General features: G+C 33.5%; 6 protein-coding genes across 7 annotated transcripts; 2 read left to right on the top strand and 4 right to left on the bottom strand.

Moving 5' to 3' along the window:
* Window positions 1–1,474: 1,474 nt before the first annotated feature.
* On the top strand, window positions 1,475–3,036 carry LOC147064869 (malectin). Its single transcript, XM_085958174.1, has one exon. It carries the CDS (start codon window positions 1,671–1,673, stop codon window positions 2,472–2,474), a length of 804 nt encoding a protein of 267 aa, XP_085814300.1. The 5' UTR covers window positions 1,475–1,670; the 3' UTR covers window positions 2,475–3,036.
* An 11,462-nt stretch (window positions 3,037–14,498) lies between these two features.
* LOC147064868 (uncharacterized) lies at window positions 14,499–21,717 on the bottom strand. Its single transcript, XM_085957388.1, has 3 exons — window positions 21,450–21,717; window positions 17,864–18,438; window positions 14,499–14,851 (listed from the first exon to the last, which is right to left on the bottom strand). The coding sequence occupies exons 1-3, from the start codon at window positions 21,636–21,638 to the stop codon at window positions 14,770–14,772; spliced, it is 846 nt and encodes a 281-aa protein (XP_085813514.1). The 5' UTR covers window positions 21,639–21,717; the 3' UTR covers window positions 14,499–14,769.
* Window positions 21,718–31,774: 10,057 nt separating this feature from the next.
* Window positions 31,775–41,225, top strand: pkaap (A-kinase anchoring protein pkaap). Its single transcript, XM_085957760.1, has 3 exons — window positions 31,775–31,991; window positions 32,073–32,204; window positions 33,393–41,225. The coding sequence occupies exons 1-3, from the start codon at window positions 31,967–31,969 to the stop codon at window positions 34,910–34,912; spliced, it is 1,677 nt and encodes a 558-aa protein (XP_085813886.1). The 5' UTR covers window positions 31,775–31,966; the 3' UTR covers window positions 34,913–41,225.
* A 6,155-nt stretch (window positions 41,226–47,380) lies between these two features.
* Window positions 47,381–63,443, bottom strand: LOC147064866 (G protein-coupled receptor 143-like). Of its 2 annotated transcripts, none has more exons than XM_085957386.1 (8): window positions 62,983–63,443; window positions 58,299–58,468; window positions 57,281–57,392; window positions 56,386–56,480; window positions 54,689–54,867; window positions 54,159–54,318; window positions 51,205–51,372; window positions 47,381–49,385 (listed from the first exon to the last, which is right to left on the bottom strand). In XM_085957386.1, exons 2-8 carry the CDS (start codon window positions 58,449–58,451, stop codon window positions 49,161–49,163), a joined length of 1,092 nt encoding a protein of 363 aa, XP_085813512.1. In that variant the 5' UTR covers window positions 58,452–58,468; window positions 62,983–63,443; the 3' UTR covers window positions 47,381–49,160. The 2 variants fall into 2 exon arrangements, with proteins under 2 accessions (XP_085813512.1, XP_085813513.1); XM_085957387.1 differs by having other exon boundaries at window positions 48,273–49,385; window positions 62,979–63,291.
* A 5,660-nt stretch (window positions 63,444–69,103) lies between these two features.
* On the bottom strand, window positions 69,104–75,295 carry LOC147064865 (uncharacterized). Its single transcript, XM_085957576.1, has one exon. The coding sequence runs from the start codon at window positions 74,647–74,649 to the stop codon at window positions 72,556–72,558; it is 2,094 nt and encodes a 697-aa protein (XP_085813702.1). The 5' UTR covers window positions 74,650–75,295; the 3' UTR covers window positions 69,104–72,555.
* A 5,869-nt stretch (window positions 75,296–81,164) lies between these two features.
* Window positions 81,165–106,600, bottom strand: LOC147064864 (uncharacterized). Its single transcript, XM_085957722.1, has 3 exons — window positions 104,609–106,600; window positions 87,942–88,081; window positions 81,165–84,952 (listed from the first exon to the last, which is right to left on the bottom strand). The coding sequence occupies exons 1-3, from the start codon at window positions 106,347–106,349 to the stop codon at window positions 83,126–83,128; spliced, it is 3,708 nt and encodes a 1,235-aa protein (XP_085813848.1). The 5' UTR covers window positions 106,350–106,600; the 3' UTR covers window positions 81,165–83,125.
* Between the last annotated feature and the right edge of the window lie 37,579 nt (window positions 106,601–144,179).

The following is a 144,179-nucleotide window of genomic DNA, read 5'->3' as shown; positions in this document are numbered from 1 at the left end:
TCTGCGCAGTAGAGCGATAGAAGCGACCTCCCGGTAAAAAACTAACTAAACACGCCCTGTCAAAATAGTACCAAAAATGACAGTTTCAACTCGCTAGCTTGTTGGCTTCTGAGCGAGTGGAAATTTTTTTGTGTCATCGTCGCAATCGCACTAGCTGACTCGCCCGCTTTTAAATTCGCCAACAAGCAGCTTGTAAAGTAGCTCAATGTCATTGAGGCTTAATCAATTTTTTTTAAATTGAAATAGAACAATAACTTGTATTCACATAAAATAGAAGAAATCAATCGTTTTCAAAGAATTTTATTTTATGGGCCCTTGTTGGAGTATTTATAATACTATATTATTTCACATTGATTACATTATAAACTTCTTGCACACCAAAAATCAACATAACGCTCCTTTTAATTAATTAATGATCTGTAACCTTCGCAATTACAATGTTTTGAAGAAATTGACAATTTATTATTCCGACTTGGTCCAACAAATTTTTCGAGTCACAAGTTTTTTGTACCTACCTAACTAATAATATGTGTGTACTATCAAACAATGATTAATTAACATTAAATCTAACTAGTTACATAATCAGCTGATTGTTCTCATGGGTGTGGGTTGCTCGTTGCTAGAAGATTATTATAATGTTATGTTATTGTTATTATGCTCTTTCTAGGAAAAACGTAAAAAAAATTGGTAGCACACTACTTGAAAAACACTGCCTTACAATTATAAAGATTTTTTCACAATATCCTAGAAGAATACCAGTTACTGGAATGAATGTATGATACCGCCCTTTTCTCTACAAAACAGTTATGTTTCTCAAATTTTAAAATCAAACTAGATACAGTATTTACCTTCATTTCTCCCAACTTCAAATCATATAAACTTTTCCATTGACCACTTTACTTTTTACTTTACCTTTCTTCAAGATTTTTTTGAAACAGTTTGTTAAGCTGGGCTAGGTGCTTTTCAAAAACATTATTAATCACTAGAGACCCCACTTATTGCTGATCACGAACTGGTGGAATTGTCACTTTATTGAATTATAATTCCGACCATGTCCGATCCTAATATGATCATATGGGCCTCCACAGGGTAGAGGTTTGTATTAACAAATTTTGTTTTTACGAGAAATGGATGTCAGCCACTTGCTCAACCTATTAGGTCCATACCCTGACTCACACACATATTGAAAAACAAATGTGTACTTGCCAGACCCAGGATTTGCCTTGAGACCCACGGTGTGATAGTCCAACGCTTAAGCCGCGCGGCCACCGTGGGTGAATTATAATTATTGACAGAAAAAAAATGTTCACGGCATATAAGTTGAAATTCACTGGAGTACATAATCAATGCAAATTAATAATAAAATTATACTGCAATATAATAGAAAATTAAAAAATAATTCATTATATGGAGGTAATTCTAAATAAATGGGTGTATTTCAATTTTAGTCTATGGGACTATTAATGTCATCCACGTAATGTTTTTGTTGTCTATGGGACTTGTGCCGCATATTTGACACGGTTGTTACTCAAAATTTTATCAAGCCGATCACGAAAAGTATTAAATATTACCAGTGAACGGCTAATTTAACGCTCATGTCGTCGGCCTATTGACTGTAAAATATCCATGACTGATTTTTCCAGAGACGAAGTAGTCGTTTTTAAATTATTATGGAATGGCTTTCGATAACTGTGCTGAGTGCATTTCTCATTTTGATAACAGAAATTTCACGTGTTACGAGCATCGGTGAAGTTATTTACGCTATAAATGCCGGCGGCGAGGCCCACACCGACAGCTATGGGGTCAGGTACGAGAGAGACCCCTTGCAGGGCAAAGTGGGCACAGCTTCCGACTACGGAAAGCAGTTACTCATGATAGGCCGTGTCAACCCGAACGACCAGATTCTTTACCAGACTGAAAGATACCACCACAGCACGTTCGGGTACGATATTCCCGCGAGTGCGGACGGCGATTATGTCCTCGTTCTGAAGTTCAGCGAGGTGTACTTTAATGCGCCCAACATGAAAGTTTTCGACGTTGTCCTCAATGGCGATCACACGATTGTTGCCGATCTAGATATTTATGATAAAGTAGGAAGGGGCGTAGCGCACGAAGAATATATTCCGTACAGCATAAGCAAAGGCCGACTTTATTACAATGAAGAAGAGTCTGATATCCGAGGCGGAAAGATTCGGGTTGAATTTATAAAAGGCTATCGTGATAATCCTAAAATTAACGCTATGTACGTTGTTAGAGGCAAGTTAGAACATATTCCTAAACTGTCACCTTTACTGCCGGAGCCAGACTTGGATGATGTGAAGGAAGAATCTGAAGAGAAGATTTCAAAGACCAGGAGGCCGAGTGGACCCAAACAGCCGGATCCTTATTCCATGGACGACACGTCCATCATGCTGCCTGTGTTTGTTGCCATCGGTGCATTTATTCCTCTGCTGTTTTGCCTGTGCAAACTGTGATGGGTGACATCTTTAAATTTGTGTGACATATAGACATGTTTGGTTTCAATTGTGGATGTGATAGCGATATAGAAGTTTGTTGTACAGATTAGATCGACTATTTTAGCTTTCCATTTCTCAACTGCTTATATGGCAATTTCTAATAAACCTACTTTATCTATAAACAGTTGCGAATAGTATAAAGTAATAAAATATTCAATCTACATACTTTAACAGTTTAAAAAATGTTTATTTGATTTACAATCATAACTTTCTTGTTATCTTTCTTTTAAAATGTTTAATATTATGTGTTGTTTATTCAAAACTATAAACTTCTGTATTGACCTAAATAATATCCTATAACAAAGTTTGGTAAAGATACAGGATCCCGTAATCGTTCTTTAAAGTGTTATTGAGACCAAAAATCAAACTAAAACCTAACACACCTACTTATTTTTGGGTTACAGTAGGTTTTGGTTTAGTTTTTGGGTACAAGTCGGCTTACATGAAGCCAGGCGGGACCCGTGCCAATTTTCATAGCCGATTTTAGCAAAATTCATGAATTCAATTATAAAAACCTAACCTAACAAATAATCCAGGAAATCATCTATTTCCATAATTTGTTTACCCGCTGGCTTCCTGTAAACCGACAAGAACCAGTTTTTGTTCTTCAAAGACCCCGATCAAAACACGATGTAAAGTGCTGTATATTTACCCAAAGTTTTTTTCCAAATATATTCCAAAAATCTCATTCTGAATAGTGCCTTAAATCCATAATATGTTTTATTATTCCTATATTCTAGAATCTAGACTTTGCGATGCTATATTTACTGCCGAAACATTACTAAAATTTCAAAGCCTCTTAGCAACATTATAAACATTTTTTTTTGTTTTATTCATTGTTGAAGTACCTTAAAAAATTTAGGTCAATACGGTACTTTTATAGTCTTACAAAAAACACAACTTTTGCATTTATAGATACTGCTAATAAATGAAACCTTTAAATATTTCCATGTACACATAATAATATACCTACCTACCTAGTAATAAAATATTATTTTAGAGCCATTTAAATTATTCGATTGCTTGTGGTATTTTTTTTTTTTTTATTAAGGTCAATATTATTTAAAAGAAAAAACAATGCAGTTCATCATTATGTTGTATTAATATTTATGTTAATAAATTATATTAATCTCTGGATAAAAACAATTTGCGTACTATTTGTCTAGTCAAATCTGTTATTTGGACAACTTACCTATTAATTCTATTTCTGAATGCTTGTTTTCACCATCTTTTCACCTGTGTTGTCTATTGATTTGTTTACATAGGTATTAACAATAAAATGTTCAAGAGATTATTGAAGTAAGATGATTATTATTTATTGGGGCTACAATAATATTATACCAACTAATACAACTCAGTTTAGTGTTTCAGGTGCTAATTTTCTTCAGTACAAATGTTATAATATTATTTATTTCAATCATTAGATTATTTTATAGCGCGCGTATTTAAAAAGGACTGCATCATTAATTCAGAAACATTGTCATTAGGAGCTTTTTTAAAAAATACAATAAAACAAAATAATATATTTATAGCGTTTAAATTTGTGAATAAATTCTAATTTTATTGTTTGTAAGTTTTGTAGTATTTCTATGGAATAGTACAAAACTGTCAATAAATAGAATTCAAATTCAATTTTCATCAATTACCCTCGGTCTATAGTATTTATTTTATAATGATATCTGTCAACTCAACTGGATATCAGTGTCCATTTATGCATGTGACTGACCCATTGCGAATTACGTGGATTGAGTAGGTACCATAATATATTCTATTTTATATAATGACTTTCCACCGAGAACTATTGACAGTTAATAATATTAAAGATACTTCACATATTTGTTAATTTACTTCTTCGAGACAAACTGATGTGGTTGGCGTAATCCGTAGAATGGGACAGTATCTTTGGGGCCACTGCATTGGAAGAAAAATTAAATGGAGATGTTTCCTTAACTCAGATAAACTTTCCATTTGGAATCCATTGTCCTTGTTTTCTTCTGTAAATCCAGATTAATTAAAACTCGCCTCAATAATTTTATCATAATTTAAAATACTAATGTTTACTGTTGAAGAATACAATCCATACTTCATTTCTTCTTTCCCTATTTCAAAGCATGGTGATTTGATAATATTATACTGAGCTGCCCTTAACTACCCTCATACATACATATTAAATATATTATGTATAACATTATACCATCAATAATATAACCTTGTTAATTTATGTATTTGTACAATACCAGAGATAGATTAATGGTAGACTGCGAAATCTTTAACGTGAGACCTGGCGGCGGCGCTCTTGTTGTATCTTGTCTATTGTTTTCGATTTCGAAGCATTGAAAGTACTGAAACGCGATAGGAGGGGATGTAGTTCTCCAAGCCGCCGCCTATCACTAAAGATTTCGCACTGTAACCTGCAACTTAAATTCAATAAATAAGATATATTTTATTGTCTATGCTTTTGTCATTACATTGTGTAAAAAAATCAGTATGTATATTGACTTTTAATTGTGGGGTAACACTGACTATTTCTAGCAACTCTTTCATTAAGTGGAGTACAGACCTACAAACTTATCTGAACAATAGAAAACTACCCAATCAAGACTCGCAACTGGACAGAATCTGACATTCAAATGTTGTGTTCAATATGGCGTCCATATGGTAGTATGACCGTTCTTTCGATAAGTTTGTAGGACTGTAATGATTAATTTGAGGTTTCCATTTTCAAAAACCTATAAGTGGACATAATATGGTCAAAAACACATAATGTTATGTATAATTTCACACAATATAATAAAATGATACAAATAAATGCTGGTGTATTCAATTTTATTTTGTTTATATCTGTTGCTATTATCGGTTTATTGGCAAATAAAAATGGGATATTGTTCTAGTTAGAAAGTACAATACAATAGTAATAAGAAACAAACGTTAAAACCAACAATTTATGCTTGAAACACAAATCATGAATGACTTGTCGATGTTTGAAAATGTATACCTCATAATAAGTATTAATTACTAAGACCTACCGCTAGCTTATAAAACAATACCAAACGCATGACACATACAATTAATGTTTGTATTTTCAGTTTTTTAATAATTATAAATATATTATATCTGTGTGTGAAAGGAAAAAAAGTGTATTTGTGAAATGATAAATGAGCTGAATCCATCAAATAATTTTAATAGATATAATATACATAAATAAAGGAGAAAAGAGATGAGTCAAATCGTCACCATCGCTAAATTAATAAATTTTACACAAAAAGATATCAATTCATATAGGTACAGAGTCGTCCAAAACGTAATCATTTTTTTTGGCTCCTGAAAAGTAGTTATTTTAGACTTTGTTTTCCTTTTGCACACACGTAGATTAGTTATAGTCAGTGGGATGGAGATATGTTGTTATAAGTAGACACACTTTTTCAGTCATACAATTGTTTTCGTTGAACTAAGAATACATGTTATTACAGATGGTGTTGGGTTAGTTTTTTTTAATTCATTAAGACCTGCCTTAACCAAACTATAATAGATCTTATTTCTATAAAATACCTATCTAAAATTATGTATAATTTTATGGCACAATTTTAAATATTTTTGACTATTATCTATTAAACCGCGTTGACACGGTCTAAGTACACTTGGACCGAGTGCCATCCAAGTGACAGCTTCATACTAATTATTCCTATCCAAGCTAACTTGGATGAGTAGGACGCGGTCCAAGCAGCTTGGATAGGAATTATTAGTATGAAGCTGTCACTTGGATGGCACTCGGTCCAAGTGTACTTGGATCGTACTTGGACCATGTCAACGCGCTTTTATGGCTTAGTTTACGCAGGGTTGAATTGAATTTCAAAAACTAACCGACAGTATCTGTATTTTTGTCTTAATAGTTTAATGAAAACATATTTCTATGACTGACAAAGTTTAGTGTGCACTATTTATGTCAGATTTAACAGCCTACCTCTACCCTTTTACCACTGATATCAGTTTATCTTTATGTATTATGTCAGTGCTCGGAAATTTTTTGTAAGCCTGTTAACAATAATTTAAGGGTGTGTTACTCACAGCTACAATTTTGATTTCACCCTCTTTTTATGAAGGCTGGTTGTTAGTCAATGTTATATAAAATATAACTCGATGTATTTATTGCAAATTTTATTTATGGTGGTCGCCATGTTATGTTTTTATGTTTAATAATTTATATTTTGAATATGAATGAAATACGCACATAAAATAAAAGAGTTTTACTGAGTTTGATTATTTTTTCATTTTGATGGTAACATTGAATTTTCATTTATTTTTAAATTGGTAATCCATAATAACATAACAATTATTTATTTTCTTGTTCGATGATAGCTACAAAAAAAACTAATCAGTAAAATGATTATTGGGTAAAATAAAATAATTTTTATATCGTATAAACGTCGGAGATATATATCGTGGATATATGTCGGTAGATATATAAGCGTCGGACACTTTGTAAGCCAGCTAATTTTGGAATAAAATAAATCCCTTAACAGAATGATAAATATTTGTGAAAACTTGCCAAATCAATATGTTTAGTGTGAATATTTTCCCACTAAAATGATAAATATTGTTTAAAAAATATACACAAACAGTTTATTCAGAAGTTATGGCGCTTACAAGAAGTTAACTCATCCATGACCTGAAACGACATACATACATGCTTTGACGGGTTAACTCGTGTCTGGCAGTGTTCAGGTTAAACATAGAATACGGGATTCCACAAGGTGATGGTTATGTTTACAACTTTTTTTTACAAGAAGTGGTTAGTCATTCGTCTAACCCATTTGGTCCTTGTTCTGTGTCATACAAGCATTGATAAAACCACCCAAGGATTCAGATTCAGGCCTTTTGCCATTACTCCACTATAGTGTAACTTAATATCAAATTATTTCAACATAATAATTAATCCATTCCAAAGCTTACATAGCATTCTACAATAAAAAAAATCTTAAATTCTTTAAACAATCTGTATAATATTTACTAACTTCTATTCTTGAATTAACATTTCTAAAAATAAATACAATATGTAAATAACAAAAAAATTAACACTAAAGCCGGGATTTTGCATTGCCTTTTAACTCTTTCACTTTGTGCTAGATAGATAATCCTATTGTCCATCAATATTCATATTTTTGTTTCGAGAAAAATCAAGCTTAAATTTCATTTGTTTTGCGAGTATGTGTGTAATAAGAATTCTGTGGCAAATTTGTTTATCAAAATTTGGTCACCTGTGTACACTATCTGGTATTTCACGTGTCATTAATAATTTGTGGTTGGCACTATTTTACCTTTGTGTAATGATGTTTTTGGACAGAAAGATCACCGTTTTCATTTGTATTTTAAAATAGTTTTTTTTTTAATAACTTGTAGGCAATACTCATAGATGGTATTCTCAATTTAATTTTTTTGAAAGTATTTTATCTCTGGCAGTGGGGGGGCAATCTGCTTTACCGAAAACCTTTTCATACTAAATAATTGATATACAGATTTTTATATATTCAATCAGCATATGGTGTTAAACTCAACTTTATTCCCGGCTTAAAATGCATCTTGTAATCTTTAATTCTATAACAGTGATATCAAAATGACTGATTTAAATTTTCCACCTCGTTATGAATATGTTAATATGAAAGAATTGCATCATTGAGCTATAGAAAAGTAGTTAGTACTTAAGTGCAGTATTTGCTTTTATTATGACAGATTTTTGTGTTGTCATTTATAATTATTTGTGAAATATTTTGATTGTTGATTGTATAATTTTTATAAATACATTTTGAAAACAGAAAATGCATTATCTTTTACTAATTTAATAAGATGTAGAAACCTGTAAATATTTGTAATATATTGTGATATTATTGTTGATATTATTAGTTCGAAGTTTAGAAGCGTCTTCATTCGAGGAATCCTTTCTGGAGCTGCTTCAGACCCATGGCGAAGCGTGGAGTTAGGCAGTTAAGATCCAACATAAATACTGCACACTAAACTTTGTCAGTCATACATATTTGTTTTCATTGGACTAACACCACACATTCCAGATTATGTTAGTTTTTAAAATTCAATTAAACCCTGCATAACCAAGCCATAATTGATAACAGTCAAAAATTATTTGTTTATCTATAAAATATTTAAATTTATGCCATTAAATCATATGTGATTTTGGATATTTTATAGATGGAAGAATAGTTTTTATAATTATGGTTTGGGGTAAAACAAATAAGTATGACTGAAAAAGTGTGCATTATTTTTGTCGGATCGCCCATAGCATACTAAAATTACTATGGTTTTGTTTATGCAGCGTTTATTTGATTTTTAAAAACTAACCTACACTATCTGCAGTTTGTAGTCTTAGTTCAATGAGAAAAAATAAGTTTGACTAACAAAGCTACTTCTGCATTATTTATGTCAGATCTTAACAGTCTACCTCCACCCTTCGACGCTGATGCCTGGCTATCATCAGGCGTGATTCTGATTGTTGATCTGCTAGACATGCTTCCACAAAAAATATTCTTAACTGAATCCGGTGTGGGAATTCCAAATGTGTTTATATATTACATAAGTGGGGCTTGAGAGAGTCCCCACTTCGCGTGTGAGTTTGGTGATATTCAGACCACGGAGCGCATCGCGGAGTTAGTAAAATGTATGCTTTCCATGGAGATGTTTCAGCCATACACCAATCCAAACCTGAGGATGTTTGTGTGGATCAATGCTTTGCCGATCCCACTGCAACTGTGACTTGTTATATGACTAGTTATCTTTTTATTTTTTGGCAAATGTAGTTGAGTTTGACCTAGGATGCAATTTGCATTTTTGGGGAATGCCAACCGTAGTGTAGTGCAGTGAAAACAATGTTTGTCAGAAGAGTTTAAAAAATCCCATGATTTAACGGAATTTGTAAAATTCCTGGATGTATTTAACCCGATTGGTAAAATTGTTTGTCGGTAAGAGTTAATATTATTGAGTAGGTATTTAATTCTGAATGGAATTTATCATATTCCTTGACAAAAAGCCTTATATAAAATATCATTTCATTTTTTTTTTTTAATAAAAAGGTTAGCTGCATAAAAAAGAAGATAATATGTATGTGTAACTGAGAAAGTGCAATCTGCGAAAATTTAGAAAATTGTTAAATTGGCTCTGGCAATAAACGAGTTGTGCGTCACTGGTATTATACTTAACGAAATATTCTTTATTATAATAATAATAATATAATATATACATTATCAACTTGCTAGATAAAAAAAATGATTGCCGAGCAGTGTACCACCAGTTCTAGCAGCATAAGTGGGGTAATGATATGCAGATTGTGTTTTATTTATTTAGTAAAAAAAGCTTTCAGTGAATAATGTGATAGCTTTTTTTGTATCTCTAATAATAATCGGTATTTTTTATCAGCATGATAGTAGGTATCAACTTTTATTATTGACATTATCAAATTACTAATACAGCTGGGAAAATAAAATTGATAATCAATGACATAATTATAGGAAGGTAAGTAAATAATGCATTGTCGATCAATACCTATTCGTCGTCAAATAAACGTAACATGTGAATAATTAATAACACAATGATAAAATTTCTTTACATGCCTGACTGAAAGCTGCATATCAATTAATTGTACTCAGTTATACAGAAAGTAGCCAGTCCACAAAAAATAAAAAAATGTGATATGATAGGTATAGATCAGATGCGAGAAGGTTTTCTCTTCGTTCTGCTGAAAATAGCCAAGCTGCAAAAAAATATTCCTGAAATAAAATACTATTTACAATTTTACATACATTTTTAATATCATGTTGTTGCTAAAGCGCCATTATCTCAGCTCGACATTATTGTGGACTGGCTACATTTTGCATAACTACGTTCGATTTACCTAATCAGTTTTTTCGAAGTATTTTGGTGAACATAAAAAATACGCATACAAATAAGGTGAGGAATCCAGGACTATTAGAGCCAAGGTTAGGTAATTAAGGCAGGGGGTGTGATAGCCGAAATTTTTTTTTTAAATCAACAAAAACCAGGAATATGCGAGCTTCTAGATTTTAGCTAAAAAATAGGAACCTAATTCAAAATACCAACATTAATTTATTCCAAACAAACATTCTCAGTAGGTAGATACTAACCATGGAGGTATTAAATAAAAAGAGGTGTAAGAAATTGGCTTTCTCATACAACCGAATGAAACAGGCCAACAATAGCCGACAACTTACGAGAAATAGCGGGGCGATAAAAAAAATTCAGGAGGTTTACTTTGGTCATTATAACGTACCCATATAATATAATGTTAACGTGGAAATTTTGCCGCAATTTGATTACCAGCCCGCCTCACCATACTTTTACACAATACTAGCCTGCTTCACCATACTTTCATATAACCTGCCGCCCCTAGATATTAACCGTCCTATACTTACGAGTACAAGGTAAATAATTGTTAGGCAAAAGATATATTTTGTTCACATTGTCACGAATTAAAAATCATTTGCCAAAACCGAGTAAGTTTGCATACCCTAGTGACCAGTGACGTCCCGTGGGGGCAGGCAGATTGAGCATCGCTTGGGGGCGGCAAATCGAGGAGAATCAGTAGGTGTATATAGAAATAGGTATCTAAACTTAGTAATAATGGAACTAACTTTCCATTAAAAGATTGAGCTGCTCACTGGTTGCAAACAAAATGTATTAATTAACATAAAAGGTTTGATGCAAACAGGCCAGATATTTTTTGTCGGGTTAGCGATGTCTAGTTTACTTCCGTTGTCCTTGAATGTGACATCCTTGACAACTAGTAATGACTCGTGTATATTTGCGAATTATATTTAAATTATAGGTAGGTACATACTGACCTACCTAATTAATTTATCCAAATATTTTTGCCAGTCATTCGGAGTTTTGAAAATTGTCAGGTGTATATTATTTAAATGTATCCATTGATATACTACTGGATGAATCATATGCTTCTTAAAATGACGCCCGATTTTCAGCGACTCGGCCAGTGTTAAAACTTACTGTTTTAATATCAGCGGACTTAACTCGATATAAGCTCACTTAATATTTGTCTCGAAAACGACCTGGCAATAATTATGAGTAAGCCCGATCTAGCTTGCATCTTACTCTGACTAATAGTCAGCGCATGACGACTTGCTCTGTCCGCTCAGACATGAATTTTTGGTAGCTTGCAACTTTGGGTTGCACACCCTTAGGGTCACTATTCCAAGAACGCAAATTTAGTTTTACAGCCAGGGCAATACGGGTGAAATTCGGGAATCTATATTAACGGTCTTAACGCATTATACCTACAAGGAAATATTATAAGACGATATTCGTAATATCTTCTTTTTTCTTTTGTGGTACATTTTTAAAATGACACTTGTATTGGAACTCCTCATCTAGTAGTATATCAATGAATGTATCTGAAACCGTAGACACGCAATATTGTCTGTTCAAGTGGGTATGGCATTTAAATTAGATTTAGTGGTATATATTTTGTCATTCTTGTGTTGTATACAACGCATTTCTTAGATATTGAAATCATGAAAGGATGAAAATACTGTATAACAATGGGGCGGCATTTTATCTAGGGCCGCCTCATTTTTTATACAATATTTTTATCATCCTTTCATGAGTCCAATATCTAAGAAATGTGTTGTATGGATACATTACTGACAAAATATCAGAATAATTATTCGCAAATCTGCACGTGGCATTTCTGATCACCAAGGACGTTGAAGGGCAACGGAAGTAAGCCAGATATCGCGAACCCGATAAAACCATAGATTTAATTTTTTTTTAATGGAAAGATATTTTCGATATTACTAAGTTTGGGTAGCTACTTCTATATATTCCAAATGATTCTCCTCGATTTGCCGCCCTTCGAGTAACTGCCGCCCCCAAGCGACGCTCAATCTGCCTACCCCCACGGGTCGTCACTGCTAGTGACCATCAAGTCTGAAATGTTAAAAATAATAAAATTTGATATAGTATTAAATGATTTTGCAACCAAAACGCATGACATTTAAAAATAAACGTTTTAAATGAGTTGTTTTCTATCGACGTTTTGAAACATGGTACCGGCGACGGCTCCTTATGTTTCCGCGGATAGGACTATGTAAATAATATTGTCCAGGGCTCGAAATGGACCGGAGCGCACTGGAGCACCGTTCCGGTTCGTGGAATCTGTAAAGTTATCGCTCCGTCTCGTGGTTAAAATATTTTGACCGTCTGAGCTAGATATACCATTTAACAAAAAATCTAGCACATTTATGTTTATAAAATACCCATAAAATTTAATAACCATGTTAATATCCTCAGAAAATTTTCGAGCGCTCCGGTTCGTAAAATTTTCCATTTCGAGCGCTGATATTGTCTCGATAATGCATGAACTGAATATCAATTCCTTTGACTTTGACATATATCTACTGTTCGTCGAATAACAGAAAAGTTCGTTACCTTGGACAGTGACGTCCCGTGGAGGTAGGCAGATTGATCGTCGCTTGGGGACGGCAGTTACTCGAAGGGCGGCAAACCAAGGAGAATCACTAGGTATATATAGAAATAGCTACCTAAACTGAGTAATAACGGAAATATCTTTCCATTAATAAATTCAGCTCACTGCAAAAATATAATAATTAGTTACTATACAAGTTTTAACAGGATTTTTTGTCGGGTTCGCAATCTCTAGTTTACTTTCGTTGTCCTTGGATGTCACGTTCTTGGCACCAGCAATGACACGTGCATACATAATTTAAAATTTATCCAAATATGTTTGCCAGTAACTAGTGAGTTTTGAAAGTTGTCAAGTGTATTTTTAAATGTAACTACCTATCTGAAACTGTAGACTCGCAATATTGTTTACTGAAGCAGAGATGGCATTTAAATTAGGTTTAGTGGTATATATCTTGTTAGTAATGTATCCATACAACACATTTCTTAGATATTGGAGTCATGAAAAGATGATATTATAAAGTACTGTATAAAAAAAATGTGGCGGCATTTTGTCTAAGGACGATACTGATTTTGGATAGTAAGTACGTATGCAGAGTAAAATAAACAGACGACGAACGCAGATAAAATGGTGCAAAATTTACTGGAAACCTCACAGCATCCGCGACAAGGCTAGGTGATAATATTTAAAGCTTAATGAAAGACAAAATCTGATTCAGTACCTATCCTGCACTCGGCAGTATTGACAGGGCTTTAGCCTGGGGGCCCGGCTTGGCGGATCGACCACCCAAGTAAGTTAAACACACATCAGAAAATTGCAATAATAGTTTTAAAAAATGTCGCCAGCAGCGCTATTTCACTTCAAGCGTGTTAACATTTAAAAAATATGTGGTTGTGCAATGCAATTTTTGATTATTATTTTGTCGATATTCGACAACTCCATAATTCAAGTAAGTGAATTAAAAAATACAACAAAATACAATAAATACCCTTAATTTTACGTCGAACACAATTTGGATTACGCTCCTATAGATCCAGCGCTCAAAATGGAAAATTTTACGAACCGGAGCGCTCGATAATTTTACGTAAATATTTATATTATGTGCTTATTTATACACGTGTAAATACACAGTTATCTAATTTTATGTGTATTTTATAAAAATAAATGTGTTAGATTTTTGTTTCATGGCCTGTTTAGCTCAGACGGTCAAATTAATTTTACCAGGAGACGGAGAGATAATTTTATGGATTTTATGAACCGGAACGGCGCTCCGGTGCGTTCCGATCCATTTCGAGCTCTGTATAGATCGTCACACTGTCTTTAATTAACCTTTACGATAGGTAGGGGCCCCGCTTCAGGATGTGAGGGTCATGTTACAGAGCGATTACTCTGACTCTGTAAAGTGTTTTACCTATACTCAGCCATTAGGATCACGACGAGGAAAACATTGTTGAAGTTATTATGTAAATTGTAAGTAGAACACAGTGGAGGTTGATATTTTAATAGATAACAATTAAAAATACTTTTATCATGTTGGTAAGCCGTAATAGTAACTCCCACACAAAACTGGTTTATTGTACAAAAATATAAAAGAATATATTTATGGTAATAAAAATGATGACGAATAAATTATTTCTAACTGTAGAATGACATATATTTATAATTGAAACAATTTCACTTTGATCTCAGATAATTATTATCAGACCTGTTTTGAATTTTATAAATAGTACCTAGGTACACAGTTCATAATTTCAGTTATATTTTTAAATAAAATATTATTGATTTGTTGTTTATCTAGTTATTAACATTGTCAGTGTTCCCAGTTTTCTGTCTTGATGGCTGGAGTCTCTGAGAAAGCTGGATTAACTTTCGTAACCTGAAACAATAGTTAAAGACTAATTTAATTTTATTATCATTCTAGTTTATTTAAAAAAATGCATAGGTTAATGTTTCCCGTGTGTCTTGTCCTTACGAAAACCATTCTATAGGATTGGTTTGTCGAATATCCGTTTTTGTTGAAATCGACCTTTTAATGCAGAATGATTTTTTGTATCTAAATGGACCAGAACCATCCGTTTCTTTAAATTGCTTTATAATGAAAACTGTATTCATATGCTGTAAAAACAACAATTTAAATACCTTCATGTATTTAAATATAGGATAATCAAGTTTGTTTTTCGTCTCCTGAACATTTGTCATTTAGTCTATTCGACAAACCAATCCTACAGCGACGATAGGTCAATTTTTTTCGACACTATTGAATTTACATGCGCCTGTCAATTACCTACGTGCTCGCAGCCATCCTTTATTCTGGATCGGAACCGTTTCCTCGTGTCAAGCCTATCAGGCACCATTAGCGAACGGTGAAGATTAGTAAATGCGCTCCCTAAAGACATAGAAATTTTCAATGATGTACTTTGCATTATGTTTTTGAAACTTTATTTTTCTGTAACTATAAAATTGTAAGTATGTTTCTTGTTTTCAAAATTTTGAAGATTTTGATTTAATTTTTTTTGTGTTATTATTTTCTATATCCTCTTCTCTCTTGTGAGGGTAATATTTGTTATAATGTAAATCTCATGTTGCGTACGTCTTAAATTTAGATTTGTTATGTCCACAATGTTTTGTATTCTTAAATAAATAAATAAAATACATGAATGTTTGTATAGTGAACTTTTTTATTTTTAATGAAAATTCTAGCCAAGATTATACGCCATATTGTGTAAAAGTTACATAATACAAATATCCCGAATTATGCTAGTCAACCCCGGTAAATCTATGGCTCCAAACGGGTACGAACAGGGAACACATAATTAATGGGTTTATGGGAAATGCGTTACCTTCTTGGTGTGGTAGTAACAAGGTATATTTCTCGAATGCGGAGAAATATGGGATAAACGTGTTAAAGAATAATATATTGTTTTCAATCGTGTCCGGAAACTTGTACGTATGCAGTTCGCCGTTTCACACTTCATCGTGAAATATTGTATCGGAAATATATGGCCGTATTTTAAAGACCATCCTACTTCTTTGGGTCGTATTCACTGACATAGAGTTCATGTCTAAATATAACACGGTTCTTGTCGGTTTACACTTTACAGGAAGCCTGCAGCAATCAAATTTTGAAAATAGCCGATATACTTACTGGATTATTTGTTAGGTTAGGTAATAGGTTAGGTTTTCATTCTTGAATTCATGAATTTTGCCAAAATTAGCTATGAAAATTGAATTAATGTTCATATTGAATCTAATAAAATTGGAGACCGTATAGTATACGGTCATCTCTTTCCGATAAGAAAGCTCACGGTGAACTGTGCCACGGTGAAATGTTTTACGTACAATTTACATGTACCTAACCGTTTTCAATAGTATATGCGTTAAAGTTTATAACAATATAACCTAAGCGCGCATTCAAAGTTGGTATTCCTTTCCGAAGGTTTTGTATTTCAATAATTTCATAACATGACCGACATTAAGTCATAAACAAAATTTCGCTTCAAAACCTTCGTCTATGGCGACTGGCTTTGCATTTCTATCTCACTAATCTATATTGTGTTAACTGTCAATTATTCATGGTGGAAATACATTGTATTATTAATTTCAATAAAACGCAAATTTTATCGGTTTCATCCGCCTCAGTTGAAAATGTTCCTCAGAGGCGGACGAAACCGGTCCATTTATTTAATAAAAGTGGAATCAGTACAATAAAATTTGCTTTTATTAAAATTAATAATTATTAATCTGTTTTGTGGGTTCTACGTACGAGAATGCTGTAAGTTTGAGAAACACTGGATTGATCATAAAAAGGTGGGCTTCTCAGAGGCATAGATCCTTATATAATTTTTGTAATTACGCGGTTTTTTAATTGGTAGATAGTATTCTATTTTACAATAATATGTATACCTACACACTTAAAAAATTGAACTTAATTCAATAAGTTATTAAACCACTTCATATAAAATAATTAATATCGAATATCTTGTATAATTTTAATTAAGCAAGTAGGTACCTAGATACTTATTAGGTATTACCTATAGTACCTAGTTAGGTACTTATACTATTAAGTATTAAACTACATAACTATTATATATATTTTGCCAGTCGATTCAAATAGTCATTATTTTTAATAGTGGTATAAATTTCTCGATTATCTAATTTTCTACACGGTTTTTTTTCTATGTGCACTTAGGTATACAATATCACTTCAAGATGTCACAGTTATGTATAGAAAATAACCCATAGCGTATTTTGATTTTGGAAATAGATTCTATAATAGTTTCAAAACGTCTAGTTGACGTATGTGCCAAAAAAGCTCAAAATTCTTGCAAATAATATGAAAATACCTTCAAATAAAACCGTGTTTTAAATTTGTCACGTTTTTATTAGCTCGTATTCTTGTTTTTCCAGTATAAATTTTTTCTTGTTTGTTCTAGATTTGTATAGGACGATTGAAGATTTTTAACCAACTTCCCGACTAGCTAGACATTTGAAACTTTTAGAATATATCAGAACACGACGACAATGCATTCTTTTAATACTTTTAGTGCATTTTAAGCAGAATTGAATCCATTTTCAGTTAATTCTGTTTTGTATGGAAAGTCATTATTGTCGGTTGCTAATGGGGTCTAGCAACTAAATTATTAATATATACGTGCGTTACTATGGAAATCAATATGAAATGTCAAAATGACATTTCAGTATTTCTATCAAGTACAAAAAAAAGTATTTATTAATACATAGATTGTCAAGTTTATATGATTCAACAGAAAATATAAAAAGTTCTTTTTATCGATACGATTGTGTATATTGTTATTTAATGTTTGAATATAATAATATAAATGACATAAGTATAATATATCTGTTTAAAACAATTAATTAATTAACTTACAACGTTTGCTGTTGTGGTTTTTTAGCTCTTGGCCTGCAGTTTCCTTGCCTGTCCTTTCTGAAGCCTTCCGCGCAATCTGCCCGCCGGACTTTAGTGCCATTATTAACATTAATTGCAGAACTGGTTTGGCTGATTTCCAAGTTCGTAGCCGCCCCATCACTTCCTCTTTTAACAGTATTTGAAACAGTTTCCAAGGGGGTTACGATAACTTTGACAGGAATTCCAGTACTGTAATCAGGCCTCACGGTCAAAGGCTGGATCGTAGATGGCGAGAAAATCGGTCTATTCTGAACCGTTGTATTATTTATCAGCAATGTCTGATTTTTAGATGTTGTCGTTGCATTGTTTGAATCAATATGTATTAGAATTGGCCATGGAGCAGGTGATTGTGTGCTGGTCGGTAAAGTCGAAGGTGTTATCTCAACAATCCTTTCTGTGGTTGATGCAACGTCGGCTTCAGGAGTGGTGGAAGATCCTTTCACGGGCGTAGTGGATGCAGGCGTTGTTGATGTCGTTCCATTTACCTTCTGTGGTTTAATAGTCATTTCTGAATAGTCGTAGTTGTAATCATAATCCTGAAATAAAAGCAAAGCGTCATTGAGCTGTTAAAATCACCGATGTGACAAAAAGGAATTTTTTAAAGGTGAGACCTATGAGCAGAATCATGAAAATAGAATCTGAACACCTGGATTTATAATAAACCATTTCTTTTATTCAATGAATAATTAACAAGATATTGAGAATGTAACGTATATTCAATATATTCAAAATCTTATGAATTATTCATTGAATAAAAGAAATGATTATTTAAAAATTGTTAACAAGTTCAAGTAGACGTTATAACTAAAATATGTGACGAGAGCCGGGCGTCGGTGAATAATTATTCAGGTATGTAATTAATATTCCTTTATTTAATACACAAAAACCGATAGTCAATAATAACGCAATTTGATAAGCATTTCATGTATAACCTATTAGTTTAAATTGTCGTAATTAGATAGGAGGCTCGTAGCATAATTGGTTAATGCACATATTGGCGCGACACTAATAGTTATACGGGTTCAAATCCCGTCGAGTTTCGAATTATTTAGAAATAAAAATCACTTAAGTATAAATTTAGTAGATAGGTACCGTTTCAATATTATGTTTTATATGCGTTAAGACCGGTTTCATCTCTATCCGGTTTCGATATCTTTATTTGGGGATTGAAGATAATAATATCGAAACAATGACATAATTATTGGTACATATACCTACTCATAGTATAGGCATAGATAGACGAAACTGGTCTTGGCATAAATAAATAAATATGAAAATATTACTAAAAAAAACTAGCAAAATCAAGTGTGTTATTCTGTAATTATTATCTTTCTGCCAAGAAATAACGATGGGAAAAATGTTGATGCAGAAAGCTAATTACTTTGGACTTATAGGTAATCATGGGAAAAGATTGTACTGTGTTGGAAGTACCTACGAACTATTATTGAAGACACGATCGGATAAGAATAACTTCATGACTGGATAACTTCAGAATGATTCATTCATGGTCCCCACATGCTGAAGCGGGCCCCCAGGCTAGGATGTTTGGAGCCCCCCCCTACCTATCGCTAAGGGTAAAAGCAGTGTGACGCGCTGCAGTAGCGTTTTCCAAAATGGTGTACGCGGTAAAATTAGGTGTATTTTTAGCGATTTTCGTATTTTTAATATGGACATCCATTCGAATCGTGGAGTTATCGAGTATCGGCAAACAGTTAAAAATTGCATCGTACAAATATTATTATAACATTGAAGTAAAATAACTTTTTATTACTATTAGAGTAAAGTTGTGATCTGTGTTTATCTCATTTATCTGGTCGCCTCGCCACACCGGGCCCTTCCTGAGCCCGGGCCCCCAGGCTAGAGCCCTGTCAGTCCCTCCCCTTGTGGGGAACATGGGTTCAGTTATAATTGTCCAAATGAACAACTTCAAATAATGTGAACTTATAGTGGTGAATGATGTGATAAAAATACGATTTATTCTAACAATCCGACGTGACATTTGACTGCGTCTTGAAAACATTTTCTTAACGGGTTTTATGAGAAATGGCTGTTGGCCATTCACTCAAGTTATCAAAGTTCGGGTCCAAACATATCCACATGAAAAAAACGCGCTTCACGAGATTCCAGCCATGACCTATTACATTACTATTAACGACCTGAAATTTGTACCGAAAGGGAAGAAAGACCTGCTCAAATCGTTCTTACCACCTCTTAGGGCTACGCCCATCTGATCGCCATAAAGGCCAATTTTAATGCATCGCAAATGCGAAGATCTCTTCTCTTAGAATTTAGATCATTTGAAAGATTTATATTAGTATTTTAGTTATATTTTATTATTCATTTTTGTGTGCTCCTTTCTCCAATGAGAACTCTGAATATAAAGTCATATAACCCCAATCAAAGCGCACTGCCGACCTCAGTATTAGGTGCTGAGACATTCCCATGCATAAACAACTCGTGATGTTTCACGTCAAACATAGGGCCCCGTGATACGGCTAATATTGATGATGGTCGGTTTTGAGTGATTTATGTTTTCGTTGAATCTATTAATTTATTATTTATTTTAAAAAGATTAAACTATTTATTTTGTACCCAATGAATTACCATGAGAGTGGATTAAACGATAATTAGAATCAAATTTAATATGATCACAAGTTTTAAAATTATTAATAACAATGGTTATTGTTATTAGTAATAACAACAGTGGCAATAATAGTTTTATTATGCAAGTAAACAGATAATACGTGAGTACCTATAATAAAATAATAGGGAACACTAACACACTAGTTTAAACACTTATCAGTACCTACATACCCGAGTTTAATCAAAATAAATTATGTATGGAATCGTACATACCAAGTATTTATTATACACAAAGCAACCTTTAGCCGTAAAATCCTTCTCAGTTATTACAGTACTGAGTACTGACCTCTCCAATAGATTATAACATAGAAAAATAAACATTATTAGTAAACAAGATAAAACGTTAGTTACCTAATATTAAAAAAAAACTAAACAAATATAATATTATGTGATATGAATTAATATTTTGTATAATCGGTAGTTACTAATAGTAAATTATACTGTTTATTTATAAATTAATTAGTGATTAGTGATATAAACATAAATATAAAGTATATATTATAAATACTAACAATTACTATTGCTAATTAAAATAAATAGTTATTTATTGTAATATTATTATGTTGTATAAATTATTAAAACAATGAGTAAAAACAAATGTATCTCTTTATAATTACGAGTAATGTAAATTTATTTATACACCACAAGACAATTAGGTAAACGAAAAACGAAAATACATGTAGGTATCTATCTATCTACACAATAATAATATTATGTTTGATATGTACATGAGTACATACTTAAAATGAATACAATAATAATTAGCTATGTTTCGATAAAAGCACTATAGATAATAGATAATATGTATGTGTATAATAGGTTTCAGGTCTGTCTGCTGTAAATAATATGTACTTAATTAAAAATACGTTACTTATCTAAACAATTTTAATTATTAAATATTTACCTCTGGACCCCCTAGTCCTCCACTCAGTAAAGCGAATATTCTAATATCTTTCAAGCTTATTTGAATATTATATTCTCCCGTTTGCCTTTGATCAAAAATGGTCTTATTTAACGGAGCTCCATTACTAAAATTCACTAAACATAACACACTGACACACGTTGATAATATCCTTTTCAACAAAATAGCCATTATAAGTTTGTCAATTGTATAGTGTTAAAATTTGACAGCAGAAAGGACCACCTCGCTCTCGTGTAATGTGCTTTGAATTGAATGACAATGTGGAGAGACGTCTTCCAGGAGCTGTTGCTGATTTTTATGCATCTGGAACAACTCGTTTGGTCTCTGAAGATGCTTTAATGTCGTTAACAGTTATCCAGAGGCGAATAGGTCGATAGCCTCTTCATTAGGTACATGCTTGATCCGAGCATCGGCCGACGAGTTGATGGCATTTTGCGGCACATTATCAATCGCAGATATATAGTGATACGAAACTACAGGTACGGCCAGTGACGTACCTAGGCAAAGTGCCGCCCTTAAGCGGACTTTGAATGCCGCCCCTTTTATTTAAATTTCAAATTGCCTGTAAATTTGTTAGGTACCTACCTACTTACCTTTCTTGAAGTTATACTTCTTTTGGTGCGTTTGGGAAAACAGATCAGAGTGTATTTTTAGCGTGTGACGAAGTTGCGCGCACCGATGTAACAGATAATTTATTATTACGCATAGTGTCATTTAGTTAGTCGATCAATACAACCAAGTAAAGAGCACATGTTGTAAACATAACCAATATTGTATCATAATAAATATATATGTTTATAAACAAATTTCTGGAGACCAACATTCTACACTATTAATTTATATTCATAAAACTTTATTTATATTGGAGTGTATATATTTTTTTTCATTATAAAGATTGTGCATCAAGCAGTGACGTCCCTAGACAAAATACCGCCCCTAGGCAGTGCCAAAATGCCGCCACATTTTTTTATACTTACAATGCTTTTTATCATCCTTTCATGACTCCAATATCTAAGAAATGTGTTGTATGGATACATTACTAATAATACCACTAATTAATCTAATTTAAATGCAATTTCTGCGTTAATAGAAAATATTGCGAATCTACGATTTCAGATAGGTACATTTAAAAATACGCCTGACAACTTCCAAAATGAGTGACTAGCAAACATATTTGAATAAATTTTAAATTAATGTAAGTATGTAGCTACCTACAATTCAAATATTATTTGTAAATCTACACGTATCATTGCTGTTCACTAAGGACGTAACGTCCAAGGACAACGGAAGTAAACAAGACATCGCGAACCCGACAAAAAAATAAAGTCCTTTTAAAACTTGTATAGTAATAATAATTAATACATTTTGTTTCCAAGCAGTGAGCTGAATTTTTTAATGGAAATATATTTCCGTTATTACTAAGTTTAAGTAGCTATTTCTATGTATATACATATCTAATGATTCTCCTCGATTTGCCGCCCTTCGGGTAAGTACCGCCCCCAAGCGACGCTCAATCTGCCTACCCCCACGGGACGTCACTGGCATTAAGACTTGAGGCTATATTTATGTAAGTAATATTTATGAGTAAAATTATATATCAATAAATAAATAAATTTTATGAATGTTGTGTTGGTAAATAATTTTAATTCATCATGGGCACTTCTGAATCGATTATAACCGCTGTATGGCAAAGATGAGTTTTGGTGAAATACAATATTTAAATTACAATTATCATGTGCTATATGAGACACAGGTGAATCGCGTACGTTTTCTTCAACCTAATCCACTGTAATATTAATAGACTCAGGTAACGGCTTATTTTGTTGTGTTATACCAAAGAAGCAGTGGCGCACCCAGGGGGGGGGGGCAAGGGGCCTTGCCCCCCCCAAAAACATTGAAATTGAAAGCCAATAGATTAGACAAATAAAAACACGGCAAAAAAATGATTTAAAATTCTCCAGCACCCTCTTTAGAAAAATTTCTTAGATTTTAATTTCTACACAAAAATTTCGAAACACTAATGTCGGGTTTTTTTAGAAACTCAATCCCTAATGGAAATGTCAAAAAATTCTTGGTGTCCACCCGAATTCCGGAGTGGTGTAGGTCATGGCTGGGAAGGGCTGACAGGGCTCTAGTCTGGGGGACGGGCTGTGGGGGGCCCGGCGTGTCGGGTTGACCAGATAAGTGAGATAATTACACATCATAAATTAGCATTAATAGTAAAAAAGTCGCCTGCGGCGCTATTACACTTCATGGCCATGAACATTTTCAATTACTTATATAATTGTGCAATATATTTTTTGATTATTATGTGTCGATACTCGACAGCTCCATTATTAAAGTAGATGTATTAAAAATCGCCAATAATTCACTGTACCCTTAATTTGAACTAAAACACAATTTGAAAAACGTTAATGTAGTGTTTCACACTGAATTTAATCTTAGCGGTAGGTAGGGGGCCCACCAAATATCCTAGCCCGAAGGCCCGTTTCAGGATGTGGGGACCATGGTATAGGTACACCGAGTGAAATAGACAAAAGACCGATAAACGAGAAATTAAGCTGTGAAGAAGAAAAAGAGTCTATGGGACTAATTTACATTCTCCTCCTTGGGCCCCCCCAATATTAAATCCTGGGCGCGCCACTGCAAAGAAGTATAATTATTATTAATTTTTGACTAGTTATCTTAAAGAGACAAATAAACTAAAAATCTTTAAATTTACATTATAGGTAGGTATAAGTAAATCATTATACGGTGGCACCATAGGCGATTTGCGCGTGTATTGGAATAATTGTTTCCCGTAATGTCTGTTTCAATGCTAACAAACAATAGATACCACTACACAAGTGCAAGATTTTTTTGCTGTAACCATGGTGCCACTATAAAATGATTTACCTATAACTGATAATTAGAGCATTTCCACGAAACATACTCTCAAAAACAGTGGTGGTTTCAGATACGTGTAAGTCGGTGGCATTTACAGGTTTGGAGGCACCCTTGTGAAATTTTTGCCTGTGCGATAAACCGCATTACAATTATGAGTATTACAATACACCAATAGTTATGTTAGTTTTTAAACTAAGATGTCGTTACTTTCTAACGAAGTGACCGCTTCTTCTGCTTCATTGAAAACCGCCACTGCTTTCAAAAATTGTAATATTTGTATTCGTTCTTTCATTCACCGCCCTTATGCAACGCTTGGCCTGCCTACTCCCGCGGAATGTCACTGTGCATAGCTGTTAAGTATACGAAGCCATAGATCACAAGAACTTTACTTACAAGACCCCCAAAAGTCATTTATATTTTTTCCGGACTTTCTTCTCTCTTCCCAGTGGCGTCCAGTGGGAGCAGGTAGACTATGCGCCGCAGAGAGGCGGAAGTTATTTGAAGGGCGGCAAATTCAAGAAAGAATGAACCGCCGAATGATTTTAAATGATCCTTGGTCAAATAAATATGGACAGACATTCCCAAATCCTTAGATAGCGCATATAATAATATTTACTGATAAATCAATAATAAGTCCATATACAATTTTTGCTTAGTCGCAAATACTACTTCGGTAAATGACGGAACAATAAAACAATACATTAGGTACCTACTGCCATAGAAAAGACTAAAAAATATCTGGATTGTATTGAAAAACTAATCGGTTTAATAAATCTAGAGCTTGGTAGAGATAATATAATAGAGAATGTTTTTGAAGTTATACTTCTTTAGGCGCGTTCGGAAAATCAGATCAGAGTGTATTTTTGGCGTGTGATATGTAACACACAATTTATTTTTTCACACGAAAAAAAACGCACTCGATTGGATTCGAACCACCAATTGTTCGGTTATCAGCCGAACGCACCTTTACACCACAGTATGATACTGCAATCGTGACGATTATGCAGTATAAAATTATAGTTCAGAATTATTGTTCCGTTGCCTAGGCAGCGAATTTATTAGTGTCGGCCATTTGCAATTCCTTACTGGTTGGCTTTATATGTTAATCAAGCAGATTGTAAAAAAATAATTGACATTGACCTAGGTACTCACTATTATGATTTGGCGAATGACCAAATATATCGAAGACCGTCCAACATCTTTGCGTATGACCCAGAGTCAATGACGTCCCTAGACAAAATGCCGCCCCATTTTTTAAGTTATACTTCTTTTGGCGTGTAGCAGTTGGTACTTTAAAAATAAAAACAACGAGAAACCATTATAATTTATTATTATAATTATAATTTAGTAATATAAGTTAAAGTGTATAGAAATAAACCAACGGCGTTCCAATAAGCGGTCCTTTCTCTTGAGTGTGTAATTTAACAAGATAATTAAGAGCTAGTCAAAAATCTAGTTTATCACAAGTTTTGTTTTTGTTTTGTTACGACAAAGAGGTATAACTTCTAACGCGCGTACTCACTGATTTTTTTTATACAATATTTTTTTATAATCCGTGCTCGTGTCGTTTCTGGTCACCAAGGACGTCGAAGGGCAACGGAAGTAAACTAGACATCTCGAACCCGACAAAAAAATACAGTCCTATCAAACCTTTTATGTTAATTAATACATTTTGTTTCTAACCAGTGAGCTGAGTTTTTTTAAAGGAATTCGTTATTGGGTACTTAGTTTAGGTCACTATTTCCATATAATACCAAATGATTCTCCTCGATTTGCAGTCCTTCGAGTAACTGCCGCCCCCAAGCGATGCTCAATCTGCCTACCCCCACGGGACGTTACTGCCGGCAGAGTCATCTCGCCCAATCTCTAAGTCTGGCACTATTGAGACCCAATAAAATGCCGCTATGATAGCTTTTCGTGTTATATATAGTTGATGTTACTGTAAAATCCTAAAGCTTGACTAATTTATTGTAGATTTAAATATATCCGGAATAGAATAGAGTATAAAAGAGTACTTGTTTGAAATGTAAAACTGTCTTTATTTTATTTTCAACAATAATAACTTATTTGTATACCGGATGCCGTTATACAAAAAAGAACCAACGCACACTTTTTATACTTGTTCAATTTGAAAAAAAAAAACGATTTTTCAGAAAAGTCCAGTCTTTCAATTTACTTTCAAAACTTTGAGACAAAATACTCAATTTCCTATATAAATATACCTACCGGACCAAACCCCTTGTTTATTTTGGATATGTAAACAGCACTCCAAATGGAGAATTTTACGAACCGGAGAGCTTGTTAATTTTATGAAAATTTTAACATAGTTATCTAGTTTATGTGTATTATAATACATAAATACATAATTGTGTTTGATTTTCTGTTATATGGCCATTCTAGCTCAAACGGTAAAACTATTTTTTCAACGACACGGAACGACAATGTTGCCGATTTTACGACCCGGAACGGCGCGCCGGTCATTTCGAGCCCTGTAATAAAAATATGAGAGGCTTGCAAACGCCTCTAAAGCAATGAGTCGCGGATACCGATCTGGAAAATTTACATGTTGTTATTTTCAGAGCAATGGGTATAGAGCAGTGCTCCGCAACCGGTGTGCCGCGAGACGATGCTAGGTGTGCCGCGGCGCAATGTGTCAAAAAATGCAAATAATTTTGTATATTATATAATACTTACTTAATGGCCAAATTTTCGTGCATGGCTGGTAATATATTTGATCACCTGAATAAAATTAATAAAAAAATGCAAGGTCAGAATGAAAATATATTGATATGCTTCACCACCATAGGGATATTAAATAAATTCACTACCATTGAAAACAAGCAATGAATTTTGGGTCCGGCCCAAAAACTTATAACTTTGCTGCAAAAGTAATTTCATCATTACTTTCATACAATCAATACGACTGGATTCGAAACCCTTTTGCAACCAATGCCGGAAATTCTATAGAAGTACTATAATTATATTCGTGAGAAATTTTGTTGAATCGAGGAACGACGTGACGCTAAAAATGAATTTCGCCGATGTTCCATTGGGTATTTTCTGGATGTCGGTTAATAAAGAATATCTTCGGATTTCCGACAAAGCTATCGTAGTTCAGCTTCCATTTTATACGACATATACCTATGCGAGCAACTTTTTTCAACTCAAGCTATAATTAAAAATGATAAGTAGTCATACTTGACGGGTGATAAGAAACTCGGGTTTCTCTTTCGTCAGAGCTCTAGTCTGGGGGGCCAGGCTTAAGGGGGGTGTAGCAGATCAACCAGATAAGTGAAATAAACACAAATTACAATTTTGCTCTAATGGTTAAAAAAAGTCGCCTGCGGCGCTATATTACTACACTAACACTAATATTTTTAAATATCCGATTAGGGAGTGTTTGTATTAATAAATACAAAAAATAGCTTAACAATCTTAACATATAATGAATACCATTAATTTTACCTCGAACACCATTTGAAAAACACTACCTACTTTAGAGTATCACACTGTCTTTAACCTTAGCGATAAGTAGGGGGCCCGCTTCAGCATGTGGGGTCCATATTTTGATGTATAAATTGTTTTACCTGTGGTGTGCCGCGGAATTCTGGGAATACCTTTGGTGTGCCAAGGGTGAGAAAAGGTTGCGGAGCACTGGTATAGAGGTACCGCTCCAAAGACCCAAATTAAGCCCGTCTATAAATAGTCATAGCGTGACGCTAAGTGGCTTGTTCCGATGGTAGTGCTAATCATTGCTTAACTTCGAATGAAATCGGTAACCTGTTATCAGTAAATGAATATCTCCGATTGCTTATTTTATTCATATTAAATAACATATTGCCATTTTTCCAATATGAAACAATCATCATTATCTACAAACAGCTTACCATTTATTGCATTCACAGTAGGAACAAGCAATATCTGGTACTACGATTGAAATTCACAGTTTCTTGCTGTGGCCTGAAAATACCAATATACTGACATTTAAACACATAACATATATTAATAAGGTAGAAAATATGAAAGACGGTCTCCTTGGAACGAGGTTTTGAAGCAGGGTTCACTTGATTACTGTAGACTGTAGGTAGAGCCTTTGGTATAAATCTCAGGGGACACACACACAGGGATCAAAATGGACCGGAGCGCACAGGAACGCCGTTCCAGTTCATAAAATCCACAAAATTATCGCTCTGTCTTGTGAAAGACTATATGAGGTTGATAAGCCATATAACAAAGAATATGACACTTATATTTTTATAAAATACACATAAAATTAGATAACTGTGTATTTACATAAATATTTTCTTAAAATTATCGAGTGCTCCGGTTCGTGAAATTTTCTATTTCAAGCGCTGCACACACACACACACACACACTTTACTATATATTATGTAATAGGTATGTTACCTATGTAACTATAAAAAATAACATTTTATTTAACACGTCTTTAAAAATGTATCCCATATTTTTTCTTCTCCACAGCTGATATCCGTACCTACCTTGTTATAGTACCACGTCCGGTAGAGTATGCAAGATCCCATCAATGTTGTGTTCCTTGGCCTTGATAGGAATGGACTCTTATCCACAAAGTATTAATTGTGCACTATCTTTTTTTTTAAATCCATGATCAATTTATTATTAATCAATCGCATCGTATTATTATAATAGTATTTACACACCTACCTACACATTCGTAAAACAACTTTACTATTCACCTTTGAAAACCTAACCATGTAATTAAATGCCCCAAACATCCTAACACGGGCTCCCAGGTCAGGATCTATGCCCCCCCACCAATTTCTAAGAGCAATGTGATGCTCTACAGCACTACTCAACTGGCATTCCCCGGATCCATAATGACTATAATATAAACAAAAATCGTAGAATTACATAGTAGGTAGACGGTCGAAATGGAATTTTTTTACGAACCGGAGCGCTCGATAGTTTTAACATATTAATAATTGTTTAATTTATATATATTTTATATAAAAATGGGTTAGATTTTGTGTTATATGGTCAACCTAGCTCAAACAGTCAACTTAATTTTCTTACAAGACGGAGCGATAATCTCGAGGATTTCATGAGCCGGGACTGCGCTCCGGTGCGTTCCGTGCCATTTCCAGCGCCCGAAATGGAAAAGTTTACGAACCGGAGCGCTCGACAGTTTTCTGAAGATATTAACGTATTTATCAAATTTTATGTGTATTTCATAAAAATAAATATGTTCGATTTTCTATTAAGTATATGGCATATCTAGCTCAGATGGCCAAATTTTTTTTCCACGAGACGGAGCGATAATTTTTTCGATTTAACGAACAGGAACGGCGCTCCGGTGCGCTTCGGTCCATTTCGAGCCCTGGCCATTTCGAGGCCTAGGTATAATACGTCACGTAGCCTACGTGCAAATGTTAATCTTGTGAAATAAAATAGCTCCACGGCGACTTCTTTTACTATTCATGGGTTCAATAATTCTTCGTAGTTTATAAAAATGTTACTTTACAATTTACATTATAATTTAAGAGTAGCTGACAACTCCTAAAAATCACGCGACCCATGGGTTGGGATCCAATGATTTCAATTTATTCGTGATATTGATAATAGTTTTTTTTCGCTTATCAGTGGATACCTACAAATGATTTCTGTCCGGAAAATGATTTCAATTTATTTTATTCGTAATATTGATAATAGTTTTTTTCGCTGAGCAGTGGATACCTACAAAGGATTTCTATCCGGAAAATGATTTCCGAATACATAATGAAAAAAAATAGAATTTGATACTTAGTGTAATATTCAGTTCAATTGGACGAGTTTTTACATCTAAAGATCACTGAAAATAGGAGAAACGTTTTGCGGACCTCTAAAAATATTATTTATAATATAGTATCGTATAATAACGTCTGACCACGGTTGATTTCATCACGTAAAACCATTAATCTATTTTAAGATTTTATTGGAATTTTTAACATAAACATTTGGACGTAAAAATTCGCGGACTACTAGAAAAATTCTGTTGACCACCGATTGAGAAATACTGTTCTATAGGATTTAGGGTGAAATAAATCAGTTTGAGGGGGGACATGCTCAGCGTAGGTCAAAATCGAGCTTTTGTTCTATTTTCAAAGCATGATCCTGGACATAACCTTAAACATTGTAGATAATCTATTTATATAATTTTTAAGCCTTATTACCCTTTATATTTATTTTAAACATTTGATGACTGCATTAAGTATTTTTATTACATAAAATAGTATTCTTTTAAACCTCTCGCTCTAATGTTTTCGAATATAGTCATATTTCAGTACATAAATGTGCAGTGGTGTTCCCAGGCTTGAACCCTGTCTGAGGTACTATGCAAATATGTACAATGTACATTGTATTCTTTAATAATTGTGAAATATATTGCATATTATTATAAACTGAATTTAATACATTTACAGTAACCGATTTTCAGATAAAACGAACAGATACCAGATAGCATGGCATTATAGATATTTTATAAAAACTACGATCACACCATGAACCGTTTCGAAGTCGATATCATCAACCTACTTAATATCACTAATCCAATATACATAATACAATATAATAATTAGTAAACATATCACATAGTTTTTCACAAAACGTTTCTTTTGAATTTATTATTACGGAATATTTAAATATTGTGATTAAAATATAAATTCAAATGGTTTATAGAAGTGACTTGTTTAGTGAAGTCGTTGTAAGGTTTTTGTAGATTGTTGATTATAAATAATAAAATGCACGCTGAATTTAATTATTTATTAATTAGCACAATTACTAATTTTTTCAATGTTTGACGTAGGTTTATAAATCAATACTTACATGCGTCACCTTTTAAAGATTTATGATGTGGACATGTTCCTAATAAGTGAGAGAGATGATAACAATACATTACCTATATTGAAAGTCATTTATTCTCAAATATAAAAGTGGTAACAGAAGCGTCATTTTAAACGTGTTGAAAATATTAAGCTAACATTAAATATTTAATCTATACTCATTTGAAACAAACGAAATGATTGAATTTTCGAGATATTAAACAGATACAATAATATGACTTTAACAAAATTACATACAATAACTTTACTAAGCAAAATAAGCACCATTTGAATTGCCGCCGTTTTATAAACCAATAGTGAACTTTATGGTTAGTCAAGAAATAACTTCATTTATTTTTTCTGTTTTATTAACTGCATAATATTACAAGAACAGGTAATATATAATTATTCGAATAATACGGTATTTTTATTGGTTTATATTTAGATTATTTATAAGCTTTAAAATACTTCATATTATTTAAAAAAAAATAATAGTTTTTATTTAAATATTTTTATTTTTCTGGTAACATTTCAATGTTTTCCGCTGATTCTTCCATTTCTATGTTTATCTGTCAAAAAGGTCAAGAAGAGTTATGACGTGAGACAAAAGTTCGTGATGATTTCGGGCTTCCTGTATTTGTGATTTATATCGACAAAACCGGACATTGAAAAATAACATATTGTCAGATTGATTAGAAAGAAATCGTCGACAAAAAGCTATTTTAACACGCATTCTACGCAATTTTGACACATTAAAAATGTAAACAGAGTTCCAAAATGCTCAAGTTTTGGAAAAATGCAGGTAAACTACGGCGAAAATTGACATTTAATTTTATTAGGATAGTCATTGGCAATAGTCCTGATGTGTTGTGTTTGTTTTTAGCGAGGGGCAAATCGAAATTTCCCACGCGACCGCCTGAGTCCACCGAAGAACCAATGTCGCCGTCGTCATCCGTCAACAACTTTGACGCATCCCTGTCACCTGCTTATGATTTTGAAACGTTTTTGGATGAAGGTATTTATTAATCTAAAATTCCCATTAACAGCCATCGCATTCCCTTTAATAGGCATAGCCTAAACTCAATTACACATACATTGTGATGTCATGTCAATGTTTATGTGCCGAAAATTTAAGTGTGTCAACATTAAAAACAATTTAAAATCAACTGAATAATTTCTTCGACCATAGTCTAGTATATTGATTTCCAACTGGGTCCGCGGTACCCAAGGGCTCCGCAAGTAGTGTTAAGGGTTTTGCAAGAATTCCCATAAAGTTTTTGGCAGTAAAGGTTGTAGATGATTGGGATACTGGTCTAGTAAGTGGGTTTCAATACCTTCAAATGAGTTTTTTTTTAAATTATTATTGACATTAGAACCCAATTTCAAAAATTCTCCACTTCTCTCTGTATACTGTTAAAATGAAACGTTTTTTATAGCTGGTAGGGTGAATTCCGCTGGTATGTAACAAAACGAACAACCCTCAAACCTAAATGGAGAATTATGACAACTCTTGATTATTATCAGAATTTCCCTATGAGATACAAATGTGCAATGCAATAATCAATATCACTATCCCACAGTGGCGAAGGGTGAAGGTAGGCTGTTAAGGTTCGCCATAAATAGTGCACACTAAACTTTGTCAGTCATTTGTTTTCATTGAAATAAGACTACAATTTACTGACAGTGTTGGTTAGTTTTTAAAGTTTAATTTAATCCTGCGAAAACCAAGCCATAATATATTATACTCGGCTATCTATCAAATATCTAAAATTATGCAAATAAATCATACATAACTTTAGATATTTTATAGATAGAATAATATTTTTTATCTAATATAGTTTGGTTTAGACAGGGCTTAATGAATTTAAAAAAATGAACCAACAGTATGTGTAATATGTATTCAATCCAACGAAAACAAATAAGTATGAATGAAAAAGAGTGCACAATTTTGTCGTATCGCCCAAAGTATACCAAAAGTCTTATGGTTTGGAGTAGGCAAGGTTTAATTGATTTTCAAAATTTAACCAACACCGTCTGTAAATCGTAATCTTAGTTCAATAAAAATGAATACATATGACTAACAAAGTTTAATGTGCACCATTTCGCTACTGTAATCTGGAAGAAGAACACCTACCCAACAAATGCACTGCACAATTTCAAATTATTGGTGTAATTACATGTTGTCTTTCTCTTGACTTTTCAGTTGGACAAGAAGATAATTTGAAGAATTCATCTCGTCTGTCGCAAACGTTTCCAGAAGTTCTATCAAATAAGGATTCGGTATCGTATTTCATGCAGTACTTGGACTCTGTGTCTTGTATATCGCTGATCCAATTCTGGATGGAAGTAGAAAAATTTAAAGCCGCTACAGAATCATTCCATATGACAGACAAGTCTCGTGAAAAAGTCAAAACACCCCACCTAAATGTCAACAGAACTGTCAGTTTCGATTCTTCAATAATGGTAAACGGGGATACTAAATCTAAATCTCTATCGAATGGTTTCGTCAACGAGCCCGGTAATAATTATTCTAATCATAGCCAAATTAACAAAATTATCAATCGATCGGCTTTGAGAGTTGCAAGCTGTTCTAATATTTCCACCAACGATGCAAATGTCAATATGAACGATGTAAATTCTAAGAAATCTCTTCTTGATGAAGCGGTCAGGATTTTTAAAAAGTTTATTGCGCTAGAATCGTCACAACGGTTAGATATCCCGGAAGACATACGAAACATGATAGTTTCCTCTATCTGTCATCCGGAGGGCCTGATTGAACCGGATATTTTCAAAGTTGTGCAAAATATAGTATACGAAAGAATGTCTGCTCAATATTTTGAAAATTTTATTCAGAGTGCGTACTATTGCAAATATAAAATAGACATTTTGACCAACGGCACATTGACAATAGAAGATATTATATATAACCAGATGGTGTTGTTTTACTTTATGGAATATATCGAACAGGAACAAAGTAGTTCTTTATTAGAATTTGTTATAGCGGTTATTAACTTTAGCGAGCAATTGCAAAATAATACAAACACCGATTTAGAGCAAGCGCAGAATGATGCTATTATATTGTATGATAAATATTTTTCTCTGCAAGCTACAAGCTCTTTAGGCTTTCCAAGCGAAGTGCGTCTAAACATTGAAGAAAATATTTGCGTAGAAGGTGGACCTTTTCCAAACTGTTTTCATTTACCTTTCAGACTCGCTTTAAAAGTATTGCAACAGTATATTTCAACATTCCTCACGTCCCAGCTTTATTACAAATATCTCTCTGATATGATCGGTTGCCTGGATGACGGGTGGCAATCGACGAGCAGACATAAAAAATCTGCTTCGGATTGCAGTAGTGAAATTAGCATTAGCGCAAAGAATACCCTTTTAGCGATGGAAGACTTCCCGTCGTATAGTAAAAAATACCGTAACGATCAAACAATGAGAATAGACTCCAAGCTTTTGTATAACGGGGATTTATTGTGGCGTAGAAAAAGCAACAAAGGGCTCTCCTTGGGGAGGGTTAACAGTCTCGGCCGATTCGAATCCTGCATGGAGCCGGAACCCGAACGGAAAGATTCTTCTGTTTTAAAACGGGTGGTTAACAAGCTCGTGAGCGGGGAGAAAGACAAGGCTAAGGAGGAACTGGCGTGGCAGGTCGCCCACATGATTGTCAAAGATATAACCGATATCACGATGGGCATCCCCGAAAACACATTTTAAAATTTATTATAAGTACAATTGTGATAAATATATTATTATTTTTTCGTTTTATGTGCAAATTATTTATGATTATATTATTATGTTAACCATAGACAATGAAAAACTGTAAGTATTTTTTTGTTTTAATAATTTAGGTAATGATAGAAGAGTTTTGTACAAAGCATTTATTCAAAATTTTATTGTTATGAATTCGACATTATTTTTTGTTATAATTATGTTATGAAATAAATTACTGTCAAGGTAAAATAATATTGTTGCATATCAACTCCATGACTTCCAATCAATTTTAAATGAAAAGTTTTACACGCTTGTCAGTTCATTCATTTACAGAATGTAATGTAAAATTCTCTGTAACGGAACGAGTATTTCAATTCTACTTCATTCTGGCAACGCCTGATAAATAAACTGAGAGCATTTCCATCTGTGGCATAGATTATTTTCGTTAGGTCACAATGTTTTTTTTTCGACTGCCATTGAGGTTTTTTTTCTATTTTCCTATAATTATGTAGCAAAAAGTACCTATACTTAATGTTGCAATTACTCTAATGCGAGATCTATTAAATAATTACTTCAATCAGTAGACTCAACACCGCCCACACAACAGATTATAAACCTAATTTGTATGTATTATTATGACATTTTAAATTGTATTGCGTAATTGACACTATAATAATGTATCATTTATATTAAATTATTGGAATGTTATTCATGACGAATACATTTATTATTAATCATATTTTCAAAAGTATATTAATCATGTTGTATTTGAGGCGTTTGTTTACGTTTACATAAACTGTCAAGTCCACATATGGTCAAAATTTGACGTAAATGTGAGATTATATAATATAGAAATATTATATCGTCGGTCCCTATTAAAAAAGTCGGATCTGAAATTTTGTCATTTTCGGATTATTACGTAAAAGTTATTTAAACACTTTAAACATTTATACCACAATCACGGTTTTTTTTGTTTGTTTGAAAAATTTCGAGATATTCAAGTTAAAAATGATCGATCTACAGAGAGTGTCCGAATAGCAATGTCGGTTCTTACCAACCGACATTGTTGGCTCGGTGTGGGTGAGCAAGATGCGTCGGATCTGACAGTTGCTGCTATGTTCACCGGACAGACGGATGTTTTTATAAACGTTTAGAAAAGTTTCTATAACCCGTATTTTTATTCATTATGGCAATAGGTCACAAAGGATATTTTATGAAACATCTTTGATTGCTCGTACTGAAAAATAGCATTTTGCAGATCCGACTTTTTTAATAGGGACCGACGATTTGAGGCGTTTGTTTACGTTTACATAAACTGACAAGTCCACATATGGTCAAAATTTGACATAAATGTGAGATTATATAATATAGAAATATTATATTATAATCTCACACAATATGTAATGAACTATAACAGGTTCCCAACCTTTTTCATGATACAACCCCTTTTTGTAAAAGCCAAGTAATCTGCCGCACTAAACTCAAAAGGGAGTTTTATAGTATAAAAATGTCGTCATTTAATTATTAATCATTATAAATTTTCTCTCACTTTGCCTGTGTTTACATGTGACTTTGCGTTAATCACATTTTCTTTCTAGTTATTTACAATTTTTTCATATGGCTTATCTATGGTTTAAGAATGCAGAACTCTATAATATAAGACATTCACATTGATAGCCAGTTTGAGTTGCCGTTGAGTCCATCCCCAGTGCCTACACAAGAAGATAAGGAAAAGACACATGTATGATTTTAACACATACAGTAAGACAGTATAAAATTTTAGTCTATGGTAAAATAATGATACATTATCATCAACGGAGGTCGATAACGACACAATAATTAAAAATGGGTGACTTTTAGTATTTATGAAGCAAATTTGGAGAATATATTATTATGAAAATATTACTTTACAGCAGAATTTAATAGCTAGACTAAATTACCTTGCGAACCATGGGTTGGGAAACTGTAATCTATAACTTCTAAAACAACTCAAAAGTATGCACATTTAAAAAATGTTTAAAAACTTAATGACAGATAGAAACTGAATAAATCCAAATATGTAAAAAAATATTTTGCTTATGATTATTGCAATTTATTAAGAGTGATCAGTTATAAAAAATGTGTATTGTTTTAATTTCAAGATGTAATACAAAGAAGAAAAAAACTGTTCATTTGTGCTTGAAACACAAAAATATTGTTTATCCCATATATTGAAATGTGGACTTATCAGTTTTTGTAAACAGACGCCTCATTTGAACGTTATCCTTATGAAACAATAATGTCATGAGATATTATTTAGATTACAGTATAATCTTCACACCAATATTTGACTGCCGTTAAGTGGAATCAGTTATCGGTGGGGGACACTATTCCATTCGCAAATCACACAATGTTGCCATGCATTGGCCCAATTTTACGGTAATCAACCTTTTTAATACAAAAAAATAATGGATACATTTCAAACATACGTATTTTAAAATATTTGTGGTACAGTGTGACTTCAGATAAACGCTATATGTTGTGTGAAAGAAAAGAAGTGGAGAGAAATATATCCAAAACTGTGGAGGGATTTTTAGTTCCTTTGATGGTCGTGATGGCACGATGGCCACTATATTATAGAAGTCGCACTCTATTGCTGCAATTATTTTAATATACTGTAACCAAATATAGTGGTAGCAAAAAAATATTTATGTTTTAATATTCCAATGGCTGTTTGATTGTAATATTCAATGTGTAGCGGTGGCGGGGCTATTAAGATCTGACAAATAGTACAAAATGAACTTTTCAGTCTTACTTATTTGTATTGATATATGTATTCATTGAACCAAGGATACAAATTTGCAGGTAGTGCTGTTCATTTATAATTATTTGTTTTCGTTGAATACATATTACAAATGATGTTAGTTAATTTTTTTAGCCCTGCATTTTTTTTCCGACCATCTCTGATCCTAATAAGATCATATGGGCCTCCACAGAGTGGAGGTTTGTATTAACAGATTTTGTTTTTTTTCGAGAAATGGAAGTCAGCCACTTGCTCAACCTATTAGGTCCATACTCTGACTCCAAACACAAATTGAAAAAAAATATGTGAATTTGTCAGACCCAGGATTCGAACCTGGGACCCACGACGCTGTAAGCCTTATACCAAACCATAATAGATATTAGATAAAAAAAATATTCTTCTATCTATAAAATATCTAATATTATGTATGATTTAACGACATAATTTCAGATATTTTAAAGATAAACGAATATTTTTTGATTATTATCTTATAAGGCTTGGTTTAATTGGATTTTAAAAACTAATCAACACTATCTGCAATGTGTATCTTAGTTGAATGAAAACAAATACATATGACAGACAAAGTTTATTGAGCACTATTTATGTTGGTTCTTAACAGCCTACTAGCGATGTGTAGCGAATCAAATTACCCTGAATCTAGAAAATTAAGTCATTACGGACAATATATCTAGCATTCGTAATTTGGTTAGACTGATTTTTAGGCCAATACAACATTCATTACTTTTATGAGTGAAATGATATCCTGTTGACATATTGTAAACAAGCAAACTGATTTTAATTATGTTAAATACTCTAGATCAGTGTTCTTCAACCTTTTAACAGCCGCGGCCCGGTGAACTTATGAGAAATATTTCGCGGATCGGTATTAGCCAGAAATAATAACCATTATATTATATAGAATTTTATTTATTAAATCTTATGTTTTAAAATTACAACTTTTGGTTAGTGCCACATCTGTGTTGTTGCTGCTTTTTTGTAAGCAAATTTGATATACGTGGTTACAGCATTGTTTCTGAGAGACAAAGCGCTGCATTAACATCCGTTCAATTTCTCTGTTTGGTTTTTATGACTGAAAAAATTACTAACAATCTGATCTTTATATTTGAGAGATGGATATTCTTTATCAAGGGATATCCAAAATTGAGACAATGATTGCATTTTATGTCTGGACACCAGAGTGACATCAGAAGATGGCTCGATCATCTTTTCTTGTTCACGAGGTTCAAGTGCGCATGATTTAATATCTTCCAAAAAGGGATTATTAATCCAGAGGTTAGACGTCCACCTTTACGTAGATCTTAATTTTCAGAGAGATATTTATTAAAGTTTTCAGCTAACGCTTTATAATGTTGAATATGACTTCCTGGTTAATATCAGCGGCATTCAAAAATTCTCCCGGCATTTTATCTAGTGCGAATTGTGTAGCGATATAGTCGGTTGATAGCATGGTGAAAGTTTTCGCGGACCGCTAATAAATTCTTGCGGACCGACGCTGGTCCGCAGACCACCGGTTGGAGAACACTGCTCTAGGTTACAATCTGCAGTATAAATGGCACTGTCTTTAGATAATTGGGTCAATATCGAACACATTGTATACTCAATGCTTTGACATTCTTTAGAAACTGTATTACTACAATGTTACCATTTTATTATTACTGTCTATTCCTCTTTTACCTATAAGTATAAAAATCAATACGTAAGTATCTACCTATATACCTACCTACTACTTTTAACATTCGCAATCATGTTTTAATTTTAATATTTAAAAAAAAAACTATGAGACTTTCTTTTGGCTAAAGCATTTATTATTCCTATTTTTCTTCCCATTAGAATATAATATTATAGTAGAAACTCAATACAACGGACCTCGATATAACAGACAAAATATCCTCTTAATGTTATACATATTTAAATCCAAGTGTCACCGCTTGTAGATAATGTTCTGCGCATGATAATCATGTCATACCTCCTGCACTCAAATTCAATTCATAATGCTGTCCTGCTCGTAGACTGAACGTAGCACTGACGTTTGCAATGATGGCTGCTAATCCACACAGCTGCACAGCAATTTAATTTGTTTGTGAATGGATGCATTTATTACTCTTTTCAATAAGTTAAAGTTTTAAATTACAATCAAATATATCGTCGTAATCCTACCCATAAAATATGGACTAACAGAAAAGAATTAGTTTAACTTTAAATCAAAAACTTTTATACCTTTTAATCTACTTTTATATAACGGACTTTCGGCTAGGAATAATTGAAGATTAAAGAAACCCAAGTGATTTTCAACCAGTCGAGAAAGCCAGGGGTGCTTTTATACAACCGAGGAAAATATTATGTAGCAACGACCTAAACTTGGTAGTCAGAATGAGGATGGTTATATGCCATGTCTTTTCAGTCCTAGTATATGGAGTGGAGGCGTGAACACTGGTTACATGTAAATTGAACGCAAAACATTTGTTATCGGAAAGAGATGATTGCATACTATACGGTCTCTAATTGTATTAGATGGAATATGAATATTAATTCAATTTACATAACTGATTTTGGCAAAATTCTTGAATTCAAGAATGAAAAGCTAACCTAACCTAACAAAAAATCCAGTATATCGGCTATTTTCAAAATTTGTTTGCTGCTGGCTTCATGTAAAGTGTAAACCGCCAAGAACCGTGTTTTATTTCGACATGAATTTGATGTCATTAGTATACGACCCAAAGAGGTTGGACTATCTTTCACCTATTAAGTGCCGGGAGGTTTTCTATGGTGGCAAGTGAGAGGCCGCGAATGTTTTAGCAAAAATAAACCTTATTATTTATTTATTTTTTGAAATATATTGAAAGTTTATCATAAACACTAACCAATCATTTCCTAAAAATGTCTCATTATTGGACCAGTTTTATTCCGAATTGTAAATTATTCAAAACAAACGCCTGAGACTGGCATTCTGTCTTCAAAGACAGGCGAATAAGTCCGCGTCTTTTGTATGGCCGGCACTGTACGCCCGGCCAAATCCGCGAACATGTTTGCTTTGGGCACAGAACCGGAATATACAACCATATATTTCCAATACAACATTTCACAGTGAATTGTGACTCGGCGAACTGCATACGTACACGTTAAGAGAGACCTCCTAATCCGCATTAGTCCGTTATATCGAGGTTCTACTGTACCTAAATTCTGAAGTGAACCGTAAAAATGTAACGTGTCTAACAAATTATTTGTAATATTGTTAACAAGACTTTGTTTAAATGTTACTTTTTCCAGTAATAAATATAATATTTTATAATAATATATTTGTGTGAATGGGGCTGGGTCAGTTGTACAAGATTTTTATGTTCAAAATTGATAATTTTTACAAAATCACATTAAATTAACGATTTTTGTAACATAGCGGCTGTGTACCAAATATTTCGACACGAAACAATGTTTTGCTTGAAAATCCTTTTACTAATAATTATTAATACAAACACATAATTTTAATTGGACCCTAGTTAAGAATGTATGTATGTTTTCCTGAAATTAAATATATATTTTAGATAAATAAATAATACAAAAATAATTTGCTGCAGTGTTTTTTATTAATCCTCAACTGTCACAAAACATTATAAAAATACAAAAGAAACAATCTTTTTGTAACTTGTTTAACAATATTTGTGACAGACAATATAAAAATGTATGTGTGTGTGCGCCCAGTACTGAAATCTGTCATTTACATTTTTTGAATAAATCATGTTATACACCAGATACATACCATTTTAGGTCAGAAGGATTGATTAAAACTGGCATTTCTTACTGTTAAATGTGTCCAAAATCTTCACTATCACAAACCGTTTTATAGTGTTAAGGATAAAATCATTTTTTTATTTATCATATTTTATAATTTATTACCTACAACCAATGGGATTACCAAAAAGTTATTTATTACATTACATTAATTCCAAAGCAATCTATATTGTTAATGGAGTTAAAAAATCTACCTTTTAATAAACAATTTTTATTATTCAACGAATATTTCATAAGATTTAAGAATGTAACATTCTTTAATTGAACGTAATATAATTTGTAAACATTTCTGAGACATGCATAGCTGCTAGAAATCCTAGTGATCTTGACACCGGTTAGTAATTAAGGTAGGTAATCCAATACTAGATTGCCAATAAGTAACACAATTTAGAAAGCGCTTCAGAGGGTATTGTTAACTTCGTCGCAATTAGATAGGACATGTATAGCTTAGTGATCAGAGCACGTAGGCACGAATCCTGCTGGATGTCATATTTTTTTGAAAAAGATTTTTCTGTTTTCAAATTATGTATGAACTAACTTAAATTTTTTTAAATTTCAGATTTTTCCATAAGTATTTTCAGTTAAAGTGGGTTCTATAATGATTCATAATATGATAAAGTCTAAATCGTTCATCGTTATCTCAAAATGATCAAAAGGGATTACTTATGGCAGATTTCGCCTGGACGCTTAGTATAATATAATAACAATTTTTGAGTATTTTTCAACTTAATAAGTATATTATAAAAAATTAAATACTTGATAATTAATACGCTTCATTACAATGTTTCAATTAGGGAGTAGAATTTTGATAAGAATCTTGCGATACACATACAACAGGTTTTTAAAGATAGTATAAAATATCTTATCATAAAATTGTCATACTTGAAAACGCCTTGAATATTCAACCAATTGATTAGGTATTAGATATTGTTATCTCTAAAATAATAACAATTGTTTTTGTTCTCATTATTAAATCAATATCACAATATATTGTAATAAATATTTCATTTTATAAGAGCTGATAAAAGGCAAGATGCTGATTTTGCTTATAAAATAATATTGAAATCTTTCATTGACAAAGTGACATAATTATTACATATTTAGAGGACATTTTTCACATTTTGTGAAATATTTCAGACTTTTTTTTATTTATACTCAATAATTTAACAATTAATATTACCTATGTAAAATAATCATATTATGTTGATAGCAGTGGCGAAGGGTGGAGTTAGGCTGTTAAGATCCGACATACATAGTGCACATTAAACTTTGTTATACGTATGTTTTTATTGAACTAAGACTACGATTTTCAGATGGTATTGGTTAGTTTTTAAAAATCATTTAAACCCTGCCTAAACCACCAAATGATAATACTTTTGATATATTTTTGGCAATCCGACAAAATTGTGCACATTTTTTTATTCATACTTCTTTGTTTTTGTCGAATTAGAAATACGTATTACAAATGTTGTTGGTTAATTTTTTTAAATTCGTTAAGCTCTGCCTAACCAAACTATTAAATATAAAAATTTTAGTCTATAAAATATCCAAAATTATGTATGATTTAATGGCATAATTTTAGATATTTTATAGATAGATGAGTATTTTTTGACTATTATGGTTTGGTTTCACAGGGTTTAATTGAATTTTAAAACTAACTAATATGTACCATCTGTAACTTGTAGTCATCGTTCAATAAAAACAAATATGTATGACTAACAAATTTTAGCGTGCACTATTTATGGTGGATCTTAACAGCCTACCTCCACCCTTCACCACTGGTAGATAAATCATGTTAATCAAAAATGAATCATATTTTAATATTCCTGCCTTATTGTTAATCTATAAAACATTAATTTATTGTAAACAATTTTTTTTATTAAACAATAAGCACCTTGGCCAGAATACAATTGATACGATTTGCTCATATCGTGGAGTTGCTGCCAAAAGTTGGTAAAACTAAAATTTAGGTATTCAGAATTAACAAAGGATTATGTGTCTTTATATAAATATGTAGGTATGCTAGAAAAAAAATTCAAGGTCATCCGATATATAGAACATGCACATAAAGCACAAAGAAATGAGCATTATGCCTGATTTTAAAGGGCATGTCATACTTCAAATTGCATTCCATAACATGATTTCGACACTTACCATCTTTTGGCAGTAATCCCACGAATTATCTATATTTCTAAGGTTTTTCGAATTACGTTTAATTAATAAATTGTACTTAAAAATAAACTCTAAAGTGTAAGGGGTTTTTTATGCAAATTTTATAATTCTGTTATTTATCTCTTCATAGCCTTAAGGATTTAAGGATCCACGCTTAAGGATTTTATGTCTGATATAGCGGTGCTATAAAAGCAATCAACACACTTTAGGTCTTGCATGGCGGGAAGTGCAAGACATGTCGGTGGACCAATGGAAGTGTTTTGAGTATATTCCGATGCTAGAGCGTAACAGGGTGCAGTGAGTAATCATTTATTTTTACATATGGACATTAAAAATTATTGGTTCAAGACGTTCACAACATATTTGGATTTTTAAAACAAAGAAAGCAGTAAGAACAGGGGTGATTCTTTCTTGTATTTATTTTATACTTAGGTATGGTCGCAGTCACAAACATATACCCATGAATGATTTATTTTTGTTATAGGTGTGTGCCGTAAATTAATTATAACATTTTAAGTTAGCAGCATCAGTTAATGTATTAGGGGTTCATTCATGGATAAGAACAAACAAAAGTTAATAACCGAATTACCAAATTTTGTTATAATGCCAATTTATTAAGTAATAACTCAACAAAGGGCCGTGGCAGCCATTTGAAACTACCTAAATTAAAATGGCTATACAAATCAGATGAGCCGATAATCTTCCACTTATTTACCGACCATGTCCGATCCTAATAGGATCATATGGGCCTCCACAGAGTAGAGGTTTGTATTAACAGATTTTGTTTTTTACGAGAAATGGATGTCAGCCACTTGCTCAACCTATTAGGTCCATACCCTGACTCACACACAAATTGAAAAACAATATGTGTACTTGCCAGACCCAGGATTCGAACCTGAGACCCACGGCGTGATAGTCCAACGCTTAAGTCCACCGCGGCATCCACTTATACACTCCCAAAAATCCATGACATGTGACGTGTTAAATAATGGGGGAAAAAATGTATATATGTATCCGTGCTTTTATAATTCCATAAGAACAAGTTTGTAACATAGGGTGTTGCAATTTTTGTAAGTGTGTTTCAGCCTTTATTTTGTAAAATAATATACAGTCGAACTTGGTTATTACGAGGAAGATGGGACTGACTGAATTTACTCGTTATATCAGAGAATAGGTATTTTTAAATGAGCGGTCACATAATACAAAAAGTCGCAATTCAAACAAAAATACACAATTAGAATGTTTCCCCGAAACAAGCATGGCATTCATAAACTACAAAAGAAGTTGTTTATTGTTATGAACGCTGGTAGGTACCTACTGACTTCACAAACCTTGGATTTTTTACATGAAATTTCAACCATATGCGTGGATACTTTTTCAATCTTGTCGGCTAAACAACAATTAGGTAGGTTATTTAGACACTTAACTAGTGTCAAACATAATCCGATTCCGGCGGCATCCTGTCCGGTCGGAGTTTATTGTAGGGTCGAAATGTTTTTAAATGATCGACAATTAACAGTTTTAAGAAAATTTTTGTACATAAATTTTCTCGGTATATCCGATAAGTAGCATGTTATAAAAGTGAATAAACATATGGAGAAAATCATAAACTAAAATGTGAACGAATGTTTCCTCATTAGATCCGAGATCTCGCTATGTCTGTAATCGTAATAACCGAGTTCGATTGTAATTAAAAATATTAAAACATATCAATAAGATAAAAAAAACGATAGAAATAAAAACTTTTGACTAGCAAGGATTATACATTTTTAATGGGTATCCATATAAGTACAAAAATCAAGGCAATAATTAACTGAACATTTGCAAAACGCCCGCAGTGGAATGGACTGTAAGTCTGTCTCTAGATCGATGGGTCGTCGACTAGATCAGATTCGTATTTTTTTTCTTCAAATATGTGTTTGAATACATAGTATAAGCCCAATAGGTTGAGCAAATAGCTAACAACCCTTCCTCTTAAAGAAAGTCTCCTAATACCAGTGGCGAAGGGTGGAGGTAGATTGTCGAGATCCAACACAAATAATGCACACTAAACTTTGTAAGCCATACATATTTGTTTTCATCAAACTAAAAGTACAAACTAAAGATGGTGTCAGTTAGTTGATAAAATTCAATTAAGCCATTAAAATTTATCTATTATGGTTTGCTTTAGGCGGGGGAGGGTAATATGAATTAAAAAAATATAAACAACACTATCTGCAATTGTACTCTTAATTACTAATGAAAACAAATAAGTAAGACTGACAAAGTGTTCACTATTGTTATCGGATCTCCACAGCCTACCTCAACTATGATTGTTTGATTGAAAAACTCACCAGTACCATCTGCAATTTGTATTTGTAGTTGAATAAAAACAAATAAATATGACTGACAAAGTTTACAGTGTACTAGATTTATGTTGGATCTACGTCCACACTTCGTCACTACTTAATATACCCTCCGCGTGTGAGACTTCTTTATCTAGTTATATGTAATTTAAAAGTACCAGAATATTTTTTTTAAATAACAAGCAGTTTCGTTACATATCTATCCGGATTAGTTATTTATTACTAGGTTGAAGAATTTTTAAAACACAGATTTAAAAATAGTTATTAGAATGTAAACCTTTAAGGAAATTCATATTAATAAAATGTAATATTTTGACTTACGCAGTGTAAAAAAAATGTGAAATTTGTTCAGAACCATAGTTTATTATTAGATAGAAGTTGCTTACATTAAGATATATAAATTAAGAACACATTGACGACAAACATTATTATTAAAAAATACATTAATAAAATTAATATAATATCTCAAATGGCACAAACATTGTGTATCATGACTTAATTTGCCATAAATTTAACACATAAGTACATATTGCCCAGTAACATAAGTACGTATTGCCCAGTAACATAAGTACGTATTGCCCAGTAACATAAGTACGTATTGCCCTTGACAAGCACACAGCATCATTCTGTAGATAAGTAAAGTAGAATCTAATGAAATACTTATTGTATTTTAATAAGTAAACAGCGCCATTAGTAATAATTAAATAATTAAAAAATGTTGAACAATCTATAGAGACTAAACATTGAAAGTAAAACAAAATGGACCCCATGCTCAGATCAATAATACCAAAGAGACATGGTATTGTCTGGCTATATGAAGCCGTTTTCTCTGCGTATGCCATAGAACCTCAATTTTATTATTAATAACTTATCTATAAAACGTTATACCACATCTTGCTAATCAGAACGGCTAACAAATTTAAACAGAACACAGTTAACCATTTTTTCTACTAAATTAACTAAAAATGTTGACCAGTCACTATATATTTCAGTAACATGTACCAACTCCTGATTTTGTACAAACCAATATTATTAGCATCTTCATTCTATCTTTACAAAGTTGGTTATTCATATATCTTCTATCTTACTCTAATGCATATTGAGGAGATTATACGCGTGCCAAATGCTTTCTCACTCGCACTTATGGTCAGCCTTTGTTCAGGCCTTGACCCCAAGTATACTAATAATCTCTGATAAGAGAAGAATAAACTCATTGTTGCATAAAAAATGGCACTTACGGCAAATTGAAACTTGCTTCTGTGATTTTGATACGCAATATCTGATCGGTATGTGAATGATTAGCATAATAATATATGGCTTAATATAAAAATAATATTATACCTAATCTTAAATATCTTCTATTTTGTAAAAATTAAGTAAATCACCCTGTTATTTGATACAATATGACATAGAAACAACACTGGCATTTGTAGGTCAGACTAACTGCTACCGTATAATTATTATTGTAGACTTAATTTTATGCATATTTATAGAAATGTGCTTGTACAGAAACTGTCATCAATAAACAACCAATGAACCACCTACAGAATTATATATAGTGCCAAAGTGAACAGAATTCAAATGAATGTCTGTCTACAAGGCCCTTTATTATTCAGGCCTCAGCACGAAACTATAAAATTTCGATCGTAGAACTAGTTACTGCCTATAATTCGAATGCAATATGGTAAACCGTTTGTAGAAATTGATGATAGTTTCATATTGAAAAAAAAAGGTAAACGTTGAATAACATGAAGGAAATTTGAAAGCAAAAATCTTCATTTACTGCAAACAATTACCGCATTACATTCGAAGTTAAACAATGACTAACACTGCGATTGGAACTCGCAATTTAGTCCCACAACCTGTATACAGATGGCGTTGGGTGTCTATGTTCAAAAGCAGTTAGTCTTCAATTTTATATTTTGTGGTGTAGTTGAATATCTCGTTTCATTTTATCTTTTATACTACATACAACACTTTATACAGGTTTATTTTAGGATAATATCAGAAATAGACATAGCCAGACTTTAATAATATATTAGAGATAAATTTAATGATACAATCGGTGTCCTGGCACTCATCTCTCTCGCACAGCATCTCTTGCTTGCGGAGCTCTCACTCTTAATGATTTTCATTCACACTAAAATTGTGATTATTGAGATGCACGTCGCGTACTGTCACGGCGACAGGTTTAGTCTATGGTATCATTTTGCAGAATATTTTGAACGAACACGATCTCTGTAAATTCAATGATGGGGTAACCTAGTAACGAGTCTCTGTAAATTCAATAATATTTTGAGCAGAACCCAACCCGCAGACCATAGATAATAGATAACATTCTTATAGAAAATACATAGTGCCAATCGCTAAAAGCAAAAAACACGCGATTTTGACAAGAGTCGAAAATGTGTAGGCATGTAAAAAATGATAAAAAATGTTCATTGAGTCATGCAGGTGTCGATGCAGCACGGTACAACGTGAGGTGACCTCATTGTTGTTCTGGTGATTTTGGCAGATTTTGCTAACTGACAATGTTCGTTTAAAGGTTCAAAATGTGCTATGGGATGGGAGCATCAGTCTGATAACATTTTAAACACCAAGAAAAACGACATTACACATTTTTCCCATAGCGGCAGCTTATCACGTGATAGTACACGACGTGCAGCATAATATAATCACAACTTCAGGGACATTACCGATACACGGTGGATGCTGAGATACCAATCTCATAAACACGTGCTTGTTTCCGATTTTGCTTGAGACACTCAGTATCTCAAATATTTTTTTTATTAACAGACTTGCTCCTAAGCTGTCGATACCTACTTGACGAGTATCATCGTCATTGTAGTGTACCTACACTGTCTAGCTTCTTCAATAAACATCTCCGAAAACTATACTGACTCTAATTCACTGGGCCCGCCCTATATCCATACACAATCAGTCAAGAGCCTAGTTCACGGAACTACATGTCAGACATTATATAGAAGTTGTTTTGTTGTTTGACATTTAAAATAGAAAGTATTATTGATTGTAATGCAAATATTCTTACGTTAGCCTTATTCAAGTGTTATGGTTCTTTTGTTCGCAAATTGGCCTATCTATCTTCACAATAATTAATCACATAAAATAAATTATCAAAAATAATCTAGATCGAGGATAAACCATTGATGCTGTTCCTGGGATGATCTGTCAGTCGCAGTCGTGAAGGCGGCTCCGGCCGCAGTAGAGGAGTACGAACTGTCGGTTCGTAACTTTGGTTCCTGAATGTACACCACGAAAAGGAGAAAGGATTCTGAATTTTTTGAGCGCCTGGTGTCCATCTTCTGTACACAAGAGCATTGAATAAAGCTTGCATCGGATTCATAAGAGCCTGCAATATAAAAAAAATGTTTATTCGTTAATATTCGCAATATTCGTAGTATTGTTTTCAATGTACATTTTATAGAGACGTGCACAACCATGCAAAACTCGATAGGCACAGCTGTGTGCAGAGAAAATTGGGGGTAGAGCTTGTGCGCACTACACAATATGCAACGTTGCTTTCAATGGACCTTGCACAATATTGTTAACAGAACCTTGCTGAGGTCTGTTAATAATTATTAATCGTTTGTAATGTACAAAAGCTGATGTTCTGCCAAGGCAAAATGTCTTTATTTTGTAAACTTCCCCTAAGATCACTTTCAACTAGATATTATTATTATAGTACCTATTTCAATTTAGTCAGGGCTCGAAATAGACCGGAGCACACCGGAGCGCCGTTCCAGTTCATGAAATCCCCTAAATTATTGCTCTGTTTGTGGAAAAATTTGACCATCTGAGCTAGATATGCGATATATCTAACACTTATTTTTACAAACTATACATAAAATTAGGTAATTATGTTAATATTTTCGGCAAATTATTGAGCGCTCCGGTTCATAAAATTTTTCATTTCGAACGCAGAATTTAGTGCACATCTTCTTTGAGGTCAAATTTTATTAATCTTCTCTATACTGTAATATAAAAATAAAATAGTGTTACTATTTATGTACTTTTTAACACAACAGGCAATGAGGTCCAATGAAAGTAGTGTAGTGACACAATACTGTAGTAGTAGAAGTGAAACGATCGCATAAACACCGAGAATCGAATCCAGATGAGAAGCCAGTGCATTACATACTGGATTGTACATACTGGACAGTACGTTACATATATAAATTGTCTCGAAGCGGTACAAAAGCGATTTCGTAAGCATGTCAATTTTAAAGCTTACTGTTATGATTTATCTAATTCTATTTCGACCCCTGCAACTTTTATGGTACCATCTTTGGAAAGTCGACGTTCTATATCTGATCAATATTTTCTTTTCAAAATTCAAAATTATCAATGGTTTTGTTGACTCGCCAAACCTACTCGAAAGGGTGGGTTTCCATTGTCCATCAAGATTTACGCGAAACCAAACTTTGTACCATATCAGTCGTAGCGGTTCTAATTATGCACAAAACTCTTTTATTCGGCGCTCTTGTTTAAATTATAATATGTATTTCTCCACCGTTGATCCTTTTAATAATTCACCTGTTTCATTTAAACGCGCTATCTCCAAAATTTTGTATAAATAGATATTATATATTTATATATATATTTTTTTTTTATGTTACTTTTTTTTGTATATAATTTAATTATTTATTATTCTTCCTGATTTTTCTCATGTAATTTCTTTATATTTATGTTATTCTTACTCTCTATCTTGTTAGGCGTAACTATATTATAATGCATACATGGAAACTTTGCTGGTTGCAATAACTTTTCATTATTATATTTTAAATTTTTGTCATCAACATAAATTACAATCTATTGGTGGTATGTAGGTACTTGGCAGGCCATGAATTTTTTCAATATACTAAACGTCTAATTCGCTGAATGCTGATAATTTTTATAATTTGTTATGGCTTAGAATTTCATTATCATTCCAAAAGATATATTGATGTATTCAATATTTTAGATCATCCAAAACACTGGACATTGGCAAGTAAATGCACTATTTTTGTACGAGTGGCCTGCTGACCACGGACATATAGAGCGCTTTAAAACGCTTAATGCATAGAAATGGCATGCTTTGTTAAGCAAATTCACAGAATATACATCAACACTCACCACCCTAGACATTTATTTTGCTATAGCTATGATTATAATAAATATTGGATGTTTACCATAATATACCAAACTGCAACAATAACTTTGACAGGAAGTTGAAACCACAGGGTCCATATGAGAATACCGTTGATCAGATTAGGAAGCCAGCAAAGATAAAAGGCGATATTGATTAAACCAAATTTTAGCTTCAAGGCATCCACAATATTTCTTTCCTTACTGGTAATCTGGAACACAAATTGATCACACGTGATATTATTTGCATAAGAGTAATTGAAGATTAAAGAGACCCAAGTGATTTCCAACCAGTCGAGAAAGCCAGAGATGCTTTTACACAACTGAGGAAAATATTATGTAGTAACGGCCAAAACTTGGGAGTCAGAATGAGGATCAGTGTCGGCCGGTGATTTTTTGGATTGTATTTTTGAGGGTGCGCTGGAAACTTACCTTATTGAAAAATGAAATCAATTCGGCGTTGTTTTTGATTTGACAAAATGTTATTGACATTTGGGAAATTACCTGTATATTTTATATTTTTAAAAAAACATGTGAGTTACTTAAATCTTTATTGGATTAGTTTTAAGAAACGATTGTATCTCTTGTAGTAGATAAATACCTCTTACTTTTAACGGAAGCCATCTTATTCTATATAAGTACATTAGCTTTAGTAATTTGTACACTGTATGAATAATGATTATTATGAAACTGCACTTTGTGAAATAGTATTAAGATTTATTAGCTTATCACTAAAATTCACGACTTAATAATTTTCTATATTATAAATAACCGACATCATTTAGCGTTTAGTCAACACTTTTACCCGGTCGTGATATTTTGGAACTAACGCATGGTGAAAATGATTAACACGTTAAGTTGTTTTATAATGGCTTTAGTTCATACTAAGCTTTGGGTTCATTGCCGGAACGCAAATGATTTGAGTGAAGATGACATATATGGTGCATAGTGCCTGTATTATCGCCTATTGGCAATATGGGCACATCGGTTTATGGTTTGTATTACAATAAGTGAGCGATAATATTAAAAGCCTATGAAGAAAAAATATGATTTACGATGTTTCATAGCGATGTTAGACCAGCCGCCGCTGATGAGGATGGTTATATGCCATGTCTTTTCAGTCCTATTATATGGAGTGGAGGCGTGAACACTGGTTACATGTAAATTGAACGTAATACATTTCACCGTGGCACAGTTCGCCGTAAGCTTTTTTATCGGAAAGAGATGACCGTATACTTTACGGTCTCCAATTTTATTAGATTCAATATGAACATTAATTCAATTACATAGCTGATTTTGGCAAAATTCATGAATTGAAGAATGAAAACCTAACCTAACCTAACAATAATAATCCAGTATATCGGCTATTTTAAAAATTTGTTTACTTCTGTAAACCGACAAGAACCGTGTTTTATTTAGACATGAATTTTATGTCAGTACTATACAACCCAAAGAGTTTGGACGGTCTTTAATATACAGCCATATATTTCCGATACAACATTTCACGGTGAAGTGTGATACGGCGAACTGCATACGTAAAAGTTTCCAGATACGGTGGAAACTCATAGAAACAATGCTCAGCATAGTTTAGTATAGCAGATAAAGTTACGAATATCGACAATGACAAATATTAAAGAAAAATAAAAACAAGAAAGTTGCTATACTCTGGCCACATCATGCGGCATCTCAAGAGATGTCAACTTGTGCACCTTATTATTCAATGGAAGATCTACGGTAAGTGATGTCCTGGTAGAAAAAGAACGTCCTGGCTCAAGTACATTCGACACTAGATGGAGCTCAAGCTCTTGATCCTTATTTAGAGCAGGGACTGACAGGAAGAAAATGACTGAACTCATCGATGACATCTGATAATGGATGTGGTACAAAGAGACAATGATAGGTTTTTATAATCCTCAGCCTCTCAATTATTATGTAATTTTAAACATTCAAATAAATACTAGGTCAAGTGGTCTTATTTTAGTAGGTATATTAGTGTATATACAGTCAAAGCTAAAAGTAGCAGTAGGTATCTACAGAACTACAAACTTATCTGTAGAATGGCCAAAAATGGAACTACGAACTACCGTAGGACGCCATTTTGAAAATTTCATTCGAATGTCAGATTTTGTCCAGTTACGAGTCTTGATTGGGTAGTTTTCGATAGTGGCTCCCAAATCGCATTCTTCAGATAAGTTTGTAGGACTGTTTCTAATACATCGATGACATTGAGCTACTTTACAAGCTGCTTGTAGGCGAATTTAAAAGCGGGCGAGTCAGCTAGTAAGATGGTGATGATGACACACAAAACTTTCCACTCGCTCAGAAGCCACAAGCTAGCGACTATTTTGACAGGACATAGTTGGTTTTTTTACCGGGTGGTCGCCACTATCGCTTTACTGCGCAGACGCAGATCGGCCCACACGCCAGCGAGTAGCGTGTAAAAGTAGCCCGGCTTTCAACTTTTCTCGGTAGATTGTTTACAATCTGCTTGTTAGCTTGTTCGATTATGACACTGGGCGAGTTTACAAGTAGATTGTAAATTCGCCAACAAGCAGCTTGTAAAGTAGCTCAATGTCATCGAACCTTAAATTTTTTTATCGCATTGTTATTTCCTTGGTTACTATAACCTAGTGTAACCAAGGTAATAACAATTCGATAATCCTGGTTCGATACATTCTATCTACGGTGGCATACGGTGGGTACATTGGAATAATGGTACTGGAATATAAAACTAAGATATAAATTTAGGACAGATAATAGATTTATCAAATAGGATATACTTTTAACTACTTTCGCATATATTTAGCGTGTTCAGTGTTTTTAACATATTGTACAACAATCAGGGCTGGTCATTAACTGGCCAATTAACTGGTATTAGACTGTATCAGCTGATTGGTACACAACAGTTTGCAGCTAATGATGTTTTATATCGCAAAGCCGCAGATGAGCCCAGACTTTGTAAAGGTGTATGACAGATCTATGGAATAGTCTATGTTACCTGGGAAAATGGCCGAGAAACTGCAGTCTCCATATCACGTGATGATACAAAATAAATGATGGGATTTGCAATCATCACGACAGTAATAGGAATATAAGTTGCACAATAATTGGGGAGAATCCTTATCAAGGCCACTCGTATAGACGACAGATTGTGACAGCTGAAAAATATAAAAACATAAAATGAAATAATTATTGTTTGATCAGACTCTTTCTACAAGTAGTATTGGTTGATCTGTTGGGTCCACGGGCTGGATCCAAACGCACATGTAGATTAAAAAAAACAACCCGCTTTTCCCTTAAATATTATCCATATTTTCATAACCTTTCGGGTGTAAAATTTGGCATTTCGAATAAGCAATGCTGTTCAAAGTTATTCTCGGTAGCATCCCAGGACGGATTTTCTAGGACTCAGATCATGAATGGTGTGGCGTGCACAAGAGTGCGTAGGGATTCAAGTTTGATTTCTGTAGATCATTTTTGCTGTAGAATTATGGCAAAAGGCTTAAAAAATGATAATTATTCTCTTACTTAGCATTTGGGAGGTAGAGAATAGATAATCCAGTTGCTGTTAAAACTGCCGGTAAGCCCCAAGACACTCCGTGGTAGATATTTATATGTCCGTCTCTGTCTTTGAGCAAGAGATGAGTGTCTATTGCGTAACACAGTGTCCATATCCATGTGGCCGTGTAAAAGTACTGCGTCCAAGCCTGTAATGTCAGAAACGAAAGTTTTATAACGATTGAAATTTTAGTAATAAAAACTGATATACGAATCCAGGTCGTTGGTGTTTGTTTTGATCTTAAGAAAGCTAAAAACTAAACTCTGAAGTCTCAAAATCCTATGAATTTTTTTAGGACGGAAACTCCAACCACGTATCAGAATTTTGATATTAAGGGCTCACAACTTCGATTTTCACTAATCTCACCCCTATTCTTATCACCTGAATGTGAGAGATTATTGCTTACAACTGTACAACTTCTTTATAAAAAAAAACGGTATGTGTACTTTATGTAGGTACGCGTGTTAGAAGTTATACTTCTTTGGCGTAACAAAACAAAAACAAAACCTAGGTGATAACCTAGATTCTTCGATTAGCTCTTAATTATCTTGTTAAATTACACACCCAAGAAAAAGGACCGCTTATTGGAACGCCGTTGGTTTATTTCTATACACTTTAACTTATATTACTAAATTATATAATTATTTATCGTTGTTTTTATTTTTAAAGTAACAACTGCCACTAAGACGTTTAATCGTTTGTTTACATAAGGAATTGCAAATGGCCGACAATAATAAATTCGCTGCCTAGGCAACGGAACAATTCGAAACTATAATATTATACTGTATAATAAATTCGCTGCCTAGACAACGGAATAATTCTAAACTAAAATATAATACTGTATAATCGTCACGATTGGAGTATCATACTGTGGCGTAATGGTAGTGCATTCGGCTGATAACCGAACAATCGGTGGTTCGAATCCAATCGAGTGCGTTTATTTTTGTGTGAAAAAATTAATTATGTGTTACATGTCACACGCCAAAAATACACTCTGATCTGATTTTCCAAACGCGCCTAAAGATGTATAACTTCAAAAATCTGAAAATATGTTAATACCTTTTGTGGCACTATGTTTACTCAGAAAATTGTATTGCTAGGAGACTCGATACGATTTCGATTTGACGGATAGGTACTTCATTTACGGTCGGCTCAGATCAAACTCATTTATTTTGATACTAATTAACGTCAAAGCATATTTATATGGTCATTAATTATACACAGTTAGGGAATTGATTATTAAGTTATTGGCTGGGCTCGAGATTACAACACATTAAAAAAAGTTCACCGACTTTTGCATTTTCACAACTTGTACTATAAATATAGCGGCAAACCTTATGGAAAAATACGAACTACACCACATAGAGCATTTTGACATTACCACACAACGACAACAAACGTGTTCGCTAACACTTGAAGAATGAGATTGGCGAAAGATTCCTAAAACAGGCTAACGATAAATCCAAATGATTTCAAAGAGTTTTTAAATAGATTATTGAAAAGTCATATGTAATCCAGTAATAACTAAACATCTTGTGAAATACGGGTAATAATTGAGTGTTGAATGTGATACTTTCATGAGACATAATACGTTTAAAAAAATCTGTAAATTAAGGATAATTTTATTGTTATGTGATCAGTAATATTTTATTATTTAGGTTCTTACTGAAGTCATGGCGCAGAAGAGCACATTTGAAGTATCATCATCAGTCGGCATAAGAGATTCAAAGTTCATCCATAACGCCGATCGTAGAAAAACACCTACAAATAAAATATTACATTTAGTCTTACAGGTAGAATGGTTATTTCACATTGATCTACCGTCCGCCTGCCAACATCAATTTTATTAGAAGGCTGTATTCATAGGATTGGTGGTGGATTATTGCATTACAAAATACATCAAATTATAATGTGATTTTGAACACTTTGAAGTAACGATTTTAACATTATCTTTTAATTTTGTTGAGTTAGAGCAGTGGTGGCCAAGCTGTGGTGCATTGGATGATTACAAGTGGCACATTGCAATTTGCAAAAAGTTATATAATTCGCTTTGGATCAACATACAGATGTGAATAAGCATTTTCATCCATGAAATTGATTAAAAGCAAAACAAGGTCGCGAATAACTGATTCAAATTCTCTGCTGCTTTCAGTAACAAATTTAACACCAAACATTGAAAGACTAGCGAAATTCAAACGCTCAAAAGCTCTCAGTGCTCCATCCCGCTCAGAGCTCTCTCTCTCTCTCTCTCATCACATCCAACAACTGTGGTCCAGAGTTATCTTTACCAAACGAGACTCTTCGGCAGCTGTAGCACCATCAGCGGGGTCCACGACCCTCTCATCCAAGAGATTGGTGCTCCAATTAACGTTTAGTTTTTTGAACTGGCATAAATTAATTTAATTGCGTGATTGAGTTATTCCTTTTCCTGCCCTACGCGAGGCAGATCCTGACCCTATCTCTATTTTCTAACCCCAACCAGTTGTATGGCGCATCTGAACTCGTCTGTGAAAAAAATTGGTATGCAAAAGGTTGGCCACCACTTAGCTAGAAAAACATACCTAAAGATGCAAGCAGGTCAGCTACAGCTAGCCAAATGATAATCTGCCTCCCTCGAACACTGCTTGCCAGGTATAGACGGTTCCGGGAGATGGCTTCTTCTTTTGAGATTATCTGGACAACGGGAATAGTGAATAATTAGTCAGTCGGTAATAAATATTCTCTGAGAAGATATAATTAAATTCATTTGGTGAATTCCTAGTTGATTTGATAATGTATCTTTATAACGATTATTAAAATTATGTTTTACCAAGAAATTTATTTGAATTATGTTGAAATACAAATTATCAGAGAATTTAAAAAAAACATTTTTTTTTGACTGTGTCCATTCCTAAGAAGATCATAATAATGTGGGCCTCCCCACTGAGCTGAGGTTTTTATTATTTAACAGATTTTTGTTTTTACGAGAAATGGATGTTAATCACTTGTTAAACCTATTTGATTTATTCTCTGACTCAAAACACACATTGAAAACCAATATGTGTATTTGCCAGACCCAGGATTGGAACCTGGGACCCACGACATCATAAGCCTCGGCCGTTGTGGGCGTTAAAATATCAAATATGTGTCGCTAGATTTCAAAATCAGCCAAGTCCATAATAGATGAATAGGAGAAAAACAGCTTTTTGTTCAGTCACAAGGGTGAAAGTTTATATTATTTTGAGTATAGAATATTTAAAATGAATAAATTCAACATTTTGATAATGCATAAATGTTAGAAAGCAGTAGTTCTTCAGCAATTCACAAAAAAGTCAAAAATACCTTAAGGTGGACTTGGCTGATTTTGAAATGTAGCGACACATATAATAGTTCAAAAATACTAATATGAATTTAGTAGGAGGAGGCGTTTGTCCAACTTATACCAAGCTACTCAATTAGTTACCTATCCAATATGGGCAATAAGTATATGTTTTATATTAATACTAACGACCGAAGGTACTAATGGAATTTGAATTTAAATCCATTAGAAGGATATGTACAATGATAAAGTTGATAGTGATGACTTTTGATAGCGTTTACCTGGTATATCGCTCCCATGATCCCAACAATGGATGAGGCGAGACATAATATATTATACGAGTCCGTATTGAATTCATTCATGACCCTTACGGCCATGTCGGTACTGTTCTTGCCATGATGGCAGCAGAATGTCTGTATTGTCGGGTCAGCCATTGTGCCATTTACAGAAACTGAAATGTAATTAACATAAATGTATTTATCCTTTAAATAATTCTTCGTCTTCCCGTGTTATTTCCTTTCGGAGGTCTTGTCTTTTCTTTAGCGTGAATACGACCACACATCGAAAGCCTTAAGGCTATACTTCAGCTGAGGCATGGTCTAAAACGATTTTGATTACGCAATGCACAGATTGAGCAAACGACGCGTGACGGACAAAACATAATTTGTCATAAAAATTCAACATGCATCCATTTAATGTTATGTTTATTGTTATTTAAGTAATAATAATAATATGTTCATTGACATGTTTTGTTTTTTGAGTAAATATGTAACATTTTTTAGTCATCTATCTTTACACGATTTAAGAATTAATTCCACCGACGCCATCACAAAACAAATTGACGTGCGAACAGGTCGACTATCACTCTCCGACTGGCAATGCATGCAAAATTACGTCCCACCTATAGCTGAAAATTATTTGCCGTTTTATTGAAGTATGCTCTTAACTTTCCATAACATCACTTGGTGTAGCGTCCATACCTAACTATAATAGTAGACGAAGGCTGTAGAGATCCAATAAAAATAATGCACGCTTTGTCAGTCATACTCATTTGTTTTCATTGAACTAAGAATACAAATAGCAGATGGTTTTTAAAATTCGATTAAGCCCTGTTAAACCAAACCGTAATATACAATAATATTAATCTATCTATGAAATATCTAAAAGTATGTAAAGATTTTAGATATTTTATAGATAGAAGAATATTTTTTATATAATATCTATTATGGTCTGCTTTAGGCAGGGTTTAATTGAAATTTAAAAACTAACCAATACCATCTGTAACTTGTATTCTTAGTTCAATGAAAATAAATAAGTTTCACTGAAAAGTTTAATGTGCGCTATTTATTTTGATCTCTACAGCCCACCTCTACCCTTCGCCACTGCGGACTGCAAGGATTGGTAGAGAATATAACAGTGAACCATACGCAGTCTCAGGTCTCAGATTGCTAAGGACGTGTTTCATCTTGTGAAAGGCACTCATTGCTATATCAATTTTTGTTTTGATACTGGTTCCACTTCTCATTGCCCTAAATATATTTATATTGGACCACACATTCAATTGGTTCGCTGTTAATAACAAAGCTTGTGTTCGGTATCGCTATTTTTGATACTGTTAATAATATCATTCAAATGGTTAATGTCCTTAATTTCTTCCGAGGAAAGGAGATTTAGTGAATCAATTGTAGTTATTCCGATGTATTTCAATGAGTACGTTTGATGGTAAATGTTAAGATTGTCAACAAATTGTGTTCATTCTTCATTTTCCTTTCATGACAATTTGGGTTCGTTATTAAAGAAGTCATTCTCAAAAGATAAGTGGTAAGCAGTATAACCCTCCATGCTATGCGTTTGAGTGTGTGAAAAAAGCATTTAATGGAGAACACATTGAAAGCTAAATTATTGATTTAAAAAAACTAAATAAATATTTTGATGAGGTTTTTGTAGATTGATTTTTGAAATGATCAGACGTATTATGGGTCCAAAAATCTTACACAGCTGGTGTAGATATTCGATAATACTAGGGAATTCCATAAAAAAAACAATTTTTGTCCAAAATACTATTTAAGGCGGATCAAATCTCGCCTCGTTCAACGCGATCGAGTTCCGAGCCGCGCGAAACACTGTTGAATGTGACGAACGCGCATATCTACAAAACGTCACTATCGACACTCACGTCTCGAAACGTCAAAATAATAAGTACGCTGGCCAGCGCCATTATGCACATGTCATCGGACGCTGAAACAGCGATTAATATGTATTGGTACCGCAGAATTTTAAGCAGAAAGCAAAAATATTCGATTCATCCGTCAATTATTAGGCATAATATCCATGCACAGTGGATCATTTATCACAGCAAAACTCATCAAGCACCCAGTGACCAGCGTGCACGCACTGACGTTTAGATTTAAAAATGGCTGCATTGAGCGTTTTGCGCAGGCTGCCTGGCATGTTCTCGGCTCTCACGATATCCAACATGTTAGAAGAGTCAATAGTGGACCTGTTGCATTTGTTGTTCAGTTGCATTCGACCAATCTGCGAAGCTCCATTTGACAGCATGTGTCATGACGATAACGATGACGTTACATCGACGATTTCGACATGCGGCGAATTCTGATGTGAGAGCCGACTAAGAGTTTGACAAAATATTGGATGATTTCTTTATAAAGTCTCTGCGTCGGAGATGATAATAGCCAACATTGTTCGAGGAAAGAAACTGAAGTGGAAGAACATTTTATTATAATTCACCTCGTCGTATACAAAGAATTGTATTACATAGACGTGTTTCTATATTTACTTTGATTATCTGCCATTATAAAATAGATGCTGCGTAACTCAATTGAAGATTTGACAAGTCATTCTGTCACCTACATACGTGTGACAGTTGACGGATCAAAGTATATCCTAACAAAGAAGACATTACATTTCCCTTCAATGGGCACCTGGGCCTCATAACAAATTAGAGTTGGTTCATAAGTGTTTACTTCCTTCTAAACAGCTTAGACAGAATTGAGACTACGTAAGATTGCAACACTATATGTTATTGCTTGTATTTTAAGCGATCGTTTATTTTATATTTTAAGTTGTTCACCATGGCTAGACTCTGGTAGGTATATAGTTTGCAATCTTAGATGTTAAGAAAGATGTTTATTTTGTACTTTTTGTACAATTTAGAAATAATACACACTCAATAGTAAAAACTAAATGGAGGGCCACAGGGGCACAGCATTCTTATACGATAGCTGCATTTCGCCTCAATTATTTGTGAATGAGAAGTCTTGAAATATTATTTTGTTGTATGACAGTTTTTTTTTCCGACCATGTCCGATCCTAATAGGATCATATGGGCCTCTACAGAGTAGAGGTTTGTATTAACAGATTTTTTTTTAAACGAGAAATGGATGTCAGCCACTTGCTCAACCTATTAGGTCCATACCCTGACTCACACACAAATTGAAAAACAATATGTGTACTTACCAGACCCAGGATTCGAACCTGGGTCCCATGGTGTGATAGTCCAATGCTTAAGCCGCGCGGCCACCGTGGGTGTGACAGTATTTACTCTTTACCTAATGCATTTTATACAGAAATATTATTATTATTTCAACCTATTTTAGTCAGTCTGAATATAAACAAAATTTTAATTATTGAATTGGGCAACGATAATGATTGGTAATTTACGATTGTTATATACCTATGTATAGGGTTGCTAGTAAATGGTTAAGAATTTTTTTTCAATAGTAGACTATCTTATGGGATCATTTTTTTCATACCACAGGAGACGAAAATAAACATATTTGATAAGAATGTTTTATCGATTATTGTAGACTTGGGTAAAAATAGTCGTAACGGCAACCCTCTAAAATTATTTTCTCCTCTGTTAGCGTGATGAGAGGTTAGTTTGGCGTATTCAAAAATACATTATGGGAAGGATTAAAAAAATAATAGAATCCCATGAATATAGTATTTTTTCATTTGAGAGTGTATATTATTTGTTGAGACAATTATTTTACAATGATGTTCACTTGTTTTTATCACTCAAGTGCCTACTAGAATTATTCTACAGTTGCACCATGGGTGATTCACAGACGTAGGTATTTGTATTGTTTGTTACAATGCCTAGGTATATCAATACTAGCAAAAACAACACACTGTAGAATGATTCCAGTCAATAATAATAGATATTTTACGAAATAAATCTGATCTGTATGTCTATGTTGACACATCAACCAGTAGCAGATTATCCCTGCCTCAAGACCTTGGATTCAGAGGGGCCTCAGAGTGACTTCAAATTAACCCAAAATCATATTTTTTTTCATAATTTTCTTCTTTATTGATAAATAATGGCGATTTTTATTACGAAGCATTTTTACCAACGAGTTTCGCCATTATTATCCTAGGGCCTCTAAATGCCTTAATATGTCACCATCTTCAACAGTAACATGAGCTAGAAGGTTGGTTTATTTACATTTTTTTTTTAAATAAGTAATGGATAAACTAAACTATTTTATAATGGTATGCGTACAGTTAGCATTCCAAATCGTTATTGTGGCCATGGTCTTTTGAGACATACAAATAAAATTTATGGAAAAAATAGGTAGGTATCTACTTTATCTTTACTAAACATGATTCTATTATCTATGACCCTGGTAACCCACCAAGATTCAGATAAGTTTTCAGAAGGCGAATTTATTTATTTATAAATGGCACATGCAATAAGTATAAAATTATTTGATTAAAATGTATACTAGATACATACTGGTACTCATATTAATTAATATTATTCAGATGGAGTATTTTATCATTCAATAATTTAAATTCAATAATCGTACGAACCTAGTGGGCAGGGATGAAACATCATGATAGATTAAAACTTAACCTAAAGTGGGTAAGAAGGAATACTTTGTAAATAAATAAACAAATACGTATGTACCTAATTAACAAAATAAATTAGTACCTACCTACATTAATCTTAGGAATCCAAAATGACACAAGTTGTTTTGACGTATAGCCGAGCGGATGTCATTGCAGGTCAAATAAACACTCCGGGATGTTGATAGATTGTCTTTCTAAACACCAAACTTACCTACGTACTTTACCGTTTGTTTTGTTTACAATTGTCACGTTTAACGTAATGTAATAACTACGATACCTTTATTGTATTGAAAGAAAATTGTTTAACCACTTTTTGATTCAGTTTTGGATTTGATTGATTGATTGTCCATCAGAAAAAAAACTTACGGTGAAGCCTATCAAGTGTCCAATCGGAATCTTATCAGAAATTCAAAACTACCAACATAATAGAAAAGAAGATGACTATTTTTTTTAAATGGAAACTAATCGAAATGAAAAACTGTCGACACGTTTAAATGGGAGGCGCTGTTTGAATATATTTCCTGAATATTATCTCAAACACCTTTTCTAGTGACGCGTAGAAATATATTTAATGAACAAGAACAGGCATAGAACAGGTTAGTGCTTACCGATCACACCAACATTATTAAATTGTGTTTACATGTTTTGGGCGGTATTTTTGAATTATTAATACAATTTTATTTATCAACATTACAACAAGTTGGCTGCTTCATACTTGTTAAAATCAATAATTAATTAGTTATAATATTTTATTGGTGTGATTATTATCAAACATTATTGTAGTGGTTATGTCCTAGCATACTTGTTATAGGTACCTACTTAGTGAGTTAATAGTGACTTAAAGGATATGGTACTTATAATAATCGAAAAGAAAATAAACAGAAAAAATAACACAATTAACTTAAATCAGATATTTTTTAATATTACGTTTATTTAAATCACACAAAATATAAGTATGTTATTTTTATAAAATATACATGTAGCTACGTACCAACATAATATATTAGATAGGTACTAGCATGGCCCCCACATCCTGAAGCGGGCTCCCAGGCCAGAATCTTTGGTGGGCCCCCTACCTATCACTAAGGTTAAAGACAGTCTGACGCTCTACAGTGGCGTTTTATAAATGGTGTTCGAGGTCAATAAAAATTCAGTGTATTTTTAGCGATTTTTAACACATCGAATTATGGAGTTGTCGAATATCAACACATTAACCAAAAATTGCATCGCACAACCATTTATTATATTTATGCTGTGATTGATTTTATTTCAAATACTAAATATGGTATGAACAATAAGAAGATAATTCTACGTAAATGGGTACATAATTATAATATACAATAAATTGTTTATTTATCCCTCCGAATATTACAAAATAAATGAAAATTATAACAATAATATGAAAGGACTAGTTTCTTATATATATTATGAAGATGGAAAAGTGAAGGTGGTAGGAAAATAACGACTGTATAACTTCGAGGAAAGTCTTGGAAGTGGCAAATTAAATGGTGATGTAAATTGGATAGGACCTACCTAAATAGTTTTCTTATTAATTTATGATAGGATGAATGATTGCTGTTAAATTGTAGGTTATCATCACAAATAAAGATACATCTAGGCTACACGAAAATATACTGTATACGTGTATACATTAGATATTTTGATTGAATACACGCTTGCTTAAAAATACTGCCATGGTGACACATTAAATTTATTTGACTTCTCCGAGAGTTTCGTGACAAAACAGAACGAGACAAAAATTCGCAGAGTTGACAATAAAGATCAGATCACATTGTAATATTTCAACTTAAATAAAACTTCGTTATATATCAATAATATTATATGGCTTAAGTGTGACTGTGTTATCTCTGCGGACGAATTTTAAAACTACAGTTTGATACGTTTTATTTTTATTGATGATTTTAATTTTAAATAATCAACATTATAAAAATATAGAATGATTTTATTTATTAATTTTCATTAGATAAAAAACTACATAAAATGTGCGTATTTTGGAAGTCAGATTTTTTTGCAACATAAAATTTTATGAATATTTTTTATCATTAAAATGTTGTTTGCCATTCTCGTGATATCATTTTTTTATATATCAATTCGAGTTTTGGTATTCTGACCGCTCGATTTAACACAAATAAAAAAATCTAGATATGCACATTTTTTTTAAATAAAAATCGATATTTTTTAATTTAAAAAAAAAATAAAACTATCATTCGTTTTATTACCTTTTAAAGAACTCATCAAACTGCATTCTAATCAATAAAAAGATTCATAATATTCAATAGTAGGTATGTACTAATAAAAATTGTAAATGCACATTTTAAATAGTGTTATGTTAAAATACTTGATTAGATCCGTGTTGATTATTTCAAATGAAAGCTATCAGTAAAATGTATTAATAATGTACTTGTAAAATAAAAACTTTTCTTGTATGTATCACTTAGTCAGTTTTTCACCAAATTTCACGACATCTCCATCTCAAATCCCGCCTCATTCCTTCTGGGCACCCGTCCGATCCATCGGCCACGTCTTCACTCACATTGTCGTCAGTTTCATCGAAGTCCTCGTGAGGGTGAACTTCCACGGCATCCATATCCTTGTCGCCAGCGTCCAATCCTCCGTGGACCTCCAGATAAGATCGCTCGCCGTCGTCCACCCAATCTGGCAAACTGGCCGATAAAACACACGAACCAAGGCACGCGAAGATCACAAACGCAGCGAGGAAGTTAATTTTTGAAACCGTCGCCATCTTTTGTTAGTTATATTTGAATTTAGAATTGAGCAATAGGTATATTGGCAGTCACGTCGAAACGTTCTTTATTTAAATTAATTGCCGTTGTTACCACAAACAATCGAGAAGTAATGTCAAAAATATTTAGCGTTCGTTATTATATACCTTGTAGTTTAATAATGTAAAGATCTAAGATTATTTAAATAATAGTCCTTATCGCAATGTTTTATTAGTAATAATTATAACCGCAGTATCCTGCGAATTAATGTATGTTGAGTTTTCAAGTGAATGGCGATAACCGCTGGCCCACTGATTTTTTTTTTGTGAATTTTCGATTTTCTCGGAGCGCAATTTAAAGCTGTGTTTACCCATCTCATTGATAGCAATGCACGGTTAGAATATGATAACAGTTTCCAATTATTCGATCAGTGCATAAAATAATTGATTATACCTACCTAATATGTTTTTCAAGATGCTCTATACTTGGTGAAGAATTGATTCACGGAAAATTGATTGACTCTTTTATTTTTTACCACGTTTTTATTAGCTCGTATTCTTTTTTGTCCGGTACAGATTTTTTGTTGTCTGTCCAGTATAAATTTTTTCTTGTTTGTCCAAGATTTGTATTGGACAATTGAAGATTTTTAACAAACTTCCCGACTAGCTAGACATTTGAAACTTTTAGAATATATCATAACACGACGACAATGCATTCTTTTAATATTTTTAGCCATTTTTAAGCAGAATTGAATTAATTTTCAGTTAATTCTGTTTTGTATGGAAAGTTATTATTGTTGGTTGCTAAGGGGGCCCTAGCAACTAAATTATTAATATATACGTGCGTTACTATGGAAATCAATATGACATGTCAAAATGACATTTCAGTATTCTAAATGTATTCAGTATTTCTATCAAGTACAAAAAAAGTATTTATTAATACATATAATTGTCAAGTTTATATGATTCAACAGAAAATTTAAAAACGTGGTAATGTATAAAAAGTTCTTTTTATCTTGTAATTATTTTTGTTTGTTTCATTGATGCTCCGTTACTATCAGAAAATTCTCTGGTATCTATAACTCATTTAATTGGCCCTAGTCGGCCTAGTCTCGAATTATTGAACATTCTGGAACCAATCTTGAAACAAATTACCTAGTCAACATACAATTATTATTGTTTTGTAATTCAAATTTATTTATTTGTTACCGTGAACATTACAAATTATAAATTTAAGACGTTCAAAACATGACATTTAAAAACAAAGAAACAGTGTAAAGAAGAAATAAATATATATGCATTATCACAAAAGCAATATGAAAAGTAAAGTACTTGTAAGGTACAAAAATTATAAATTATTATATAGTATATATATTATAAAGCATTGAAGCACACCGAATGAGCTAAGTGGACCCTATTTTAAGAATTTATAAAGCAACGTCCGCCTATACTCATCCTCACGTAGGTGGAATATATCAACATCCGAAGCGATTTGGTTGAACAGAGTTATTGCTCTCCCAATTGGCATCACCAATGGCAGGTTAGTTGTGCTCCTCGAGAGAGCAAACAACTGATGCTCCCGATTTCTAAGATAGTTATCAGGGATACACAAGTCAATACTACCTAGAATGGCAGAGTTCTCATTTACACCACGTTTAAGTCGAAAAAAATACGTGGCCAAATATTGATAGGTATCTTCTAGCACAGGGTTGGCGAACCTTTTTACGTACGCGTGCCAAAATTTCCCAAATAATATTTTTCGACTGTCTGACGTGCCAAGCAGTTTTTCATTAGGAAAAAATAAAGTTTTCTAAAAAAATAGTTTTTTAAGAATTCCATTATAAAAAATACAATTGAGTTCTTGATATTCTATCTTTCATCGTATTTCTAGCTGAAGGCATATCTTTTATTCTTTGAATAATTTTTCATTGTTTTCTATTTTCCCAATGAGATCGTAGAAGCATTTAAACCACTCTTCTTTCATATTATATTCTCCATCACTGAACGGTTTTCCATTTTTAGATATTATGTTTGAGGCAATATAACAAGCAGTTATTATATTTGAATAACTGCCGATAATTAATTTCTTAACGTTTATTGATTGTATATTTTTATTTTTAATTGCCTGATCATAAGGACCGATCTTTGCAATTGTATATTTAGATTAAAGCTAATGATTATTCTTGAAAAGGATTTTCCTGCTATTTTTTTTACAATGCAATTTGTCATTTATCATTTATGCATGCATTTCGACGTTTCCGTTTACATAAACATAATAAACGTAAACATGATATGAAAAACCAAAGAAAATACGCATGGTTATGTTGTCATTTTTTTAAATATTAGTAGGTACTATAGTACTTACGTACTTATAGGTATATTTATTTATATTTTTTTTTGAAAAAAACACTTTTTAAATATATATAAAATAGTAATTGCTTTTGTCTTCAAAATGAAACATTCGCGTGCCATAGGTTCGCCATACCTGTTCTAGCATTTAAACTACAGAATGTAAGCATACCTAAGATAAATAAATGAATAATATTATAATATAGAGAGTGAGTATCACAGAACAGATAATAAATAGAATACCGATAGGCTGTATTCAATACGCCGCATGGTGAAGCAGGCTTTTGAATGCATGAGTGTCCTACGAAAATGAAGCACGCACTATGCACGTGCAATAGTGTGTGTAATACTTACACCAACATTAAATGAGCGTAAATGCATAAACCGAGAGCAGTTTTCAGTATTCGACATAAACGTATTCTAGACACGTGTGTAAGTTTAACCCGGTTCATCCTTACTCGAGTCTGTTACCTGCTATCGCCTTACCCGTTGTGTATTTCAGTTCCCATTATTTCTGAGTTCCCTGGTGAGTATGCTTGTCTGTCCACGCGAGCAATCATTATTGTTCGACTACTGGCAGATTATACCTATCGTTAGAGGAGGCACAACAAAACAAAAAAAAAATCTTACCTATCTACATTATTTTGCACAAATCTAATGCACGAATTAGACTAACCGAGATTATATTTTGGAATAATTTATAGCTAGCTGTTTTAATGTGTTATAATTTTTTCCGAAAGATAAATAAAAGCTTAAAATTCTTTTTATTTACATCGAATTTATTTTCGGTAGTTATAATGTCGACTTCGAGCTTCGATCGATTTTTTTTGACCATGTCCGATCCATAAGAATATCATATGAGCCTCCATAGGGTGGAGGTTTGATGATACAGATTTATTTTTTTACAAGAAATGGATGTTAGCCACTTGCTCAACCTATCAATGTGTCGATAGTTTGAATCCAAACGCACATTAATAAACAGTATGCATTTGCCTGATCTAGAATTATAAGCCGACGCGTTACCCGCTCAGCCATCGTGGCCATCGTGGGTACCGGACCCTGAATTGTATTAGAATAATTTTATATCCTATATTATACCTAGTAAATGAAAGACTGTACTTAGGTAATGATTTTTACATTTATTTATTACATAATTAATGACAGGATATACAATATATATACATAATTTTCAATATATGTAATTAAAACACATTTAAACAATTAGTATTCAAATTATATTTTTATTTGATAAAAACACATTTTGTTGCTCACATTATAATAATATGGTTATCTCATTTCAAAGCACATTAATTAATATTATAATTGTTATGTAATAACGTAATTTTACAATTATTTACTATTATTATATACCTATTATTATCCCACCTACTTTAGCAGGTATAAGCGACAAAGCACAGTGCGAGTGGCCGTGCGATGCGCTCGTGGCGCGAGAGTCGTAACTACTACTTGCTTTGCTCACAGCATAGTGAGCAAGTTTGTATACTTACATAACATTGCATTGTTTTTTTTAGTACTTGGGAAAAGACGCGTACATCGGTAGCATGCGGTGACTTCTGCTTATAGGGATGCTGTTGAAAAATACACACATATCTACTCTTTGATACACAATATTATCTACGTACGGTATGCGGTGTTGCCGCTTAGTTGGTCCGATATATATATATATATATATATATATATAATATATGTAATTATATTTAAATAACAACACAATGTTAATAAAATAGAACATTTAGAATTTAAATTAATTAAAATTTACCATGCGATTGCAAAATAAATACCTTCATACTGTTAGTACGTTCTTACCTACTGTATCGATCATTTCTGGTCTATATAGAGCATTGATATACTACTGGATGAATCATATGCTTCTTAAAATGACGCCCGATTTTCAGCGACTCGGCCTTTGTTAAAACTTACTGAGTAAGCCCGGTCTAGCTTGCATCTTACTCTAACTAATAGTCAGCGCATGGCGACTTGCTCTGTCTGTTTTGCGTTGCAGCACCCTTAGGTTCACTATTCCAAGAACGCAAATTTAGTTTTACAGCCAGGGCAATACGGGTGAAATTCGGGAATCCAAGTTAACGGTCTTAACGCATTATACCTACAAGGAAATATTATAAGACGATATTCGTAATATCTTTTGTGGTACATTTTTAAAATGACACTTGTATGGGAACTGCTCATCTAGTAGTATATCAATGATATGGAGCATCTATGGACAGCGAAGAAGAAGTTTTTAATACATATTACGATCATATCAGCCACAAAACAAAGAAATTTCCCTATTTCATAGTTCATGATAATTGTTATGAGCTTCATTTAGCAATATCAAAAAAAAAAATACTTAGGTTTAAAGTTTACAATCGCGTTAACTATATTGGATACAATATACAATACTAATGAAAATATTAACCCCTAACCAATGGCATTATTAATGGACAACGTACTAGAAAGTAAATTCGCGCATAGCGATATTCGCACATGTATAGGTAGACGTCACGCAATTTCCATTATGCGATATCACGCATCGGGAATTTATAGCAATATCACCTTTATTGTATTGGCGTAGAACAGTGTTTCTAGTGTCAATGTTCATTTGAGCGAACCCGTTAGAACCGAACTATTCGGCAGACCGACAAAAATCATCGGGAACTTATAGCAATATCACCTTTCAGCGCTCGAAATGGAAAATTTTACGAACCGGAGCGCTTGATAATTTTACGAAAATATTAACACTGTTACTTATCTAATTCTATACATATATGTATTTAAAAAAACGATTGTGTTGGATTTTTTTTATAATATGACAGCTCGCTCAGACGGTCAAATTAATATTTACACGAGACGGAGCGATAATTTTGGGAATTGTATGAACCGGAACGGCGCTCCGGTGAGTTCCGGTCTATTTCGAGCCCTGCCTTTATTGTAATGGCGTTAGAACAGATTATGCCATTCGGCTGACCCGACAAAAAAGTGAGTGTCATTTTTTTTCAGATGCTTCGTCCATATTAATGTCATTGCCCTTAACCATGAAATAGATATAAAAGAAAATTAGATTATTTTTTCTCCAATAAAATTTATGTTGCTGAAATTGTGAGATACCGCAGTTCACGGTCGATAAACAATACGTCACTGATTGACAGTCGGTGACTTTGACATCAAAATATTTTATCGTTCCCATTTAAGACATTCAATATTTTAAAACATCATATAAGTACAGTTATTTTATTATATACATAAGATTTAGGTAAGTATGTATGTAACTAATTTAAATTAATGAAAAAAGTTGTGAAGGTTATTTAACATAGTCCACATAAAACACACATAAGATATCCATATACATTGTATAGTACAACAATATATCCATATAAAAAATATACAATAGTTTGCAAACTCTTGGCATTACACAAAGTCACGTAAGTATACAATATTTTTTCGAAATTCAACGCACGTCCCACCACCAAACATTGCTATCAAATTAAATGCAGTTTGGAAAGTCCACATTGCACAAATTTGCGCGCTTTTATAAATAAACCAAAATTCTACAAAACCACGCGTCGCTACTTCCGATGGAACGATAAAAAGTCTCTCCAAAATAGTGCAGCAATTGTTTGTTTCCACAATACGTTTTCGATCCAGCGCTCGAAATGGAAAGAACCGGAGCGCTTGATATTTTTCTGAATGTATTAACAGAGTTATAAAATTGTATGTGTATTTTATATAAATAATTATGTTCGTTTTTTTGTTATTAGCTCAGACGGCCAAATTATTTTTTCCACGAGATGGAGTGACAAATTTACTGATTTCACGAACCGGAACTGCGCTCCGGTGCGTTCCGGTCCATTTTGAGCCCTGTTTCGATCTGATGTGAAATATGAAAAGAACAAGTTTATTTATTTGAGAACATGTACATAATAATTTAATTACTATTCACCTACAAATTGTATTCTTGAATATTCATACATTATTAACCCAATAAAAGTATTTTTTTAGTATTTGTGTCATTAAGTCCTTTTTAAAAAAATATTATTAACGTAGATAGATAGTATTATAATTGATAATAATATGGGTACGAGTATATTAGTATTAACGTTTTGGAATTATTCGGTTTTATGTAGGTACATAAAAAATGTAGGTGGTGTAGATTTTGTATCTCTTTTTAAATATTTTTTTGGTAATTGTGCCACAGAGCTTTTATAATATTTTTTTTTTACGAAAACAGTTTATTCCATGTAGACAATTATAATAAATACTATTTTCTGTCGGCGCATAAGCTTTTCGATCCAATAATTTTATTGTTAATTGAAAATTTGAAATTTTCATACATTTTGATGAATCATTATCACAAACTAAAATTGTATTAGGTAATATTAGGTTGATGTAGGTTTGGTTTGGTCTAAAAGAAAGTTATTAAATCTCACGCGCGCATCTGCGGCACATTTACCAATTTTTTATTGGTCTGCTTATGCGATCTTTTGGACGAGGACGCGCCTTCGTGAAATAAAAATATCTTATTTATAATATATATTTATCAAATATAACTAATTTTATGCTGCAGCCGCTGCAGATACAGGCTTGTCAGAAACTGTTTGCGGTGGATTTATTGGTGTATCCTCGACATAAATATTAGGTTTGGCTGGAGCAATTGGCAATGCTGCAGGATTATCATAAATCATCGGAGGAACACTCGGTGTTATTTCAGCAGGAGGCATCGGAGCAACTGTGGCATTAGTTGGTCGTTCTGAAGAATTTCCAATTATTGGAGAAGCAATGAGGACTGTCAAAGGCAGTTCGGTGACATTTTGAGATGTTCCATTATTTAAAATTTTAATGTTTACCTTTGGCAAAGGAATCACTTTTAAAGGAAACAGTTTTTCATTTTTATTAACATGCGTGCAAGGCGTATACGTCATAGGTGATGTCACATTGAATGGTTGTTGTATGCAGTTAAGTTTCAATGGTGGTAGCTCTGTTACTGGAGCCAATTCGTGTATACTGTCACACTGAATATTTGTTGATTCAAAAACTTTATTTCTGATCATTCCAATAGTACAATTTGTTTGAGTGTTCACATTTGGAACGATTGTAGTGTTCTTAATAATGAATGTTGAAGCAATTTCACATGGCAATTCTATTACATTAGTACCATTTTTAGTACTCACACTCATGGTGCAATCTGTAAGTACATCGGGTTTCACCTTTGGTTTATTTGGTATTTTTTCATTTCCAGTTTGTGATGTATATGAAGAGTGCGTGTGTGTAACTGTCGTGGGAGTATGGTGGTAGTGATCACGGTGATATCGCTCATAGAGCCTTTCACGTCGTTCTTTAATCGCTCTTGCTATAAGAATTTCAGCCAAGATATCTTCATAAGTCGGGCCTGTGTTGTGATGAACATGTGTTACTGTCGGATAGTAAATTGGCTGCACTCCAATAGTATTTCCATTAAACGGCTGGTGATACACAGGGGGTATGTGGACGTTTACAACCGGTGGTTGGTGATAAGTTTGCTTAGGATAACTATTCGATGGTATTTTTTGGGAAGGGTGGTTATGTGTATTAGTCACTTTTTGGCTGTTTATAAAGTCTGAATGGCTATGGCTTGGTCTTTTCGTAGTGGCATGATTGGTGCCCGATATACCAAAACTCACAGGGTAGCTGTGTGTCGGGTTGTTTGGATAAGAATGTACGCCACCATGTTGCGATCCCGACAAACTGCCCCCATTCGATGGGTATGAATGCGAAGGTTTAACGGTCACACTTACAACGGGAGTATGTTGAAACGAATTGGTTGGATACATGTGATTTCCACTGTTAGAAGGCGTATGAATTGTTGGAGCACTAGGAGCATACGATGGCATACTGTGAGATGGTTTCACAGTGACACTTGTAGCAAAGTTACCACTGGGGTATTTACTATTACCTGACAAACCACCACCCGATGGATATGAATGGCCGATATTTGACGAAGGAGTAAATGATTGGTGGCCATGAGACGGCTTCACTGTAACGCTTGGATAGGTATGTATCCCACTGTTGGAAGGCGTTTCGAGTTTCGGAGCACTTGGCGCATACGATGGCTTACTTTGAGATGGTTTTATGACACTTTCACCGTGGATAAAATGAGAACTGCTTGTTCCTGAGTGTCCATTACTTGTCGGGTAAGTATGTGATGGTGCTGATGGTTTGGGTGTCGGCCTACTGTAAGATGGTCTGGGAGTGGCTCTGCTGAACCACGGTTTTGACGTGGGTTTACTGTATGATGGCTTAGGCGTGGGTCTACTGTATGATGGCTTAGGCGTTGCTCTACTGTAAGATGGCTTAGGCGTTGCTCTACTGTAAGATGGTTTAGGCGTTGCTCTACTGTAAGATGGTCTGGACGTAGCTCGACTGTAAGATGGCTTAACGGTATGACTAGAGCTGCTGGTTCCATGTGTGTGTTTACTGACCGCCGAAGAAGATTTTCCGGAACCTGATAACCCAGAAGAGCTCTTTGGATATCCGTGAGAGGACGATGTACTGTGTGTATTTGAAGAGCTATCCTTACTTGAAGTTTTTTTCGACGAACCCCAGAAGGGATGTGCAGCAGTTATGCCAATGCATATTACACACAAAAGCACAATTGTCGTGTGCAACTTCATTTTGATAAAATCTAATTATAACACTATTTTAGAGAAAAACACTTAGATATTAGTAATACATCCAAATTAACGTATCTATTTTATGTCGCTTTTAGACGTACTGTCCACAAAACTACATTGATATAGCATTTTATTCCAAAGAGGTCAAATTTAATGTCACGTAAGTAATCTTTTTAATGGATACTGTGATTAAAATATAATTAACAGAAAATATTATCACAAGCGATAAACGTATCCTTGTTTAGAAATTATTGGAGAATAAAAATATGATTTTATGGCGCATTTCTGAACTTTACAGCTTCAAATAGTCAGGGGTTTTGTGATAGTAATTTATCGTCAGAATATTCAGTCCATCAAATTGTGCAGCAATGGTAGAATATCGTCTGGAAAATTTACCAAAACCATTCCTCGCAATATTATAACCCGTCAAAATGGTGTCATCCCCTAGGGGCCTAAATCCCATAGAACCCAAAGAAGTACTGAACCAGAAGTTGGCTGAAAAATGAATATAAATAGCATAAGTTTTATAGAATTTTGGATGTTAAAAGTGTAATTTAACGTACCTACCTAAATTTATCCGTTCCGATACTCCAATTATTAAGGGTCTCCATCATGGCCCCACATCCTGAAGCGGGCCTCCAGGCTAGGCTCTTTGGCGCCCCCCCTACCTATCGCTAAGGATAAAGGCAGTGTGACGCTCTACAGTAGCGTTTTCCAAATGGTGTACGCGGTAAAATTAATCTGTATATTCATTGTTTTTTGTATATTTTAATACATCCATTTGAATAACGGAGTTGTCGGGTATCGATAAATAATTAAAAATTGCATCGTCCAACCACATAATTTTAAATAATAACCTTATTGAAGGAATATATATATATATATATAAAAAACAAAGTCGGGTTAGTTACACCATTTATAACTCAAGAACGGCTGGACCGATTTGTATGATCTTTGATTTGTTGGATTTGTCTCCGCCCCGAATAGCAGAATAACTATTAAAGCATCGGATAAATCACGGAAAAAATAAATTATGAAGAAAATTCATTTTCTCATACATTTTGTATCGAACGGCTTTTGACTGATATCGATGAATTTAAACGATGGAGCTTGCGCATACGAAAACAAAAGAAAATCACAAAAAATTTAAATGCGCCGTAGGTGACTTTTTCTTACTATTAAAACAACTTTGTGATGTATGTTTATTTCACTTATCTGGTCGACTCGCTTCGCCAGGCTCCTCCTGAGCTCAGGCTCCTAGGCTAGAGCCCTGCCACCCCCCCCCCTTGTGGGAGCCATGGTCTCCAGACAACGATTTAAAAAAAAAAATCTCTTATAATCCTATCGACTTGAAACCTACCTTGGGGGTCGGTAGGCTAAATGCGACCAGGAGGCGGAGATCATCAGTTTATTTAGAAATACAAGAACCCAATTCAAGTCATTATTATTCTTCTTCTTCCTCAGGACCTCGACATCGCTAGACAATGGAATCGGTTTGGCGTCCTAATCACATAGTGGTGGATTTTAATGCAATAGTAAAATAAATTGAATAATAATGATACGCTTTGACTTGGGTTGATTGATTACTCACTGGGTAATAAGTAATAAGTATTTAAAACTCATTGGACGCTAACGACCCGCCTAGCGCGTAACGATTAGTTAGCCATTAGATATAATTAGCGTGCTATTTAAATGTGGTATTTAATTAGTCTAGTAATTATCTAGTCAGCACTGTTTTTACTTTACGGCGGACTTTCCGTCTAATGTCAGTTTTGCGAGGATAGTTTTATATTTCAGACAATTCATAAAAAATATATACATACATTCATTTTGTTTTTTATGTAACGCTATTTGCAAAATTTGTTTTCTGCTGGCTTCCTGTAAAATGTGAACCAACAAGAACCGTGTTTTATTTAGACATGAATTTTATGTCAGTACTATACGACCCAAAGAGGTTGGACGGTCTTTAATATACGGCCATATATTTCCGATACAACATTTCACGGTGAAGTGTGATACGGCATACGTGCAGGTTTCCGGACACGATATTAAATATATATATAAAACAACGTCCACATAAACTTAGCTCACGTAAGTGAAATATATCAATATCCGATACGATTTGACTGAACATAGTTATTGCCCTACCATTAATTGTATTGCAGAGTTTCCATGTATAGGTATATTTTATTTATACAGTGGCATTGAATAAGATTATACAATCATTTATACTTATTTTTCGTAATAAGGTATTTAAGAATAAAAATAAATTAATAATATTATTTATTATTAGAGTTTTTTTGTTAATAAACTTTATCTTGGAAATGATGAAACGTTCAACTGTAGAATGTCAAAGATGAATCTATTTTTGAAAATAATCAACAAAACAAAAAAAATATTCATATAAATTATTGAAACTGTCTAATCCAGTGGTCTCCAAACGGCAAACATTAAGAGCTATTTTGGAAATCTAGTGAGTTTACACGTGGGTACCTACATCATTTTAGTTGGACCCAGTACAAAATATTTATTTATTCAACAATATCTATTGAAATGTATCAACGTAAAATAGATTAGGACATTGGTCAAGCAAAGAAATGTGTATTTTTTTTTAAATTTAATCAATAATATAGTGGAGTGAAACTTTTTATTTTGCCGTCCATTTTCGGGCACGTAGATTTTAAGCACCAGTCGTAAATTGTATAGATTTATGTTTTAATATACCCACCTAATTTGTATTTTTATTCGAAACAATTTAAAAAAAAAATCATTCCAAATTCGAATTTTAACGACAGATAAAGTTTGAATATTTTGGATTCGATTTTATTAATTTCTTTTGTTTGAATTGGCTGTCAGAATTATTTTTATTTTGACATGTTGTATGTCTAGATCAGGTATCGGAAACTCAGTACACCCTCGGAGAATATTTGATGCGCCCTCAAGATACTATTAAATTATAATACTGTCACTCCACTAACAAGTTGAATGTCTTCATACTGTGCTACGACATATTCTTGTGAATCTCTGTTTTCTAACATGAAATACTTAAAATCAAAATATCGATCAAGACTCACAAACCCTTAAGTTTAGTTAGCTGAAGATTTACAGTGCCAAGTAGGGAATCGAATCCCGAGCCAAAATTCTGATCCCGGGATTTCGGGATTACAATTTGACAATCCCGGGACTGGTCCCGGGATTGGCATTTTTTCCATTGTTAATTAAAAATATTATATTTACAAATAACATTGATAAAATCGGTCAAAAATAAATCTAGTATAATTTATACTATTTAAGACATTTATTGTTAATATTGTATACGTTCAATCTTGGAAATACACAATTTTAATGGAGGAAATAATGTTGTAATAAAAACAATAAGGTGAATTTAATATGAGATTGCTGTTTTCGATAGTAAAGACTTAATGAATATGTTAGCGAGATTTACAATAGTAAAGCAAATAATTATGGTATAACTTCTGGCCTTTCCGCTTCATAAATCTAATTAGTCCTTCAAATATGAAACTGCCGTAAAACGTATGAGATCATGGTGGAATTACTTGTTAATAGTGCGAAGTATTGTTTTTTCCAATCTTTCTCATTTTTATTAATTTATGTGAAAGAATAAAATGAATCGGCAACTTACACGTGGGTATAAATCAAACTTCATTCACTCAGTTTATTTCTAATGTAGTTATTTGTTATTAAAAGTATTTTTTCTGTTATATTTTCGTTTTTATTTTATTTTCCATAAAAATTGATAAAAAAATCAATCCCGAAAGTTTCGGGATTATGTTTATTAATCCCGGGATTCGGGATCCCGGGATTGGAATTTTTAGTGCCAAGACGTGTCGCATTGCTTTTTTTGCATTGGGTGTATTACATGTACATTACATGTACATTACATGTACATTTAAATATAAATATAAGAACACCCATTTTTAAATACATATTGTTAATAATTTAAATTTATAATAATGTTGAAAATTTGAATCTTGGTTTTTTGTTAACTTTTTTAGGATTTGTATTTTTTATTTTAAAGCTTGAAATATTAGTTAAGTATATATTTTTTATGTCGATTTGTATGTATCTTTTCCTAACTAAATATTAATTGATTGATTAATATGGTGTTTAGTTTATAGAACTCCATATTATTATTAATAATGCACATTTCAGTGATTTTCGGGGTTATATCAAGATTTAAAGTTCTGTTGGGATTTTTAATAGTTATCAGCTTTAAAGAAAAGTATATATTATATTATGTATTATACGCCCACGGCTATGTTCAAAATTTGTATTGCGCCCTTCGTGGCAACAAGTTTGCCGACCCCACTTTAGATACAGATCTTCTTCAGTAATAATTATTGTTTTGTAAATGTATATTGATCAAAAAAGTGACCTCGTACGATGCCGGGTACTTCAGCTAGTATGTTATAATATTATTATGATCAATAAATGCTAATAATACTCTAGGGCAGGGGTTCCCAAGCCCGTGCCCGCGGGCACCATGGCGCCCGCGGAACGATTCGTATGTGCCCGCCACTATTCGACAGAGACAGAATTTTCACGCTAGCCTGACACACGCAGAAAACCCGACTTTATAACTTTTAACTTTATGTCCTACCACTGTATTATCCACCAGGAAGCTCTGTGTTGTAAAATATTACCATTTGAACACGTTATGAAAATAGTTACAAAAATAATCAATGCTATTCGAGCAGCTCCTTTGCAACACCGACTTTTCAAGACCCTGTTAGAAGATACTGAAGATAAAAAAATATGATCTTATTCTGCATACTGAAGTACGTTGGCTCAGTAAAGGAAAGGTTCTTACAAGATTTGTGAGTTTAATTGAAGAAATAAAAAATATTTATAAACGATAAAAAGGAAAATTATGATGAACTAGCTGACTCTCGCTGGCTGATTGATTTGGGATTTCTCACAGACATCATGGAAAATTGAATTCTTTCAATTTGGAGATGCAGGGGAAAGACAAAAACATAGCTGAAATGATAAGCTCTGTAAAGTCATTTAAAGCTAACTTGGATATGTTGATATCACATCTGCAGATCAATTCTCTCGTGCATTTCCCACATATGAATAAAATGCTAGGTAACAATGAATTAAACGGGTCATTATTTATTAAGCATCTTCAAGTGTTAAAAAAACAATTTGAAGAGAGATTTTTGCAGTTTACAGATATCGAGCCAATTGTTTCCTTCTGTATCAATCCTTTTACTTGCCAAATAAATGTAATGGAAATGGCCGCATGTATTGCAGATTTTGTTCAAGGTAAGACAGAAGAACTAGAGTTAGAAATTTTGGACCTTAAGAATAATATTTTGCTTAAATCCTTAATATCAGAGGACTTTTGGAATACAGTGGACAGAGAAAAGTTCCCTTTTTTGAAAAAAGCGGCATATAAAATTGAATCATTTTTCGGTTCGACATATTTATGCGAATCATTGTTTTCAAACATGAACTTAATAAAATCAAGATATAGATCTCGACTCATGAGCATCTTTATCATTGTTTGCTAACAGGATTATCGTCATACTCTCCTAATTATGAGGCACTGGCCAATGATATGCAATGCCAAAGATCACATTGACATATTGATATTATATTTTTTTATAAAATGTTTTCTTTGTATTTGTGTTTTTTGTTTACTTTGTTTACGTTTTGTAAATACATTTCTCTGTGTGTATGCAATTTGAATAATAGTTTTATTATTTTGAAACATTTTTGTTTATTATTTATTAATTAATTATGAATGTAAGAAAATAAATTATGGGAAAATGAGAAGTTATGGAAGGTGTTTGTCGATTAAAAATAGGTGGTGCCCGCCACCCTACCGATATTTTAGAATGTGCTCTATAGTACAAAAAGGTTGGGAACCCCTGCTCTAGGGTGAAAAAATAGGACCCAATAATATTTATTTGCAATAAAGTCTACAGCCCTTAGACTATCTACAGCCTGTTTTCTTAATTTTCGACCCACTATATCAGTACTTCTCAAACTGGGGCGCGGCTCCCTAGGGGCCCCTAGAGCTCCTGCCAGGGAGCCGCGAAATATTTCAGTAAGTTCAGTATTTGAATAAAAAATCATAAAAACGTGATCACCTGATACAAATTAGTCAAAATCTCGTGGTTTGTAATAAATTTGAAGTTAAGTATTTTTTTTTAATTTTTGCTTTAGAAGCAAGTAAATGAAATCTATTATTTTTAATAAAAAATGTACCTATAATAATAATTAAGTAATGGTAAATAAAGTACTGTTGGTCACTGAAGACTAAAATTTTTGGGGGGGAGCCTTGGATTTTTTTTCTGATTTCGGGGGCCTTGGTATGAAAAAGTTTGAGAAACACTGCACTAGACGGAAAATTGGCCATTAATAACCATAGTTTTAGTGTACATTTTTAGAGGGGTTATAAAAAATATAGTAATAATATTTAAAAAAACACTTTATTTTGAATACCTATTGGTTTATTAAAAACATAATTAAATAAAAATATTTTCTAACAACTCTTCTAATCAAAATAATTATTATAAAATAAACTTATGAACATTTGGTAGGTATAGAGGCCATTATTATATCTTATATCTATCTAAATAGGTAGTTGCAAATTAATGTTTAATTAAAACTTGTTTGGCAATATTCATAAAGTCAATTATAATTACAAAGATATAAATTATATTGATACAATATAGCGTTGCGTGAATTGAATTATGAGACATTTTTATGTAGAAATGTTTTTTTAAATAAGTATACATATATATTTATATTTTAATTAACTATTTTTTAATTCAACTAATAATTCACAAGATTTAAGAATGTAACATTCTAAACAAGCGCTTCAGTGAGTATTAAAAGCCATTAGTTAAAATTTGTCGCAATTAACTATGACTCCTTTATCGTAGTGGTCTATGTGCATGGGTGCGATACCCGAGAAATGCAGGTTCGATTCCTGCGTCTTACTTTTTTCAAAAAGATTTTTTCTATTGGTTATAATATATTATTTTCTCAACAGTATTTTCAAAATTATGTATGTTCAATATAGTTATTTGTTTATATACGGCGCTTTTGGAAAATAAAAACGCCCTCGTAAACGACTCAGCTCACAGACTTCTGAGCATAGATTATTCTTCTACAATTTTCATTGTTTTTATAACACCGATTATTATAAAGGTGTATTGGATTTGGTTGATAAATTACGTCTACAAAAGTTGCAATAAGGAAGCGTATTTAAAATTCTATATAAAAAAACAACAATGCTTATAACTTATAATACATAATCTAGATAGGTTTAAATTGAATATATATCAGTGGCGAAGGGTGGAGGTAGGCTGTTACGATCCGATATAATTAGTGCATAATAATCAATGTCAGTGAAACGTATTCGTTTTCATTGAACTAAGGCTACAATCTGTAGATACTGTCGGCTAGTTTTTAAAAATCAATTAAACCCTAATTAATCCAAGCCATAGTAGATAATAGAAAAAAATTCGTTTGTCTATTTAGAATTATGCCATTACATCATTTAAAATATTTTATAGATTGAAGAATATTTTTATCGATTATGGTTTGATATAGGCAGGGCTTAATGAATTTAAAAAAAAACCACCTCCGTCTGTAATAATATGTATTCTTAATTCAACGAAAACAAATAAGTATGACCGAAAAAGTATGGACTATTTTGTCGGATCGCCCATAGTATATATAAACTATTATGGTTTGATTTAGGCAGAGCTTAATTGAATTTTAAAAACTATCCAGCACCATCTGCAAATTGTATTCTTGGTTCAATGAAAACAAATAAGTATGACTGATAAAGTTTAGTGTGCACTATTTATATCGAATCTTAACAGCCTACATTCACCCCTCGCCACTGATATAATATATAATATCATAGTAATAAAAACAGTAGGCACAAAAAACATAATTAACATGAAATATTTTATACAGACAGCTACCTACCTACCTACAATATCACATTTTATAATTATTATACTTTTATTTTTCAATATAATATGATTTTAAGAAGTAGGTAAACACTACACGTAAATATATTTTAGAAATCTAATATTAAATTGAAACTGGGCGCCCGTTATTCCTAATAACGGTACTGTATCAGTAATGTCGTATTTTTTTTAAGTATGTTTATTGTCACTTAATTGGTGCATAAAGCATCGTTTTAACAAATTTATTAAAAAAATAATGATTAAAAATTATATATTAATACAATAAAATAAGATAATATTAATTGTAAATATTATTTAAATAGCAGTATATCATTTTTAGAGGTGACTCCTACCAAATATTTTACGAAGGCAAATAACATCACTGTGAATAACAATATTGAGGTACACATTTTAAATAAATACCCAAGTAATTCGCTTCTGATAATAATTGCCAATTAAAACTAATAGTTAATTAATAGGATAATATTTAACTTTCTCTGACAACGCAGTGTTTTTTTCTACGCTGCAGGAGCTGGCGGTGGCTTTTCAGACACTCCCAGAAGAAGCTTTGGCGTCTCCACTGTAATCGGCTTACCTGTCGGCCCAGCTGGTGTTTCAGCCACCGCTGGAGCCGCAGCCGGTTCCGCTGGAGCAACAGGATTGACTTGAAGTGGAATGACTCCCAGAGGAAAAGTATCTTCAGTCGACGGCACAATCGTGCACGGCGTGTACCCATAATGCGAACCACTTCCGGGTTCACCTTGAGTGCAATTCAATCTCAACGGAGCGGGTTCAGGTTTAGGAGCCATGTTTCTTATCATGTCGCAAGGGATCTGCGTGAATTCGGTCAGACCATTGTTCTTCACGACGGCTATCGTGCAGTTAAGTTTGGTGTCACTGGTCGCAGCGGGCAGAGGAGCGGCAGGGGTGTTAGGAGCGGTAGAAGTGTTTTGAGCGACAAACGAAGAAGCGATCTCGCACGGAATTGTGATGGTATCAGTACCGTTAGAATTACTGAGAGCTAAAGTACAATTCGAAATTCCAAGAGCTGCTGCAGTATTCCCTGCATTCGGTCTGCCCTGTGATGAAGGAGGTCCTTGGTTGGGGTTTGGATTCGATTCGCTGTTACCGTAGTAGTAATTGTTAACATTTGAACTGTGAGAGCTACTGTATCCACGGTCGTAGCCTCCATAACCTCCGTAACCTCCGTAGTGGTGGTAGTAATGATCATGAGAATGTCCTGACCTCAGTGCATTGTAAACCGCCAGTCCTGTCAACATGCTGTTTAAATCTGAACCAGAGCTGTAAGTATGGGAAGTCACAAAGGTTGGATGATACCCGATGGGAGACGTGGTGTATATTGGTCCTGCGTGACCATACGTGACTGGTACAACTGGAACGGCGTGGTATACGGGAGTGTGTCCATAAGTAGGTTGATGATACATCGGCTGATTATAACTAGGCTGTTGGTGCGTAGGCTGTATATGCTGAGGATTGTAGTGTCCTGTATTGGGTTGGTGGGCGTTTCCGGAGAGTCCACCGCTCGCTGGATAGCCATGCTGGACGCCTCCAATTGGCGTTCCGTGGTAAGGTTGATTTTGCATAGGCCTCACATTGCTGCTGGTAGCATGTCCAGATAGGCCTCCATTAGACGCGGGATATCCGTGAGCTGTACTGCCGATGTGCGAAGGCTGATTGTAATTTGGTTTCATGTTGGTGCTTGTAATGTGCGACCCAGCGCCTGTTCCAACGTGCGTATTGTGTATCGGTTGAGTATGGGTTGGCTTGATATTTGTACTGGTGATGTGTCCACCGACTGGAGTTCCAGTGAAAGGAGTACTCGGTTTACTTCCTCCTGATAATCCAGTGTTACTTGTTGGGTACGCATGTGATCCGCCTGATAATCCAGTGTTACTTGTCGGGTACGCATGCGATCCGCCACTAATAGATGGGGAGGGTTTCGCATTTCCTGACATTCCAGTGTGAGTTGGATAGCTGTGGGCAGGACTTGGACGAGAATACGACGGAGATGGATGACTATACGAAGGAGATGGACGACTGTAAGAAGGGGACGGATGACTGTATGAAGGAGATGGGTGGCTGTATGATGGAGACGGGTGACTATACGAAGGGGACGGATGACTGTATGAAGGAGACGGGTGACTATAAGACGGAGACGGATGACTGTATGAAGGAGATGGATAAGAGTGAGAGGGTGAACGGGATGGTGATGACCTTGATCCTCCTCCCCACTTTGGGTCACCCGCAACAAGGTCAGTATACACCAAAATGCACAACACTGACGTAGTGAATAACTTCATTTTAATGAATTTTGTTAAAAACACCACGAAATATTATTATATTATTTTGTATCACGTCTTCAAAATTAAATAAACGAGAGATGGGACGTGTATTTATTTGAAATCACGAAATGAACTGACGGTCGAATTGTATTGATGCCGCTATTTTAATGCCGGGTAGGTCGAATGTCAAGATACTGTAGTTTTTTCCTTAAGCGATAATAAATTCATGCGATGACCAATAACATAGAACATAGATAATATCGAATTAAATAATACAGATAATATTTTAATTAATAATTATTTATTATAAATTTACCAAATACGTAGGTAGTACCTTGCAAAATAACGATAATGCATATACTTATATACAGTATAGCCCCTATTTTACGTTTTTTAAGGGACTGAAAAAAAACCTAATTGGAGGGAAAATGTAAAAGAGGGGGTATTGAAAAAAAGAACATTTAAATTATGTTTCTAAAAAAATAACGTTTTATTAAAAAACAACATTCAATTAAAATTTTTATTGAAAAATCGTTCAAATGTCACGACCCAATCATTGTCAAGCGCGCGTAACTCGCATATTTTGAATATTTCCGACGTAAATCGCGGGAAAGAAAAACGTAAATGCGGGTATTAAATGTACTGAAATACATCGGCACTGAAAAAAATACACGCAATTGCCGGGAAAACGTGAATTCCGGGCACGTAAAAACGAGGTTATACTGTATAAGTATTATAAAAAAGTAGTTGAAAAGGGGTTACTAAGGTTTATGATTAAATTAGTATTATAAATTTATTTGTAAAAAAAATACACCATTCCACACTTGTGCTCTGATTTATATTTTTGCATTAGTGTTACAAGCGTAACGAAGTTTTTTTAATATCACCATCATTATTTAAATGAACCTTACCTACAATTATTGTAAATAACAATCGTTAAAGTAAGTAACCAAAACATAATGTGAAAAGTTTAGTGGCTATAATTTTCTTATTTATTTCAAACATTGCTGCCAATGAAGATAATATTAATAAACTATTTCTTTTATCTTTTATTCAACGAATAATTCACAAAATTTGAGATAACATTTTATATATTGAACATACATAATTTGAAAACATTTCATGTTTATTCCATTTGATAAACATTTATAAGAATTACTTGGTAGGTACTTAAATTCGTCGTAATTAAGTAGGATGCCCGTAGTTAGTTGGTAAAACACATTGGCGCGAATCCAGGTTAAAGGTAGGCAGGTAAAAGTCCTGTCGGGCGTCGTTCAAAACTGTCATTTCACACAAACTGAAATTCCAAATATTACTCATTATATACCTAAACCGATTGCAGGAGACAATTACATGGAATTTAAGGGCGCATTTAAATATAGTTAAAATTTATTGAAAACTGAAGAAACATTTATTTAGTATGCGCTGTGATCATCATCAACTCTCGTGGGTCAGTGCTTAAGGCGCTGGTCTTTCATTCCGGGTCTCCGGTGTCATAATAATATAATTATGTGATTTTCTCAATGTTTGAGTGTTTATGATTGTTTCGTTTCTATTACTAACTACACAACTGTCATTGGGCCCCATGGTCTGTTTTCAGTGAAGTCCCTAAGCAAAGTGCCGCTCTTAATCGGACTTAGAATGTCGTTCCCTGGTCGTCCCCTTTTATGTTTAGTTTTAAATTATCTGCAAATTTATTATTTACATAATTTTATTATTTATTTTCGACTATCTGAAATAGGCAAATAAACCAAACATCTTAAATTGAAAAACACACGGTCAAACGGGCAAAAAGTGGTGGTTTTAGGTATTGCTGTTGAAGGTATGTGGCTGTGACAGGTTTGGAGAAATTCTTGTGAAATGTGCAATAAACCGCAATTACAATATATATTACAATACAATTAATACTACAGTAACAATACAGTAGACAATTAATAGTTATGATATCAGGTTTTGTTATGCTTCGGTTATTATATAAACTAAGTTGTTGATACCTAGGTACTCTCTACTAAAGCGACAGTATCGTCTGTTTTGTGGAAAACCGCCAAATATTATTTAAAAATATATTAAACATATTATTATTAATTGTATTCATTCAACGATAACCTGCCTACATTGATTCACTTGGGGCGGGCTAGTGCATAATACACAATTTACAAAATAACCGTGATGATTTAAATTTTAAGATCAAGTCGGTTTTTATAAACATGGGTTTCAATTTCAATGGTTTCATGATGTATTGTCACCGGTAACTCATACAAAGCTTCAATACGTGCAGAATACTATTATCTCATGGACTCGTAGATGTTGTTTTGTATAAAACACAAATCAAAATCAATGATCGATGACAATATATGAGTTAATATTTCATTGTCAATAATTGTGAATAATAATTATTTCAACGGTGTTAATTGTTAATTTTCTAAGTAAAACGACATTATAATAATAATTATCGCAACGCTAAATTAGTAAAATATTAATACAAATTATTTTTAATGAAATTCGTTTAAATAGTTGGCCATGGCAACTAATGGCGGTCGCCCACTTGTATCTTCCCATGCTTCTGCCATTCTTCTTGGTTCTTTATGCTAGTACGTGCTTCTACCAAGTCATCCAGTAGGTTTTTGGGCAGTCATTTGGCCGTTTTTAATGCATATATTTGGAATGAAAGAATTTTACCCAACGATTTTCCTCATTCCGAACGTTTCTTTTTTATATTGACCATCCCTCACGATCGCAATCACTGCATTTGAAATACATATCCCAGCCATGTGAAACGTTCAATGGACTCATGTGCTGCGTGTTGTTTACCTGCGCCAGAGGTATTCAAAGTGTGCGACGATATTCGATAATTATTATTGTCATAATACCAATGATCTCAATGAATATTGCTTAGGCTAGTGACAAAATGTTTTAATAGTATATAATAAAAACCAAATCCTTTAATCCAACGTGAGAAACAAGAAATAAGGGAAGCCACCTTTTAAAAAAGACGCGTTAAATCGATAATATTCCAGTACAGTGTTCAAACCTGGACTCCTAAAGAATCCGATATGAAGAGAATCGATGGGTTCGAGATGTGGTGCTTGTGAAGGATGCTTGCCATTCCATGGAAGGCCAGGTGTACAGTACCGGAAGAGTTTGGTATCAAATATAACCTCTCTCGGTTACCTGCACAAGACGCGTTCTAAATTTATGTATTGGTAATATACGAACAGCCTAGGTGCCCTAGGCCCTAAGGAAGAGTAAAGCGATGGAGAAGGTCATGCTTCGAATCGGCCTGTAGCGACACCGAAAGAAGAAGAAAAGGTGTCTAGTTTGATTCAAAGATTTTATAAACTGTGTTGTTATTGGTGATTAACAAACCCACTCATTCCACTATTTCATATTTTTTAGATCATCTTGTAAAAACTTGTATAACTACACTAAGGACTAGAGCTTGTGATTTCTCGACCTTTTTCATTTCTTGAGAGTCGAGAATTTTCGAAATTAAGTAAATGTATTCTCGAGATTCTCGATTTTCTTTTCATTTTTTAGATTTAACAGAAAAAAATAACCGGGAGTAATTTCCCTAAAAATTACAGTTCTCGAAAATCCTGAAAATTAATTTCTCGAGATTGGCCTTTTTTGAATATTTGTATAGATTTTTCGAACACAACCTCCACTAAGGAGGCCGTGAAACAGAAAAGTTTTAAAACGACTGTCTTACAATAAAATAAAGGTTTAAAATCACATCGATAATAAGCCAGACACTTTGAATTTATGCAGGTATACAGGTATTGGACTGTTTATTTTCACGTATGGTCAACCTAATAATTATTTTTTAATTTGCTTGACGTATTCATATACGCAACATCGCTTCTACTTAATTTATAATTAGTATAATATTATCATTTTTTGCATTTTAATAACAACGTAATTACAGGGTGTTCGCCGGGAAGGTTTACTGCTTTAATTTTGTATACCTAACTTTATTGAAAATGAAAGCAAGCCGATTGCTGGTAAATGTTTTATTGAAAGTTGGGAATTACGTATGGAAGAAAATGCCAGCTAAATGTCCGTCTCTGTTAACCTCACAAATGCGAGCTCTTTTTACAACATTTCTCATCACATTTTCACACACTTCAACCGGTATTTCATTATTTTGTCACTAATGTTTTGTTTAAGTTGCTGACGTGCATCTGGTGTGTTGGCATAAACCTTGCTCTTTAGATATTTTCACAAAAATAATTCCGGGGCTGTCAAGTCCGGCGACCTTGGAGACCAATCGACATCACCATTTCTTGAGATAATTTGTTGTGGAAACAGATCTCTCAGTAATGCCTTTGTAACATTAGCTGGATGTACGGCTTTGCAAATGGTCTTGAGGTAGAAGCTCTTGTGTCAACTGAATATTAAATGTATACAAATGCAAATCTTTATGCATAATTTCCCACAAAGTTTTTGTCGTAAGTCCAATTTCTTTAGCACGGTGTCGAATTGAGGTTAATGGAATGTTTTGAACACTTTCTAAGACAGCAGCAATGTTTTCAGCTGATCTTCTTGTTGTGTATGTTGTGGCCCAGGCCTGTAATTATCTGCTAAAGAGCCTCTTTCTTCAAAATCATTCAATAAACGATAAATAGTGGGGTTTCGATAGCACATTATTTCTACCCAAAATTTTACATAATTTTCTAGTCGTCACAATAATTGATGATTGATTTTGATAAAATGTTTTTAGGTTTAAAACACATTGGTTTATCGAATATTTTTCTATAATAAATTCGCCACGTCTATACTTCACGATTTTCAAATATGAACTGTCAAAATTCATTTTTACCAAAATGGCGACCAAACAAAGTAGTAAACCTACCCTGCGAACACCCTGTACAAAAACCTAGCAATAATCTTATTGATGATGTTTGTGAATAATGTGTGCTTAGCAGGGTGCTTAGTCACCGATTAGGTTTTCCAGTAAGACTGAAAAATAATAATTGTATTACGTACCAAGAATTTCCTCTATATTCGATTGAATATTATTGTGTAATTATTATGATATTCACATGCATATATATTTACTACGTCATGACTCATGTGTTTACTTCTAAAATGCTTTATAATATATTATATCACCTACGTAAAGTGGCCACTGTGCAATATAGTCTATGGGTCGTATGCATGAGATTCACAAATACTTTATAGGCTATATACTACCCATTTGTATGTATGAGTGCAGATGTAATTCGTTGTTTAGCGACGTCACGATGTGACGTCATAATGTGTCATAGCGTGGAAATAATGGCAAACTTATAAAATTTCATTCCCCGACCATTAATTTAAAATTTTGAAATTGTAAATGTGTCTAAAAGTGTGCGAACGGTACCATATAAACTTAATAATTATACATGAATAATTATTATGAACTTTAAATAATTTATCAGTTATGTTATCACATTTATTTTATAATTCAACTGTACGAAATGATAAAGTATTCCCGATAAACATTTCCATTTGATGGCAATACATACCTACAATTATATTATGACTAACTTCACTTCAATCACTTATATTATTATGAGATGTCCAAACGGAATAAGAAATGACAGAAATGAAAATGGATTTAGTTTAGAATGTAATGTAATGATCTCTGTATATTATACAGATACAGCAGTAAGTACCTACCTATCTTTGCGGTCGTTTAGCGGAGATATTTTATCGTAATCTTACGTAAATCTATGTTATCCTACTATCTATTTATCTATCTATCTACATCCTACTATCTAGATTATAGACTATAGATCAAAACTATACGTATTTTGTAAACAGCACGACAAGGAACTGTTTTTAAAGTTCGCAAACGATTTACAGAGTCTACAAAATGAACGAGGGCCTCAAGCAAACGTTTGTTGTAATAAATGCATTATTAGAATGACATTTGAAAGTGACAGATGAAGCAGCCATTTTGAATGGCGTGTGACGTCAGATTGCTTACGTCACACAAACAGTGCTATGCGCTATATGGTGGAAAATCGGTTAAATAGCTTATAAAGAATTTGGCAATCTCATACATACGGCCCTATATTTATTTTCATACAATATATTTGGTCAAACAATAGTCTAGTCCCGTGTTTCCAAACCGCCGGTCCGCAAACAATGGTCCCCCATTTCAAAATGATTTTTTTAAAAATTTCAACCAAATTCTCATCCGAAAAAGTAATCGTTTTTTCGACGTCCCTAACCAAAGTGCCGCCCGTATGCAGACAAAGCCGTCCCCTTTAATTTTTAATCTCAAATTGCATTCAAAGTTGTTGCTAGGTTAATTAGTATTAATTATAAATAAACAAATGCAACAGAAATCTTGGAAAAAATTACATACTTACATATCATACTACTCAAACGGCTTGATTTTGGCAACAATTGAAGACTTTGCTTCAAAAAAGATTCAGCTCCATATTTCGTCATTTTTTGACTTATTGTTAACAAAAAAATACGTTTGAGGCAGTTGGGATATATTATATCCAGGGAACTCAGAAATAATGGGAACTGAAATACAGTAAGGCGAAGCAGGTAACCGACTCGAGTAAGGAAGAATCCGGGTTAAACTTACACACGTGTTAAGAATACGTTTTACGTCGAATACTAAAAACTGCTCTCGGTTTATCTACTTACGCTCATTTTAATGTTGGTGTATTACACACACTATTGCACGTACATAATGCGTGTTTCATTTTCGTAGGACACTCACACATTCAAAACCCTGCATCAAGATGCGGCGTATTGAATATAGCCTATCGGTATTCTATTTATTATCTGTTCTGTGATTATATTCTTCAATTTTATATAAGATTTTCAGGTTAAATGGAGCTAGATCGTTTATCAGATTGAGCATTCTGGAACAAGATCTTTTTTATAGCCATTACCAAGCGGCTAATATCAAAATAGAAAAAAAAGAGTTCCTACCAGAAATATAGTAAACCAAATTTCTGACCACATTAATAGTTTTCCTCGCCGAGCATCGCACTACAGTAGATAAGTCAGCAGTCGCCTACCATCAGCCTGATTCGAATACAATAATACAATAATTCACCGATTAGCCTGATAATAATAATATGTAACTACATCAAATTAAAATCAGGACCACAGAACGGATAATAAATAAAATTCCGATAGGCTATATTCAATACGCTACATTTTGATGCAGGGTTTTGAATGTGTGAGTGTTCTACGAAAATGAAACACGCACTATGCACGTGCAATAGTGTGTGTAATACACCAATATTAAATGAGCGTCAATGCGTAAACCCAGAGCAGTTGTCGGTATACGAACGTATTCTTGACACGCGCTTAAGTTTATTCCGGTTCTTCCTTACTCGAGATCGGTTGTCTGCTACTCCTTACCCGTTAGGTATTTTAGTTTCCATTATTTCTGAGTTCTTTGATCAGGACTGAAAGACGGTTATAAACTCCAGATGCTGATGGTGATTCCTCTCTCAAGATGAATACAAATAATAAGGACATTTTTTTTATGATTAGTTAGTACTTACAAGGATTTTTTTTATTTTTTCGTTAGGTAAGTACTTATTCCAATTTAAAATTTTAAAATCTTTCATGCTTATACCATGTATCAATTCCTTACTTATTCAATAAAACAGAAAATAAATACTACATTTCCGTTTTTAAATCACTTTTTATTAATTTCTATTCAAACGTAAAAAGGGAGCTAGATCTCTTTTGATGCAAGGTCTTCAATTATTATCTCCGTCTTTTTTCTTCTAAAAATTAAGATAGCTTTTGTTTTGGTAAGTGTTCTATTTAGTTTTTATATCATTCCATTAATTATACCCATAACCCTAAACCTAAAAGTAAGTTTATACCATTTTTTTTTTTTTTTTTTTTAAATATTATTGGCATAAGATGATTTTGGGCCAAATTAGAAAACAGTTGTAACTGTTAAGTTACATGAGTCAAAAGTAAAAATAGTCTAATAATACTTACATAAAAAAATGGTTAATACTTATGTACCTACGTAGAAGTTATAAAGCTGCAAATTATCGCCAAGACAATGGAACAGACGAGAGCAATCCACCCAATTAACTTTGATTTCATTGTTTATTATTATGTTTTGTTGTGATCATTAGTTTGTAACAATTTTAGAAAAAACTTTCCTCAGGCATGTCTTTTTGTCGAAGTGTTTCTAAATTATGAACCATGTAACCCCTTTCGGGCCACAGGGCAGATATCGACTTTTGGGGGGCTGCAGACAAAATATTAAAATTATATAAAAACGACACATGGTTATAAAAAGGTTGGAAGAAAATATCCACTTGGAGGCTGCTTTTTCTGACAATTGCGTGATGAAGAATTGAGCTTCTACTATAATCTATACTACTATCACATAATAAGTCATACAGAGGTTTGTTGGTTGTCGAAGACTAATAGTTGTCTTCGTCGCGTTATTGAACTTTGAGTGACAACAAATTTATAAAATCAATAGTTATTGCTAAGTGATCTTTTATCAGCAGTCAGATATTAAACAACTGAAGTTAATAGACATCCAGTTAGCTACACGTATTGATATACTACTAGATGAGCAGTTCCCATACAAGTGCCATTTTAAAAATGTACCACAAAAGATATAACGAATATCGTCTTATAATATTTCCTTGTAGGTATAATGCGTTAAGACCGTTAACATGGATTCCAGAATTTCACCCGTATTGCCCTGGCTGTAAAACTAAATTTGCGTTCTTGGAATAGTGAACCTAAGGGTGCTGCAACGCAAAACAGACAGAGCAAGTCGTCATGCGCTGACTATTAGTTAGAGTAAGATGCAAGCTAGACCAGGCTTACTCAGTAAGTTTTAACAAAGTTTTAACAAAGGCCGACTCGCTGAAAACCGGGCGTCATTTTAAGAAGCATATGATTCATCCAGTAGTATATCAATGGCTACACGTGAAAAATTGTAATCTCACAATATGTAATGAATCCATTCTCGCAAAGTTCAATCGTTTCATAATTAATATTGTCGTGAGATAACGTAAATTCAATCATTAGCAAATGTTGACAAAATTAGTGTACAATATGATAATATTTATCTTTATAAGGATATGTAACTAAAACTACAAAAAAAGTCTCACCATCTCATAAAGCTGCAAAATGAAACAAGAGCTAAAGTTATATGAAAAAATTATAATGTCATAAAGTGTAAATAAATATTTTTTGCTTTTCTGGGGAAGCTCATTTTTTGGCTCTGGCTTTATAATATCACCAATATTGTCATAATAACATAGGTATCGACATAATAATTATTAGTTGTTCTGTAAAACTGTGGGTCTATTCTATGCTTATCGACCGTTTAAGTGATAAAGTGAAAAATATTATCAAACTTAGGGTAGGTTTGTATCAAAATATTAGCACTTATTGTAACAATTACACGAAGCCGGTTTTTATTGTTGCAATAAGTGCTATATTTTAACAGCACCTATCTTGCTGCTGTTAAAATATCGCACTTATTGCAACAATAAAAACCGGCTTCGTGTAATTGTTACAATAAGTGCTAATATTTTGATACAAATCTACCCTAAGTTTGATACTATTTATCAATTTAGTGTTCGATAAGTATAGAATAGACCCACTGGTGTCAAAAGTAATCATTGATTAATAATTAATAATCATTAAAATAAATTATTGCCGTGGAATTCAAGTATTTACTAATATATTTTTAATTGCGCTTCTGTTTAAATGTGTTCACTTCATCTTCCAGTTCGCTTCAACTTTTTTAACACCGAGTAGTTTTGTGCATGCCTTTAGATTGCAAGTGTTGGACGCACTCCGCCAACTTTACTGTCCATAGATTGTACGTCAAATAGTTTCAAATCGTTTTATTAGCAGCGTTGCAATCTTTTTTAATATGCTGATGCTAATACAACGATGTAAAATTATAGTATTTTGAACTTATACAGAGCTTTTTTCGTTTTGAATCCTCCAAAATTATAGTATTTTCGGGTCATTTATCAATTTATCATTTAGTTTGCTACGCTGATAATAATATGATTTTGAACAAAAATCCAATGCACTTACAGACCTACAAACTTATCTGTAGAATGGCCAAAAATGGAACTACGTCTACCATAGGACGCCATTTTGAAAATTTCATTCAGATTGTCAGATTTTGTGCAGCTACGAGTTTTGATTGGATAGTTTTCGACAGTGGCTCAGATAAGTTTGTAGCTCTGTACTCTAGCACTTTCATCACAAAAGACGGCCATCTTGAAACTGTTTTGTGGCAGGCCAATGCGCTCGCTACGCATGCCCTGCGATGCGTTTCTCTAGCCGCTAGCGAACGAAAAAATGCACGAATGTAGACACAGCTTTTGAACGAGCCGAACCATGTAACAATACAATGGTATACATATCTGATTATTTTTTATAGTGATTTCAGATTTGATTTGATTTGAACCCGAGCGATATCGTGAAGTATTACGAGTCACGACTTGATAGAACAACATAGTTTTGAATAAGCTATAGTGAAACGCAAATAATCGCAGAGTTTCGACAGCGTTTTTTGCGTAGAAAAAACGTAATGTGTTTATTTTTTGTTGAAAGATTTATACTTACCTATTTATTATATCCGTGTAGAACGGTACCTACTTAATGTTTTGTTGTTGGTAGGTATACGAGACTAGAAAATATATTGCTGAGAAGTTAATAATTATTGAAGGATTGCAAGTCTATAGGGTCTAAGTGCCAAAAAAAATCTAAAACAAGTTTTTTACTTCAATACAATCTATATGCCAGGCCTAATGATATTCTGAAGGGTCTAAGTTCCTAACTTTGCAAAAATAAGTAATAATAAATATATGTAAGTTTTCATGTATGATTTTATTCTTTCTTTATGTTATATCTCAATTTCACATTTTTGGCACTTAGACCCTATGGACTTTCAACCCTTCAATTATTGTGACTATTTACTATGACGATATTATGACTATGGTAAGGACGTCATATCGAAAGAAAAAGTACCGATACCCAGTATCGGTATCTTATAGAAAGAAATGTATTGAAAGGTATCGAAGTGTCGGTCAAAAAGTATCTTTTTTGACCACCATAGATTCAATCACACTTCGTCCAGCTTGGAAGCAGGAGACTAACACCCTGTATTAAATTATTGTATCCAACCAACCATATCCGATCCTAATAAGATCATCATGGGCCTCCACAGAGTGGAGGTTTGTATTAAACAGAATTTGTTTTTACGAGAAACGGATGTCAGCCACTTGCTCAACCCTTTAGGTCCATACTCTGACTCAAACACAAATTGAAAAACAATATGTGTACTTGCCAAGCCCGGGATTTGAACCTGAGACCCACGACGCCATAATCCAACGCTTATCAAAAATTCGTCCATGCTTGTACTCTGAAAAGCTACAGAAGAAATTAAGGGCCGTATGTATGAGATTCCCAAATTCTTTATAAGCTATTTAACCGATTTTCCATCGAATAGCTTATAACACTGTTTGTGACGTAAGCGATCTGACGTCACGCGCCATTAAAAATGGCTGCCTCAGCTGTCACTTTCAAATGTCATTTAAATTTTGCATTCATTGCAACAAACATTTGGTTGAGACCCTTGTTCGTTTTGTAGATTCTGTAAAACATTTGCCAACTTTAAAAACAGTTCCTAGTCGTGCTGTTTACAAAATACGTATAATTTTGATCCCTAGTCTATAATCTAGATAGTAGGTAACTGATAAAATGCCTCGTACCTATTTCGCTTGCAATATTTCTGATGGAGACATAAGATGGACTTACGTAAGATTACGATAAAATATCTCCGCTAAACCACCGCAAAAATATGTACCTACTGCTGTATCTGGCATTAAAATATACAATTGGAAGAATTCTGCGTTCTTCAAAATATTATGGTACCTACCTACCTAGTTAATTATTGTAAGATAACTGTAATAAACAAGGCACAACTCTCAAATACACTGGAAACATCAATAGTGTCATACGGTGATTGGTATAAATGATAATATTATACAGAGATCATTACATATTGTCTAAATCATTTGCATTTTCTGTCATTTATTCATAGACTACATTTATTCTTATTCTGTTTTGACATCTCAATAATTGAAGTGAAGTTAGTCATAATAATATTCAGTATTGCCACCAAATGTATTCAGTGTTGCCACCAAATGGAAAAGTTTACTGGCAATACAACCTTTCGTACAGTAGAATAATTATAAAATACATGTGATAAATTATTTAAAGTTCATAATAATTATTCATGTATAATTATTAAATTTATATGGTACCGTTCGCACACTTTCAGACACATTTACAATTTCAAAATTTTGAATTAATTATCGGGGAATGAAATTTTTTAATACGAACACCATGACACATGAGATGTCACATTCGTGACGTCACTTAACAGCTAATTACGTTTGTACTCATGCATACAAACGTGCAGTATAAATATAGCCTATAAGGTTTTTGGGAATCTCATGCATACGACCCTAATACGATAGAAACACGAAATCCAGTCGCCACAAACCAAGGTTTTGAAGCCAGTTACGCCTTATTACTTTATGACGGTCATGTGATAAAATGCAAGAAACACAAAACGCTCCGAGTGTGCTCGAATATTACTATTGAATGAGCGTTACATTTAGGAATCTCCTATATTATTATCCTAAGAGATTTTGGAAAACGCACCAATTTTTTTTATTTAAATACCATTTTGTTGATTATTAAATCTACTTCCATTTGAATCCGGCACAATCTGATAAAACTCGACACAATCACAGATAATATCGTTTTTAAATAGCGTTTTATATTTGTCACCATACATTTTCGCATCTTGCCTTCCATCTACCACAAATCAATTATAATGTCGCTTAATACTTTCTATATAATCGAAATTTCACAAATCTAAATTAATATTCCACAAAACTATTCAAATCTGTAAGATGCACATTGGCGTACTATGGGTTTTAAATGCATATTTTCTCACTAATTACTACTAAAATATAATCTAAAACCACTTCACTGCCACTTATCTGTCAAACTAATAGACTAATGATTGTCGTTTGTTTTCTTTTGCGAACAGCCTACAACAAGTTCATTTGACGTGTCAGAATTCAAATTTAGAATTTGCAGGAATAATCGAAAACATGTGACATTTCTATTAGCACCCATAAATAATCAATTTCAATCAAGACATTTTTATTGTAAGATGAGTTTTCTATTAATTAATAATCATCGAGAATTTTATTGATTATATTATGGTATGATAATATGCAATTATTCCATAGATAACGTAATTGTATTCCAAATTTGTTTTTTTTTTTTAAATACTTCTTTGTGGCTGCTCATGCACTCTTTTTTGTATTGAATAATTACCTAAGCTACTAATTTCCATAGATTACAATATAGTCATATTAAGTTGCCATTGCAAACAATAAAATAAATTACTTAATACGAATTGTTATAGTTAACAAAATTTGTGATATTGTATAATATCTACCTATTTTTATCATACTTATCATCATCAATCTGGACCTCTCCACTGCCGGATGAAGCCCTCCTCAGCCTTATTCTACTCCTTACTTACACATGAATTATTATATTTATCAAAATCAGTAATATTATACTATCTACCTGTCTATATTTATAATGCCATTATTATCACGAGCCTCAATAAATCCACTGCTGGATGAAGGCCTCTCTAGGTTGATTGTATTCTTGACAGTCTTGAATTTCATCATCATCATCATTTATCCACTGCTGGATGAAGGGTTCCGCAATGTGATTCTTCTACTATCGGTTTAACGAATTTGTGATATTATACCTATTTCTATCATCCTTATCATCATCGACCTGAACCAATCCACTGCTGGATAAAGGCCTCCCATAGCCTGATTATACTTCTTTATGTCATTTGAATTGCTGTATTTATCAAAATCGGTGATATTATATTATATATATTTATATTGCCATTATCATCATGAGCCTGAATCAATCCACTGGTGGATGAAGGCCTCTCTAAGTTGTTTGTATTTCTGTCGGTCATATGAATTGCTATATTTATCAAAATTGCTGATATTATATTTACCCATTCATAATATCGTCATTATCATCATCAACCAAGATCAATCCACTGCTGGATGAAGGTTATCCCAACCTATATACTGATTTTATATACCTACCCATTTATATCGTCATTATCGTCATCAACCTGTATCAATCCACTGCTGGATGAAGGCCTCTTTCAGCTGATTCCACATTTTTAGGTTTTATAAATTCCTATTCTTATCAGAATTGGTCTATTCCTCTCAGATATAATATTTGTATTGCTTTATTATTTATCAAAATTTGTCTCGATATGAAAGTCCCGCACCGGGAAACAATATTGGTTAAGGTGTATTTAAATCCAAAATTTGATTTTTTTTTAAATATTATTCTATGGCTGCAAGCATTTATTTTTTATAGACAATGAAACAAAACAATGGTTAAATTTATTTTTTTATGCTGCTAACCTTTTTCTATTATGTAAATGGGACCCGAAAGAGATTAATATTTGGATATATTGGATCGCTTTTTATGATAATCACATAATATTGCTGTATATTCGAATGAATGAGATGTATAATTATTTATCATATTTAAATGCACATAACTACATATATATTGTATTAAAATTAAAATGTCATTAGTAGCAATCGGCGATTGCCAGCTGTTCTGCTAGGCCTAGCAGCCTGAAGTGGTGTCAGACGATATTGTGAAGACCAGACTCCAGAATAGACTACGCATATGACTCCAAATTTGTATTGGCAGTAACGACATGCAATTCGTAAAACTGACAAATCAGCGAAATGTCAAACTATCTGACATGAATGAAATCCATCCCGAAGGGAAAATTATGGCGCCGTCTATACATACTTTACAATTATATTAAAATCCAACACCATGTCATTATAACGAAAAGCTGTCTGCAAGACCTAGCGAGACAGACTGGCGAGAGCCAGCTAGCTCAGCTAGTTATTATTATTATTAGAAATGTTCGCATAAACATCCAAGCTTTCAGAAAATCATATAAATGTATTTTGACTTCACCGGGATCGAACCCTGAGTCTCAGGATGAGAAGCTTTACGCACTGGATAACCCCGTGACAAACTATAATGCATAATGCATGACTATTCAAAATAACATTTAGCACTAAGTTAAAATTAATCCCATTTTACTTCACACTCTAGAATTAAACCTTCTTACAGTCTCACGCAGAAGGTAACTTACTTCCCAATATTTATGTATAGTCCCAGCATTAAAATGGTCATGAGAAACTTCGATTAGTTTAGATTTAATACAAAAAATCATTAGCTGGTACATTATTATATTATACTTACAACATATAATTTTTTACAATTCGTACATTAGCGCCGACGAGGAATGATGGATCTTTTTGCAAGTAGTTATGTTTAAGGTGAATTCACTGCCAACCAGAGGCACCTAGCGGAAACATACGAAGTTTGCAATTGCGAGCACGGCCGTTAGTTGACTACAGTTTTCAGCTGCGAATTTTACTTCATCTGAAGAAAGTTTATAAAAAAAAAACAACCTATTTTCCCATATTGTGTTGCTTACATGTCTTTTTGTATTCGGTAAATACGGCACGCTTCAACTTGTACCTGGTTTCATAAATCTGGCGTACATGTCAGCTGACTTAAAAAATGTCACGCGATAATTTGAAATATCAACAACAGCGTCTTGATAAAGAAAAAATTAACACATTGTTGTTGGAATTTCAAAGAAGTGGAGTTTTTCTTCGGTTTGCAATAGTACCCATGATACCGAACCAGTAAAAATATCATACGATGACAAGCCTTCATGGCCCCCACAAGGAGGGGGGGGCTGACAGGGCCGTAGCCTAAGGGCCCGGGGTCAGGAGGGGCCCGGCGTGGCGAGTCGACCATATACGTGAGATTAACACATATCACAAATTTGCTTTACTAGCAAAAAAAGTCGCCTGTTGCGCTATTTTCCTTCAATAATATTATTATGTAAGTATTTAAAAATATATAGTTGTACGATACAATTTTTAATTGTGTATCGATTCTCGACAACTCCATAATTTAATTGGATACGTATATGTATTAAAATATATAAAAAAAAAACATTCAACATACACATCAATTTTACCGCGTACATCATATTATGGTCATCATCATTTTGGCTGTACTATGGACTGTATTAATCTTAATGATTAATGATCAGTCGAGCACAAGTGAGGGTCTTTGGATCCGGACGCCACCCAGGAATAAAAAATTAACAAATAATTATGTTGGTGAATCGAATATTACGCGGTGATATAAAAAAAATAATTTTAGCTTTAAATGTTGCGATGCGGCATGTCTAAAAGCCGGACAGTGCGGCGCGCTGACAACACAAATGGACACTAGAGTCAACAACATGTTGTTAGCACGTCACATAAATTCATATGCTAGATGCTAGAACCATATCAGAACATTACAAACTCGAAAATTGTGGGTATAACAGGCCGCAATGACTGGTACATGTGTACCCTTCTTGTGGTTATAGATCAATGCTAGAAACAATGCGTGAAGTGTCTGGGCATGGGGAATATATCCGGTAAATTGTGAGGGTTCACGGTGGATGCGACATGAAGAAGTAAGTAAGTGGAGGGGGAGGTAAGGACGAAAGTCTGTGAGAGAGTGGGGAATCCCTGGTCTAATTAGTATGACGATTGTAAAACCAGTGCATTTATTAATAACCGGTTTACATAAACCGGTTTAATATCATCATTCATCACTATGATGCAACAGGAAACTTTTGTAAAGATCAGTGTTACCCAAACTTATAAATACTATTGCTCCTTTAGAGACTTTATCGGCGAAGCCCATACTTTTTAAATTATTCATCCGACTCATTTTTAGATATCGATAAATGACTTCACACGATTTTCTGTCCCCTTCATTGATTAATATATTCATTTCAGTATATTTCGGAATATTTTAATCTGAAAAAAATAATAAACTATTTCTTATATTCAACGAATAATTCACAAGATTTTGAGAATGTAATATTCCATATTCAAATTCCGTCGAGCTTCGTATTTATTTCAAATATGATTTTTTCTAGTGGGTAATAAATGTGAGATGTTTTCGAGTTATGTATGTTTATATTTTGTCGATTTTGTGACGTCACCTTTCTTATAATAGAACCAACCTATACATTTGTCATGAACTTGTATCAGACCCCTTTTTTGAAAACGTGGCGTCATATATGGACGACAAATAATATACCTACATAATATTATTATTGACGTATTATTCAATGACCGAAGTGTGTGAAAAATAAAATGATTACAAAATTTCAGTCCACCCTGCCATTTCATATTTTTTTCGTAATATACACATATATACAAATGCAAGTGACGGAAAATACACTCTGCCTATATTATAATATGTGTAACCTATAGGCAGTGACGTCATAGGCAAAATGCCGCCCTTAGGTAGATTTATAACGCCGACCCCTTTCATTTTTAGTCTCAAATTGTACGCAAAATTGTTGGGAGCATACCTATCTATTTTACTACCTAGAATTGACAATTGCAACAAAAATCTTGAAAGAAATTATGTAGCTACTACTGACAATTAGAGCATTTCTACGGTATTAGATACGTTGAGGTCTGAGGCACTGACAATTTTAGAAGCCACTTGTAATTTCCTTAAACTCAGATCTAACGAAGCGTCCGCATCGTCCCTTGATGGAAACGCCATTGCTATTAAAATTTGTAATGGTAGTAAGTATTCATTCCTTTATCCACCCCTAAGCAACGCATAGCCTGACTACCCCCACGGGAGGTTCCTGACGTAGAGGCCCGACGCACTGACTGATTTTCAGACCCCTACGATAAAAAATGAATTTTCATTTTCCGAATAAAGCCATGTATTCAAACAATTTTTATTTTGTATAAATTATACAAAAATATTAATTGAAACAGTCTCCTTTCTTACAAATTATATATAATACATAAGTACATACTTACAGCAAAATACCTAGGTATCAAATTATTATTTGGAAAATAGTTTTCATGAATTTATATTTACAATCGAATAGAACGGAATTATGTGAATTACAATAAAGAAGGTATATTTAATCCTCTATATATTTATTTATTTTATAAGAATGGCAGGTTTTAACTCTTGGTAGGCCCACTTTTAAAATTTCTCACGAATAGGTTGCGTCATGTTGCGTTAGGGAAACGCGCCTCTGCCTGTTGGTTTAGATCACAGAAAAGAAAAATAAATTATTTCTGAGTTCCCTGGTGTAGATATATCTATATGTAAATGTATAAAATCTACATATTCAGAAAGTTCAACTGTCACACCACATAAAATCTTTCGCGTGCACCACAGGATTACCAAGTGGGTCTATTCTATACTTATCGACCGCTAAAGTGATAAAGTGATAAATATTATCAAACTTAGGGTAGGTTTGTATCAAAGTATTAGCACTTATTGTAACAATTACAATAAGATGTTTGTAATTGTTGCAATAAATGCTATATTTTAACAGCACCTCTCTTGCTGCTGTTAAAATTTATCACTTTAGCGGTCGATAAGTATAGAATAGACCCACATGTTTGCAAACCACTGTTTTAGATCATGTAAAAGCAGCATTACATACGTTGTGAATATAGTAATACATAATATTATAATAATAATTATTAGTATCATTGTGGTATCTAGTTTAGTTTTTGTAGCAATATAATTAATTTTATGTATGCTGTAGCATTGAAATACACAACGGCCATGAAATGCGTCATAATAATATAACACAATATACCTACTCATTAATACCTGCTCACAATAAAAAAACGTTTTCGGAATCAACTGTAATAAAAATACATCAGAGAGTTGCTTTTTTTCAATTTATTCATACAATATATTACAATATTTACAAGTCAATTTGATAAAAAAACACGTACACTAAACTTAACTTCTAAAGAAAAATACAGTTTTAATAATAATTGGTTTTATCACGTCGTATAATGTAAGAGAAATCGGTGTTGGATTTTTTTTTCTAACAAGAATTTATTATTTTTGTATGAGTCATGGATTGTGTAAATACAAATTTACTTATCGTTTTTAACAAGCACTCAGGGGAAAGTTGCATAATAAATATTATTAAACTACAATAGCATTAACAACATCCATTGTGTGTGAAATAATGCATTAGCTTGCTTACTTTGTCATGTTAATCAAATGTTGTTTTCATGGAGGACAGACACAATCAAAATTAATGGCTACCACAATTGCATTAATTTCACGCTATTACATACACACATAATTGGTGCGTCAAACGTGTTTCATACGATAATACTTTATAAAAATACACGAATGTCTGAATAGACAGTTGAAAATAACATTACAATAATTTATTTATTTGTATCCACTGTACTTTCACCTAATATAAATTAAAATTATAAAAAAATAGGAAAAATCGAAATATTATGAGGAAATAATTGACAAAATATCAGCCGTCGCAGGTACTGTATTCGCTCCCGAAAAAAAAACATTAAAAAACACTTCATAATAAAATTGATTTATTCTTATCATGGCAATGTCGAGTATATTTTTTTATCCTAAGATTTTCACGCCTCTTTAGTAATTTTTCTACCACTTATTATTCTGAAGGTTTCGGTGTTGTTTCTTGAGCCGACATCTCAGGAGGTGCAACCGTTGTCGTCGTTGTGGATGTAGATTCTGACGACACCGTCGTGGATGTAGATTCTGGCGAGGCCGTCGTTGAGGTGGACTCGGCAGCAGCTTCAGCGACCGTCGTTGTTGATGGACTGCTGAGAGGTATTACTTCCAGAGGGAACCCTGGATTTATTGGGGCTCCTGGATATGGTACGCATGGATTTGCTCCTGGAACGCCACTATTTGTGCAATTTAATCCTATTCCTTCAGGAGGTGGCGTCTCTGCAGTGATATTTTCTTTTGGAGCCAATTTCGATAGCTCTTCGCAGGGTATGTCCGTTTTTATTTCTGTTCCATTCTTGGTTGTCACAGTAATCGTGCAATTTAGCGCAGATGAGCTATCTGACGATTGAATTCGAGTGGCTGATGGGTCTCCAGGTTTCGCGTTGGGTGCAAAAGAAGTGGCCATGATGCATGGAATTGCTATCACGTCAGTGTTATTACCATTTGTGATTGTTAGCGTACAGTTAGAAAGTTCACCCAGTATAGGATCAACGACTGGTGCTTCTGGTTGCATTTTTCCATCAGCATCAACTCCACCTTTATTTTCGTTGTAGTAATGGTAATTATTAGTAGTCTTACCTGATCTAGCCAAATTCCATACAGCCAATCCAGCTAGAATAAGCCCGAACTTGTTCCCACTCAAGAAACTAGATTTTTGCTGACCATAGCCCCCTCCGAATCCTCCAAGTGAGTTTCCATATCCTCCACCAAATCCGCCACCTCCGTATCCTCCATATCCACCCATTCCTCCATAACCATGACTACCGTACGATGGTGGACCGCCATAGCCAGGAACTCCATACCCTGGGGGGCTTCCATATCCTGGCGGTGCGCCATATCCCGGAGCACCACCGTATGCGGGAGGATGTCCCTGAGAGTAGGGCGGAGGTGGTGCACCGTGGCCCTGATTATTATACCCGACGTTAGAAGGATTATTGTGTTGACCTGGATAAGGTTGATTATTCGCGGGATATGCATTTTGGCTGTTCACTGGGTACGCATTAGCGGCAGAAGCTGGAGCTCCAACCTGTCCAGTTTTCCCGGAACCAGAGAGACCATTACTGGCTGGATATCCAGGCTGACCGGCCGCTCCAGAATTTCCACCACTAGCCGGATAGCTGTGTTGTTGACCAGCCGCTCCGGAATTTCCACCACTAGCCGGGTAGCTATGTTGCTGACCGGCCGTTCCAGAACCGGCTGGTGGACCGTTAGCACCCGATAGCCCTCCACTCGCCGGATAAGCATGAGACCCACTAGATCCAGATTGTCCACCGCTGGCAGGGTAAGAATGCGATCCTGCATTACTTGAAGGAGCACTTTGAGCATTGGACGACACTTCTTTTTTGACGGAAGTTTCTTTGTTCACATTCCACCCAACAGGGCGCGTATCGTGCGATTTTGGCGTGTCAGGCACTGATATCTTTTTCGCCGGAGCACTGTTGTATCCAGGATAGCTGAGACTGGCCAGTCCGGTGTGGCTGAGACTTGTGCCCGAGGCAGCCGGAGCCGGGGCAGGAGGGGGAGCGGACGGTTGACGCCTGCTCGTTCCCCGCGACGGCTTTCCTGACCCTCGGGATGAACCTCCCCTGGACCTGCGCGGCTCCGCAACGCCGACCAGGAGACATGCTACGAGACACACTGCGAGTAAACCATACGTCTTCATGATTCGCGAACTACTGACCTCTCCGGCCCGAGAACGCACTCACGGCCTCTTCGACACAAATATGATTAATGGAATAATAGGGCTGTTGGACAATTTTCCACTTAACGACTTGATCAAAAGTGAATAGCGACGTGCAACTGCTACCGTTCGTTCGGCCGTCAGCTCTCCTCTTGTCTTCTCCCCTCTTACCGTTCCCCTTCCCCGTGTTCATGATGACGACTCACCGTCGAGTTGACGTCGGTAACTCGACCATATAATTGTGTGGCAGTGGGGATTTCAACCCTATAAACGCGGATGAATATTTACCTGTGTCTAAAGAAAAATTTTTTTTAGAGACGAAGTATAAAATATGATATAAAAATGTTAATAGTCCGAAACAAGTTTGCTATAATCAACTGGTGTTTGGTTTGGAAACCATTATAATGGAGTTCTTCCACAAAAGTGCCAATTCAATTAGTAAGTTAAGTAGGTAACTTACCTACATGTTAGTTCACATTTAAAATTAACCTATCTATTTTTCAGATCTGAATTGAGATTTTAAAAAATGCATTATTTTTATAAGTAGATAATATAAAATATTTTTTAATACTTTCATCCATCGTTATTAGGAATATTTAGATAAACAATCATAAAATATTGCAAGAAATAGTATGTAATACTTAGACCACAACTAAACATTAAAACAGGTGGCCGCCGTCGTTAAACATTGTCCAGAATCTTGTTTTTTCTATGGCCATCAATTCAATCACACCAAAATGTGTTTGAATCTAGTTAGATAATATAGTCCAAACTCTAAAGTTTCAAATTAATTTACATCGGTAGAGGATAACAGATGATTCTGGCATTGCGGCCATAACGAAATCACGAACGTTATCAGTATCGTTTGAAAGTAACGCACCAACACCTAAATGAATCGCTTGCACTGCCACAAGAATTAGATTCTACTAACCAATATTTAAAATACATACATAATAAATGTACCTACATTAATGACGAATGCGAGATATATTATAATGATTTCATGTAAAAATAAAAGTATATTGGTATTATATGGGTTAGTATTAGTAGTAATTATAATAAGGTAATAGGTAGGCAATAATAATATAGGACAGTACTTCCCAACTTTTTCGCGCCACTGCACAATTCAAATTATTACAAAACAAAATTGTGCACGCTGGAGAGTAATTACGCACATTTTTCAAAGTTTGCAAAAATACATCAGAGTGCTTGAATTATATGTATTTATAAATAATATTTGATGGCAGTTCCACAACGTTTTAATAAGGCAGAATTATTGATAACCATATAAAAATTACAACCAGCGTTACTAAATATGGTTTATAGATTTTTCTACACAGAGGTTTTAAATTTCAAAAAAAAATATCGTTAACCAAACAAAAAGTGCTCAATTGACGATAAACAACAATAGACAATTAATTCCATAATTCACGAGAAGCAAATTGTCAATGGAACGATTTCAAACGTTAATATTTATATTTAATTATGCAAAAATCTTTTTATTTCATTATATAAACAAATTAGATAGTATTGTTTTATAAATTAGCTGAATTTCACCTATTTTACCACGTTTTTATTAGTTCGTATTCTTGTTTGTCCAGTACAAATTTTTTCTTGTGTGTCCAGTACATTTTTTTTCTTGATTGTCCAAGATTTGTATTGGACGATTGAAGATTTTTAACTAACTTCCCGACTAGTTAGACATTTGAAACGTTTTGAAATTGGTTTTGTTTTGTATGGAAAGTTATTATTGTTGGTTGCCAAGGGGGTCCTAACAACTAAATTATTAATATATACGTGCGTTACTATGGAAATAAATATGAAATGTCAAAATGACATTCCAGTAGGTATTCTATATTTATTCAGTACAATCAAGTAGAATAAAAAGTTTTTATTAATACATATAATTGTCAAGATATGATAATTTAAAAATGTCGTAAGTATATAATAAGTTCTTTTTATCTTGTAATTATTTATTTAATAAATAAATAACTTTGAATTTATAAGGTATATGACTTACCTAATCTAAAAACAAGGTTTGCTTGCTTCTTCTAGGTTGATAGAGATTTAATATATGTATGTTATATCGTGGAAGCACATTTATTCTAAAAGTTAACAAAAAAAAAATGTTAAAGATAAAATTGCACACTTAGTTGGAAAATATTGCTTTTTAGAAACTAAATGATTAACATTGGAATTACGTTAAATTTTTGTAAGTAGCACATTATCCAATCGCTCGTGACACACCGGTTGGGAAGCTCTGAATACATTATGTAGATTATTATAATAAGGTCAGGATTTTCCCAAATGTTAGTTGGGAAATATCACAATATTTATTTGATTTTAAATCCTCATTAATCATGGTAACATTCGGGAATAAATACATAACTCGGTCGCTGAGTGGTTAAAGTCTTCGCCCGATGAAAGATAATAATATGTGTTCGAATCCCACTCCGTCGCGTTTCTGCGGCGGCGTTATGTAAACTAGTGACTATTATTTTCTACTGAATCTTTTCTTCGACTGCAAATCGTTAAAGATTTCACGGTTGAGAGAATTTGATTGAGCTTCATTGTTTATTTTGTAAGTAGGTACGCTTTCAAAATACAAGATCGGCTGAGTAGATACACCGCCACCTTTAGATTAATAAAGCCTGAGCATAACTTTTTGCACAAGCAACGAGTGGTCCACTTTTCAACTGTCCTCGGATCCCAGATTGCTTGACATATTGATTCGCCCTTTCTCGTTTCAAATTGAATTATAAAAAATTCTCACATCAAATATATTAACTATCAGTGTTATTTATAAATAATATACATTCCTGTTATTCATCAGCTGTTAAAGTCAGACTAGTCCTTGCATTACACTTGTAAAAGGTGTATTAATGTTAGTGTATTATTTATTATGTGAGTCATCTATCCAAATCAAACCATTCCCTGTGTGAACATGACAGACGCATCAGTATGAGCACTCTTTAGTTTATAGAACAATGACAGGTCATCTATAGACAACAACGGGAGGGGCGGAAAAAGTAGGACCAGTCGTTGTGAATGTATCGGCTTTCTACTTGAGTCGGCAATGGTAAATATCATCTTAACGTGTTCTGTTGAATTCGGACGAGGAGAAACAGCTGTTCAATCACCCGTGACAACAGGTGATTGAACAATATTAAATACATACTTTCAAAAAATTGTCGAAAAAACAATTCTATTCCTAATTTCAAATAATAATATTTGAACGCATGAGTTTTCAGAGCTGTATGCAACGAAGTTGACACGTGCCGTGCTCAACCGCGAAATAACGTGTTACACGGTGATTCCCATTATCTTCTCACACGTGGCTACGTTAGTCATGGAAACTTATTATAGAATCTCCCCATGTCTTAGATTAAGTTAAATAAACAGATAGAGGGATTCTACAGAAATGCTACAAAACAGTTGAAGGGATGAAAGTCAATAGATAGGATCTAAGTGCCAAAAATGTGAAACTGAGATTAGGTATGACAAAAAAAAAGAATAAAGCCATACATTATAATATGAAAACTTACATTTTTATTTTTACAAAGTTACAGAAGAACATCAGTATAATATGATAAGTTTACATAATTCTAAAAATAAAATAAACAAAGGATGAATAAAATATTTAAACATGAACAATATTGAAACGTTCTATGTAGAGGGGTGTGTAGGGGCACATAGACCCCGCCGAAATGAGAATGTATTTGTGTGACAAAAATGGTAGAGTTAGGAACTTAGACCCTTCAGAATATCGGTAGGCTTGGCATATAGATTGTACTGAAGTAAAAAAAAAGTTGGCACTTAGACCCTATAGACTTTCAACCTGTGAAATTTAAGCTAATTCTGAGAGTTGTAAATGCTAAATCTTGATGCTGTTAATACTCATTATGTCAGTTCAAATTTCACACTAAAAGTTATCTCGTTTTCATTCGATCTATGGTTCGGGCTAACCCTGCGTACTGTATATTAAATTCCCTTACTCATTATTTTTCTCTATTTGCACATTTTCGTACACATCTTTCCATTGGTACCTAATAAATGCCATTCGGAGGGCATTACCTGTGTTCTGTGTTCAACTAAATCACTTCGGATATTAATATATTACACTTGCGTGAGGTTGAGTTGAGGTGAAGGTTATTTTATAAAACCTTAAAATAGGATCTAATTAAAATGTGGTTCATTCGGTGTTCTTCCGTGTACTTTTAATTACGGCTCTTTTTACTCTTCTAATTTATTTGTTTTTTTATAAATGTAAGATAATACTGTTACTAAATAATATTATATTTATTTATATGTCCTCTCTTGTAATATTGTGAACGTCTTGGATTTATAATTTAAAATATAAATATTTTGTATACCAATATAAGTAGGTACTAGGTACCTACTGTATTTTGTATTTAAACTAAAATTTATCTATTTGTTGTCTGTGAGTGTTATTTTATTATTTCTTTCATGGATAGAGAAACAAAACTAACTAGGTAAGAATTGTGAAGGGTTGAGGTAGGCTATTGGGATCTGACATATAAATAGTGCACGCTAAACTTTGTCAATTATATGTATTTGTTTTCATTGAAATAAGAATACTCATTGCTGATGTTGTTGGTAAGCTTTTAAAATTCATTTAAACCCTGCGTAAACCAAGCCACATTATACAAACAAAAAATATCTAAAATTATGCCAGTAAATCATTATATCTATTATGGGTTGGTTAGGCATGACTTTTAAAAAACTAACCTGCAATACTACATGCAATTTGTACTATAAATTATAATGAAAACAATATTAATATTAGTGACAAAGTGTACACAATTTTTGTTGAATCGCCACAGCCTACCTTCGCAATGATGGTTTGGATTAGGCAATCGAATTTTATTATCTAACCAGCACCATCTGCAATTAGTATTATTAGTTCAATGAAAACATAATATAAGTATGACTGACAAAGTTTAGTGTTCATTATTTGAATACGTGTATTAATTAAGGCTCTAAGTACCAAAAACAAAAAAACTGACATTTTTATAGAAAAGATTTCTACATACTAACGCCAATAACTTCAGCTATGGTCTAAGTGCCTCAAGCAAGTCAAAAAAATACAGCAAAATATTTAAACCTGTTGACGTTGTAAGTCCATTGGCCTGTTTTATTTATAATGGTGTAAATAGCACTACAGTGGTCAACTTCATTCAATATAAAATGGCTGACGATGATGTGTTGACACTTGCGACTTCCTAATACCTAAAATTATAGAAGCTGCCGTGATTGCTTCACACTGTAAAACCACATTTTTCAAAAGGTCTGCTTCATGAAATTTTACTGCAATGACTCGGTATTTTGTATCTACAGGCAATACTACTTTTTGGTACTTAGATACACGTATTCATTTATTCCAGATCTCAACAGCCTACCTCCACCTTCGCCACTTTCAGGTAAGTACACTGACTCAAAAAGGTTGAGAAACTCCATTTAAAATGTGAATTCAATCATTTAATGACGTGTTATTCAGTACTCATTGGTTACTGAGAACTACATTGCAACGTCACGTGATTGACCAATAAACAGAGCTCGAGCGTCATACTAACTTTCCTTCTAATCTGAGAAGACTTTGACGTCTTATTCGACTGTTACAAATAAAATAGTGAATTTCTTCGAAACGTCACGATGGCGCCATGTTGAAACGATTAGATGATAACCGAACTGTAGTTGTTAGAAGCACACATAATTAATGAGACCATTGGCTATAATTATTATGATAATTAGGTATGTTTAAAACTGCTTTCAATGATAACACGCATGATACATTGTAAAAATAATAACATATTCAGCTTTGGACTTTTGACTTTCTAAACCATTTCTATTTTGGAATCTTTTAAATTTGTTTACTTTGAGAATTTATTTATGTAGACCAGTGGCGAATGGTGGAGGTGGGCTGTTAAGATCCGACATAAATAGTCCACAATAAACACCCGAGTTCGTCAGCGGACACATCAGCCTTGGATGATTGAAGTAATCACGAAGAGACGCTTTACGTGGCTGGGACACGTGTTCCGGATGCCGTCAAAGAGTGCGACACTTCGTACCCTTGTGGCACAGCCTCAACCACAGCCTTGCAGGGGTGCTACAAAAGCGACCTGCCTACGTGCTGCAGGTCTGATATGGCAGGAGGCGCAAGAGTTGGCGATGGACTGAGGGAAGCGGCGCGAACTTCTGCTTGCCGTATGCCACAATGCTAGGTCGTGATAGGGTGAAAGAAGAAGACGAAACTTTGTCAGTCATACGTATTTGTTTTCATTGAACCAAGTCCACAATTTACAGGTGGTGTTAGTTAGTTTTTAAAAAAATAATTAATCACTGCGACAACCAAGGCAAAATACATAATAGTAAAAAAAATAATCGTCTAGATAAAATATTTAAAATTATGCTATTGAACCATACATAATTTTGGATATTTTATAGATGGAATAATATTTTTTATCTACTATGATTTGGTTAGGCAGGGTTTAACGGCCCACGTGCGCCACGTAGTTCAAAATGGAGATTTTATGGTATTTTCAGAGCATAAGCCTGGTCATTCCTTAAACGTTATAGATAATCTATTTATATAATTTTGAAGCTTCATTATCCTTTATATTTATTTTAATTATTTGATGACTGTTTTTAAACCTCTCGATCTTATATTTTAGAATAAAATCATATTTCAGTACATTCATGTGCAGTGGTGGTAAAATTTTTTAGATTTATTAATTTTTAAACGCATTAGTAAATTTTATGTTAACATTATATAGTGAAATTTTACGATAAAAAATTATATTTTATAATCTCTGTGATCCCAAATTTGACAAGAATTAGACATTTTATTATTGAAAAAATGGGCACGATTAACACATTTGAAGATAATTCTAAAGATACTGATTATAAGCTATGTCTTTGAACATTCAAATGTGATAAACATCCTATGAATAATGATTGTTTAATAATAATTATTGACCTAATAATAAGGTAGTATTTTTTTTGAAATATGCCATTTCTATTGGCATTTCCCAGTGGTTAAGCTACAACATACGGCCGTAGCCATAAATTGACAAACGTTAAATGAAGTAGGGAGTAAGATCATTCTAACGCGCGTGTTTGAACATATACATAACAAAAAAAAAACGATTTTCGTTAAAATTCGAAAGTCGAAAATTAGGAGTTTCGAATATCGTTGCGAGCTAATTCCGAATTATCTGTAGAATGAAATAAGAAAGATGTAGGTATATTATGTTGTTGTGAGACCTTGTATTTTTTCATGTTGGAATTTATTTATTATTTTAATGACCACATAAAATATTATATTAATATCATAAAATAGTGTTATTGTAAACGTTAAAATTAAGACATCAGAGGTAACATTTGACATTATTATTTCATCTACAATTTTCATCATATAGTAAAACATACTTAATAACAAATAGTTTGTTACGTATGTATAATAGACTTGAATCTAATAGTCATTTTCAAAATAGTATGTGACCTCTGCGACATGTTTCTGTTATCGATTTTACCATCATTCGCAATTACACCGTCATCATTTTTTTTCGGAAAATCCGCAGGTCTCACTTATTTTGAAATCACAATAGTTTATTTTGCATTGTCGCACATCATAAATTGAGGAAGCGTTAACAATGTCTGATTCCAACTGCACACATATATGCCAGAGATCATAATATTTATAATATAAAATCTATTAATTATTATCGTTGATATATTACAATATACAGTGACGTCCCGTGGGGGTAGGCAGATTGAGCGTCGCTTGGTGCGGCAGTTACTCGAAGGGCGGCAAATCGAGGAGAATTATTAGTTATATAATATATAGCAATGGCTAGCTGAACTTACTAATAACGGAAAATATCTTTCCATTAAAAAAAATCAGCTCACTGGTTGGAAACAAAATGTATTAATTATCATAAAAAGTATAAAAGGACTGTTATTCTTTGTCGGGTTCGCGATGTCTAGTTTACTTCCATTTACCTTGAATGTCACATCCTTGGTGACCAGAAATGACACGTGCAGATTTGTGAATTATATTTGAATGATAGGTAACATGCTTATCTAATTTAAAATTTAACCAAATATTTTTGCCTGTCAGTCGTGAGTTTTGGAAGTTATCAGATGTATTTTTAAATATTATATTTGAAACCGTGGACTCCCAATATTGTCTATTGAAGTAGAGATGGCATTTAAATTAGATTTGGATGACATATTTAGGTACTGACTTTGCAACAAAAAAGGCCAGGATTTTTTTTATTTTAATGGTTGATAAATACACTATTAATTATTAATAGCGTGTGTATTTATGATTAAAAGTTAGATATTGGAGTCATGAAAGGGTGATAAAAGATACTGTATAAAAATGGGATGGCATTTTGGCGCTGCCTAGAGGCGGCATGGGCATTTTGTCTAGGGACGTAACTGACAATATGTCTATCTATCGACCAGCATACATACGGTTTTGCATAATTGCATATAATTATATTATTGTTATATTTATGTAATCGGAACAGGCTTTAATATGTAGATTCTGCGGGGCATTCCGTGTATTTATCAATCAAGTATTTAGAAATAATAATATAAACGTGCTACTAATTTTACTTGACACCATGGCCCCCACATCCTGAAGCGGGCCCCAAGGATAGGATATTTGATGCCCCCCCCCACTACCTATCGCTAAGGTCAAAGGTAGTGTGACACTCTACAGACCAACGCATCTATTATATATGTTACGCCGAATGTGCGAAATTGACTATTACATGAAATGGGCTAAATTTTACCTAAATCATGAAAAATGCAAGCCCGTTGCCTTATTCATGAATTAGACAAAATATCTGGTGAGTGCATGAATTCCGCAGTAATTTTTCTGCCTTGTTCATGCATTGGACAAATTAGATAGTAGCGCTACGGTGGTATTTTTTGCAACTAAACTAAATGTGTGAAATGCTAGTGGATTGGTCAAAATATACGTATATTATCTATGGTCAAAATAGGTGGTCGCGCTCCGGTGGTATTTTTTGCAACTAATCAAACTAACCAAATGTGTCAAATAATGTCATTGATTATAATATAAAAATATACCAATCAATAACTAAAATGACGTTCATATCCATTTACTATGCGCAAAAAAACTAGAACTATAATACAATAACGGATGAATTTTGATAAAAGGTATTTTCGCGATTTGATTCGTGCTTGGGTATCGTACATGCAATGGTCGATTGTACGTTTTTGATAGTTTGTTGGCACTTCGTCGCTATAGGATTTGTTTCCCGAATATCCATTTTGTCGAAATCGACATTTTAATGCAGTTCAATTTCTTTTATCGAACTCTACCGAAATCATTTATAAAAACAATATATTTTTATCTAGGAACAGATATATTTTTTTGAAAAACCCGAATACGCCATGTTAAGTTACAAGTACTCCGTGTTGTTCTCCCGAATGTCCAACTATTCGTACCTGAATATCCAAGTTAATTTCGGTCGAAATAAATCTCTGGCTGAGTTTTTATTTCCCGAATATGACTTTTAGCCAATCAAACCGCGCTGACGCCGTGCATCTCGCTCCCACATTCACGCTGTCTAGCTCTAAAACAATCACGCCCACTTTCATATTTTTCGGCCGTCCGGAGTGCTCTTTCAAATTTCGTCTTATTGATATTGTTTTTAAAGTTACTATTGTTTTAATAGTGAATTCATCAAATTTGAAGAGATCATTCATAGCTGATACATCACCAGTTCGCCCTGAACTTACAGTAGAGTTATGGAAGTGAGTATTTTAACCTAAATAACTGCATTTTGTTTTGATAAATGACACAAAATCCCAACGGTTACATGAATTCTACAGTATGACCCGGCGTAACGTATGACGTAAAAAATAATTATTATTTCAAATTATTTTTAATCAAACATTGTTTGTCTTTATTTTACTTTTAATCTAGGTATTTCTATGAAAATAAAGGCGATGCTATTATTTATTTTTGAATGCGCTGATAGTTAATTTAATTTAATATGTATGTTAGTAATTATTTATTTGGTGAATATTATATACTTAGGATATTGGTATCTACCTAATATTAGCAGCCAATGGTAATTAATTTATAGATGCTATTATTTTGTGTTGTCATTCCAATAGTAAATATATAATATTTATTTGGTGGTTTGTAATAAGTTTAATTGTTAATTATAGAAATATATAGATATAATAATATACAGATATATTATATACATAGTTTTTTTTTTTTTGGAAAAAGTATTAATATAAAATTGTTAGCAAGTACGAGTAAGTACCATCATAAAATATTGGAGAAATCCGTGACGTCGGTTAGTAATTGAAGTAGTAGATACCTACTTTTATTTAATAAACAAAAACCGATCGCCGATAGTCGCTTGATTTTGAAGAATACTGATGAGCAGGTATTAAAAGGCCAATAGTTAAAGTTTGTCGTCATAAGTATGTCACCTCGTAGCATAGTGGATAATTCGTGGACTGGGTCGTAAACCCAGGAGATGCAGGGACGATTCCTGCCGGGTGTCTTACTTTTTTCAAAAAGATTTTTTCTATTGGTTATAATATATTTTCTCAGAAGTGATTTTCAAAATTATGTATGTTCAATAATTAGAATGGTACATTCTTAAATCTTGTGAATTATTCGTTGAATAATAAAAAAAGATTATTAAAAACTATTTTATTACTTATTACGAAAAAAACCGAAAAAAGCGAATGCCGCATGTTATTATTACCTATGAACTTGGGTTATTACGATCATTAGGTATTTAAATAGTAAAAGTAATCATTATCAATTATCGTGTAAATAAATATAACATTTGAGGTGCGTACTTTTTGACCACTCAGTAATCCGTGGGCCGTGCAGCAATACGCTACGGTCTTAAGTCCCGAACGTCCTTGTTTTGTCCCGAATATCCATTATTCTGAGAGAGCGCTAAAAATTTCCCGAATATCCACAACGAGTACTTGTAAATAAAACGCATTTTCTGTGCATTTACTGATTTATACCAGTATATTATTCTTGGAATCTATTCTTAGATAATGTTGCAATCATACAGTGTAGAAAGAATGATTGATACATCTACTGATATTTCAATATACGACAATGAAATTTGTTTTTCGTCTCCTGAAAAATTGACATTTGGTCTATTCGGGAAACAAATCCTAAAGCGACGACTTGTTAGCTAACCTCAAAATGGACATTCAGTTGAATAATTTAATTCAGAATTACAAAACCTAACCTAACCTAACCTAATAATAATAATATTATATTATGTCCAATTATAACTAATAAAACCATCCGTATTAAATTTACTTTTTCTTCTGTAATGTTGACAGTTCAAGAATTCCATACCGTGGCGAATTCATGTAGGTACTCAGCAGAAAAATTACCTAATTCATGAATAAGGCAACAGGCTTGACTATTACATGAGTTAGCCAAAACTTTGCCCATTTCATGTAATAGTCAATTTCGCACATTCGGTGTAACATATATAATAGGTGCGCTGATGGTGTTTAGTGTATTTTTAATACTTATGGAGTTATCGAGTAACGACACACAATTTAAAATTATCGCACAGCCACACACATTTTAAAATATAACCAATATTGGACCGCATGCGACTTTTTTACTATTAGTGCAATTTTGTAATGTGTATTTATCTCACTTAGGTGGTCGACTCGCCACGCCGGGCCCCCAGGCTAGAGCCCTGCCAATCCCCCCCACCCCCCTTGTTAGGGCTATGCTTGACACTATTGAACACGTGACGATTGTAAAGTATTTTGTGATTGCTATTTGTACAAATCGTCAATATAACTAAGCTATATTTTTTTGAAAAAGTTTAGTATATTATGTTAAGTTAGAGGTCGACAAAATCGCAGTTCGCAAGCCACACTTGGCCCTTTGGTACGCGCGCTCGATTATTCAGATATACAATAATATAGGTATAATGTGAAAATAAAACTACAATGTTTGTAAAAAAAAAACCACCTAAAAATAACGCCTGCATTCATGATTATTATTCAAGACAGCAATTGGGAGTACCTATGAGGAAATCTTTTCTGTGAAGGTTTATGGAATTCATGAATAATGACGCGATCCCGACGATTGCAACTAAGCCTCTCAATGCCAATATAAGCCAATTAAATTGATGTTGATAGTTTTGATGCGAGTTAGTACTAGACGAATCAATGCAATAAATTGCTGACTGATCTCTCCAAAATGTCACCTCTTCAAACAGGCGCGCACAAAGAAAAGTGGTTTGAAAATATTCAAAAATGTAATTTTCATAGCTGATTTTGGCAAAATTCACGAATTCAAGAATGAAAACCTAACCTAACCTAAAAAATACTCCAGTAAATCGGCTATTTTCAAAATTTGTTTGCTGCTGGCTTCCTGTAAAGTGTAAACCGGCAAGAATCGTATTTTATTTAGACATGAATTTTATGTCAGTACAATACGACCCAAAGAGGTTGGACGGTCTTTAATATACGGCCATATATTCCCGATACAACATTTCACGATGATGAACTGCATACGTAGGTCAAGTTTCCGGACACGATTCTGCATGACCTGCGTCCATCAGTAAAAGCGTTGTGATTGATTGATAACTAGAGAGGGGATTTTGTTTCTTTGTATATTTGCCGTTATATAAGAGAACATGTTTTTGTTCATGTACTAGTTGGGAATTGTTATAATATTGTATAATAATAATTATACAGCATAATTCTTATTCTTCTTGATGCAGATGGTTATGATTGTTATATTCGAATTCTTTAGAATTTCATATCTATCTTTTGAGGAAAGCCACGAAGAGTGAAGACAACGGCCTGTTGGTCTTTCGTGCAATTAGGGATTGCAATACCGGTATTTCAAAACCGGTATCTCAGTATTTTTCAATACCGGAATATCGGTTTTAAAAATCAGACAATACCGGTATAATCGGCATTTAAAGTGGAAACAAAATATGTTGATAACATAAAAAGGTTCAACGGGACTGTACATTTTTTGTCGGATTACGCGATGTCTATTTTACTTCCGTTGTCATTAGACGTGTAAGTGTAAAAAGTACAATAAACTAATAAAAGATTAGGTGGAATTATCATTGGGGCACATACACATCTAAGATCACGTAGACATTTTTATCACATAATATGCATAGTTAAAACTGATTGAATCTGATACAATTGATGAAAAAATTAGGTCGTTTGTTAGTCAAGACATGATCGTGCCTTGGTCAAATGCGTGTTTCTTTTTAAAAAGCCACTGAACTCTGTTTTACTCCGAAGTGTACAAATCAATTCCATTGATCGGCAACATTGAAGCGCGCGTTAAAATATGATGTTAATAACAATTGAGATTTTGAAAATAAAACATAGATTAAAAATATTAAACAATATGGCATTCAGATAACACAAAACGTATATTTATGCATGCAGATAAACAGTGGCGCATCCAGGGGGGGGGCAAGGGGCCTTGCCCCCCCCCCAAAAACATTGAAATTGAAAGCCAATAGATTAGACAAATAAAAACACGACAAAAAAATGATTTGAAATTCTCCAGCACCCTCTAGAAAAATTTCTTAGATTTTAATTTCTAACACAAAAATTTCGAAACACTAATGTCGGGTTGTTTTAGAAACTCAGTCTCTAATGGAAATGTCAAAAAATTCTCGGTGTGCACCCGAATTCCGGAGTGGTGTACACCGAGTGCAATAGACAAAAGTCCGATAAACGAGAAATTAGGCTGTGTTCTGTTGGGTAGGTTTGTGTACCTATAAGTTAAATGCAATAATACTTTTTTTTTTCCATTTTCAATTAATATTTTGGAACTTCACTATTAAAAAACCCAAAATCGCGATAAAAATTCGGCGAAAAGTACGACTACACCCACCACCATGGGCTGACAGGGCTACAGCCTGGGGGCCCGGGCTTAAGAGGGCCCGGCGTGGCGGCTCGTCTAATTGTGAGATAAACACACACCAGAAATTTGTTATATTATAAAAAAAAATCGCATGTGGCGCTATAGATACTACTTCATCAAAATTAACATAAAAAATATGAAGTATGATGAAAATATGATATTATACGTAACTACATGATAATAATTCACGTGTATCATTTTATATTACAATTGAGCCGTTGCCCGGAATAATGTTGTATCCAACAAAACTGTCAATGTTGAGTTATTGATGGAATAATGTTGGGTATGTTATTATGCATCTTTTAAGGTAAGTATTATGGTCGGGAAACAATATTTAAGCTTGTGGCAGCATTTTAAAGTTATTGGTTTATGGAAGAACGTTGTCTATGCAGTTGTCATAATGGCGTCGCCGTCCGTCAATATCACGGAGCGTGGCTTAATTCATGTAAATAAAGGAAGAAAACGGACATCCAATGTTTTAAACTGGAGAGATAATAAAGCCAAGAAGTTGAAGGATGCAGGAAAAGAATATTTATCCAGAAAAAATATTATTAAACCTGCAATTGAGCCACCGAAACAGGTTTGTGGAATAATGTTGTATACGATTTGACAGTTCTATTGATGTCACGAATAAAATTACTATGTTCGACATATTATTCCTCGTCGAACGTTAATCGATTGTATTCAAATGATTTATCCATATTGTTATTTGATAATAATGCTTGCATTATATTACTCTTTATATTGTTACTTAATATAATACCTTTTCAAAATTTTTAATCGTTTCTTTCTATTTTTCGCAGGGTCGCGTTTGTGCCGAAAAATGTTTGAATCGCGGATGTGTTCTCGATTTTAACATTAAGACAGAAATACAATCAGCATTCAGGTTGCTAAATCATAATGGACAGAGTCATTATCTCGTCTCATGTATCGAGAAATTGAATGTCGGACGCCGTATTCAGAGAGCAGACGAAGATAGTGCTAATTATGATAATCACTCACCGATTGACTTATCTTTCCGTAAAATTTGTACTTTTAAATATACAGTAAAAGTGAACGGTGAGGTATATCCAGTGTGCCAACGTACATTATGTGACATTCTTGGAGTAACGCCTAGACGTATCCAGGTGATACAAATTAAACTTAAGTCAGGATCAGGAGTTGATGATGGACGAGGTCAACATATGAACAGACCGCATGCTAATAAACCTGATTTAAGTGTATTAGTATGCAATCATATTAACAGCTTCCCAAAATATGAAAACCACTATTCGCGAGACCGCGGTGATCCGCTCAGGGAGTATTTAAATCCAGATATTAATATCAGAATAATGCACCGCTTGTTCATAGAAACGCATCCGACTAGTAATGTAAAGTATTGATTTTACAGAGATATATTTAATACTAAATTCAAGCTGCGTTTTGGTCAACCACGTTCAGATACGTGTCGCACTTGTGACCAATTTCAGATGCAATTGCAAAATGCACAAACTGAAGCATTAAAGCAAACCATAATGAATAAAAGTGAACTTCATCATCGTAAAGCCGAAAAAGGCTATGTGGTTTTAAAGAATGACGGAGAAGCGGCCAGAAACAATCCAAATTTGCATGTCATATGTGGTGATTTACAGCAAGTATTGTTTACGCCTCAATTGACTCATGGAAATATTTTTTATCAGCGTCAATTCTCTTGTTACAACTACGGTATACATGAAATGTCTACAGGAGATGGAACGATGTGTCTGTGGAATGAGTCAATCGCAAGAAGAGGCTCGCTGGAAATTGCCTCATGTCTGCTCAAATACATCAAAGGCAAATTTTCACGACTTGAAATCAATCAAGAAAGAAAACTGATTTTATGGTCAGACAGATGTATTGGCCAGAACAATAACTGGACTCTGGTGTGCCTTTGGTTATACCTAATTCAAAATAAGTTTTTTACCGTTATTGAACAAAAGTTCTTAACAACGGGACACAGCTTTATGCCTTGTGACCGTGAATTTGCTTTAATAGAGCAAAGGAAACGGGTTTCGAAGGTAATGGTGCCGGATCAGTGGAATCAGGTTATTAAAGAAAGCCGTCCAAACAACCCATTTCATATACAGAATATGGATCGCATTGACTTTAAAAATTTCACAGATGTTGAAAATGCAATGCAGAGACCAACAAAAATGAAGATCACTGGTGCCATTTGGCTTCAGCTCTCTGCTGATGATCCCACGACAATCAGAGCTCGAACCTCCCACAATGAACTGGAATCATGGACATCATACAGTCTTCTACCACCTCTTCGTGGAGGACGGGGAAGATTGGCTAACGTACGGAGAAATTTCATGCAGTTAGGGAGCTTGGAACTCACTCCAATGTACTCCAATCCGCTGCCAATCAAGGCTGCTAAGCTCAAAGACCTCAATGATATGTGTGAATTCATGCTAGATGAGCACGCTGCTTTCTATAAGGCACTATTGAGTGAAGTAGAATAAATAAAAAGCATTTTGTGGAATAATGTTGTATGTGAAATTTTCATATACAACATTATTCCATTAATTCACTATATTTTTTTGTAATAAATTCAAATTTAATTGTCTTTCTTCACACTTTATATTTTAAAACTCTTAATAATTGTTTGTTTATTGTATTTCAAATATAAAATGTAAAAAAACATAACTGATTTAGTTTTTTCCATTTTTCTCAAAACAAGAATATTGTTGGATACAACGTTATTCCGGGCAACGGCTCAATTATTTTTAGTGTTTCTAGAAAAATAAAAATGTTTATTTATCCAATATCGAAGGGTCGAATGCAACTTGGCTACCACAAGAAGGGGTCGCGATCAGTGGTTCATAGTATCGTCACCGTTCAGGCAAAAGTCACCAACCCTGAAAATGGCAGTTTTGAGTTGAGTATGTCACATGAAGCGTAAAATTATGTTCTTTAAGATGCAAAAGTCACCACGGTACATTAGTTAGTAAAATGTAGCTTAAATCCGAATTATTTGTTTTCCACTAAATGACTTTCGATAAAATCTTAACAAGCAAAAGTCATTATAGGTGAATAGACATTATTGACTCTAAAAATATAAATTCTTCGTTATAAATATACAAGCAAAAGTCACTATACTATGGATGGTGAGTTTTACTGATTTGTCATTTGAAAACTTCTAACACTTGTCTGAAATACGCAAAAATAACCAAACAGGAATAGTTTACCTTAGTTTGTTATAATAAGATCGCTTTGGTCAGATTATTAACAAGCAAAAGTCACCAAACCATAATTGAGCTACCTTACCTCCTTCAAAACCTTCTAGATGTTTTAATTAGCATCAAAAAGTAAAAGTACCTTATAGAAATTATTAAGAACACATGAGAAAATAATGTAATGTAGATAAAACCTTAAAAACATTTAAATCTGATTTTTCCCGCATTTTCAAACTTTCAAATTGCGATATCTCAAAACTATGTTTTTAGGGTTGGTGACTTTTGCCTGAACGGTGACGGTATGATAACGATCGATAATATGATATGAGGTCCGACAAATCAAGAATTCAAGGGAATTATTTAACAATATAGATAAATCCACGGAATACCATTTGGGAACACTACTGTAGAACATCATATTCCCCTTAACCCTGGTGATAGGTAAGGGTGCCCGCTAAACATTCATGATGTGGGGCCATGCCCACCACAGTCGGTGGTGGTGTAAATTTAAAAAAAAAAACATTTTCCGGTGGAATTCAGCATAAATATTATTCAGCATAATACACCCCCAAACATGAAAATTATCAGCATGATTTTAACCATTGAAATTGAAAGCCAATAAACCTTTGGGCTTAGACAAATAAAAACACTGACAAAAAATGATTTGTAATTCTCCAGCACCCTTTTTAGAACAATTTCTTAGATTTTAATTTCTAACACAAAAATTTCGAAACACTAATGTCAGGTTTTTTTAGAAACCCAATCCCTAATGGAACTGTCAAAAAATTCTCGGTGTCCACCCGAATTCCGGAGTGGTGTAGGTCATGGCTGGGGAGGGCTGACAGGGCTCTAGTCTGGGGGCCCGGGCTGTGGGGGGCCCGGCGTGTCGGATTGACCAGATAAGTGAGATAAACACACATCATAAATTAGCTTTAATAGTAAAAAAGTCGCCTGCGGCGCTATTATACTTCTTGGCCATAAACATTTTCAATTACTTATATAATTGTGCAATATATTTTTTGATTATTATGTGTTGATACTCGACAGCTCCATTATTAAAGTGGATGTATTGAAAATCGCCAATAATTCTTATGTATAAGTACCCTTAATTTGAACTAAAACACAATTTGAAAAACGTTAATGTAGTGTTTCACACTGCCTTTAATCTTAGCGGTAGGTAGGGGGCCCGCCAAATATCCTAGCCTGAGGGCCCGTTTCAGGATGTGGGGACCATGGTGTAGGTACACAGAGTGCAATAGACAAAAGACCGATAAACGAGAAATTAGGCTGTGAAGAAGAAAAAGAGCCTATGGGACTAATTTACATTCTCCTCCTTGGCCCCCCCTCCAATATTAAATCCTGGGTGCGCCACTGCAGATAAACACAGATGCTTACATGGTTATTATAAAATAATGGACTGTATTTCGGTTGGAAAAAAAAAAAAAAACAGTAGTAACAGCGGAAGTGGGGTACAACTGTCACTATAGTGGAACAAATTAAACTTAAATTTGCGCAGATTATGATTTCTTCTACTGCGCACGAAATACATAAGGTAATTTTTATTATCGTTGCCGTTTTTATTTCCTATTGGTCCTTACATGAAGCATATTGCATCGTTATCTCTCACTATCGCATCGCTCTAACGACTTCATATTTTTATAAATTTATTGAAAAATCATTCGAATAAGAAAGTGCCAATCATTCAACTACTAAATATTTGTAAACATCAACATCTCCACCATATCTTAACATTACCTAGAATTATTTATTATAATATGTACGTATTTAGATATTTTTCTATGAAGTATTAGGTAATATTTATATATCTATAAAGAGATTTATATATCGAAATTTAATGGTACATAGTTACTTCTGTCGGTGAATACCCTACCATCCAGCATGACTATGTCCATGACTATGTGACTATATATGATGACATGATAGGAAACCATTAATTTATAACTACAATGTATCTTGCAACATAATATCCTTAAAATTGCAAAACAAGCGATTTATGTGAGTCAATCAAATCTCAACAGAAAGCTAATTTAGCAAAATAATATAATAATTCAATTAATCAATAATATCGCAAATTAAGAAATAATGCTATGTAAGTTTACCATGATATGTGCAAAAATTGTTTGTATGAAAATCAATCTTGCTCAATTATTAAAACTGATTAAAGTCAATTGTTTATAATTTACGAAACGAATCATGCATTGCACAATAAACTCTTAAGCATTATTGTCAAAAATATTCAAGTAGTTGATAGCAGCATTTTCTAGTGTATCGAATCAATATAAAACACTCAGTAGAAGAAAGCAACATCGTCATTCAGTTATCAAAGTTCAACCGTAAGGTTATCGTTTGCTTCGCCTGATCAAACTCGTAATCATCAGAACGCATAATCGTGATTTCACCCAACTAAATTATAATCTGTAAACTTATCTGTAATAATTAAATTAATATTTATTTGGAAGGAGATAATAAAACCAGGATTTATTTCATTCACGCACCAAATTCTGAGTTATTCATTTGGGAGTCAAACCAATCTACCCTGCCTGTTCCTTATTCCATCTCACTATACTTCTATATATTTTTTATATATTTCACAAATACCGATATTAATCCGGTATTCAATAGGAAATACCGAAATACCGGTATTGGCATTTTCATTCGGTATTGCAATCCCTACGTGCAACACGATGATGCGGCATTTCAGTTGCGTCAATTCGTTTCACGTGGGTGATTTTCTTCGTTTTCTTCCCCATCTGACCACATCCTCAACTCCATACATTTCTTGGCTTTGTTCAGTTTGCATGTTTTCCCTGATGTTTTGATCATAAAAAAATGAATCCTTACCACATTTTATTTCACTTATATGTCATCTACGAATGATTGTTATATGTTCCATTTTAAACAGCTGTGTTATTGTTTTCAAATTTAATTAACAATATTATTAAAGAAGACGTACCTACGCCATCAGCGAGGTAGTTTTAACAATACGATTGTTTATAGTTTAGGGTGAAAACAAGTTTTCGACCTTGGCGTACATCGAAAAGTCGCTGCCATCTTGAAAAAATGGCACAAAAAACATTTTTTTCACAATAACTCTTAACCAGTAGGTATGTTAATCAGTTAACACAATCACTGCGTACCGTTTAATTAATTTTTAATTACCACATTTAAATAACATGCTAATTGCATCTAATATCCGTTTAACGGGGACACGGCAGCCGTGTCGTTTGCGTCCAACGAGTTAATAATAAATTTTATTATCAACTTTATAGAAACATAACTTCCTACAACTTTAATTTGAAATATATTATTAATATATTTCAGACAAACTATTATGTAGAGAAATATGTTAATTATAAAACATACTGGTGGCGAAGAGATATTGAGAAAAAAAGTTTTGTGACAGATTTTAAAGATGGCAGTTGGCCACTGCTTAATTTGCAAACCTGCTAACTCCATTTGGGCAAATTGTTCAGGAAATAGAAAAAAATAATAATTTAACTGTCGAGCAATCGAGCTGAAATTGACAATTCCAAAATACACTAGGTAACGTTTTTTATTTACAAATAAGCCATACCTACTATGAATTATAATTACTCTACTTTAGTTTCCCTTTTATTTATAAAGAAAATGTATACAAATAACTGAGTTGTTCTATTTACGATATTGGAAATTTGGCTGTTTTGTGTGATAATGATAACGCATTTATTTATAGGTTTAGGAGATTGAAATTTTCTGTGAGCATAGAAAACATGCTTTATAACAAAATACCATCAAAATCTCATTATTGGTCAAAAGTGGAGTTAGCTGGTTTGCAGATTAAGCAGTCGCAGCGTCTATATTGAATACTAGTTTTTTTTATTATGATCCTAAACTATAAAACATATCCAAAAATCAGAACAACCTGATTGATTGCATTGATCTATTTTTCTGGCACGGCTACCAAATATTTCATTTAATGAAGGTATTTTACATAATATTTTTTTAACACTGCGCTAAATCCCAGGAGATAATTATTATTTATCATCTTTCAAGATTGCTGTGTAGTTGGCATTGATTCTTATCCCATAATCATAGCCCCCACATTCTAAAACGGCCCCCCGGCCAGGATATTTGGTGCCCCCCCCCCTACCTACCGTTAAGTTGACTGGCATGTGTGACGCACCACAGAAGCGTTTTCAAAATTATGTAGAGGTTAAAGTAAGGGCCTTCGGTTTATTTTTAACTATTTTATAAAGTTTTAATACATCTACTTGAATGAAATTATGGAATTGTCGAGTATCGACACCAATGACATAAATATGGATGAATCATCTGGAAAAAAAATTACACTCACTTTATTGTCGGGTCTGCCGAATGGCATAATCTGTTCTAACGCCATTACAATAAAGGTGATATTGCTATAAATTCCTGATGCTTTTTGTTGTGTCTGCCGAATGGTTCGGTTAGAACGGGTTCGCTCAAATGAACATTGACATTAGAAACACTGCTCTAACGCCATTACAATAAAGGTCATATTGCTATAAATTCCCGATGCGTGATATCGCATAATGGAAATTGCGTGACGTCTACCTACACATGCGAATGCACGAATTTACTTGCTAGCTACTGTATTGAGTGCGTCGTCCATTAATAATGTCATTGATCAACACAAACCAGTCATATTGCATCTTACGACCTCATTTTTCAAATGTTAATGTCCTTTTCGCGAAATAGCGCCGCAAGCGACTTTTTTTTTACTATTAGAGCAAATTTATGATGTGTATTTATCTCACATATCTTATCGACCCGCCACGCCGCCCCCCAATCCCGGGGCCTGGGCTAGAGCCCTGTCAGCCTCCCCTAGTGGAGGCCATGCCCATGAGATTATTTACCCAGTTGCCAAATCTATTCATTGATCTACACTACTGACAATCATCTTCCATGCTGTTCCGTTGGGCCCATTATTACATGACTACATATTATTTAAAACGATAATAATAATTAACCAAAATGATTAATATTTAAAATGTTCCGGTGTTAACGAGTTACTAAATCGGCAGAAGCCGTCATGACTAGGGATCCCGAGCCATTTTCGATACCTATGAATCCCGGGATTGATTTTTTTATCAATTTTTATGGAAAATAAAATAAAAACGAAAATATAACAGAAAAAATACTTAACTATATTAGAAATAAACTGAGTTTGAATGAAGTTTGATTTATACCCATGTGTAAGATGCCGATTAATTTTATTTTTTCACATAAATTAATAAAAATGAGAAAGATTGGAAAAAAACAATGCTTCGCACGATTAACAAAGTAATTCCACCATGATCTCATACGTTTTACGGCAGTTTCATATTTGGCAGACTAATTAGATTTATGAAGCGGAAAGGCCATAAGTACACCATGATTTGCTTTACTATTTTAAATCTCGTTAACCCATTCTTTAAATCTTTACTATCAGAAACAGCAATCTCATATTAAATTCACATTATTATTTACTCCATTAAACTTATGTATTTCCAAGATTGAACGTACCTATACAATATTAACAATAAATGTCTTAAATAGTATAAATTATATTAGATTTATTTTTGACCGATTTTATCAATGTTATTTGTAAATATAAAAAAATTATATTAACAATGGAAAACAATGCCAATCCCGGGACCAGTCCCAGGATCCCGGGATTGTCGAATTGTAATCCCGAAATCCCGGGATCAGAATTTTGGCTCTGGATTGGATTCCCTAGTAATGACTCATGAGTACCTAGTGGATAATCTATTTAAATATTATACTAATTATATTATAAATTACAATAATAATTATATTATTACTAAAACCACAAAGGTAAAGTCAACACCACAACGAAGGTCAAGATTGATCACGTATCTAATAACGTTATCAATATAGTATAATTATTATTTACATATTATTAAAATAATCAAGGCTGCAATTCGGCTTAAAATGATATCCTCCGTTGAGTGATTGGACCGGAAATTGGGATTGGAGTCAGGCACCATTTTGTTGGTTATATGTTATATTTAATAATTTGACCTAATTCAAACTAATTTGTTATTTTTCGCTAGACACTATTATATTTTAAATTACTTATATATTTTGACACGTTTACTGTCATAAAAGAATCGCCGTAACTTAAAAATGTATTTTACGCTGCCATGAAACGCAATAATAATAACGAGGACACAATATAATCTTCACTTGACACCAAATTGAAAGTTATATTGTGTAAAATATTGACATGTTAATCGGAATTAGATGTATCTAAGGAATTAACGTTTTATCCAACTTTCCAAATCAGCATCTTTGCCGCCAATATCCTGAGTAGCATCGGCTTCTTCAAATGGTAGAATCCAAGATGCCATGACTATTGTACCGATCAACTCATTGAAGCCTCAAAATGTCGAAACTCTGTATGTCTGTACAATCTCTACCCGGTGGATAGGTACCAAGGCCTGAACAAAAACGATGCATGAGTGCGAGTGAGAAAGTATTCGGCGCCCTTATAATCTCTGCGACACGCGCTAGAGTAAGATAAAATTTTTGAGTCAGTTTCCAAAAGTATCGCTGGCAAATCGTGGTGAATCGCTTCATGTAGCATCGATAATCTGCGAGTTCGTGTTGCTAAATTTGCTATTTTTTGTGTTAAACATAAAGTCAGTGGTATATATTTTTAGTTAATTAAGTAGGAAAGGTGGTTCTGCGTGTTGTATTAAAATATGGTAGCCGTACTGATAAGCAAGAAGATGGTATTACGTTTCATAGGTAAGTTGATACATGTTCGTGACAATTTATTTGTATATTATTATTTATTTTAATATCAGTGACCTAGTGTTTCTTTAAAATAACTTAAATTATGGATATCTTTACCTAATGGTTGCATTTTGACCGCTTAAAAATACTATATAACGTAAAAAAATAGAAAATTAAATTTTAATTCTGAGCGTCTAGTGCGAGCACTTTGGGCGAGCACTAGCGAAATGGTCTATGGTCTCGAACATTTGTAGGCGAATGCGTTCGCTAGCAAGCACACGGCACGTAGCTTCATTTAGCAATGCAACGGGTGGCGTCTAGATGTATCTATAGTCTATGATAGGTACCCATTTACTTTTCACCCATTTTCGCGTAAATATTATTAGTCTCAACCCCCCTCAACCTACGATATTGTAGTCTAGTGTAATAAAACGTTACCTGTCTAGCTGAACTAGGCAGTAATATTGCCGCGTGATTTAGCATGACGTACCTATTACGTGTTATAAAATAACATTGTATTATTTGTTCCCCCTGTTTCTTCTGTGATCCTAATAACTTTCGTTGTCAGGATTGCTGTTCATCGTGTTTCACGTTCGAGAAATTCCACGGACGGCCGATTCTTTCGTTTCGATTTCCTTCTGTCTGATTCTCTGTTCGCCTAATACATTACTGACTTGAAATGTTTCCATTCCAGTCAACAGCCGAATGGAATGATACAAAAAACATTTTGTAATAAACACAACGTGACATGTTAATTATTAATAATGATGGTGGGACAATTATTATATTATCATAATGTTAATAAAACAGTGTGAAATGTAATTTAAAAACAGACTTTATAATAAAATTATAATATTTCTTGACAACATTCTAAAAAGTGAGTGAATGAATGAGTGAGTGATCGACGAATCGATTGGGCTAATTTGATTCAGACCCTTTTACTCACACATTTTTTGTCTACCCGTTTTTACTTTAATAACCTATAAATTTAATTAGATAAGACTATTCAATCACCGGCATTCAATTATTACTATGCACAATGTAGAAGATTTTCTACCTATCGGAAATACCTATCACGCTTTAAAATGTCAAATCAGGTAATTTGAAAAAAAAAACCAGAATCATAAAATTTTAATAACAAAGTCTGGCTTTACTAAAAACACGAATGGCTTTTATGTAGATATTTGATAATAAAATTACTAAGTAATTATTTTTGTAGGCCCGTGAAAAATCGTTCAGTTTTGTACGAAGCAACTTTGTTGCGTTGTTCATGGACGCTCGGCGAATTCAATGTTACACCCGAACCAACGTCTAGTTATCAGGCTCGCAGAAGTTGAAACGGGTAGAAAATAACGCTAAAGCTAACATCGCAACACAAGAGCTATAAATTGCGTGCCAGGATTAATAATATAATAAAATATTGACACCTCTCAATAAAACTTAACAGTATTATTTAGTGAATATGTACACCAAAAGACAGACAGTTATAAAGAATACATTGGAAAGTTATTGAAAATGATCAAAAAAGAAAAACACATAAGTAGTAATCTGAAAGATAATGAAATAGACAAAAATAATGAAAATTATATAAAAGTAGTAAGATATAAAAAGAAAAATACAAAAAAAAAAAAAAAAAAGCAGTCGTTTGAGCAACTTAATTTAAAAGATGAAAGAGAACAAAACAGATCCACTCAATGTCTCGATCACTATGAAGATTCGTGGTTTTGCAGAGTCGCTGATTGATTCTAAAGCAGCGCTCGAAATGGACCGGAACGCACCGGAGCGCAGCTCCTGTTCGTGAAATCCCCGAAATTATCGCTCCGTCTCGTGGAAAAATTAAATAATGCATTCGTGAATTAATAAAATTAATTTACTTTCTATATATGTTTTAAAGTTAATACGAAACTTGTCGGAATCATACCTAAGTATAAGTAAGAGACGTACCTAAGTCTCGATTTTCATCTACGGGCGCCGACAATGTTATGCCCTAAACTTGCATGCCACATGTTTAAAGAAAGTTACTCCATTTGACCATCTGATCTAGGCAGGTGTATTTCCATACAATACATATAACCAGGGGCGGCTCTACCTTAAGGGCTCTTGGGGACCATCCCCACATCGTTAACGTGTCAAAAATACACGTCAGATATTTTTATCATTGCCATACTTACACACTTAATTAGATAATTAAAATAATTATTTCATTTATTTTATCATACTGGGGAGCGAATCAAATGACCCATAGGTGAGTAAAATCGCTCGCTGTATGTCGTTGTTCAAAACTGACAATGGTAAGTCATAATTATTATTATTAATTAAGTTAATATTTTTAAGCACGCTTTTTAAGTGTGATTAAGTAACGACTCAGATAATTATATTATGTACTATGAAACATTACTCATTTCCTCATTAATAAAATCATATTATTATAAGTACATAATGTATAATATGAGAAAATAGGTAGGTATGTATAGTTATTAATTAATGGCTAAACCCCACCACCTTAAAAGTCGTCGAGCCGCCACTGCATATAACATATAACTACTACGTAAATATGTAGTTTCGGGAAATTATCGAGCGTTCCGGTTGGTGAAATCTTCTATTTCGAGCGCTGTTCTAAAGTCACGTATTATGAATATCACATAATTTCTTTTATCTTGTTAACTGTCATTTCATGGTGGAACTGCATTGTATTGTTGTTTAATTTAATAAAACGCATTTTTGATTGGAGTACTTATTCCACTTTTAATCAATAACATTTGATTTTGATTTTGATTCAGTTGAAAATGTCCCTCTAAGGCGGACGAAATCGGTCCTAATTTATTGATTAAAAGTGGAATAAGTACTACAAAAAAATGCGTTTTATTAAATTAAACAACAATATCACAAAACATTGAATTAAAAAAATATTCAATTATAAATTTAATAAAAATATTTTTTTAACTACATAATAATAATATAATATTAGATTTATTGATGAGTTGATCAGTTATGGTGAATTCATACATAATAGCTATATCAATAATATTATGCTGAAATAATAATATACGTCATACAATCATTCATACTTTGTATAGTTCAATTTTATTTCATGGAATTGTGTGATTTTTCAGAGCATGCAAAAATAATTCTACTATCCATTGCATTATCTGAGTCCCTGATAACTTTTGTTACCGAAACTCCTCTACTCGCGATTCTCGACCGAATTGAATGAGGTTAGCGAATCTTTGCATACAAATTACCTTTCAGAAGTTCTGTTGGCCTAATACTTTCGAGTTAAAAATTTCAACAACAATATTCATGATAAAATTAATAATATTATTTTCAGTTTACTCACCCACCACTGCTAGTGGCAACACTACGCTTAGGTAGGTACTTTATTTTTTTATCGCTTGTCCTTGGTATTCACACATAAAAAAATGAATACGCCACGTGTTTCGCATACATAAAACATTATTAAGTATGTAGAACTACCATTTTATGTGGTAGTTTTACATCTAATAATTTTATCGTCAATGCAATGAGGTCAGTAGTTGTAGAAAAGTAATTTTAAGTATTATCATCATCAGCCGTGGTCGATCCACTGCTGGACGAAGGCCTCCGCTAGCTCCCTCCACTCTTCTCGCTCCCAATTTTTTCGCTGCTACGTACATCCACCTAACTTTATGAATTCGTCTATCCGGCGGGTTTTAGGTACAGCAGTAAAGTTGGAGCTCACCGAGAGACATGTCCAGACCGTTGCTATTTGATCTGCTTATCGACCTCTATCACATCGGGTGCTCTTGTCTGCTTCCTTATCCATTGGTTTATTTTGTGATCTTTATGCGTTATGCCTAATATGCACCTTTCCATGCCACGTTACGCTACTCGTAATTTTTGGATTTCTCTTACATCTCTTACAAAATCCATGTTTCACATGCATATGTGAGCATTGGTAAATGGTAGTAGGTACACATCGGTTGAACACTACAGACACAATTTAGGAGGTTAGGTACTTTTGAAGATACTATTCAGACGCCCAAGTGCACTCCATGCCAGTTTAGTGCTGAGACCAATATCGTCATACATACCAACGTCAAGTGACATTTGTTGTCAAGTTAGACGTCGGTTTTGACCCGCTCGATTTGAGTGTCATTGATGAGAATTGCTTTTGGTTCAGCAAAGCAGTTTACCATTAATTTTGTCTTAGATACATTTATCTTTGCGGCTTTCGTTTGCAAGCTCCTGCATCCTGTTTTGAAGGTCTTCTGAGTTGTTCGCACATACAACAATGTCGTCTGTAAACGCAAGTGACTGAGGTATTCGCGGTTAATGACCAGAGCGTTGGAGCGGACCTTTTTTGAGTTGCTCCGCTCCGAGACCTAATACTTACTCCGGCTCCGCTCCGGGTAAAAAGTTTTAATACGTATTATAATGTATACAAATAATGTTAAAAAAGTAAGTAGTTTTAAAATAATCGTCATTATATTCTATTAAACAAAACCGACAGCAAATCAGCGCTCGAAATTTAAAAGTTTACGAACCGGAGCGCTCAACAATTTTCTGAAGATATTTACATAGTAATGAAATGTTATGTGTATTTTATCAAAATAGGTGTTAGATTTCCTATTATCCAGCTCACACGGTCAAATTATTTTTTCCACTAGACGGAGCGATAATTTTACCGATTACACGAACCGGACGGCGGTCCGGTGCGCTCCGGTCATTTCGAACTGCAGCAAATCGTCTCTCATTATTTGCCTCTTCCGTCAAAAAAGTGAGGTTATTTATCACTTGGCAGTGTTGCCATATTTCAAATAATTCCAGTGTTGCAAAGTGTCAAAATAAACTACTTTCATTGGATTTTAGGATGGAAATTTAATAATAAAAAAACATCCGGAGCAGTGGAGCACTACACATTTTCGGTGCTCGGGCTCTATTCCTGCTCCGGGTAAAATCACATTGATCCGTGCTCCTGCTTCGAGCTCCGCTCCAACGCTCTGTTAATGCCGACTCCACTGTTCTCCCAGTCAAGTCGCCTGAATAGATCTTCCAGAGCAGCCGTGAATAATTTGGGTGAGATTATGTTGCTTTGTCGGACTCCCTTGCAAGACGGGTTATGAATAGTGCTGCACTGGCTGTTGTACCACTGTATATGTTATTCAGGGATTCTAGAGATTTCTTGGTTGTACAAGGCATTTATAATTGAAGAGTTTTTGATGGAATCAAAATGTATAAATAATATAAGCTTACACTTCGTGAATACGAAATGACAGATAAATTTTACTCAATTATAATTAGAATTACCTACCACAAGTAATTTCTGAATCTCTTGAAAACACAGTTTGTTATCTATGTTATATACATTTAGCCACATAAACGTAGCATATCTTAAAAAGTGAAGATTGGCCATCTTAATCTCACAATAAAATTACTTAACTATTTATTTTATTTAACGAATAAGACACGAGTTTTGAGAATGTAGCATTCCATATGTTTAATAAAATTACTGTTTACCATAGAATAAAAAATATTCTTAAAACAATGCACGGCCGGAAGATGGATAATCGCATAGTTACGATCTTTTTAGACCATGCCTCAGCTGAGGTATAGCCTGAACCAATAAATTATGCTACGAGCCTCCTATCTAATTATGACAATTTAAACTAGTAGGTCATACATGAAATGCTTATCAAATCGCGCTATTATTCCCTATCGGTTGTTGTGTATTAAATCAAGGAGTATTAATTACTTCAATTACTAACCGACGCCCGGCTCTCCCGAAATATTTTTAGTTATAAGTTATAACGAAGTATAACGTCTACTTGAACTTGCTAACGATTTTTAATAAATCATTTCTTTTATTCAACGAATAATTCACAAGATTTTAAGAATGTAGATTTGGTAGAATGGTGTTTTCAAGTTGTGTATGTTCAATAAAAATATACTCTAGCGTAAGGCATAACTCAATTTATCACGACGTACCTAATTATAATTTATCAGATTCTCAGAAAAAAAACAAATTATTTTCCTCTCAACACAGGAAAGTCTAAACCGCAGTGTTACCTACTTTAAAAAAATCTGTATGTACTTACACTACAACAATAAATTTACCTCCATATCTGTAAAGAGTTAAGATAACTTCCAATGTTAATCAACGTTTTGAGCTTATCCGTTGCATTTTGTACGCAATTAACTAGTAATAATTTAGTTATTGTGGTAAATTAAATTTGACTTTGTAGCGGTTAGCAATTAATTATTCTAGGTAATAATCTCACACCTAATTAAATATGCAAACCAATTTATTGCTAAGTGGAAACGAGACATACAAAAACTTGCAGAGATTCGAGACACTATTTTCATAACAAATATCTTATGAACAAAATAATGTATTATTTCGAAAGATATCTTTATATTATTATGTTTCAATTAATGCTATGACCATGGCCTCCACATCCTGAAGCGGGCCTCCAGGCCAGGATCTTTGCCCCCCCCCCCCACCCTTCGCTAATGTTAAATGTAGTGTGACACTCAACAGAAGCATTTTCCAAATATTGTTCAAGGTAAAATTAAGGGTAGATATTCAATGTTTTTTAATACATCTACTACTTGAATTATGGAGTTGTCGAGACGTATCAACACAAAACTATCAAAAATTGCATTGCGCAACCATATATTTAAAAATCGTTATAACCTCCAAGCGAAACTATTAGAGGAAATTTGTGACGTGGGATCGTGAAAACCTTGGAATTTTGTCATCTTTTAAACGACCAAAACTTTCTACACCAGCTCTCGATCCTCTGCTTCTCTCATCGCAGAGTGAATGTTACTCCCAGTCAGCTAAGTCACTTGGTTGCTCTAGCGCGCCGTCTCTCTTCTGCTCGTCTTCCCTGGAGGCTACCTAAAACCACTAGTCTCTCCAGATTACTCCGAACAATATGTCCAAAAAACTTCAGAATGCGTCTCAGACATATTGTCGAGGGCTGCTCCTTTATCTGCAGATTCTGCGGATTGACTGGTTCGTCCTGTACCCTGACCAAGAATTACGTTCAGAAAAGCATTTAGTTATAATATCACAATAACTAATTAGATTGTATAATTATTGCAATATTCTGGAATGATTATTTTATCTTGCAGTTTGTTATGTTATGTTTGCGACGGAGACTGGGTGGTATGACTTTAGGAGCAACGAGGAGATACGAGAACGCACCAAGCAGCCTCTCATTACGATGAGACTATAGAAGCGACGTTGGACCTGGCTCAGCCACGTGCTGCGGATGCCAGAAGAGAACCTCAACCTGGCTTGCCTGTTCTTCAAGCCGACCGGATTCCGGCGTCCTGGAAGGCCGTTACATAATATCGATAGAGTGTACACGGCGGAGCTACGGGATGCTGGTTTGACCTGTAACGAAGCAAGAAGACTGGCGAGCGACAGGGATACTTGGAGGCGCCACGTGGTGTCCATATGCTCCAAAGGGGCAGATATGGCCGAAGAAGAAGAAAAGCAGTGCAATTCTCAAAACATCTGTCATTTTCATCAGTGAAATTAGATATTATCCCAATCCGCGTATTTTTACCACGTTTTTATTAGCTCGTATTCTTGTTTGTCCAATACAAATTTTTTCTTGTTTGTCTAAGATTTGTATTGGATGATTGAAGATTTTTAACTAACTTCCCGACTAGCTAGACATTTGAAACTTTTAGAATATATCGGAACATGACGACAGTGCATTCTTTTAATACTTTTAGCCATCTTTAATCAGAATTGAATTCACTTTTAGTTAATTCTGTTTTGTATGGAAAGTTATTATTGTTGGTTGCTAAGGGGGTCCTAGCAACTAAATTATTAATATATACGTGCGTTACTATGGAAATCAATATGAAATGTCAAAATGACATTTCAGTATTCTATATTTATTCAGTATTTCTATCAAGTACAAAAAAAGTGTTTATTAATACATAGAATTGTCAAGTTTATATGGTATATAAAAAAATCTTTTTATCTTGTAATTATTCATGATTTATGCTTGATTTAATTCATACTAACATTACAAAACACGACTTAAGAACTCTATGCTTGCGAGAATGAAATCATTCCAATTAATATTTGTTCCAGCACGAAAATATGGGGACAAAATTTTATATTTTGCGAGCAGGTACCTACACGAAAAATTTAAATTTAAGAAACCATATTACTATTTTGTTTGCTGTATGTTTTGGTCAGTTGTGGATTACACATCATTTCGAGAATATAGCGTCAATTGATTAAAATAGAAACATTAAAACACAATTTAATATTATAAATTTATCAGACTCGGATCTTCAGAAGGGATACTCTATTTGAGTCTATTTACCACTCGTCCATCGCGGACTACAGTTGACAACAGGGAACTCTGAATCTGTGGTTGACAATTAGGTAGGTATTAATATTTACCAAGAACGAATTAAATTACTATGCCTTTTTGCATTATTATGTACCTACGATATAATAAATTCATTTATTTTATTACTACTTATGAGTAAGTTATGTATGACCAATCCTTTTTATTTGAATTATTCAAAACGATTTTATTTACATTAATAAAACGAATAAATATTTTTGATGGGATTTACACAGAAAGAAGTTATCCACTATTATTAAAAGAAAAAACTAATTAAATTAATTTCCTTCTAAATTTTTCCTAACTGAAAATTTCTAATTATTCAGAAAATACCCAACTTTGTTTATTTAAATAAATAATATGGGTACCTACATACTTAAATATAATGAGTATTTTTTACCAAATTATAAAATACTTATTGCACGTTTCTCATATATACATATTGCTTGCCTCATATTAAAAATTAAATTAAAAAACATTACTTCAATTGATTTACTAAAAAAGATGCATTGAAAACCATGATACTTTTGATTTTGGAAATTTGGTTTCATGAATGTTTCATGAGCCAATCATGTCACCAGATAGTAAACTATATGAATACGTTCAACATACTGAGAGGCGTAAAGTAAGTAAGTAAAGTATTATAATACACCATTGTTGGCAATATTAAAAAGAAGAGAATTTAATGGAAAATACAATACAATATATTGTGGCTCAAGTCAATCTGAGATGCTTATTTTTGAAGTAGATGAACGACACTATTGCATTTTAATCTATACTTGGAGTTTGTTTTTTTAGAATCAATAATGAATTGAAGAAACCGAAAAGGGTGTCACTAGTATTGGTAATATAGATGGATAAATTTATCATCTGCAACCGGCAAATAATACCGATGACCTTCAATATTCACTGGTTAAAATTAATACCATACGTATTTTTAGGTATTAGGTATGTATGTGTACTGTAGGTAGACGAAGCAATCTAAGTTGCCAATATTGATATCCTAAAGATCGTATCGAACTTACGATCCTGAGTATGATTCTACATCGCGCATCTAATTATGAATCTGAAAAAAACCCGTTTTTCATCGATAAACAAAGAGTTGGATATAATATTATCTACTTGCAAATTAAAGGCAGGCCTGAAAAGACTGTGCAGAATGTAAAATACCTCGTTTATTGTCTACTATATAATTATACAACTAGAGCGGAATGCAGAAACATTTGTCATAACTAAAATTTCCTTAGCAGAAAACACTATGCAGAAACACTGTCCTTAGTTAAGATCATTTTTATTGAAAATAATACCATATTTAAAATTTCTCGTTAGGTAAATTAGGTAAATTATTTTATAATCGTTAAACGATGACAAAAATATGACAACTGCATTTTATAAATGCAATAACTATAAATACATATTAATATTTAATTATAATACTATTATGTTTCCGTTATAAGTCATTATACGTGATTCCACAGGCACCACAAGATTTTTTTTTAACATGGTAACACTAGCATCAAGTGTCATTCTTCATCTGGTATTTTGGATTTCTGCGGGCTGGCGTATAAAAATAAAATAATATTCTGCAAGTACATGCCAAACGAATTAACACTATCAATATCCATATTGAGATACATTGTCAAATGAATTTGAGTGTATGGACTGTGTTATAGACATGCGAATTTATTTTGACAGCAGCTGTCAGTGGTAAATGGTAATACAGAAGGGGGCGTGTTCATAACAAAAGTAGTCTATGGTTAAGGATTCCTTAACTCTATACTCAGGATTGTCTATAGTTAAGTCATGCTTTTCGGCGACTTATCCTTAGGAACGAAATCTTAGATTGTGCATTACACACCTAGACTGTACTAAGATTTTAGCGATTTCAGACACCTTATGTGCACTGTACCAAACGTTATCGTAATTCCACCTCCAAGGATACTGCGTTTTTGTAGCAACGTCGACTGAGTTTAAATTCTCTATTAACGTGAGATACTTCCTTTCTACATAACTGCGTTGAATTGATGACACAACACGAATTTATTATATACTGCAGTTATAAGCTGAGAGTGTAATCAATTTAATCATAATAAGATTAGCGTTTTGTCATTAATTACACAGTACACTCAACATTAAAAGGATTTTGAGACCTTTGTTAATTTCTAATAAAGATGAAGATCCTTTTCGTATATTTTGCAGTCGTGTGTATGTTTTCATTATCATTTTGTAAACCAATAATTCCGGACAAATCAACATCCGCAATGAAACCTTGTGCAGGCTTTCGTGATAAATCAGGATGTGTAACACGTTCAAAGAGACACGTTCCCGACGGACCGAAAAAATGCAAGCCCTCCGAAAAGTTGAGCATTGACGACGAATGTGTTCCAAAACAGGACGATGTCAGGATTGTTAAGGTTCCAAAGCCTACTTCTTCTTATAACATTTTCCCTACTCACGATTTTAAATAACAGTCACCATCGACGTCCTTACCTCAACAAACTACTGCTGACCTTGACTGCATCCAGAGAACATCTTAATTTCCCTCTGTACCTACAGCTCTAGGACGATTTGGCGCCGGGACAACTGGGCGCCACACAATCGAATGAAATTCGAAAACAATTATACATTTGTGGATTATAGGTACTTCTGAAATATATGTTTAATATTATTATTTATATTTCAATTATTATATTATTATTCAATACTTGGTGAGAATTTAAATATGCACACGTAAATAATGATTTAATTGTGCATATGTTTAAGTTTCAACGAAAAGAGAGTTCTTTTATTTTATATGAAGCCTTAGGTAAAACCATTATATTAAAAACAAAATGAATTAAAACTGCAAAGTAATATATATAAACTGATTAAAATTCTTCGTCTAATTTATGGATAAAATCGTAACGAACGTCTATTTATTTTATTCAACAGTGCGGCGCCCAATTGTCCCATGCCAATTGGGAGGGCGATAACTATGTTCAATGAAATTGCTTCGGGTGTTGATATATTCCACCTACGTGAGAATGAGTTTAGGTGGACGCTGTTTTATAAATTCTTAAAATAGGGTCTGCTTAACTCATCCGGTGTACTTCCTTGTACCTATCTAATTTATCTACTGATCTATCTCTTTTTTTATGTAATACTGTTATATTTATATATCTTTGTTTTTAAATGTCATGTTGTGAACGTCTTAAACTTATAATTTGTAATGTCCACAATATGTGGGGGAAAAAAAATTAATAAATAGAATTGAATTCCCGTACCTACTATGTCGCAAGCTCACTGGTTTAGTTTTATGTTGCTGTCTATAAAAATCAAATAAATGATTGTCAAAATTAAGCATATCCAGTGGTTTACATTATATTAAATATTTATATATATATTTCTTTTATAACCTTAAGTTTTATAAGTACCTACTTAAATTAATAAATAGATATGACAAAATTAAATGTTTTATTTTTCCATTAACTGTTCTGCGTCTTCATATTGTGTTTATTCATGTTCTGTTTTGTCCAGTTAGCGATTAATTATTCAGCTATAGGTAGGCTTACCATACGTCCCGGTATTACACATTAGTCCCAGCGTCCCGGCTGGTTTGGCATTTTGTCCCGGCTGTTGTTCGATTGTCATTGAATGATTGATTGTCAATAATAAATTATTGTTTGATTGATTATTGATGTTTGATAGATTGATTGGCCGTAGTAGCGTATATGTGATGAGACAGCAGGAAAGGGTGCGAAAAAGTTCATTCCAGCGAGAAGTACGACTGGTACAATAAATAAATTAAATAATTAAAATTTCTACTGCAGCAGACCTTCTGAATTTTTCTTTTGTACATAATATTAATAGGTAATAAATCAATTTTTGGTGGTTAATTTTTTTTCTTTGCCCTATACCTACCCCGTTCCTGTCCCGGCTTAGATTGTCATACTCATGTTAAGCCTAGCTATAGAGGACTTTGCACTGCAGGTTCATTTGCAGTAAATTTCACCATGTCCGGAAATATATGGCAGTATATTATTAAAGACCATCCAACCTCTTTGGGTCGTATAGTACTGACATAAAATTCATGTCCTTCTGAATAAAACACGGTTCTTGTCGGTTTACAATTTACAGGAAGCCAGCAGCAAACAAATTTGTAAAATAACCGATATACTGGATAATTTGTTAGGTTAGGTTAGGGTTTCATTCTTGAATTCATGAATTTTGTCAAAATCAGCCATGACAATGGAATTAATGTTCATATTGAATCTAATAAAATTTGAGACCGTATAGTATGCGGTCATCTCTTTCCAATAAGAAAGCTCGCGGCGAACTGTGCCACGGTGAAATGTTACAATTTATATGTAACCGAATTTCACACACTCTACCATGATATTTTATTTGTCAATAAAATTCACAAAGCAAAGGTATGAAAAGATAATCCGCTTTATAAGCAGACAATAATTAATACTACACTTCGACATTATTCTTTAATTGAACAATCATATAAAACTTGCGTTTTATATGAATTCGAGTAAGTAATCAATCACAATCACAATGAACATAATAAATGGCATCCGCTGCGTGAGGTATAGGTCAATTCGGAAAATACGGCAAATGAGAGATGTTAATATTTTGGAAGTTTACCAACATAACAATGCGTTTTATTAAACAATTTCAAATGTCATAACAGAATAACATATTATAAGGTTTCTTATATTTTAGTACAAATTCTTTGGTTGTATATTAGTTAGCTTCAAATCCACATTTTTTTTTTACCAATACACTGCTGAGTCCAGCGTTGATGGAGCTTTTACAATTTCAACGTCATCCTTAATAGGAATACATTCATCATCAGCACTGAGTTTTTCTGTCGGTTTACATTTTGTGTCTTTCCAAATTCTCGGTTTTAACATGTATAAATATAGAGATAGGCAAAGAAACGGTTCACTCATGCAATCGAATGAAGCATGCCGACAATAGCCGACAACTTACGAGAAAAAGCGACGGGATAAAAAAATGCACGGCATCACGGAGGATTTACGTTGGCCCTTTGACCGTAGTTATAACGTACTCGTATAATAATATAATAATGTTCAGCGAAGAAAGGTTTAAAATAATAACACTGTTTAGTATAATTAATTAATTAACTGGGATTTTAGTATAATTATATTTGAATGTTGGGAATTTATGAAAAGATTGGTAGGTTATTTAGGTGCTTGCCTACATGTCTTTCAAAAGTAATACAAGCAATAAAGTAATTATAATAATAGCAATAAAGAAATTAAAGTAAATAAAATTATAAAAGGATATAGTATGTCATCATATTATTATAATAATCAAAAATAAAGTTTACATAAAGATATACACATTGAAAAATATTATGAAATTCTTGCAAATATCCCATCACTGTAATTAATTCAGCCTTAATTAATTTTAACTTACATATTTGTAATTAGTTCGGGCTTAATTAGGTTATACTTACCAACTTTCCAATATTTCTGTTATGATAAATATT

This window comes from Rhyacophila brunnea, unplaced genomic scaffold (genome assembly GCF_057557595.1).
Source record: "Rhyacophila brunnea isolate RB1 unplaced genomic scaffold, BYU_Rbru_1.0 scaffold_7, whole genome shotgun sequence".
Lineage (NCBI taxonomy): Eukaryota > Metazoa > Arthropoda > Insecta > Trichoptera > Rhyacophilidae > Rhyacophila > Rhyacophila brunnea.
The sequence above is the reverse complement of the archived record's forward strand: the minus strand, read 5'-3'. Positions and strand labels throughout refer to the sequence as shown.

Bases quoted from the DNA above. Each gene is read 5' to 3' on its own strand.
- LOC147064868 (XM_085957388.1), bottom strand. From the start codon at position 21,638: ATGGCTATTTTGTTGAAAAGGATATTATCAACGTGTGTCAGTGTGTTA. The intron at 18,439-21,449 runs GTAAATATTTAA...CTTTTATTTCAG, and splicing joins GAGGACTAGGGGGTCCAGAG to GATTATGATTACAACTACGA. The intron at 14,852-17,863 runs GTAAGTTAATTA...CTATTGTTTCAG, and splicing joins AAACCACAACAGCAAACGTT to GTTACGAAAGTTAATCCAGC.
- LOC147064866 (XM_085957386.1), bottom strand. From the start codon at position 58,451: ATGGCTGACCCGACAATACAGACATTCTGCTGCCATCATGGCAAGAAC. The intron at 57,393-58,298 runs GTAAACGCTATC...CCCGTTGTCCAG, and splicing joins TCATGGGAGCGATATACCAG to ATAATCTCAAAAGAAGAAGC. The intron at 51,373-54,158 runs GTAACATAGACT...TTTGTGTTCCAG, and splicing joins TTTCTCGGCCATTTTCCCAG to ATTACCAGTAAGGAAAGAAA.
- pkaap (XM_085957760.1), top strand. From the start codon at position 31,967: ATGCTCAAGTTTTGGAAAAATGCAG. The intron at 31,992-32,072 runs GTAAACTACGGC...GTTTGTTTTTAG, and splicing joins CAAGTTTTGGAAAAATGCAG to CGAGGGGCAAATCGAAATTT. The intron at 32,205-33,392 runs GTATTTATTAAT...TTGACTTTTCAG, and splicing joins TGAAACGTTTTTGGATGAAG to TTGGACAAGAAGATAATTTG.
- LOC147064869 (XM_085958174.1), top strand. From the start codon at position 1,671: ATGGAATGGCTTTCGATAACTGTGCTGAGTGCATTTCTCATTTTGATA.
- LOC147064864 (XM_085957722.1), bottom strand. From the start codon at position 106,349: ATGAAGACGTATGGTTTACTCGCAGTGTGTCTCGTAGCATGTCTCCTG. The intron at 88,082-104,608 runs AATAAGTGGTAG...CGTCTTGTGCAG, and splicing joins AACACCGAAACCTTCAGAAT to GTAACCGAGAGAGGTTATAT. The intron at 84,953-87,941 runs GTTTGAACACTG...TAATATTTCGTG, and splicing joins CGGATTCTTTAGGAGTCCAG to GTGTTTTTAACAAAATTCAT.
- LOC147064865 (XM_085957576.1), bottom strand. From the start codon at position 74,649: ATGAAGTTGCACACGACAATTGTGCTTTTGTGTGTAATATGCATTGGC.